General features: G+C 41.7%; 1 protein-coding gene across 1 annotated transcript; it reads right to left on the bottom strand.

Annotated features, from left to right (window-relative positions):
- Positions 1-814: 814 nt before the first annotated feature.
- LOC112233718 (VPS10 domain-containing receptor SorCS1-like) lies at positions 815-105,591 on the bottom strand. Its single transcript, XM_042310655.1, has 13 exons — positions 105,488-105,591; positions 71,125-71,224; positions 67,053-67,211; positions 37,017-37,084; positions 35,073-35,117; positions 25,841-26,015; positions 22,478-22,624; positions 21,593-21,695; positions 20,941-20,959; positions 11,818-11,970; positions 10,806-10,977; positions 2,280-2,456; positions 815-1,448 (listed from the first exon to the last, which is right to left on the bottom strand). Exons 1-13 carry the CDS (start codon positions 105,589-105,591, stop codon positions 1,107-1,109), a joined length of 1,764 nt encoding a protein of 587 aa, XP_042166589.1. The 3' UTR covers positions 815-1,106.
- Between the last annotated feature and the right edge of the window lie 38,588 nt (positions 105,592-144,179).

Here is a 144,179-nt window from a genome sequence, read left to right on the forward strand (position 1 = left end):
CATAGCAGAGACCAATCGCCATGCCTTGGAGCTACAGGAGAAGAGAGAGCCAGGAGTGGGGGGGACAACCACAATTAGTGAAATGTATACCTTCCTGGTGACAGTCCTTCTCATGGGGATAGTAAAGAACTCCCCCAAGTGAGCTACAGTAGAAACGGTATAACACGACATACAGAAACTATTATAATGTAATAAGGCACTTACTTTGATAGCAGTCTGGATTTGAACATAGAAGGGGCGCTGCTCCTTACAGCTGCGCTACTTGGGAGTAATAAGGCCAGGGTAGCTTCAAAATACAACACATGCTAATACTTCTCTGACGCAATTAGCATTGTTTTCAGAGCTAATAGAAGAATGTAGCTAGCTACCTAAGTATTGAGTATAACACCATAAAGGTTATGAAATGAGTAACGTTGCTTCGTGTGTCTGCGGTTATAAGGAATGTACACAAAAATATTATGCTACAGTAGAAATGACATAACAGACATGCAGAAACTATTATGACGTAATAAGGCACTTACTTTGATAGAAACGCACACATCGCCAAAGTTATTATTGGTAACAAAAACAACTATGACTGTGATGCAGGCAACAGCCGGAACATGTGAACATGTGTGTGCAGGACGGGAGATGAGCAAATGTCTGCAGACTTAAACTGCACTAACAATTGTCAAGTGTTGGGGGAATTTTGTCCGGGTCAGAAATGTCAATTTTTTTTATTGGTCCACAAAAGTAAAAATGACTACTTTTATGTGAATGAATGAGGTGGAACACACCTCAATTCAAACTGTTCTTAGAAAATAAAAAACTTGCTAGAAAATAATTTGAAATGGACACAAATAAAAACAGTGCCTTGGTTTGAGGGCAGCGCGGATTAAATGTACTGTTACAATCACATTCTGGAATAGAAAGAACGTTCTAACATCACGTGCATAAAAAAAACTCACGCTGGGGCGACCGTTAAGAGACATTTGGAACTCACACATGAAAGGGTTAATTAAACTCCTGATCTATGTTCTGGTTGTTTCCTTCCTCTAATGGCCTTCTGATGGGTGGGAAAGCTGACAGAGATGTTGGTGTGTGTGAGTGTGTGCGTATGCGCATGCTCACGGTTTGACGAGTGGAGATGATTGATCACACAAGTGCTTTTTTAGATAATTGGGGAAATGTCCTCTTCTCATATATCCTGACATACTCAAATGTAAAGTACCCTCAAACGTTGCATACCAAGTGAGATGGCTGCTATATGTGTTAATTAGCATTACATCAGGTAGAATAATTTGATTAGGGAGATCTGAGAGCGAGAGGTAGTACTGATCCTTACCTTGGACTGCTATCGTCTTGGTGTCTTGCAGTATGGTGTTGGCTGAAGACACTTGGACCGTAACATTGTTCATTCCCTCGCTGGTGAAGGTGTATGAGATTCTCCCGTCTAAGCTGATCACCGGCTGGAGGAAGAGGGAACATGGACAAAATTGATGATCACACATTGATCCGTGTAGTATCTGGGATCTACATCTGTTTATATTAGTTACTGTGCTGTTACTAAGCAGTAATGTATTACGGCAGTGTTACGTTACTACACCTAATAGTAAATGCACATGCCCACTGGAATGCCGGGAACTGTAGAGCACGAGGGGTTTTGACTAAACAAAAAACTAACTGTACTCCCGTCTCCTGCCTGGTCATTTCTCCACAACACAAATATTACAAAAAGCCACAAATCCCTTCACCTAAAACCTTTAGCTAAAACCCCAGAACATGAAAGAAATCCATTTCAGATGGATATAAGACCTAGAACCTGAACCTAAGACTTAGAACCTGACATACAAATAAGATGTCTGAACAAAATACAAAATCAGAGACGGCTTCACCTCAATCATAGTCGTCTTCATTAATAGAAGAGGTCAATGTATGTAATACCATAGACATCATGTATAACCCATATATACATCAGTGGAGGCTACTGAAGGGAGGACAGCTCATAATAATGGCTGAAATGGAATGGAACTAAAATGAAAACCAGGTCTTTGATGTGTTCGATGCTGTTCAATTGGTTTCTGTTTCAGCCATGACAATAAGCCTGTCCTCTGATTTAGTTACAGTGACACCAGCCACAACTGCAGTACATGTACAGTATATGGCAAGACCCCTTTTGAATAGTGTCAGTTTACCTTTGCTAATGTTGTACAGTTGGTAATCCACATACAGTATACTGTATACTATACATAACATCAAAAGAGGATCTGTGTCTGCACCAGGACAAATCTCCAATTTACTTCACTGCTGTTCCCCAGCCACCAGAAGTAGGTGAGGGTCCTGGAGTGGATGGGCCACACCACTGCTGTTAGGTTTACTGCCTTGTTCTTGATGGCCACAAATGCAGCCAGCAGCTGGACATGTTCCACAGGACCTGATACAAACACAGAGGATGATTCAGATGTGGATGATTCAGACTCAGTAGAGGATTATTCCCTCAGTATATAATTGTAATTACATATATATATTGTTTCAGACTACCTACTTCACAATATGAAAAGCACTCACACATCGAAATATTATTTTTAGATTATTTTTTGATAAATATGAAAAGCACTGGCACATCGACATATTCATTTTACAGGTGCTTGGGAAAAAGAAATAGAAACCTTCTTAAATGAAGAATTATAGAAAAGAAGATCTCTCACACTGAGCTTGCCAGTATCACTATCATTATCACTGGGGTGGTGTGTGGGATCTTCTTCTCAGTAAGACTACTTTAGCTGAAAAGGGAAGGTGAATGAAATCTTACTCAACAATTATCATAACTGTCATAATGTTTTATAGTTTTGATGGAATTTAGTTGAAGAACAAGATTTATTCTAGACTTAAAACACGCTTTATCATGTTTTTGACGTGATACCTTATGAGTAATACTGTGGTCTGCCATGCTGAGACCGTAATGGGAGCTGGCGTGGGTGTATGTGGCATTACAGTGATCTAAGTGGTGAAGGTTCCTATAGCGGAGAGATATAACACGGTATTATTTTATTTTATTTTTATGTTACCCCCTTTTCTCCCCAATTTCGTGGTATCCAATTGTTAGTTGTTACTATCTTGTCTCAACTCCCGTACGGGCTCGGGAGAGACGAAGGTCGAAAGCCATGCATCCTCCGAAACACAACCCAACCAAGCCGCACTGCTTCTTAACACAGCACGCATCCAACCCGGGAAGCCAGCCGCATCAATGTGTCGGAGGAAACACCGTGCACCTGGCGACCTGGTTAGTGTGCATTGCGCCCGGCCCGCCACAGGAGTCGCTAGTGCGTGATGAGACAAGGATATCTCTACCGGCCAAACCCTCCCTAAACAGGACGTTGCTAGGCCAGAGTCTCTGGTGGCACAGCTAGCACTGCGATGCAGTGCCCTAGACCACTGCGCCACCTGGGAGGCCATAACACAGTATTTTAACAGTAAATCTCCGGATGACAGTGGTGTGACTCGGCTTTCTGTTGTGTACATCTCCGCCTGGGCTTCTGTTAACTCTTATCCTCTTGAACTGAGACTAATCTTTATCTTTATCCTAGCTTTCAAACGCATGCAGTGTATGTATGTGTGTGTGTGTGTGTGTGTGTGTGTGTGTGTGTTTGATGTGTGTGATATGTGTGACAGAGAGAGAAAGTGTGTGTATATATGTGTCTCTTTTAAGTCTGTGTCTCTGTGGATGTGTGTGTGTGTGTGATGTGAGTCATTTGGACAGGCTCCCTAAACTGTGCCTGTTGTAAAAATAAAAAAAATTACAATTGGATATCTGTGGCTGCATCGTGCTAAAAGCATCACCTGCACTCTCTTTCCCCTGTAAATGACCTCAAAATGTACAAAACCATGGAGAAAAAAACACTAGCATAATATATGACATAAAAAATATCAAAGTACACTGATTGAAAGTGTCGTGGTGACCAGAGACAACATTTAAATGGAACTTTCACTAATTGACAAAGCCTCCCTGTTCAAATCCAGAGACCAGGGGGAAATTAAAACACTTCTCCGCAAGGAGCTGATGAACAATTGAGAGCATCCTGTCGGCCTATAGGGCAACTGCACCGCCCACTACCACAGGGCTCTCCAGAGGATGGTGTGGTCTGCCCAATGCATCACCGGGGTCAAACTGCCTGCCCTCCAGGACACCTACACCTACAATACCCGATGTCACAGGAAGGACAAAAAGATCATCAAGAACAACAACCACCCGAGCCACTGCCTGTTCACCCCACTATCATCCAGAAGGCGACGTCAGTACAGGTGCATCAAAGCTGGGACCGAGAGACTGAAAAACATTGCTTCTATCTCAAGGCCATCAGAATGTTAAATAGCCATCACTAGCACATTAGAAGCAGCTACCCTATATACACAGAGTTGAAATCAGTGGCCACTTTAACCTATGTGTGGTCTTAAGGGTAAAAAATGACCCACCGTTATGTTTAACTTGAAATTAGATGACTTTTCCTAGAGTGACCCCAACATTAGAAAAAGTGAAACGTCACCTTTGTTCATATTTCCATGAAAGCTGTACACCACCAGGGTACAAAGATTGTTTTAGGGTCATTTTTGACCCAGCAGTTATAAAATCATTTACACACACACACACACACACACACACACACACACACACACACACACACACACACACACACAGAGACTCAGACACACACATGGTGCTAATGATTGAACTCAGAAAAAACTAACCGCATACATGACTCAAGTTCACAGACAAAATAAAAACAATTTCAGACTAAATAAAAATGTCCTAAAAGCAGTCAGAGGCTATACAGGTGCTGCAGATGACAGTCCCCCAGTCCTCTCTTTGCTGAAGCCATGAGCGCACGTTTCAGTGCCCAACAGGTCATAGATCTGATTTTTTCAGATGTCCAGGAGGAACAAGAGAACAATGATTTAGAAGAGGAGGAGGTATCTGAAGAAGTAGATGGGAAAGAATACAACACAGAGAACGATGCATCATCTTCAGATGATGAAATCCAAGCTGAAAGAGAGACATTTTTGTCAAAGAACAGCAAAATAACATGGTCCTTGTCACCATATGACAACCAGGGCAGGATGGCAGCACAAAATGTCATAACGATGACCCCAGGGCACACAAGACATGCAGTTGCCCATGCCCAGGACATCGCCTCAACATTCTACATGTTCATCACACCAGCCATTGAAAAAATCTGGACAGAACAAATTTGGAGGGTTTCCATTAACTGGAAAAGGATGGATGAGATTGAGCTGTGTGCCTACATAGAGTTACTAATCTTAAAGGGTGTGTATAGGTCCCGAGGTGAGGCTACAAGTAGTCTCTGGGATGCAGAGAGATGAATGGTGATTTTCTGTGCCACTATGCTACTGAAAGTCTTTCACAAGAATGCTACGATTTGATAACCGCGAGTCAAGACCTGCAAGAAGTGTGAGAGACAAACTGTCGGCCATAAGAGAGATCTGAGAGAAGAGGATGGAGCATCTGCCATACCTCTACAGCCCTGGGCCAGAAGAAACAGTGGATGAGCAACTGGTTCCATTCAGAAGTACATTTTTATTTTTATATCTGTAATGTAAGTGATTTTCAATGTTAAAGTTATTATGTATTGCTGTAATATCATTGGTTTATGTGATTGTTTTACATTCTCCCAACCAATTCGGCTATTTGTTAGTTTTTTTTGCATTTTGTGTAACTTTAAAAAAAACTTATTGTGTATATTATGTGGCTGCTACTTTCTCTTATGACCGAAAATAACTTCTTGACATCAGAAAAGCAATTACTCACCATGGACTGGAAGAAACTTTTTCAGTTAACTTCTCTAGGGTAGGGAGCAGCATTTGGAACTTTGGATGAAAAGCATGCCCAAATTAAACTGCCTTCTACTCAGGCCCAGAAGATAGGATATGCATAGAATTAGTAGATTTGGATAGAAAACACTCTACAGTTTCCAAAACTGTTAAATAATGTCTGTGAGTATAACAGAACTGATATATCAGGCGAAAACCCGAGGAAAATCCAACCAGGAAATACTATTATTATGAAAGGCTGTTTTTCCATTGAAAGTCTATCCACCATACAAAGACTTAGGACCCAGTTCACAGTCTCTATGGCTTCCCCTACATGTGACCAGTCTTTAGGCATTGTTTCAGGCTTTTACTCTGACAAATGAGGGAGATACAGCACTTTCAATCAGTGGCCAGTGGAAATTTCCATTCATCAGCCATGCCCCTGATCGGGAACGCACCTTTCTTGTTTCTCCTTTCCTATTGACGAAGCTTTTGTCCGGTTAAAATATTATTAATTATTTATGACAAAAACAACCGGAGGATTGATTTTTAACATCGTTTGGCATGTTTCTACTAACTTTTATTGTACTTTTTTTGGATTTACTTCTGGACTTAGTGCACGCGCCTTAAGCATTTGGATTACTGTACAAAACGCACAAAAAGGAGGTAATTGGTCATAAAGAGGGACATTATCGAAGAAAACAAACATTTATTGTCTAATATGGAGACCTGGGAGTGCCACCAGATGAAGATCATCAATGGTAAGTGATTCATTTTAATGCTATTTCTGACTTTTGTGACACTCGACTTGGCTGGAAAATGGCTATATGGGTTTCTGTGGCTAGGTGCAGACCTAACATAATCGCAAAGTGTGCTTTCACCAATGCATTTCTGACCATAATGCGCCAATGTAAATTGAGATTTTTGGATATAAATATGAACTTTATCGAACAAAACATACATGTACTGTGTAACATGAAATCCCATGAGTGCCATCTGATCAAAGGTTAGTGATTTCATTTTATCTCTATTTCTGCTTTTTGTGACTCCTTTCTTTGGCTAGAAAAATGGCTGTATGGTTTTCTGTGACTAGCTGCTGACCTAACATAATCGCATGGTGTACTTTCGCAGTAAATCCTTTTTGAAAACGGACACGGTGGTTGGATTTACAAGAATTGTATCTTGAAAATGGTGGATAATACTTGTATGTTTGAGGAATTGGAATTATGGGATTTCTGTTGTTTTGAATTTGGTGCCCTGCAATTTCACCGGCTGTTGTCGAGGTGGGACGCTAACCTCTTGTACCAGAGAGGTTAAATGCAGCATTTCTACATTGTGAATAGAGAGAACCCAGATATTCATGATGAATGACAGGTTGTTTTTTCATGCAAAATTAAGCTGCTTTATTTTAGTTGTATTTTAGTTGTTCAGTGAAGGCGGGTCATTTTTTACCCTTTTTACCCTTGTTTTTGAAAGAAAGCAAATTTTTTATCGATTAAAATAACATCAAATTGATTAGAAATACAGTCTAGACATTGTTAATGTTGTGAATTACTATTGTCTCGCAAAACACCAGTCTCAATTTCAACGGTGAAGAGGCGACTCCGGGATGCTGGCATTCTAGGCAGAGTTCTTCTGTCCAGTGTCAGTGTTCTTTTGCCCATCTTAATCTTTTATTTTTATACTATTTAATGAAGCTGCCAGTTGGAGAGTTGTGAGGCGTCTGTTTCTCAAACTAGACACTAATTGTTCTCTTGCTCAGTTGTGCATCAGGGCCTCCCACTCCTCTTTCTATTCTGGTTAGTGCCAGTTTGCGCTATTCTGTGAAGGGAGTAGTACACAGCATTGTACGAGATCTTCAGTTTCTTCGTAATTTCTCTTATGGAATAGCCTTCATTTCTCAGAATAAGAATAGACTGGCGAGTTTCCGAAGGAAGTCCTTGTTTCTGGCCATTTTGAGCCTGTAATCGAACCCACAAATGCTGATGCTCCAGATTCTCAACCAGTCTAAAGAAGGCCAGTTGTATTGCTTCTTTAATCAGAACAACAGTTTCCAGCTGTGCTAACATAATTGTAAAAGGGTTTTCTAATGATCAATTAGCCTTTTAAATGATCAACTTGGAATAGCTAACACAACGTGCCATTGGAACGCAGGAGTGATGGTTGCTGATAATGGGCCTCTGTACGCCTTTGTAGATTTTCCATAAAAAATCTGCTGTTTCTAGCTACAATAGTCATTTACAACATGTCTACACTGTATTTCTGATGAACTTGATGTTATTTTAATCAACAAAAAAAAATTTTTTCTTTCTAAAACAAGGACATTTCTAAGTGACCCAAAACTTTTGAATGGTAGTGCATATACTATATTCTATTCTACTGTATCTTATTCTATGCCGCTTTGACATTGCTCGCCCAAATATTTATATATTCTTAATTCCATTCCTTTACTTTAGATTTGCGTGCATTGTGTGTTTGCATTGTGTGATTGCATCATATTCTGCCCCACCGTGAGAGCAGTGTGTTTGCCTGTTACTGCTAATGAGGTGTGTGTGTGTCTCTCTCTCGCTCTCTCTCTGTGTGTGAGAGGGAGCTAATGTGTGTGTTAGACACTCCCTGCTCTGCCTCTACAGTATCTGCAGCAGTTGTCAGTTGCTCCAGCTGCTGCTGCGACCAAACCCTCCCACTTATCCCTCCCATACCCTGCAAGCAAGCACAACTAACTCCCAGCCTCCCTGCAGCACATTGTAACGCAATGCAATTGGGATCTTTATTTGCAACAATGCATTAGCACAACGGGGCTCCAGTCCCGAAACAAACACAACAATAACAAAAGGCAAAAACGATTTCTCTCTCTCGGTCTCTCTCTCTGTCTCGCTCCTTATTCGCTATCTGTTTTGCTTCTTTTCAAGCGCAGCAGAGTGTGAAAGCACAGGAGGGTTGGCTGTGTATGGGGGAAGGCTACTGGGGGTATATTTCACACCATTATACCCAGAAAATGTAAAACTATGAATAAGCCGAATAAAGAAAGGCAGAATAAATTGGAAGAAAAGGGATTACAGTGATAGCTACTGTGTGGAACTGTACTGGCTCACAAGCCTTTGCCAAAATGGCACTTGGAATAGCACTTAGGTCTTCGGTGGCGTCGATGTCACTCAGGCTTTTGTTGGTATCCGTTGTTCACACTCTCTGGACACTTCTAGTTCTCTATTGAGGTGCCCTGGGATCGCTAGCTAATCTGCATGAGACTGATGATGGCCTACTGGCTAAATGTCAAGCTTTGTGTCCGTGGCTCCGTGTGTGACTCAGAGGGCCTCAAAATCCAAAATGCATAATAGGGTAAGCATCATGGTCTGGACAGCAGTGCTGGTTGACAATGAGGGTTTCTGTTAGTTCAGGTGCAGACACAGTAGGAATGTGTAATGTACTCTTGTTCAGGTGAATGTCAACACACAAAGGATGGTATAAATGGTGTGATGTCAGTGCTGTTGTGATGATGGTGTGTCATACCTGGGTTCAAATAGTTTTTACATTCTTTAAAATGCTTTGAGTGTTTGATTGAGCCTGCCTGGAGAGCTTGATGGACTGATTTGCACTTTTTGGGACTATTCCATTGGTTCTGATTGGTGTACACATGACATACTATAAGGCAGCTAATGCACAGTAAATCTGGTTGGAGTACACATGACATGCTATAAGGTAGCTAATGTACAGTAAATCTGGTTGGAGTACACATGACATACTATAAGGCAGCTAATGCACAGTAAATCTGGTTGGTGTACACATGACATACTATAAGGCAGCTAATGTACAGTAAATCTGGTTGGTGTACACATGACATACTATAAGGCAGCTAATGCACAGTAAATCTGGTTGGAGTACACATGACATACTATAAGGCAGCTAATGCACAGTAAATCTGGTTGGTGTACACATGACATGCTATAAGGTAGCTAATGTACAGTAAATCTGGTTGGTGTACACATGACATGCTATAAGGTAGCTAATGTACAGTAAATCTGGTTGGTGTACACATGACATGCTATAAGGTCACTTTGATAATGAAAACTTGACGTGTGACACTGCAGATCCCATCCCTCTCTTAAAACATCAAACTTTCTTCCACCTCCCTCTCTCCTTTCTTTTCGTTTTGTGAACACATCAAATATTTAGGTCCATTTGCTCTCCCCAAGAAATACTGCCATCTCGGGCTTTATGAATATAAATTAAAGTCTGAATTCAATGGGACCGAAGGATTTTCCGAAATGCATGAGACCCAATGCCATGAAGAGTCTTCACCTCCATTAGTCTCCTGTGATAGTTGCTTTGAATTATTTTGGGACTGAAATTATTAGAAGATACATTTCACAAACTTGTCTTAATGAAATAAATGCATCTTCATTTCCTCAACTCATCACACTGTAATATGACAGCTGGGCCCGGGAGAGACCTCGTGGGAGAGACACTTCTTATCTGCAATGCAGGGGGAACGCACCACCGCACTGAGCAGAGCACCTCCGCACCTCTTCCACCTGAATTTAATGTGAGATGGTTGAACAGTGTCTAGGGAGAGATGGGAGCGAGGCAAGGCCCTGGCCCTAGAGGGAGGCTACTCTGAGTCTCACTCTATAACAGGGTCTCCAGGGGTGCCTCTCTCTCTTAGGTCTTTATCTCTTACTCTGTCTCTCAGCTCGGGGCCTGTAGCTGTGTGTAGGTGATGGCGTCTTGCAACCTTTCAGGAGTTGGTGTATATGGGATGACATAACAGTGAAATCGTTTCAGGCGTATGCCTGGAGAAACATCCATGCCGAACATAGGAAACATCCATATTTTACTCAGTAACAGGCCTACTGAGCACATTGTTTTACATTCCATGGCTTAAGGTAAAAATCAATTCTACTCATAACAGTAATGTATACAAAAGGCGTCTATTTGTGCTCTTAGGCCCAGAATAATGATATACAAAAAGGAAGCCATTTTGGCTTTTGGCCCAGCCCTACCTCATCCAGATGCACTAGGAAGGTGACGTTGGTGAGCAGGTCGGCAGTAAGCTTGCCCTCTCTGGTGGAGAAAGAAAGGCCTTTTGGAGCCCTGTTGGGACACATCTGCTTCCTGGGTGTGTACATGTCCTTGACTCCCTTGGTGCAGTTGTTGGACACCACTTTTCGGTACCTTAAGAAGATGCCATATGAATGAGTTAGTACATGTTCAGTATGGTTTACTGAGGTTATGGCTTCATGACACTACTAGTTAACAAGGCTAAGGTATTGCTCACGTCAACTTGAAAGTGTTTTAACCTCAAAGTGATTGTGGAAGTGACAGAGCTAGTGAACAAGACTTGCTATTCTTTGACTAAACATAAAAATGCTTAGTAACTACTTAACAAAATATTACGTTTAACCCTGAAAGTTAATGTCTGACACAAGACATACAGTAGTTGTCGGTAAACATTGACAAAACTCCAAAATGCTTACTAACTCCTAGACAAAACTTGACTTTTAAGCTTGGGGAGGCGGATTGAAGGATGAACCTAAATGAAGGATGAACCGTTCTCCTCAGACTTCCACCGTCCTGAGGCGTCCTAATCTGTGTCCTAGGACTCCTGACAGTGCTTTGAGGCTCTCAGTAGTACACTATGTCACTCAGTATAGATCTACTGTCTGGTGAATGACTCAGGCCTAAATAGACAATATCACTATTCACACTAGGAGCTGTGCCAGAGTGTGTGACACCCTGACAGTGTTTCATTACAGTGGGAAGATGAAGAAGCATTGGCCAACCTATACAGAGAGACACTGTAGCCACTGTAAGTTTTAATGTGTGTTTGTACTTCTCTTTTGAAATGTGTGATACATATTCAGGATTTTTATCATGGACCATGTTATGACTAACATAATGCTATACAAAATGAAACAGAAAAATATTTTACCTTTCATTGAGCAGAAATATACAGAAGGGTTGCCTTCAATTAGAATAGACAACTTAGAAACTTTGTCCCTATGTGCAACTCACCCTGTGCTGATGAGGTACTTCTGTCCTTGGCTGCAGCTCCTTGATACAACAGCTGGGTTGAACCAGAACGCTGGTAGACAGTTCCCTTCTCTACGCCGTTCATAACCATAATCACTATAACAAATCACATACAGAATGTGATCAATATCAACACTTTACCTCTACCTACTGTATATGTACATATCTACCTCAATTACCTCATACATCTGCAGGTCAACTCGGTACTGGAACCCGTGTATATAGCCAAGAAATCATTACTTGGAAAGAGCCTGTAATTAAGCATTTCACTGTTAGTCTACACCTGCTGTTTACGACGCATGTAATAAATACGATTTGATAGGATTTTGAGCCAAAGGATGTACAGTATTACTGTGTTATAGGTTGCAGCTTCTCTTTCCTATCCCTCAGCACAATACATATAATAGATATTTATTGCATTGCAACACATCATTATTATATATTGATTGGGCTGCGGTTGACAAAAGCTCCAGATCAGCAGAGGTAGGAAGACTGAGCCTTGGGGGACTCCATGTCAACACAGGCAGCCAGGTCAGGGATGGCTGACTTCCACCGGGGGACGTTAACTTCCTCCCAATCACAAAGTAATTTACATCTGGGCAAAGCAGGTTAGGCAAGTGCCCATTATAATAATGACGCTGTCAATGATTTATCAATGAATTACCTAGCCTGAAAAACAGGACGCAACAAAGCCTGAGATCCCTCTAGGACTCACTATGGCCTGGTCTGGCCTCAGTGTGATTAGGAACCTCCCCCAATTTACTGACAGGCTGTCAAATGAAGTTATGGTGTTTTGGTTGGTCGGGATAATAGTTATAAGGGACCAAGTGAGTCCAATGAGGGTACAGTGTCCAGTTAAGGACATTACAGCACCACTGAATCACAGCTTTGGTAATGTATTGATTCAATTTCTTTCCATTAAGTCAAACAAATGTATGGTGTCCAGCTTAGTACATTATAGTTGTGCAGACTCCTAGGTTGTTTAAGTTACATATTAATACTAATCTCTCTTCACTTATTATCAATATAATATATCAAGTGTTATATACAGTGGGGCAAAAAAGTTTTTAGTCAGCCACCAATTGTGTAAGTTCTCCCACTTAAAAAGATGAGAGGCATGTCATTTTCATCATAGGTACACTTCAACTGTGACAGACGAAATGAGAAAAAAAAAATCCAGAAAATCGCATTGTAGGATTTTTAATGAATTTATTTGCAAATTATGGTGGAAAATAAGTATGTGAGTTTTTGCGTTGCTGGGATGGTGTATGTAAAACTAGGTTACTGCATTACAGACTGCAATGGATAGGCGCTCCCAATCATGAGCCCCGGCCTGTCCTGCTCTTGCTGATGTAAACCTCTTTGTGCTGCCTAACAAATGACTGTGCAGTGTACGATGGCACTTTGCGTGGTGAGTCAAAGGCTTCTTCCAGACTTTATATTTGTCCAAAAAAGTACAGTGCCTTGCGAAAGTATTCGGCCCCCTTGAACTTTGCGACCTTTTGCCACATTTCAGGCTTCAAACATAAAGATATAAAACTGTATTTTTTTGTGAAGAATCAACAACAAGTGGGACACAATCATGAAGTGGAACGACATTTATTGGATATTTCAAACTTTTTTAACAAATCAAAAACTGAAAAATTGGGCGTGCAAAATTATTCAGCCCCCTTAAGTTAATACTTTGTAGCGCCACCTTTGCTGCGATTACAGCTGTAAGTTGCTTGGGGTATGTCTCTATCAGTTTTGCACATCAAGAGACTGAAATTTCTTCCCATTCCTCCTTGCAAAACAGCTCGAGCTCAGTGAGGTTGGATGGAGAGCATTTGTGAACAGCAGGTTTCAGTTCTTTCCACAGATTCTCGATTTGATTCAGGTCTGGACTTTGACTTGGCCATTCTAACACCTGGATATGTTTATTTTTGAACCATTCCATTGTAGATTTTGCTTTATGTTTTGGATCATTGTCTTGTTGAAAGACAAATCTCCGTCCCAGTCTCAGGTCTTTTGCAGACTCCATCAGGTTTTCTTCCAGAATGGTCCTGTATTTGGCTCCATCCATCTTCCCATCAATTTTAACCATCTTCCCTGTCCCTGCTGAAGAAAAGCAGGCCCAAACAATGATGCTGCCACCACCATGTTTGACAGTGGGGATGGTGTGTTCAGGGTGATGAGCTGTGTTGCTTTTACGCCAAACATAACGTTTTGCATTGTTGCCAAAAAGTTCAATTTTGGTTTCATCTGACCAGAGCACCTTCTTCCACATGTTTGGTGTGTCTCCCAGGTGGCTTGTGGCAAACTTTAAACAACACTTTTTATGGATATCTTTAAGAAATGGCTTTCTTCTTGCCACTCTTCCATAAAGGCCAGATTTGTGCAATATACGACTGATTGTTGTCCTATGGACAGAGTCTCCCACCTCAGCTGTAGATCTCTGCAGTTCATCCAGAGTGATCATGGGCCTCTTGGCTGCATCTCTGATCAGTCTTCTCCTTGTATGAGCTGAAAATTTAGAGGGACGGCCAGGTCTTGGTAGATTTGCAGTGGTCTGATACTCCTTCCATTTCAATATTATCGCTTGCACAGTGCTCCTTGGGATGTTTAAAGCTTGGGAAATCTTTTTGTATCCAAATCCGGCTTTAAACTTCTTCACAACAGTATCTCGGACCTGCCTGGTGTGTTCCTTGTTCTTCATGATGCTCTCTGCGCTTTTAACGGACCTCTGAGACTATCACAGTGCAGGTGCATTTATACGGAGACTTGATTACACACAGGTGGATTGTATTTATCATCATTGGATCATTCAGAGAACCTCACTGAACTTCTGGAGAGAGTTTGCTGCACTGAAAGTAAAGGGGCTGAATAATTTTGCACGCCCAATTTTTCAGTTTTTGATTTGTTAAAAAAGTTTGAAATATCCAATAAATGTCGTTCCACTTCATGATTGTGTCCCACTTGTTGTTGATTTTTCACAAAAAATACAGTTTTATATCTTTATGTTTGAAGCCTGAAATGTGGCAAAAGGTCGCAAAGTTCAAGGGGGCCGAATAATTTCGCAAGGCACTGTATCTAATCGCGAGGACTAGGCCTACTGATGTCCTGTTCAGTTTGAGAAGGAGAGAACAAAGATGAAATGGAAGACCGAACGTGAGTTTGCTACTGATATAATTGAAGCTGTTTATCAGATTTATTGACCTCACAATAAGCCATATTCAAGTAATTTACATAACCTACATTTCTATGAAGCAGCAGCAGTTTAATTTGACTTTAGGCTACTAACATCAAGAGGACTTTGTGTTGGAGCCTTTTTCTTCCTATTCAAGAAATAAGAAGTAGACCTACCTGTTTGACAGATGAAATTATAGTCTACTGTTCACAGACTGTCAGCCATTTCCTTCAGTCACCATGCACTCCTTAAATATATCAGAGTCCGTGAAGAGCTAGTAATGAGGAATCGGCCCAGAAGCAGCCCTCTTCCGGGGTCCGGAAGTGATTGAATCAGCCCGGAATCGGGTGTCTGACTCGGCCTGGAATCAAAATGAATGACTGCCCAGACGGGCCGTTTCCGTCTCCTGGATTTCAGCCGACTTTGCCGGCATCTTACCAGAATCCCCCAGAAACGTCCCGATGCAAATTTCAATAAATGTACACAAAATTACCCAATCTACTAATGTTAGATATTACGATTATACATACAAATTATACACACCCACATTTTTTTGGACAAATTTATTTATTATTTAAAAAAATAATTGCCCACTTTTCGTCATATCGAACCCAGCTAGCAATGAGGAATCGGCCCAGAAGCAGCCCTCTTCCGGGGGGCCGGATTGAATCGGCCCGGGAATCAGGTGTCGGACATAGCCCGGAATCAAAATGAATGACTGTCCAGAATCGGCCCAAGCACCTCGGGCTGTTTCCGTCTACCGGAATTCAGCTGACTTTGCCGGCATCTTACCAGAATCCCCAAAAGAAGTGGCCCAATGCATATTTTAAATAAATGTCCACAAAAGTACCTGATATAGTAAAATGTGACTATTATACATGTTATGCATACGAATTATACCTATCCACTCCAGAAACAATTATGTCGGAGGAAACACCTGGTGACAGTGTCACCATGCACATGCCTGGTCCGCCACAGGAGTCACTAAAGCGAGGTAGGACATGGACATCCCAGCCGTCCAAACCATCCCCTAACTCGGAAGGCGCTGGGCCAATTATGCGTCGCCTCATGAGTCTCCCGGTCACCGCCAACAGGGGTATCGAACTAGCATCTGTAGCAATGCAGTTTGTACTGCGATGCAGTGTCTTAAACCGCTGCGCCACTGGGGAGGCTCCATCCACAAACTAGTTAATGCTTATCAGTGCCTTGCACAAAGTATCAAAGTACTAAAATACTACTTAAACAGGACTCTTGAAGAATTACATTTAAATGTTTATTACATTTCTTGATCATAGAAACAATGAGAAAAATAAATAAATAATGAAGTGTTAATTATATGAAGCAGCCCGTGTTATCACCTGCCAGAGAGTAGCCACAATTGGTCCGAGGCCCAAATAATACATTTGGGTCAGATAACTCACACCGGAATCGGCCCAAGCTCTATCCCCGCAGCCCAGCCATAAGTAATACTGCCGAAGGTGGCACAGACTCGGGCCACATGACGTCGGCCGAGTCTGACTCTCAGCCAAGTGCCCCAACTCTCAGACGGAATCGGCCCAGATCCACTGTGCTAGCTGGGTGGTGTATTAAGTGAAAACCAGAACTTGAATTGAGGGGGTATAAGAGGGTATTATGGCTTTTGTTTAAAAAAAAGGCCTAACCCCTTGTTAGCTTGTTATTTTGGGGAAAACATTTATGGACCTGATTCTATAAAGTGATCTATTATGACGCCTTAGTCCACAATGCTTTATGCTAGAAACAAGCTCTGAAATGCCAGTTGAAGACATAACTCCCATGCATATGGGATATCTTTGGTTTGTCTGTATGATATTCAGAGGCTGTGCTAGAACCTTCTATAGCCGAGGAGACAAAAAAATGTACTTTGTAATGTGTGATTCTGTCACTATCAATTGACGTTCAACATTTCAACAGGTTATTAAACAACATAATAACTCTAAATCAGTCAGGAGTAAGCCAGGTAGCCTAAGAAGGAACAAAAATGTATTGTTATAGTATTATTATTTCCAGGCTATAGTAAGAAATCAACTGTGAAACATTTGTGACGTGCTACAGGCTGGCAGGAGCGATCAGCATTTCAACAACATGCCTATACATTTCGTATTTAGGCTGTATAAAATTATGACATTTTTTTGTAGTTAGAATTAAATAAAAACACGAGTTTGGCCAGTCTTTGGTTTGAGGATCATGCTGTGAGCTATGCATGCCTAGTTTGTTCTTTTGGTCTAGAGGATGCTCTTACGTTCCCATGCCCAGTCAACATAAATCTATTTTGCAACAATAATAAAATAAAATAGAAAATTATATTTTCCCAAATGAAAAAAGTGCATGTACTGTAGACCTAAGTGATGATATAGGGCTGATGTGTTAAAAACTTCTTCGGGATAGGGGCAGCATTTTCACTTTGGGATAAATAGCGTGCCCAAATTCAACTTCCTGCTATCTATCCCCAGAATATAAGATATGCATATTATTAGTAGATTTAGATAAAAAAAACTCTGACGTTTCTGAAACTGTTTGAATCATATCTGTGAGTATAACAGAACGTATGTAGCAGGCAAAACCCCGAGGACAAACCATTCAGATTTTGTTTTTGAGGTCACTGTCTATTCAATGATATTTCATTGGGAAACCAGATTTCTGACGGACTTGTTTGCAGTTCCTACCGCTTTCACTGGATGTCACCAGTCTTTAGAAATTGGTTGAGGTTATTCCTTTGTGTAATGAAGAAGTACGGCCATCTTGAATGAATGTCACGTTATGTGTACTGTTTGAGAGAGGTGCATGATTCGAAAAGTAGCGTCAGTTTTTTGTTTTTTGTCTTCCTGTATTGAACACAGTCCCGTCTTCAATTTGATTGATTATTAATGTTTAAAAATATCTAAAGTTGTATTACAAAAGTAGTTTGAAATGTTTTGGCAAAGTGTACAGGTAACTTTTGAGATATTTTGTAGTGACGTTGCGCAAATTGGAAGCTGTGTTTTTCTGGATCAAACACGCCAAATAAATGGATATTTTGGATATATATCGGCGGAATTAATCGAACAAAAGGACCATTTGTGATGTTTATGGGACATATTGGAGTGCCAACAAAAGAAGCTCGTCAAAGGTAAGGCATGATTTATATTTTATTTCTGCGTTTTTTGTCACGCCTGCAGGGTTGAAATATGCTATTCTCTCTGTTTACTGTTGTGCTATCATCAGATAATAGCATCTTATGCTTTCACCGAAAAGCCTTTTTGAAATCTGACATGTTGGCTGGATTCACAACGAGTGTAGCTTTAATTTGGTATCTTACATGTGTGATTTAATGAAAGTTGGATTTTTATAGTATTTTATTTACATTTTGCACTCTGCATTTTCCCTGGCTATTGGCCAAGTGGGACGCAAGCACCCCGCCTATCCCAGAGAGGTTTTAACAAATGGCAAATTAATTGATGATCAGATATTTCAGTTGTAACTGGTTCTGTTGCACAGATTTTTTACAGTTGATAGGCAACTTTCGCATTGTTCCAAACGTAGACTATCCTCTTTTTTAACAATATCCTTGTATAGATTCATGCAGTGTTTTTATTACAATGGATATCTTTTCACCCCTACCCTTGTCCACAATGGTCTGTGAATCCACAACCTTCTGGCTACTTTGTCATGTAAAGCTTACAAAACGAAGAACAGTTTCTAAAACTGCTCTGTTCTGTCCGAGAAGTGAGGTTAAATAGACTTCATGTTTGAATTATTATTTTGTGGGTGGGAGGCACAGTAAAAATATATTTTTTCTGAAGGGAGGGCCATCCATTTTAATTTCATAGAGGTCTGCTTTTCTCCAGGTATCACTCATTATTAATAATAAAGTTTAGTCCCTAACTACCATGTAAATACATTGGTATTAGGTCATCGGGACACGTATTGATGAATCGGACTGACTTCCTTTTGAAGAGGTCTTAAAACCTGTTATGGCTGCAATCCCGATACCGGGATCGATATGACCACTACTAGTGAAAATAGAGGGCGGTAAAATTCAAACCACAGAAATCTCATAATTACAATTCCTAAAACATACGTGTCTTATATCAATTTAAATCTATTTTCGTTGTTAATCCCACCAAAGTGTCCAATTTCAAATAGTCTTTTCAGCGAAAGCACTACAAACGATTGTTAGGTCTCCACCAAACCACAATAAGCACAGCCATTTTCCAGCAAAATATAGCCTTAAATTAATCACTAACCTTGAATTATCTTCATCAGATGACACTCATAGGACTTCATGTTACACAATACATGCATGTTTTATTTGATAAAGTTCATACTTATTTATAAAAAATCAGAGTTTACATTGGCGCGTTAGATTCACTAGTTCCAAAAACATCAAGTGATTTTGCATAGCCACATCATTCAACAGAAATACTCATCATAAATATAGATGATAATATAGTTATACACATGGAATTATAGATATACCTCTCTTTAATGCAACCACTGTGTCAGATTTTTAAAAAACTGGTCAGCGTTATATCAAACAAAAACTTCAAAAAGTGATATTACCGGTCGAAGAAACATTTCAAACTAAATACAGAATCAATCATTGGGATGTTTTTAACAGATAGCTTCAATAAAGTTCCAACAGGAGTATTCCTTCTTGTCTTCGTGAGAATGGAACGCATGTGACTACCATGAGGAAAAAGTGGGATCACAAAATGGCTGCTTGATGGACAGCTGATATATTCTGCTTTCATTCACTCCCATAACAACAAAGAAGCCTCATTATAATTTGTATTGATGGCTGACATCTAGTGGAACCCCTAGGCAGTGCAACATCATTCATATCTCAAGGGGATTTCATTGGGGACTCTGGTGAACACATACAAGCTCAGATTTCTGACTTTCCTGTTTTGATTTCAACTCAGGATGTTGCCTGCCAATATGAGTTCAGTTATACTCACAGGCATCATTCAAACAGTTTTAGAAACTTCAGAGTGTTTTCTATCAAATACTACTAATATGCAAATATTAGCAACTATGACTGAGGAGCAGGCCGTTTGATATGGGCACCTTTCCATCCAAGCTACTCAATACTGCCCCTGCAGCCATAAAAAGTTAACTTGTTGTGAAGGTGCCACGTCTAATACTCTCCTTCTGTACATTTCCTGTTGAAGATGGACTTGTAGTCTATCTTGATAAGCTCCCACTTGGAACTATGGCTGAAGTGTCCGAAAAACATTGAGAAACCAAAGTTAGATTACCTCACTCTTCCCATCACAACAAAAAAACGTTTCTCCATTGCAACTGGATGGTTACACAAGTTAATATAACTCTACAAGGGTTGCCAGCAACTCAAGTTTTCACCAATTACCTCAAGTCTATGAGTAATGGAACCTTCCTCGTTAAAAATGTCATTCCAAAGCTAACAGACTGACAACCCTTATGAATCTCCAATTTAGAAGTCTGTTAAAGACGGGACATTAGCATTCGTTGAATTGAAATTCCTCCCTCCCACACCCTATATTCTTTACTTCCCATCACCTTATTTCTTCTGTCCAAGAGGAACAGGGTCCCCAAGTGAACAAGAAGGAGAGACAAATGATATCATCCCTCCCTTTCACCAAAGGGAACAGAGTCCCAAAAGAATGGAAGACAGAAAGATTAAACACGTCATACCTTCTCTTTCCCTTCATCTCCACGAATCACCCCCCCCCACAAAATATAACAACGGTGTCCCAAATGAATGGAGGACAAAATAACATCATCCCCCCCCATCTCTAGATCATTCATCACTACTCATGTCTTCCCTCCATTCCTCCATCGTCCCTACTCACATCATGATCTGGTTCCCTGACCCGGCATTTTTTGTTATACAGTGACTAAGGCCTCTCCTTTATACAGAAACCAGACGTTGTGCTCCTCCTCCAATTTGACAGTTTGACAGCTCAGACTCAATGTTCCCTGTGGTAGAAATACAAAAAAGCGTGAGATTTGAGCCACATCATGTTTGTCAGGTTCACCAACTGATCTATGCACCAGCAGACTTGTGCGTGTGTGTGAGGGCGAGTGATGAACTGGGCCGAAGCAGAGGGTTGTGTCAAGATATACCCGAACACAAACTCACACACAAACATAGTCTGCTGTGTCCTCAGTCTGCACTGGCCTACTTAAATAAACCCGGTGACTTTGCATCACCAAAACGTCTGCGAGTAAGGACAACATCAGAAGTGCTATAGTGTGTCTCTGGACAGATTCGGATAGGAGGAAGGACAATTGTTTTGAGGACAGAGATCAAGAAAGCAGATTCCTAGGTATTTTTTTTATTGCTAAAATACAGTATTTTCCCACACAGTTGAAGATGAGTTGTTAATAGCAGGACTTGCAGATCCCTATCAGTAATGTTAGGGATTGGATAATCAGCATAATATTCATAATCAAATGGAATTTCAGCACTAACTGGAAATGATAGTGAGCTATTCTCCTTTTGTACCATTACCTAAATGGAATAGATGTCTTTCTATTCAGCCAAGTGAATTTCCACATACGTGGACAATCTAATCTAATCTATCAAATGTTCATTCTGTATTCTCTCACCTGTGGCAACTATGATTCCCGGTGCTGAGGCCTTGGTTGATATGCTACCTGACACATAGGGGTTTTCAGACGTCTGCAGTTGGAGACGGAGCGAACAGAAAGGCTGAGGGTGAGAAATGACAGACAGTCCATTATATTTGACGAAGCCATTATACACTGGTCAATCAAATCCCCAATGGTACATAGAACACTACAGGGTTGATCTTTAAAGGTGCACAAAGCATATGCTTTTTATTTCAAGAGAAGGTCCTTAAGATAAGGAAAAGAAAAGCTGCTATGCTGTCTACATCTCAGAAAGCCTGAAGATACATGGGCAATGGGATTTGACAGGGCAATCAAAAATCTGTAAATCGAATGTCACATGAATACATAATTGTATTCAACCTGTAGCCCACTCAGCGTACAGCGTGCACCCCCAACAATTGCCTCAGTAGGCATTTAAGCAGTATGAACTCTTACTGCTAATCTCTCAAAGTTATAGTCATCCTTTACAGTCACGTCACATGGGATAAAAGGAAAGATAGGGCACCTAAATTAATAACAACTGTAAATAGCAAGGAGTGTGTACACAATTTGTCTTCACATCATAGTGCAAATGTGATTACTTAAAGTAATTCCCTTTCTGTTAAGATGAGTAAGCAAACTTCCTTGAGTCTGTGATGTAACACGACTGTTATCATTTATGAATATAACTTGAAGGGAACTGAACACACATTCCTGGATTAAAATGAACTTTCAATGGAGATTATCTACTGAGTATGCTTATTTAACTCTTGGACTAGGCTTAATCTGGGTCCGGGAAAGCCCCTCAGAGTTCAGGCAGTCTTAGATCATGATTGATTACCACAGCGATGAGCCTTCCCTGTTAGCTTCAGATAAACTCACCTGAAAACAGTGGGTGTTGTTGCCAGCCAGGCCTGTCGCCGGGGCCTGCAGGAACCTCCAATCACGGCCCTTGTTGTAGGTGATGTAGATCTTCACTTGGTTGTCTAGCCTCCTGTTATCGACCAGCATGCCTTTGATACCTGCTACCTAGGGAGAAATAGAGATGAAATCCTAAAACAGACACTAAAATTAGACAATCCAAGCACCAGAACAGATTATTGTTTTTTAATTCTATTTTTCATGCACTAAACAGTACCCAAAATGCCCCCTGACAGACATAGCCGTGGGAAGTAGGGGTGCTGAGGGTGCTATATATATACCGTATAAAAGAGAAAATTAGATTTTTTCACAAATAAATCAGACAGTTTCACCAACAAAGCACCCCGACACAATCACACCTCCTCCCTGTTTCCCTGAGATCATCTATGTACCTATGCTGCATCTCACAAAGACACAACGGTTGGAACCAAAAACCTCAAATTTGGACACATCAGACCAAATGACAGATTTCCAACGGTCTAATGTCCATTGCTTGTGTTCCTTGGCCCAAGCAATGCTCCTCTTCTTATTGGACCATGAAGGCCTAATTTACACAGTCTCCTCCAAACAGTTGATGTTGAGATGTGTATGTTACTTGAACTCAGTGAAGTATATATTTGGGCTGTAATCCGAGGTGCAGTTAACTCTAATGAACTTAGCAGAGCAGAGGTCATTCTGGGTCTTCCTTTCCTGGAATGGTCCTCTTGAGAGCCAGTATCATCATAGCGCTTGATGGTTCTTTCAAAGTTCTTCAAATGTTCTGCATTGACTGACCTTGTCTTAAAGTAATGATGGACAGTTGTTTCTCTTTGCTTATTTGAGCTGTTCTCGCCATAATATGGCCTTGGTATTTTACTAAATAGGGCTATCTTCTGTATACCACCCCTGATTGATGGACTCAAATGCATTAACAAGGAAAGAAATTCCACAAATAAATGTAACAAATCATACCTGTTACTTGAAATGCATTCCAGGTGACTACCTCATGAAGCTGGTTGAGAGAATGCCAAGAGTGTGCAAAGCTGTCATCAAGGCAAAGGGTGGCTACTTTGAAGAATCTCAAATATAAATTGATTTGTGTCACGTTCACTGTCTTCAAACTCCCTGTCATAAATGAGCCAAGGTGCAGCGTGCATGTAATTCCACATCTTTAATATAGTTAAAACTTCAACAAAAAACAGGTAAACAGAAAGTGAACGTGACGCAACGGTGGCGCACAAACACACACAGAAAATAAATAATTACCCACAAACACAGGTGGGAAAAAGGCTGGCCGAGTATGATTCCCAATCAGAGACAACGATAGACAGCTGCCTCTGATTGGGAACCATACCCTGCCAACAAAGAAACAGACAAACTAGAATGCCCACCCAAATCACATCCTGACCTAACCAAATAGAGAAATAAAAAGGCTCTCTAAGGTCAGGGCGTGACAATTTGTTTAACACTTTTTGGTTACTACATGATTCCACATGTTTATATCATAGTTGTGATGTCTTCACTATTATTCCACAATGTAGAAAATAGTAAAAATAAAGAAAAACCCTTGAATGAGTAGGTGTGTCCAAACTTTTGACTGGTACTGTATGTGTGGCTGTCATCTAGTAATAGTACATATGGACCAACAGGTAACTGCCAAAATAAAGGAAACACCTGAGTAAATGAGGGTTCTAGTGGCTCTGTTATGGTTTTGGGTGATTTTTCCTGGAATGGAACAACTCAACCCCATTAGAAGGCAAGGTAAATGCCAATAAATACACAGCCATTCTGAGGGATAATCTTCAACCTATGGTGAAGCAGTTCAATCCTGATGGCAATGCTCCCATCCACAGGGCACGAGTGGTCACTGAATGGTTTGATGAGCATGACAATTATGTAAACTGTATGCCATGGCCGTCTCAGTCACCAGATCTCAACGCAATTAAACATTTATGGGACATTCTGGAGCGGCCACCACCCTCAACAAAACACCAAATAATGGAATTTATTGTGGAATAATGGTGTCCCATCCCTCAAATAGAGTTCCACACACACTAGTAGAATCTATGCTAAGGCGCATTGAACCCTTTCTGGCTCGTGGTGGCCCAGCGCCCTATTAAGACGCTTTGTGTTGGTGTTTTCTTATTTTGGCAGTTACCTGTATGCGTGCGTGTGGAAACATCTACGTAGGCAAAACAACAATGTCCAGTGCTCTAGTAATATTAAATATATAGACTGATGTATGCATGTGTATCCATCTATATAGACAAAGCAAACAACACAAAAACAGTAGCACTAGTATGATAAATGACCACTGAGAAACCAGACTTCCCTCGGTACATGCACTTAGTCTCCCACAGGAGAGCCTTTTAAAATAATTCAATATTCATTAATGAAGCTTTCTGCAATCTATTATTAATATGGATACACTGCTGAATAAGAAAATCAGAGGCTCCGAATAGGGGGGAGGGTTTAAGAGTGTTGGCAGAGTGCTAATACACACACACACCGCTAAGCTAACAGAAAGGAGCATCATCATCATGACCATTACATTACCTAAATCATCTAGCTAACCCTCCCTCCCTCCATCTCCTCCTCCCTCCCTCCTACCACTCACTCATTCAAAAGCTATTTATAGCTCTGAGTAACTAGGGAATCAGGTAGTTCATCATTGGGTTGTCATTGATTTGTAGGCCTACCACTCTGAGTATTAACTGTGTTAGGCAAGTTAGGATGTTCTGTAATATTCAGTGTTGAAGTTCATACCTCTGGGAGATGGATTGAATGAAAAACCTAACACTAAATGTCTAAGATTAGAGATAGAGAAAAACATTTAGATTGAAGGAAAGATTATCCAGATTGATCTTTCAGCGATACATACAGCATAACTTCAGTTTACAATAGTTTGTGATTAGGACATGCATAAATACCCAAAGGGTTAAACTAGTTAAAACAACATCAGACTGAATGGAAAACTGGATTGCCATCATTTCAACCAGTTTTACAGACTGGGTGTCACCATCAATTTCAATACTAAGCCTGTTTTGTAAACCATTAACACCTATGTTAGAAGGAGCAGCAGCAGTAGTAATAACATTGTTCATGACTTCTGACTCTGAAGATCAGATCCATATCTCACTCCTCTACCTCCCTCCATCACACCTGCCAGTGTCTGGGTGATAAACTGGAGATTCATTCTGTGAAAGAAGGGAAAAAAGGAGACGGGACCATCTGCAATGATTGTTAATGTGATGACAGAAGGAATAACAAGGCTATTACCAGTCTGTTGGTGTCGGTGGTAGGTGTCATCCCATGTGCCCACACACACACACTGTGAACACTTACCTCATACAGGTCCAGCATCTGGTTGGTCTTGACATTCTCCATGGCCAGGGTGTCGGAGAGGTACAGGTTGTATGTGTCCTTCTGGTTCCACTCTGGCACTGCAGCGATGATGTATCTTATGGGTTGGGGTTGTAAACAAGCTGCCGAGTACGTGTTGGGCGTCACAAGATCAGGTCTCGTGTGCATATTGAATGTTTAACACTATAGCTGCCAATGTTCTCTACACAACATATAGTGTCTTTTAACAGCTGCAATAGAAGAGTGAGACTACACACTATGAGACTACACACCATTGTGTAGTAATGCTACTAATTACTTCAAATCAAATGACATTTTATTTGTCACATGCGCCATATACAACAGGTGTAGACTTTACCGTGCAATGCTTACTTACGAGATCTTTCCCAACAAATCAGAGTTAAAAAGTATAACAAATGTACTAAATACTAAAAAGTACTCAATCTGAATAATTGATCTCCTGGAACACATTGAGCCATGACACTGAGTATTCCCTTTGTGTTCAATTGTATCATTTGTCCATGCTGCACATCTGTGACTCATTATTGTCAACATGAATTAACTTCTTGGATGAATCTAAAACCTTCAGAAATGTATCAATCATTACTCATCTTGCATCCTTCAAAGAAGTGAACATGCATGACATTATTTATGATGTAAAGATATACACCGAGTGCACAAAACATAGGAATACCTTCCTTATATTGAGTTGCATCCCCCTTTGCCCTCAAGAATAGCCTCAATCTGTCAACAATGTGTTGAAAGTATTCCACAGAGATGCTGGCCCATGCTGACTCCAATGCCTCCCACAGTTGTGTAAAATTGGATGTCCTTTGGGTGGCGAACCATTCATGATACACACAGGAAACTGTTGAACGTGAAAAATCCAGCAGTGTTGCAGTTCTTGTCACACACAAACCGATGTGCCTGGCATCTACTACCATGCAATGTTCAAAGGCACTTACAGTAAATGTTTTGTCAATGTCATGGAAAGAGCTCTTAAAATGGTTTGTATGCTCTGTGTATACTTCATCAGAGAGGAACATTGATGCATAAGGAATTTAAATGGCTATTTCCAGATGTTTCTATTGAGAAAATAACAATCAAATCTCCTGGCTAGCATACAGATGGCGTAGCAGTGCAGACTTGGTTTGTCGTCCTCTCATTTACTTTTTGTATTTTTCATCTCTTTTCTATTTTTAAATTAAATATACCTTCCGGTAACCCGCCTCACTAAATGTGACACGGATCGACTATTTCTTTTAGACCTTATAGCCAGAACCTCCATCAGCAGCTAGCCATCAGAAGCTAACAAGCGAATTAGCTACTAGCTATTTAGTCATTGTTAGCCACTGCAAAGTGGCCTTAATCTTCTACAGAGGCACCGAGTGACCCAGCCCCGAAGCTAGCCCTGAGCCAGGCACACCTCCCGGCCTACTCTGTGATCACCCGGCTACCCAGCCGATGCCTCCCGGACACGGCTAGAATCCACTACTCCACCAGATACTTGCCGTAAGTGCTGCACCTTGGAAAGCTAGCTAGCAGCTTCCGAGTGGCTCTAGTGGCTAACGCCCTTGCCCCGAAGCTACCACCAGTTAGCCACGAGCCAGGCGCATCTCCCAGCAAACAAACGAAATTACTACAACACCTCTTTCGCCATTTGGCCCGCCCCTTTGTCGACACGATGCCCTGCTGTACCAACACGACTGGTCCGCAGACCATCCGCTGTGCCCTCAACCGGCCATTGCCGGACGTCAGAGCAGATGCTTCTACTTACCCCGGCCTGCTAACTTTAAACGCTGTGTCACCTGCGTGCTAGAGTAGTAACGACTACGCCACAGCTTCTCTGCTCCATCTATTGCTGTTCACTGGACCCTATGATCACTTGGCTACATAGCTGATGCCTGCTGGACTGTTCATTTATCACGGTACTCCATTTAGTTTATTTTCTTTTGTTTATCTGTCGGCCCTAGCCCCAAACTCAGGCCCTGTGTGTAGTTAACCGACACTCTCTGCCCATTCATCGCCATTTTAATCAAATCAAATTTATTTATATAGCGTACATCAGCTGATATCTCAAAGTGCTGTACAGAAACCCAGCCTAAAACCCCAAACAGCAAGCAATGCAGGTGTAGAAGCACGGTGGCTAGGAAAACTCCCTAGAAAGGCCGAAACCTAGGAGGAAACCTAGAGAGGAACCAGGCTATGTGGGGTGGCCAGTCCTCTTCTGGCTGTGCCGGGTGGAGATTATAACAGAACATGGCCAAGATGTTCAAATGTTCATAAATGACCAGCATGGTCGAATAATAATAAGGCAGAACAGTTGAAACTGGAGCAGCAGCACGGTCAGGTGGACTGGGGAGAGCAAGGAGTCATCATGTCAGGTAGTCCTGGGGCATGGTCCTAGGGCTCAGGTCCTCTGAGAGAGAGAGAAAGAAAGAGAGAAGGAGAGAATTAGAGAACACACACTTAGATTCACACAGGACACCGAATAGGACAGGAGAAGTACTCCAGATATAACAAACTGACCCTAGCCCCCGACACATAAACTACTGCAGCATAAATACTGGAGGCTGAGACTACCTGTTGTTGTTGTCTTAGCTGATTAGCTGTTGTTGTCTTACCTGTTGTTGTCTTAGCTAGCTCTCCCAATCAACACCTGGGATTGCTTTATGCATTGCATTATGTCTCTCTCAAAAGTCAATATGCCTTGTATACTGTTGTTTAGGACAGTTATGTTTTAGTTTACAGTGGAGCCCCTAGTCCCACTCTACATGCCTCTGATTCCTCCTTTGTCCCATCCCCCACACACGCGGTGACCTCACCCAGTATAACCAGCACGTCCAGAGATGCAACATCTCTCATCATCACTCAGTGCCTGGGCTTACCTCCACTGTACCCGCACCCCACCATACTCGTCTGCACATTATGCCCTGAATATATTCTACCATGCCCAGAAATCTGTTCCTATTATTCTCTGTCCCCAATGCACCAGACAACCAGTTTAGCTAGCCTTTAGCTGTACCCTCATCCAAATGATTAAGGAACCCACCAGGTACAACCCTAAATCTGTAAACATGGGAACCATCATAGATATTATCCTGACCAACATGCCCTCCAAATACACCTCTGCTTTTTTCAAATCAGGATCTCAGCGATCACTGCCTCATTGCCTGCATCCGCTTTTGGTCCGGGTTCAAACAACCACCCCTCATCACTGTCAAACACTCCCTAAAACACTTCTGCAAGCAGGCCTTTCTAATCGACCTGGCCCGGGTATCCTGGAAGGATATTAACCTCATCCCATCAGTAGAGGATGCCTGGTCATTCTTTAAAAAGTAATTTCCTCACCATCTTAAATAAGCCTGCCTCTTTCAAAAAATGTAGAACTAAGAACAGATATAGCCCTTGGTTCACTCCAGACCTGACTGCCATTGACCAGCACAAAAACATCCTGTGGCGGACTGCACAAGCATCAAATAGTCCCCACGATATGCAACTGTTCAGGGAAGTCAGGAACCAATACACACAGTCAGTCAGTAAAGCAAAGGCTAGATTTTTCAAACAGAAATTTGCATCCTGTAGCTCTAACTCCAAAAGGTTTTGGGACACTGTAAAGTCCATGGAGAACAAGAGCACTTCCTTTTATCTTATTTCTATTTTCTTATTGACTGTACGCTTGTTTATTCCAAGTGTAACTCTGTGTTATTGTTTGTGTCTGACTGCTTTGCTTTATCTTGGCCAGGTCGCAGATGTAAATGAGAACTTGTTCTCAACCAGCTTACCTGGTTAAATAAAATAAGAAATACAGCAGAAACTGCTCCTCTCACGTCGTCTCCTGTTGTCGACGACCTTTGTGGTTTTGAAGGTAGACGTGGGCAAATCAAATCAAATGTTATTTGTCACATGCGCGGAATACAACAGTGTAATGAACACGAGGGGAGACAGAGAACTGGTTTAAAGCGCAGGGTGCAGCAGGTGTTTATTGTAAAGGACCACAGGAGGAGGCAGGTAGCTGGGTCCAGGGGCTGGCAGAAGGTCATACACAGGAGGAGGCAGGTAGCTGGGTCCAGGGGCAGGCAGAAGGTCATACACAGGTGGTCAAAAGGCAACAGTACAGGCAGGGAAAAGACTAGTAACGCTGTCTGGGAGATCAGGCAATAGGTAGATAACAGGAAATCTGATAGGCAAAAGGCGTCGTTAGTGAGGCAGGCAATAACTATCATACACCGGAGGAGTAAATCACGGGAAAACCAGAGCTCTGAAAGACGTGTGAAACAAAACAAACAATACCTCGCAGCGATGGGGTGCAAAGAACTGAACTAAATAGTGTGATAATGACATACAGGTGTGTGAACAGGTTATTAGAATTCAGGTGATTGGAATCTGGAGAGTGAGCGGCGTTCAGGGCATCTAGGTGTTTGAGAGTGTGAGTTGGAAAGTGGGCTGGAAAGTGAGCTGCGTTCAGGGGGTGTGAGTTGGAAGCAGACGTTACAAACAGGTGTAGACCTTACAGTGAAATGCTTACTTAAAAAAAATGTTGAGCAACAATAAAATTACAGTAGCGAGGCTATATACAGGGGGTACCGGTACAAAGTCAATGTGCGTGGGCACAGGTTAATCCAGGTAATTGAGGTAATATGTACATGTTGGTCGAGGTAAAGTGACTATGCATAGATAATAAACAGAGAATAGCGGGGGGGGGGACTCAATTTAAATAGTCTGGTTAGCCATTTGATTAGCTGTTCAGGAGTCTTATGGCTTGGGGGTAGAAGCTGTTAAGAACCTAGACTTGGCGCTCCGGTACAGCTTGCCATGCAGTTGCAGAGAGAACAGTCTATGAGAGTCTTTGGTAATTTTTAAGGCCTTCCTCTGACACCGCCTGGTAAAGAGGTCCTGGATGGCAGGAAGCTTGGCCCCAGTGATATATTTGGTCTTACGCACTACTCTCTGTAGTGCCTTCCGGTCTGAGGCCGAGCAGTGTCCATACCAAGCGGTGATGCAACAAGACAGGACACTCTCAATGGTGCAGCTGTAGAACATTTTGAGGATCTGAGGACCCATGCCAAATCTTTTCAGTCTCCTCAGCGTGGTAGATGGTAGATACCCTTACCGTCTGGGGGCTTCAGGAAGTCAAGGATCCAGATGTAGAGGGAGATATTTAGTCCCAGGGTCCTTAGCTTAGTGATGAGCTTTGAGGGCACTACCGTGTTGAACGCTGAGCTGTAGTTAATGAATAGCATTCCCACATAGGTGTTCCTTTTGTCTAGGTGGGAAAGGGCAGTGTGGAGTGAAATAGAGATTGCGTCATCTCTGGATCTGTTTGGGAGGTATGCAAATTGGGGTGGGTCTAAAGTTTCTGGAAAAATGGTGTTGATGTGAGCCATGACCAACCTTTCAAAGCACTTAATGGCTACAGACGTGAGTGCTACGGGTCAGTAGTCATTTAGACAGGTTACATTGGTGTTTATGGGTACAGGGACTATGGTGGTCTGCTTGAAACATGTTATTATTACAGACTCAGTCAATTAGAGCATAGGCTTCGGAGGCTATCAGGACAGGAGATCATTTTTGGCCAACAAAAGTGTGATTGTCCTGGCGTCAGTATCATGACACTAGGCGAGACCCAAATGCAGACACAGGAGGCAGATGGTTGGAGTTTAAGATATATCCAAAGGGAATAGGCAAGAGAATGGTCATGGACAGGCAAAAGGTCATCCAGGAGGTACAGAGTGGCAGGCAGGCTCGAGGTCAGGGCAGGCAGAATGGTCAGGCAGGCGGGTAAAGAGTCCAGAACAGGCAAGGGCCAAAACCGAGAGGACTAGAAAAAGGAGGAAAGGCAAAGCAGAAAAACGGGAAAAACTGCTGGTAGGCTTGGAAATACAAGACGAACTGGCACAGAGAGACAGGATACACAGGGATAAATACACTGGGGAAAACAAGCGACACCTGGAGGGGGTGGAGACAATAACGAGGACAGGTGAAACAGATCAGGGTGTGAGAGTCAGCACTAAGGAGCCATTTATTTAATCCACTTACTCTTTCGTAATTCCATTAATCGAGATTGTATCCACTAAACAAGTTGCTGGCTTTCTGGGTTGAAAGTGGGACAGGCGAAATAGGCTCATTATTATATAATAGAACCAATTAGGCTTCATAGTGCACTTCTAAGTGCACTTCAATTGGAGGGAGAGGAGAGGAGAGGAGAGGAGAGGAGAGGAGAGGAGAGGAGAGGAGAGGAGAGGAGAGGAGAGGAGAGGAGAGGAGAGGAGAGGAGAGGAGAGGGAGAGGAGAGGAGGGAGAGGAGAGGAGAGGAGAATAAATAATTTGGGAGGAAAGAGCATTGGGCACACTGAGCACTCACCAGAAACAGTCCCACATGCAACTGAGTTAAGTTCAAAACCGATGGAGAGTAAACAAGGGCGGTTTTGAACTGAAACATGTTTCATTAACCATTTTCACAGAATCTGTCCAGCTGTGACGCAACATGAGAAAACATTATAGGTTTCCTGAATTGAAGATGCGGTTGGAGGTTTAGGTTGAGTGGTTGTGGGTTTAGTTAGGGAGATGTATGAGTGTGGTCAGACATGGTTGAGGGATCTGGTAGACCGCAGATCTATATTTCAGACCATTATGCTGGCAGAATGAAGCCAATCATGTGTAGGGCCAGGAGTTTTTCTGAACATGTGACCTGACTATGAAGAAGTCTTGGCCCTGAGTAGGCTATAACTAAACTACATGCCTGATTTTTTTAAGGCATCATGTGTAGGGCTAGGCGTTCATCCTGAACCCCTGACATAGGCTACTAGAGCCTAGAGTTTTCCTGGTGAAGCCACTTGCTCAAGAGAGAACTCTCGGCTCTAATGGAAATGTTTGGACAAGGAGCTTTACTTGACCATGTGACCTGAGTTGGACAAACATGTGGGCCTAATTCATGTTCTAATAGAAATATATCCATATCTTTCCCCTTCAAATACTTCAAACAACTAGGTAGGACTTTGGAGTTACATTTGGATGGAAAAGTTATTTATACTGGACTGGATTGGCGGGATATTTATTCAAATTTTCCTGTTTGCTTTTAAATTCATGCATCCTCATTTGCACAATGTCAAAGTAAATACTATTCAGGCGGTGGGAGGGAAATTAAAACATGATCCCAAAATTGCACCAGCATTACTTAGAATTCAGCACATTATCATTTCAGATTCCTCTCTCTCGCACACATTATGATTAACATGACATACTAGGAGACTGGTGTGGAAAAATATAAAACTCCCTAGTTTTCAAATCTGAATCATGATAGAGTCCAAATGCAGACTCTCAAATGAAGGTTCAAATAAAAGTTTAGCATATTTTACATATCATGCGAGGTGCATTTTCTTCAAACAGAATGTGTCATTGTTTTTTTGACAATGTAAATTATGGAAAAAGTATAAATAAAATACACATGCAGCATAGCAACGATTCAAGGTTCAGAGGTGAAAATTACTTTTACATAATTACCAATACATATGCATATTCAGATTGCAAAATGAAGAATTAAAAAACTTTATGTCAATCAATGGACCCCATATCTATTCTAATCTAGAACATGCTGCCGTTAATACAATGTGTCAAAACAAGAATGAATCATAAATATTCATATTTTTTTATGAGTTACAGTTGGATAGCTCTATCATGCCATTTCCTCACACCTGATCAACTAGTTGTTGCATGTGGTGCTATAAAATATGTAAACTCCCTCCCAGTCCTAGCCAAAGCAAGTTGTGCATAATACATAACACATGCCCATATCATTCAAGGCTAACGATGCGCATCCTATGCAATGCATCATGGTCTACATAAAGTGCCTTGCAAAAGTATTCACCCCCTTGGAGTTTTTCTTATTTTGTTGCATTACAACCTGTCATTTACATACATTTTTATTTGGATTTCAAAAAATTCAAGATGGAAAAGTAGTGCGTGCATATATATTCACCCCCTTTGCTATGAAGCTGGTACAACTAATTACCTTCAGAAGTCACATAATTAATTAAATAAAGTCCACCTGAGTATACATACACCTATTATGAAAGGCCCCAAAGTCTGCCACACCACTAAGCAAGGGGCATCACCAGGCAAGCGGCACCACGAAAACCAAGGAGCTCTCCAAACAGGTCTGGGACAAAGTTGTGGAGAAGTACAGATCGGGGGTTGGGTTATAAAATGTATTTCCAAAACTTTGAACATCCCACGGAGACTGGGACAGAGTTTCACCTTCCAGCAGGACAATGACCGTAAGCATACTGCTAAAGCAACACTCGAGTGGTTTAAGGGGAAACATTTAACAGTCTTGGAATTGCCTAGTCAAAGCCCAGACCTCAATCCATTTAAGAATCTTTGGTATGACTTAAAGATTGCTGTATACCAGCGGAACCCATCCAACTTGAAGGAGCTGGAGCAGTTTTGCCTTGAAGAATGGGAAAAAATCCCAGTGGCTAGATGTGCCAAGCTTATAGAGACATACCCATAGAGACTTGCATCAGTAATTGCTGCAAAAGGTGGCTCTCAAAGTATTGAGTTTGGGAGGGTGAATAGTTATGCACGCTCAAGTTTTCAGTTTTTTTGCCTTATTTCTTGTTTGTTTCACAATGAAACATATTTTGCATCTTCAAAGTGGTAGGCAGGTTGTGTAAATCAAATGATACAAACCCCCTCAAAAAATATTTGAATTCCTGATTGTTAGGCAACAAAATAGGAAAAATGCCAAGGGGGGTGAATGCTTTTGCAAGGCACTTTATACAATATGATACAATCTATTCTTCTCAGACATAGCCTTACCTGTATAAACATATATAGTTATCTTGGGCCACCAGTGAGCTAATGTCAATGTATCCAGGGAAGGGGTCATTTTTTTGGGTCTCTGAGCACGTTAGAGCCCGGCATGTTACATACTGTATACCTGCAAGGCAAGGAGATAGAGATTACTGGATATCTGGATTCAGCCAGCTGCAGATCATGCCTCTTATTCCTGGGAACGTGAGGATGCCTAGAAACCGAGGCTATATGTCTGTATGAATTGAACTTGAGGGCACTTTTGTATGGTTTATTCCTTGACAGACTCTCACTCTCTTCTATCGTTTGAAGGCTGATAATTGGACTGATATTATGGGGGCCTTTCTCTGCTGTGTGTGTGTGTGTGTAATGCTATTCATTTCCATGAGGGCTGTGTCACTCCATGTTAACCAGATCTGACTCCTTGTCTAGACCCGTTACAGACCTGGATTAAAGAAGTCGAGGAGAGAAGAAGGGATGAAGAGGCAGAGGGGGAAGGAGGGGTAAAGTAATGAAAAGAATGGAAGAGGAGGAGTGGAGACAGAAGAAGAGGAGGAGGAAAGAAGAGGAGAGGAGGAGGGAAGAACAGGATGGGAGAAGATTGGGTGAAGTGAAGGAGGAAAATAGAGGAGAGGAGGAGAGAAGAGAAGGAGGGAAGAAGAGGAGAGAAGAGAAGGAGGGATGAATAGGAGAGGAGGAGGGAAGAAGAGGAGAGGAGGAGGGTATAGAAGGAGGGAAGAAGACAATAAACAAAGGGGGCTGTGTCTCAGCAGGGGTATTCCACTCCAGATATAGATGTCTCATTTCAGCGTTGTCTCAACAGTGATGGCATTAAAATAGCAATGGCTTTACATGTGAGGACGTTCTCCCCAGAGCTGTGTCACAAAATGTCAAATTACCTTAGCAACCCCCACAGCAACAGCCTGACACCGTGGGTTTGTTATTCTACCAAAAAGTGGTATCTGTCACAAAATCATAATTACGTAGCAAGCTAAATATGGAAATTCTTAAGTGAGGCACTGTACAATGGTAAGACTGTGCCACATAATTCAAGATAGTCACTGTACTGTATATCACTCTATTATATCTGTCACAGTTCAAGGTAAGACCCAGATGCAGGCAATGTCAAATTAACAACAGTTTCTTAATCCAACAGGCAAAAGACAGGTAAAGGGCAGGCAGGGGTCAGTAATCCAGATAGGTGCGGCAAAGGTACAGGACGGCAGGCAGGCTCAGGGTCAGGGCAAGCAGAAAAGGTCAAAACCGGGATAAATTGAAAACAGGAACAATCAAGAGACAGGAACAGAGGGGAAAACGCTAGTAGGCTTGACAAAGCAAAACACTGGTATAACACTGGTATAAATACACAGGGGATAATGGTGAACATGGGTGACACTTGGAGGGGGTTGAGACAATCACAAAGACAGAATAAACAGATAAGGGTGTGACAATATCATTTTATTGGGTGTAGTGGATTACCTTGGAGAGATATGGCCTTCCTATGGTGTGATGTATGTCATTCCTAGTGCTGCGAGACTGAAAACCTAATTGTCTGTAAGCATGGCTTTAGGGGCCCGGGGCACTGAGAGCCAGAGTTTAAAGTCCTTGAAGGTGTTGGATCAAGCACATTTATACAAGTTTCTGTGGACATAGCTGGCAGCAGCTCGGGACACACACACACACACAAACAGCATCCCCTCTATCGCTAGGAAGGAAAGCAGTTAGGCAGAACAAATTCAGAGCTACATTTGTGATGAGTGTGCACTTTCTCAGAATGGGGAAGGCCACTGCGGTTGGCTGTTGGGGGGATGAGGGCTGACATGATTAGATGAGAGGCAACAGGAACTTCCTGGGTGGTCTATTACTCATGCCACCGGGCACAACTTGTTATACTGTATCTTCCTATTTTATGTATATACAGTATGCTTGGATAACCCCCAATGAAAAAGTAATGATTGTTTAGATAGGTGCAATTGCCATGATATCTGAGAAATGAACCCGAATGTAATATCTGAGAGGCAGAATGTGAAATGGTGACACTGTGGATGTAGATTAATCTCAGTCCAATCATATCAACAGTGGAAATGAGCAGGATGGTACACAACATTTCCCACCAGCAACACTAGTCATTCAGATAATGTGTTGAAACGTATTATCAATGTACTTCACAGACTCTTGCATTGCAGAAAGCAAAAAAAACACATTGTTCCACACACTTCTAGTGATGCTCCAAAACAGATTGTAAGGAGAGTCTGAGTAAACAAAGGAAAAGATCAGGACAACAGAGAGGATGAGAAGGAAGAGAAGGATGATGAGAAGAAAGAAAGAAAAGCGTATGACTCACCAGTAGAACCTCTTCACATGCTCATGAACCAGCGGATATTTACTCCCAAAGTCCAGGGAGGCGTACAACTGTGAAGAAGAACATAAAAAAGACAGCTAACAAATCAGTCTACTTATCACAAGATAGGAAGTAAAGTGACTGTTGGCTTGAGACATGGCAGGATATTGCTAGGGAAGACCGTACCCGTGAGCAATATAGCGTGACTCTCTACAAATTTAAATTAACACTAGGAATAGATAAAGCACTTCATGTCCAAAATGTTTGTTGAAAAATAGGTTCAACATCATCATTTGCTTTTCATGGAACAGCAAGACATTATGTGGATTCTTATTGACAATATTAAGTGGTGTGCATAGATATGAAAGTATGCATAAAACAAAAATGATTTTTTTTCCCCAACCCCTATATATCAGAGAGAGACTACAAATCCAGAATGCTACTGTCGTGACTTGATTTACATTAAACTGATGACTGTTATTTATTTAATCCACTAACTATGTTTAATTGTTACCTGATAAAATTAACCATGTAACAATTAACTCATAATGAATTTGGGGCACCACGGAAGAAGTTGTTTAACTTCTTGCGTCGAACAATCCCGTATCCGGGAGCGTAATCACAGCCTCAAGCTCATTACCATAACGCAACGTTAACTATTCATGAAAATCGCAAATGATATGAAATAAATATATTGGCTCACAAGCTTAGCCTTTTGTTAATAACAACACTGTCATCTCAGATTTTCAAAATATGCTTTTCAACCATAGCTACACAAGCATTTGTGTAAGAGTATTGATAGCTAGCATAGCATTAAGCCTAGCATTCAGAAGGCAACATTTTCACAAAAACAAGAAAAGCATTCAAATAAAATCATTTACCTTTGAAGAACTTCGGATGTTTTCAATGAGGAGACTTAGTTAGATAGCAAATGTTCAATTTTTCCAAAAAGATTATTTGTGTAGGAGAAATCGCTCCGTTTTGTAGATCACGTTTGGCTAAGAAAAAAAACAGAAAATTCAGTCATTACAACGCCAAACTTTTTTCCAAATTAACTCCATAATATCGACAGAAACATGGCAAACGTTGTTTAGAATCAATCCTCAAGGTGTTTTTCACATATCTATTTGATGATAAATCATTCGTGGCAGTTTGGTTTCTCCTCTGAACCAAATGGAAAAATGCACGCAGCTGGAGATTACGCAATAATTTCGACGGAGGACACCAAGCGGGCACCTGGTAAATGTAGTCTCTTATGGTCAATCTTCCAATGATATGCCTACAAATACGTCACAATGCTGCAGACACTTTCGGGAAACGACAGAAAGTGTAGGCTCATTCCTGGCGCATTCACAGCCATATAAGGAGACATTGGAACACAGCGCATTCAAAATCTGGCGCACTTCCTGTATGAAATTTCATCTTGGTTTCGCCTGTAGCATTTAGTTCTGTGGCACTCACAGACAATATCTTTGCAGTTTTGGAAATGTCAGAGTGTTTTCTTTCCAAAGCTGTCAATTATATGCATATTCGAGCATCTTTTCGTGACAAAATATATTGTTTAAAACGGGAACGTTTTTCATCCAAAAATGTTAATAGCGCCCCCTAATGCATAACTGGTTAATGAGCTACCATCTCCCGAATTAAACTCTATAGGATATATAATCGATAACAGTAACTTATTCACTTTTTATGGGCAGGTGGCTCCCACCTGGCCAACATCTGGTGAAATTGCAGAGCGTAAAATTCAAACTACAGAATTATAAATATTTAACTTTCATAAAATCACAAGTGTAATACATAAAAATAAAGCTTAACTTCTTGTTAAACCAGCCGTTGTGTCTGATTTCAAAAAGGCTTTACGGCGAAAGCAAACCATGTGATTATCTGAGGACAGCGCCCCACATTCAAACACATGAAAAGCATATTTCAACCAGACAGGTGCGACACGAAAGTCAGAAATAGCGATATAAAAAATGCCTTACCTTTGATGATCTTCTTCTGTTGGCACTCCAAAAGGTCCCAGTTACATCACAAATGGTAATTTTGTTCGATAACGTCCTTCTTTATATCCATAAAAACTCAGTTTAGCTGGCGCGCTTCAGTAAATAATCGACCCAGTTTCCCTCCATCAAAATGCATGCAAAATTAATCCCAGATGTTACTAATAAACTTTTCCAAACAAGTCAAACAATACTTATAATCAAACCTTAGGTTCCCTAATACGTAAATAAACGATCAAATTTAAGACGGAGAATCGTGTGTCTTTACCGGAGAAAAATACCAAAGAACGCGCTCTCTTCCAAGAGCTTGGAAACACTACAGCCAAAATGGGAGCCACCTAGAAAAACTAAAATTTCTGGCTAATTCTTCCAAAAACCATCCTGAAACTCTTTCTAAAGACTGTTGACATCTAGTGGAAGCCCTGGGAACTGCAATCTGGGAGGACTTGGCCTTATAATAAAAGTGACAGCCATTGAAAATAGGGGTAGGATGAGTTTTCTTTTGGGGGGGGGGTGGTTTGTCCTCTGGGTTTTAACTGCCATATCAGTTCTTTTATACTCACAGATATAATTTTACCAGTTTTAGAAAGTGTTTAGTGTTTCCTATCCAAATCTCCAAATTATATGCATATCCTAGCTTCTGGGCCTGAGTAACAGGCAGTTTACCTTTTGGCACGCTTTTCATCTGGACATCAGAATACTGCCCCCTACCCAAGAGAGGTTAATCATTACCTCATATCAGTCTCATTCTGAACAGTCGTAACTCTCTTGGATCTGCAAGAACCCCAACCTTTGTTCATCATTCACTACCACACAAATTGGTTTAATTATTTATTTACAAACAAACTAAATAATAACACAGAATACACATACACACTTACATGAGACAAAAGTCCCTGGACTGACAAGATATGACGGCTTACTAGACAGAGATGGAGAAAGGGGTGGGGAAAATATAAAGATAGAGAAAAAGGGACATTTATCGTGAACACATTCTAGGACTGTCTTCACATGAATCATATACCTTGCACACAAACCGTTGCCCGTTTTGGAATAGGAAGCAATGCATGTATTTACGTGTTTCAATGCAGTAGTTCATCATCTATCTCTGCTGAAACCAAACCTTATTTTTGGGTTTCAACAAAGCACATGCTCTGATTGTCCACCAGATGTCACAATGTCCTTCTTCTTAGTTGTCCGGTCTCCAATGGGCAGTTTTTGTTCTGAACTTGTTCTTAGCTCGTGTGGATAGTCAGAGTTTGAACCCCTTTACACAGCCAGTGGGTATAATCTGGTGAGTTTATCTTCTTCACCTTGTGTTGTTTCAACCATTTCCCACATGTAGCTAACACTCCACCTTTCCTGGTCTGATATGTTAATTCTAACCCGGTCCTTTTAGGCACTCTGGTCAAAAAGAGAGGTTCCATCACTTAATAAATGACAAAATATATTGAAAATATGGCAAGGTGCATCTGGTGTTTGATGATTGTTGGCCTCGGAATTGAATGTTAGAACATTAGCATGGAGTTTGACTGGGGCCACCGACTCTGTCTGTAGGACTAAAATAACAACTAAAACAACAACAGCCAGCAGGATGCAACATCGGTACCATCAATCAGTGTAATGGATCAAAATGCACCCTGTCATTATGCACCCAGGAATTGGGAAATGTAATTAGACATATATATATATATACATAATTTACAGAGTAGTGTCATGACTGTCTTGTGAGGATCAAAATGGGTAGGGGGGGGGTGACAGTAACCAGGCCTCTCTCTCTCCCACAAAGAGGACAGGGGGAGCTGCTGGTCACCCTTCACACACTGCTGTAGGGGAAACTTTCTCTCTCTCTTCAGTATTGGGATCAGAATGTTTTTGTCTAGAGAGAGACTTTTGCCAGCCAAAAACTCTAACATCCAAAAAGTGAACTCTAGAACAAATATTTCTAACATCTGAATGTGGGAAATCGTCAATAAGTAGACATGGATAACGAATGTCTATTGTCATAAACAATTGTATAAAAATGGTATAATGAAAATACTGTATTTTGGAAAGTGTACACACTGTATATGTCAAGTTTCTATCCAATACGTGCTATAGACAATATGACACATTATGGAAGTATTTTTGTTAAGATAGGAATGTGATTTTAGTTTTCTAATAAGGTCATTGTTTTGAGAATACGTTGCACATTAACCTCTTGAAATTATTCATTTTAGGAAAAATAACCTTCCCAAAGTAAACGGGCTATTTTTCAGGACCAGATAATAGAATATGCATATAATGGACAGCTTAGGATAGAAAACACTCTAAAGTTTCCAAAACTGTAAAAATATTGTCTGTGAGTATAACAGAACTGATATTGCAGGCGAAAGCCAGAGAAAAATCCAATCAGGAAATGACTCTTATTTAGAAACCTCTGCGTTCCTATGTGTCCCTATTGAGCAGTGAAAGGGATATCAACCAGAATCCTTTTTCTATTGCTTCCCTAAATGTGTCTAGTGTCACAAGACATAGTTTCAGGCTTTTATTTCGAAAAATGAGCGTGAGCGACGACATTGCGTCAGTGGTCAGTTGGTGGCTCTCAGAGTGATATGTGCGTAATAGACAAATGCGGTCATTGTTTCTCTCGTTCCTACTAAGAAGCCAACTGACATGGTTGATATATTATCGAATAGATAATAGAAAAACACCTTGAGGATTGATTATAAACAACGTTTGCCATGTTTCTGTCGATATTATGGATCTAATTTGGAATATTTTTCGGCGTTGTCGTGACCGCAATTTCCGGTCGATTTCTCAGCCAAACGTGAAGAACAAACGGAGCTATTTCGGCTACAAAAATAATCTTTATGGAAAAAAGGAACATTTGCTATCTAACTGGGAGTCTCGTGAGTGAAAACATCCGAAGCTCATCAAAGGTAAACAATTTAATTTGATTGCTTTTCTGATTTTCGTGACCAAGCTGCCTGCTGCTAGCTAGGCATAATGCTATGCTAGGCTAGGCTATCGATAAACTTACACAAATGCTTGTCTTGCTTTGGCTGTAAAGCATCATTTCAAAATCTGAGATGACAGGGTGATTAACAAAAGGCTAAGCTGCGTTTCAATATATTTCACTTGTGATTTCATAAATATGAATATTTTCTAGTAATATGTTTTGTCCGTTGCGTTATGCTAATTAGTGTCAGTTGATGACAATTCTCCCGGATCCAGGAACGGTATTTCCAAGAGGTAATGAGTTAATAATTGCTTGATTCGGTTAATCACACAATTAGAAACTTTAATCATTCGATGAACAACAGTCGTCACATTAACTGATACAACGTCACGACACTGGCAACAGACACACAGAAAACACAGAAATAAATGCATTGGGGAAAATGGGCGACACCTGGAGGGGGGTGGAGACAAGCACAAGACAGGTGAAACAGATCAAGCGACAGTGAGGCTATATACTAAACAACCAAAGATTTCAAGACTAAAGGCTGGTTCATACTACGGGTGTGTTCGTAAATAGTAAGATTGATCCAAACATTTTGACCTAACAACAGCAGTCAAGCACCCAAGGTAACTGGCTAACGCTGGCTAACTTGCTAGCTACTTCCAGACACAAATGAGAGAACAGCTCACTCTGACCATTTTAGTCGCCCTAGCAGACCTGGCTAGGTTGTTTTTATGTTATGAAGAGCATTGGTGACTGCAACTGTGCTGCTGGCAACAAATTAATTATGCTTTTTTTGCCAACGTTTACTGATCGGTCAGTTATTCTGAGCTCTGGCACACTCAGACGAGAGTGCTCTGAAATCCGAGATTATAGCCACAGCAAATTTACCAGCTACGTCTATTGACAGTTGTCACAGTGACATCGTAAACATTCTATTGAAATAGTTACTTGCATAGTGGAGTCTTCTGTTTAGACATGTAGCTAGCTAGCTAAAAAATGTATCATAATCCCAACTCATAAAGTTTCTGTAAACTAACACACTTCTGTATATCGCGCTGTGACGTACAATTTACCATATTTTAGTGCCCCAAAAATGTAATACTTCCAGGTCAACTGTAATATGAATCCCATTGTAAAGCACAATTTCTCCCCTTTCCGGCAATATCAATGACGAGACCGTCATGCTGCCCGTCTCTGGAGGATTGAAGTAGGCAATGAACTCCATCGGCTCTTTAAAAAACGACAGATGGGGAAGCAAAACCTACTGCGTGATAACTTTTTTCATCCGATCTGTCCATCCTATCACCTCTAAAATGTAAATAAAACACTATAAAAAAGTTTATATAATGTGTCATTACATACCTATTTGAAGGTTTGTGTCGAATTTGAATGGGGTTTTTAGGGCAGCGCGAATGTTATCTTCAGAAGTAAACAACGGCTGCCGTGGCTTTTGAGAGTCATGATGGCCTGCAGTGATCATGCAAAAAATGAACGCATTCAGTTGAACAATTGACTAGGTATCCCCATTTACCTTGTCCCTGTCCCTTTCTTGTTTCTAAACTGTGAGAGAAGCGCTACACCTGGTGGAGAGAGGCTGTACGACACAGAATGAGTTGCATTATGCGTGCTGTACATTCCGTCATGACAGGTCACAATTTAACGTACAGCGTCAGAGGGGCATTTTTTTTTTAAACGTCTTCAATACTATTTGGCCATTACCATGTCAATCAACTCTTGAATAGAAATGCAGTTCACACCCCAGATTTTGATGCCAACACAGTCACTACTGTCCCGTTAGTTTTCATTGCAGCCTCGTTTGAATGCTGCGGTTGTGCAAATTTGTACGGAATGGGGTAGTCATGGGGTAGTACTATGGAATGGGGTAGTACTACCCTGCATGAATCTGCAGGTAGCTAACCAACCAGGTTCCATGTTAGCTAGCTATCCTTAGACTATAATTTGCCATACAAATGGCTATGAGATACGAAGAATATTACTACACAGATCATACACGTAACGTTATTTAGCCAGCCAGCTAATGTTAGCTAGCTAACAGTACAGTTGAACTTGAAATGAAAATGACTTCATGACAAAATTAGAAACATGTAATATCTGAAAATGTAGCTAGATAGACTCTCTTACCCATATACATGGATGGATGTTTCTCCCTCTCTGTCATGGATGCCATAGTTGCCCTTAGTTTGAAGATGTAATCCGGAGTCTTCTGTGTTCTCTTTTCAGATTTCTTAGATATTATAGTTTAATTCCACTGATTTCAAAACACGTCATCAAGAAAGTGGAGAGCAACATTTATGCAGTTCTACTACATGATATCTTTAAAAAAAAGTTGCATTAGAAAGGATTACCTACACATAATGACACAGTTCATAATAAAGACAGAAGCCTGCAATATGGCAGACCAATCCGAACTCATCTCTCGGCATGTCCAGCCCACTCATTATCTCAGCCAATCAATGCTAACGAGAAGGTTGCTTACTTGTTCCATGGCTAAACCAACTAGGCTTGTAATTTAACAATTTTATTGATATTTACAGATAGCATAGAAGTGTTTTATTAAGTCACATGAAAGTTTCCAGAAGGTATTTCTGCAAAAAAATGCATTTTGATTAAAAAAAAACTTTTAAGTTCAAATGGTGTTCCTATTAGGTAGTGTTGTGCGACATATGCCTAGTTTCCTGAAACAAGTCACATATTGTAACGGAAACCCTATGTTACTAATTGGAAGCTCAAGTCAAACACATTCTGCCTTCTGCCTTGAAAATTACTGCCACTTTAGCCCAGGACTCATACAGAGTTCACAGTAGGCTAAACATCCACAAGATGCACGCTATTGTCAAATGATGCCACCCTGTTTCCTCTATGTCAATCAGGATCCAGACATGATGGACAGAATGACAGTCATGTTAGTCATCACCTCATATCCACTACCATAATGAATAGGTAGTGATAGTACAGTGTTCACAAGCATGTGTTGGAGATATCAGGTACTGTATCTATGTACAGCTAATAAAAGATACATAGTTGAAGGGATGCCTGTCACTGTCCAGGGTGATGAGAGACAAGCCCGGCCTAGCTACCGGCTGCCTGGCTCAGCCTGCCTGCCACCACAGACTGCTATTTGGGAGGAACATGGCTCCGCCTTTCTGCAACCACAGACTGCTATTGGGAGGAACATGGCTCCACCTGCCTGCCACATGCAGGATCCTATGAGGTGGAACATGGCTTGGGACTGCTATTTATTTAGTGATGGTTTAGCTATAGGATCAGATCTGGTACCAAGCCAGTAAAAAATAACAGGATGATTATAATGACAGTGTAGTTGTGTGTGTGCATAACAATTTGTTTGAAGATGTCTCTTGAAAAATAGATTTCAATGAGAATTTTTTTTTTTTTGTAAACATGTATCTCAATGAGAAAAACCTGCATAAATAAATCGTTTACCTTTGATGAACTTCGGATGTTTTCACTCACGAGACTCCCAGGTAGACAGCCAACAGCCAAAGTTCATTTTTTCCCATTTTTGTAGGCAAAATAGCTCCGTTTGTTCTTCACGTTTGGCTGAGAAATCGACCGGAAATTGTGGTCACGACAACGTCGAAAAATATTCCATATTAGCTCCATAATATCGACAGAAACATGGCAAACGTTGTTTATAATCAATCCTCAAGGTGTTTTTCTAATATCTATTCGATAATATATCCGTCGGGACAATTCATTTTTCAGGAGGACCGATTGGAGTAATGGCTACCTCTGTATTTTACGCAAGAATCTCTCTCGGAGCCACCATGTGACCACTTACGCAATGTGGCCGCCTACGGCTATTCTTCAACAGAAATGCGTAAACCTATGTCACAATGCAGTAGACACCTTGAGGAATACGTAGAAAGCGTAAGCTTGTTGATGGTACATTCACAGCTGAATAGGGAGTGCAACATCACTTCTGTTATACTCACAGACAATATCTTTACAGTTTTGGAAACGTTAGAGTGTTTTCTATCCAAAGCTGTCAATTATATGCATATTCTAGCATCTTTTCCTGACAAAATATCCCATTTAAAACGGGAACGTTTAAAAATATATATATGAAAATACTGCCCCCTAGCACCAAGAGGTTAATGAGGCAAGGTCTAGATTTTATTCAAATTCAATTTTAGACAACTAACTTAACATTTCATCTTCCCCAAAACATTTTCTTTGATTTGGATATTTTCCATACAACGTACAATGTATAAACATCAAACATCTACTAGGAAAACTCTTCACGTTACAATGTTTTCGTAATAACATCATCTATTAACCTTTAATAACAAAACAAAAATGACATACACTTTCATATTCCATCTACCGTCATGACCACCAGTGTGGCTGACGGAAATCATTGTTCCAAAGTCCCTTTATTTCATGTTTAATGTTCTTAGGCTGGTTCTCCATAATAACAGGACAAAGGAATTTGTCTGTGGCCTGAGATTTACCAGGGTCGTGAGGGGTCATAAAACCCCCACATCTTCAGACCCCTAGGTCTCTCCTCCTCTGTTGGGGTTGAGAGATAATCTGTAGGGTTGTGGTCTCCTGTAACGTGACCTGATCAGGACACTCATGACACCATTTTGTCTTGTCTCGTCAAGCCTACCAGCGTTTTTCCCCGTAGTCCTGTTTCTCGGTAGTTCCTGTTTTCTAGTTCTCCCAGTTTTTGATCATTCTGCCTGCCCTGACCCTGAGCCTGCTTGCCGGATTGTATCTCTTGACACTGCCCCGGATTACTGACCCCTGCCTGCCCTGACAATGCCTGCCATTCTGTACCTTATGGACTCTGCCCTGGATTACTGACTTCTGCCTGCCCTTGACCTTGACCTGCCCCCTGTTTTGTAAATAAACTTTTGTTATTTCGAACTGTCTGCATCTGGGTCTTATCCTGAGGTCTGATACTCACATGTGAATCCTTAAAGAGATGGTTGGGGCTAAAGCATAAAAGGGTGTGAACGATTCTGGATGGGTGTAGACAAAGAAGAGCTCTCCAGTATGTACCAAAATATTCAAGGGCCATTTTCTCAAAAGTGAAGTTACAGGTTTATCAACTTTCAAAGCAAATTACTTTCCCATTGTTCCTCAACTGTAGTGTATGACAGACAATTTTCTAACTCTGAGTCTCTACTTTTATCCAATGTAAAAAACATAATTTCAAATTTTGCTACATTAGACCTAATCGATCCGGTCCGGCACATACTGTATGCTACAGGTCAACAATCAACTCTACTTATTTGATTAGCTTCATACAGCAGCAGATCAATTATAGAAGGAACTAAAATGGGATTTCAAGCCAATAGTATCAGATATTGTTAAGTTTGTTGGTGCTGCACTTCAGGCTACATACTTCAGTTGTTTCTGGGTTTCATTCAGAGTTATTCAACTTCAATATTTTTTTCACTAATGCTCTTTCCCCTGTGGTCAAAGATATGTAGGCAAAACAGGACTGGAGTCACAGAAAGGTTATCTGAGGTTCTAATTATCCTACTGCCTTCTTTCATCTTAACCCTGGAAGCTAGATATCACAACTGACATCTCTTTCGCCAATAAAACATCCTCATTCATTAAAGGTCTAACGCAATTTTACAAGGAAGGCCAAAACTCCATCCCACCACAACAGGCTGAAGATTCAGGAAGTCTATTGAAACAGCTCCTAAATTAAATGCCATTATCATAATTTTCAAAATTTCACAGTAATATTCAATAGCGTGGATAGATAAATCACTTTTTTGACTGGGTCCTTTATCACCCCAATAGCACCCTAAGACATAATGGCAGAGTCTCATCCCAACGGAAAAAAGGACATGTGGAGTTATGGAAATTATAATGGCGTATTTTAGCCCCAGTGTCCCGAACAATTACTATAAGTCACCTTTACAACACCTAATTAAGCCTCCTGTACTCCAAATCAAACCGCACCGGTTGACAGTGCCTTGGCTCTGACTAGAGCGGAAGAGGAGGTGAAAGGACAATTTTATGAAGCCAGGAAAATGCAACGTGGCGGTGCTGGAGACGATCCTATGGGGGGAGTATGTGAAAGTGTATGCAAATAAACCATCTGGATTGTTTGAACTGCCTGGGTGTTGGGGAATAAAAGAGGTCTCTACTACTGAAATAAGACTGTGTTCAGTCCCAAATGGCACCCTATTGCCTATATAGTGCACTACTTTTGACCAGAGCCCCATAGGGAATAGGGTGCCATTTGGGATGTAAACTATGTCCATATACTGTACAGTAGAGCTGATACTCTGTAATGAACTCCAGAGTTTGATGTAGTTAATTTAACAGTTGTGTTTGAAATTGATGAACAAATACTTGAAATGGATTTAGACCTGATGATACTGTATGGATGTCCATCACATTTGCTAGGTGCCATGCTGTCACTGCAGTAAGAATATGTTTAAATCCCAGTCTTATTGTCACGCCCTGACCTTAGAGAGCCTTTTTATGTCTCTTTTTTGGTTTGGTCAGGGTGTGATTTGAGTCAGCATTCTATGTTCTGATTTTCTATGTTTTCTATTACTTTGTGTTTGGCCGGGTATGGTTCTCAATCAGAGACAGCTGTCTCTCGTTGTCTCTGATTGGGAATCATACTTAGGCAGCATTTTTCCCTATTGGTTTTGTGGTAGTTAACTTTGTTAGAGGCACCATAGCCCTGTTAAGGTTCACAGTCGTTCTGTTGGCGACATTCTAATAAAAAGGAATATTTATGCTCACAACGCTGCACCTTGGTCCGCTTCCTACGACGCCCGTGACACTTATAGATTAATACACCTGTAACACATATTACAACACAGCATTACATCCTCACACAACTATGAATCAAGAAGTTAATAATCTTCAGAGTTTTATGACACATGTACAAATGAAACACGCTGCAATGGCAACAGCATGTATTCTCATACAGCATACCGTATCGCTAAACATGTAAGCAGAAAATCTCATGTTGTTAGTAGTATGAACTCGCCAAATAAAACAATTATCTCATGAGATGAACTTCACACACTAATGGAGCCCACTTTCCTATAAACCAATACCAATTCCCTCTCACATTGTGGTGACGTATTACCCACCACCGTCCCTCAATGGATCTTAACGGGGCACACATCTGCACTAACCCAGCTAAATAACAAATGATAGCAGCCGTTCAAACGGCGCTGCAACTGCTTTGGTTCACAATGTCACCAAATGTGTAGTCTCTGGTGGGGAGGAGTGATGAATGCTGAGCTCAGTCATCTATTCCGCTTGGTTGAATAGGCTCTGCAAACTCGTCAACAACAACTCTTCCTAGACCCAGCCACCTTTTATAGGTGTAGTTTAGTGGTGCGTAAAGAGATTTTAAAAGGTTCATGTTATGGAGGAATAATGTGTGTGGATGTGTAAGTATATTGCTTCTACATGTCTAGACTGTGAAAAAACGTGGTGATTCACAAGGCAAATTAATAACACCCAACTAAGTACTTAGGCTTGGTATGTCTGCATTGTTATCCAATTAGGAATAACTGCTCTGTGAAGTGCTATGAGGTAAATGCAGAGACAATGACACTATTAGTTCACTGCTAAAGGCAATATGGACACTTATTAGTCCATTGTGAAAGGCAATATGGAGGTCTGCATTGTCATGACAGTGTGTTTCAAATTAATGTCTGTTAAAGGTGTCCTGAGAAGACCTGCTGGATCCAGTGAACTCCAAGGGGAGCCGACCATGAGTTGAGAAATGCACCTCAGTGGAGGGTGAGAAGGAGCATCCATTTTGGCTCTGGCTCAGTAACACCTTGCAGATCAAAGATGGGTGGGGGAGGGGAAGCACTGCGGTGGTGGTGGAGGCCATTTTGGATTAGATCTGCACATACTGTTTGTAAATTAATGGACAGGAGTCTGTTTTTAATGTGGAGAAACCAATTTGGGGTCTGACTCCACAGCACTTTGCTGGTCGCATCATGACAAAGTGGGCCTATGCACTGCAGTGGTGGAAACTGGGGAGGCCATTTTGACTCAAGATGAACATCCCCTTCGAGGATCAGTTTATGCGGAGGAATGAAACTGCTGACGTAAGGAAGCCATTTTGTCATACAGTGTGTTCCATTGCAGAGTCTGCACCACATAATATAATACAACCACAGTTGGATACTAAACTTTTACTTCCTGGCTACAGGTCTGGGAACACACATAAGGGGCCGATGCTGCTTCTGCTAACACAACACAAGCTCTTAAATCAGAAAAATGGTTTACTGCTCGCTCTCTCCCTCTGTATTACAGTACATCTATTTAAGAATTGTTGATGTCAGAAACGGGAAGTTTTAGAATGAAGAATCAGTATTGAGCAGCAGAAAGTTGTCAGCCATGGATAACAATGACAAGAGATCCTGTAAGCGAAAGCACTCTGTGATTTAGAAATGTACAGACTCCTATTAGACAAGGATTGATTTAAACCAGCTTATCTGAAGGAGACTCCTCCAATGAGAAGAGCTGAAACCCATCCACAGAAAGGCAATATCCCACATATTACTATTATTACCACAGAACTGGAAATGCTAATGAATTTTTGTAAAGTAAAATTAATGCAAAAGAAGACAGCAAAACCTATTTTTTCCTATTATGTTCTCGCTCTGCATACTTTATTGAGACGGATGTCCCCCGTTGCATTTGGGCTAACGTTCAGCGATGATACGATTCTGTGTAGAAAATAATTTACGGCATACATTTGCATCCTTAAGGCGGATTAAGACAAGCAATGTTTCCATATAGAAGGACTGGATGGACTGTGTGGCTTGCTCAAAGATGTTGTTACCTACCATTTCCTGATTTGTGTCATTCTGCTGGCAAGCTAAGTGCCAACAGCCAACATTCGTCACATTCATTTGGTGCCTGTGTGTTTTGAAAAGCAAAAACAATGGCAAGTGACAATTGTTGGAGAAGCCTAATCGACAAGGTTAATGAGGTAGAAAGTGTCAAGAGAACAACCGTATATGTGATATAACACCATAGCGAGTAGCAACATTTCACCTCTCCCTGAGCCTCCTCGCAACACAACTTAGTTCTGCCACTAAAGTTATGTGCCCATTTTTCTCAACAGTCAGTGTTATTTTCTCATTTCCCAGCCTGCCTCTCTCATCCAGACGGATAATACCTTCAAATCCTAAGACCCTGACAGACTGACGCGGGTTTATCCAGATGTGGGCCGCACCTGTTCAGTATGATCCCTGTGAAACCCAGAGAAGCCAAACTATCCCTCTGACATTTTCACATGCCCTTGAAGTGTATGGTTTGCTCTGGGCTGCACTCAACTCCTGTTCATGACTTTATCTGAATAACAGAGAGAGGATGATAGGAGGGGGGAAGGGAGGATAAGGGTCAATCTATCACTCTACTCAGGATGAGAGAAAAGGTACAAGGTACATTTCAGGCTGTTCCCTCTTTCATTATTCAGCCCACAGTACTTTAATTTGCTCCCCATCCAAAATGCACCCTGCTGTTTCTTAAAATCACTATTCTTATACTTCCATGTCACCTTGCTCTCTAAGTAAGTGTACGGCACAGTTGAACAACATGTTGTATCCTATTGGGTTTCAGAGGATATTTCCTTCTAACAATGACCTGCGTCACGCAAACTAGTATACTACAAAGTAGGCTGTACTGTGACATATTGGCAACATTATCTACAATGTTTGTGTCATACTCAATACTAAACATACGAGTACATGGAATATGCCAAATTGAAAGGGTGATGTTGCTATATTGTATTTTGCACGGCAGATTACTACTAAACAATAGATTTGTATTTAAAGCTGGAATACTCAACAGTGAAACTGCCATTTCCGTTTGCAATATTACAAGAACAAAGAAATTACTTCAAACAATGAGTACTGTTTTGTTTATCTCAGATGTCATTGCAAGCACAATAGAACAGCAGAGTATGTACTGTGATTTCTTTATACTGTGATGCTGGATGTTCATCTCCTCAGTTACTTCAACTAAACAAAAGCAATAACACATGTGCTGGGAGGAACAGTGGCACTGTTTCACCTTATGGGGAGTTCAGCTTTACAATAAGCTTGGGACTATGTCTTTTTATATATAGACATATTGGTTTATGTCTCTGTGGTGGCACGATGAACATGTTAAAACCCCTACAGGTATGTTATGAATGCACATGCAGTGGTTAACGTGACAACCATCTTGCCATGGAACTCCAATGGGACTTTCTAACACATAGTGAATGAACTAACAGCAACAGCATTATACCACAACTGAAAATGGTCTCTGTCAACTTCAGTCAACTATTAGCATTTGTCAACCGGTAGAGTAATTCAACTTAACACATTATGCCAAAGACAACCAAATGCCACGAGGACGTTATTATTGGTATTTTCTTTTGAAAAACGAGATTGTGCCACTACTCTTCAGGACATTTGGTAGATTTTCTCTGAGAGCGGATAGGTGGAAACCGCATAACGACGAGACACTTAGTTTCACAACTGTTTATGATTTTTTTTTAGCTCCTGGGCAAGTTTTGATCTTTAGGGGAATATGTGGGGGTGTGGATTTCGGGTACGACCAGTGGTGGACAAAGTACCCAATTATCATACTAAAGTAAAAGTAACGGTTGTCAAAAATAAAAATAGAAAAGTAAAGTACAGATACTGAGATACACACTCTGACTTCTGTCTGCGGCGGAGGAGAAGAGGGGGATTCTAAAGGCAGCTGGGGCTTGGAATGCAATACAGAAGCTGCCCATCCTAAAAAGACAAAAGGATGTCATACATACAGTCAGGTACAACATATTTGGCACCTTTGACGAAGATGAGCAAAAAAGACTATAAAATAAATAATAAAAATACTGAGCTACTAAAAAAAATAAGGAAATTATTTGGTGCATGGCCAAAGAGATCTATTTTCATGACCATAGCACAGGTTCCAATTCAGGTCGCAATGCCATTTAGCAATCTCTAGGCATTTACATTTGTTGGGTGACATGAAAATAAAGCTTATTGGCCTCATACACAAGTAGTGGGTTTGGTGTATAAAGAAAGATGCATATGAAGAGAAGAGCCACATACTGACTGTAAAATATGGTGGTGGATCGTTGATGTTATGGGGATATTTGGCCTCCACTGGTCCTGGGGTCCTTGTTTAAGGTCAACGCATAATGCACTTTACCCAGTACCAGGAACTTTTTGTCAAAAGCATGGTTGCCTCTGCCAGGAGGCTGAAACCGGGCCACAAGTGGATTTTCCAGCAAGACAATAACCCCAAGTACACAATAAAATCACAAATAAATGGTTAATTGACCACAAAAATCAACATTTTGCAATAGCCATCTCAGTCTCCAGACTTCAACCCGATTGTGGTTTGAATTGAAGAGGCAGTCCAAAAACTGGGGCTTAAAACTTAATACTGGGGCTCCCGAGTGGCGCAGCGGTCTAAGGCACTCTATCTCTATGTTATAGGTGTCACTACAGACACCCTGGTTTGAATCCAGACACCCTGGTTTGTATCACAACTGACTATCATTGAGAGTCCCATAGGGTGGAACACAATTTGCCCAGCATCGTCCGGGTTTGGCCGTCTTTGTAACTAAATATTTTTTCTTAACGGACTTGCCTAGTTAAATACAAATAAAAATTAAAAATAAAAAGGCCGGGACATGATGAAAAACCAAAAGGATGTCACACCTCCACCATATCACCAAAGGAACACAGTTGTATGGTAAGAGAGGCCTAGCAACAACAAAAAGATGTGTTTCTTACACACGCTACCATCTGTTTCCTTGTTGTTGGCACATTGGCTGCTCACTCCACTCTCTATTTAACAGCACACCTCCATCCATCTGTTGTTGTGACAATTAATATCCATTAATATAGTAGCTCCCCCCTGATTATGCTCTCTATCTCTCCTCACTGTATTCATAATTTCCCTTTGATTTCAGTCCTCTGTTCTCTCCTCTTCGTTGTGCCAGTAAATGCCAAATCTGCATCGCCATGCATCCTATTGAGTTTGAGTTCCACCAGGCCTGTGCTTTCTAGATGAGTCTAGTTTAAGTTTTGTGTTTGTGTGTATGGATGCATACCAGGCCTGTGCTTTAGCTCTGTATGTTTTCGAACAGGTGTGTGTGTGTGTTTGTTTTGTGTGTGTGTGTGGGTGGGTGGGTGGGTGTGCATTGGCATCCCTAGAAGATACATTCTCCAGCTTTACCCTCACCAGGAAGACCCTCCTCCACAACACATTCTCCAGATTTAACCTCACCAGGAAGACCCTCCTCCACAACACCTTCTCCAGATTTAATTTCACCAGGAAGACCCTCCTCCACAACAGCTTCTCCAGCTTTATCCTCACCAGGAATACCCCCCTCCGCAACACCATTTAGTTATAGTCTATTGTATTTTAATCTATTGGGCTCTGAGCCATCATTCCCACACTTGTCTAATGAGACTAATCCTGCTATCTGCAACAGGCAACAAACCTAACGCAGAAAAGGGGCCAATCAAATCAACCATACGCTATGTAAGACAAGTGAGTAAGAGACTGGAGAAGTCACAAATAAACCTGAGATACACTGATGCTTTATTCTAGTGGCGCTGTCTGGCAATACAGATTATATCCCCCAGTGGAAGGAATTACAAATAACCCAAATGGGGCTTAGGTGGTGTGTAGGGTTGCCTGCAATGTAATTGCAGTGCTGGGTGACCAGGCTGCAAATAGTGTATGCAGGTGATTGACTCCAAACGCATTGGTTTTGATATATTTAATTACATTTGCTGGAAACTGTGAGCTTGTTTGACTGTGTGAAGAAATGTGACTTGTTTCTGTTGATACATCCGAAGTTAAACGTTTTTGCGCACTTTTTTCAAAGGTTGAAAGGAAGTGTGAATAAATGCATCTCCAACATGTCAACTATCTGATTTGGTTGTTGTACAGAATGCGGTAGACTGACGTTCTTCATCTGACATTGTGCGTCTGAGTGGGAGACTACAGGGGGCTGACAGGAACATTATTTGGGGAAAACAAAGTTATGTCAGACTCCTGGGGTTCTCCTCTTGACATACCCAAAACCAATTGATTACAACACCAGAAACCTGAATAAGGGTATTAAACACAGAGACTGGTGCTGAGGGAAATAAGGTTGAACTTAAACAGGATAGATATTGTTAGGCTTCATCATAGACTGGCAATAGATAAATGGACATAAACTGGATCTTTTTGTACAATCAATGTTCATTGTTTTTTTGTACAATCAACGTTCATTGTTTTTTTGTGATAATGTCATTTTATCTACACGAGCAGCTTAGGTGAATTGTCTGCTCTCATAAACTCTTCTAACTACATCATGAAACCAAAATCAAAACCACATATCCCCAAGTGACCACAGTAACTGCAGTGTGTACTCAATACTTGAACTCAACGGTCCCACCAAGTTAACGTTTTGATGAACATATACTTTACACTATCCATTAGGGACCCAAAGCCTTGTCTCGCTAGTTCAACGTGGTTTGTGAGCCGAGATGCAATATGTTAAGAATGGAAAACAAGTCGAGGAGACTTGTGTTTTTTAAAAGGTTCATCTTCACATCTCCCTTGAGACTTGCAGCTCAATTTCCAGCCCACTTTCCAGCTCACACTCTCAAACACCTAGATGCCCTGAATGCAGCTCACTCTCCAGATTCCGATCACCTGAATTCCGATCACCTGTTCACACACCTGTATGTCATTATCACACACTATTTAGTTCAGTTCTTTGCACCCCATCGCTGTGAGGTATTGTTTGTTTTGTGACACACATCTTTCAGAGCGTTGGGTGTCCCATGATTTACTCCTCCCGTGTACAATAGTTTATGCCTGCCTCACTAACGATGCATTTTTGCCTTTCCTTGCCTGTACTTTAGTCTACTGGACTTCCTGTTATCTAGTTATTGCCTAAACTCCCGGACTACGTTACTAGCCTTTTCCCTGCCTGTACTGTTGCCTTTGGACCCCCTGTGTATGACCTTCTGCCAGCCCCTGGACCCAGCTACCTGCCGCCTCCTGTGGTCCTTTTTAACAAACACCTAATGCGCCCTGTGCTTGAAACCAGCTCTCTCTCCCCTCGTGTTCATTAGATATTTGACATCTTACCATAACTCTATCCTCCTGATTCCTGCTTACAAGCAAAAAAATTAAAGCAGGAAGTACCAGTGACTCGCTCAGTTTGGAAGTGGTCAGATGACGCAGATGCTAAGCTACAGGATTGTTTTTCTAGCACAGACTGGAATATGTTCTGGGATTCTTCCGATGGCATTGAGGAGTGCACCACATAAATCACTGGCTTTATCAATAAGTGCATCGATGACGTCGTCCCCACAGTGACTGTACGTACATACCCCAACCAGAAGCCATGGTTTAAAGGCAACATCCACACTGAGCTAAAGGGTAGACCTGCCGCTTTCAAAGAGTGGGACTAACCCGGACGCTTAGAAGAATTCCCACTATGCCCTCTGATGAACCATTAAACAGGCAAAGCATCAATGCTGGACTAAGATTGAATTGTACAACACCGGCTCTGACGCTCGTCGGATGTGGCAGTGCTTGCAAACCATTACGGACTACAAAGGGAAGCACAGCCGGGAGCTACTCAGAGACATGAGCCTACCAGACGAGCTAAATGGCTATGCTCGCTTCGAGGCAAGCAACACTGAGGCATTCATGAGCGCATCAGCTGCTCTGGACAACTATGTGATCATGCTCTCCGTAGCCAATGTCAGTCAGACCTTTAACCTGACTAGGAAATGCGTTCCGCTAGCAGAATTGCAACATTTTTATTTTAAATATTTAACTTTAATCAAATCAGAAGTGCAATACAGCAAATGAAAGCAAAACCTCTTGTTAATCTAGCCACCATGTCAGATTTAGAAAAAGTATTTACTGGGAAAGCAAACCATGCAATTTTCGATCAGTAGACAAAACATTACAAACAGTTACCAGCCAAGTAAATTAGTCACAAGTCAGAAATAGCAATATAATTCATCAAACTAAAGGTTGACTAAACAAATTGTCTTTGTTCGATATAATCCATTTTTATAGCCTAACACGAAACATTTTGTAAACGGCTTGTGTCATAAATTCAGTGTCCTTCAACTTTGGATGTAACATTTAATTTAATTACTCACTCAAAATGGACGTTATCGAGTCATGTTTAGTTTCATGGTCTCATGAACTTCATGATTCTTTTCCCGGGACATATTGACAGAAAGGAACTGATTTGAACACACCAAACTGTGACCTCATTGTGCACCAATGATATGACCAGTTCTTCATTGATTGACTGTATTTCGGACCAATTACCATTAGCTGGGCATGACCTCCAAGTACAGCCCCATGCAATTGATGATTGTCCTGAAATCTAGCTTGACAGATAGCCAATGAGCTGAGGTAAACAACATTTTTTTTGTGAAGAATCAACAACAAGTGGGACACAATCATGAAGTGGAATGACATTTATTGGATATTTCAAACTTTTTTAACAAATCAAAAACTGAAAAATTGGGCGTGCAAAATTATTCAGCCCCCTTAAGTTTTGTAGCTACTTTGTAGCGCCACCTTTGCTGCGATTACAGCTGTAAGTCGCTTGGGGTATGTCTCTATCAGTTTTGCACACCGAGAGACTGAAATGTTTTCCCATTCCTCCTTGCAAAACAGCTCGAGCTCAGTGAGGTTGGATGGAGAGCATTTGTGAACAGCAGTTTTCAGTTCTTTCCACAGATTCTCGATTGGATTCAGGTCTGGACTTTGACTTGGCCATTCTAACACCTGGATATGTTTATTTTTGAACCATTCCATTGTAGATTTTGCTTTATGTTTTGGATCATTCTCTTGTTGGAAGACAAATCTCCATCCCAGTCTCAGGTCTTTTGCAGACTCCATCAGGTTTTCTTCCAGAATGGTCCTGTATTTGGCTCCATCCATCTTCCAATCAATTTTAACCATCTTCCCTGTCCCTGCTGAAGAAAAGCAGGCCCAAACCATGATGCTGCCACCACCATGTTTGACAGTGGGGATGGTGTGTTCAGGGTGATGAGCTGTGTTGCTTTTACGCCAAACATAACGTTTTGCATTGTTGCCAAAAAGTTCAAGTTTTGTTTCATCTGACCAGAGCACCTTCTTCCACATGTTTGGTGTGTCTCCCAGGTGGCTTGTGGCAAACTTTAAACAACACTTTTTATGGATATCTTTAAGAAATGGCTTTCTTCTTGCCACTCTTCCATAAAGGCCAGATTTGTGCAATATACGACTGATTGTTGTCCTATGGACAGAGTCTCCCACCTCAGCTGTACATCTCTGCAGTTCATCCAGAGTGATCATGGGCCTCTTGGCTGCATCTCTGATCAGTCTTCTCCTTGTATGAGCTGAAAGTTTAGAGGGACGGCCAGGTCTTGGTAGATTTGCAGTGGTCTGATACTCCTTCCATTTCAATATTATCGCTTGCACAGTGCTCCTTCGGATGTTTAAAGCTTGGGAAATCTTTTTGTATCCAAATCCGACTTTAAACTTCTTCACAACAGTATCTCGGATCTGCCTGGTGTGTTCCTTGTTCTTCATGATGCTCTCTGCGCTTTTAACGGACCTCTGAGACTATCACAGTGCAGGTGCATTTATACGGAGACTTGATTACACACAGGTGGATTGTATTTATCATCATTAGTCATTTAGGTCAACATTGGATCATTCAGAGATCCTCACTGAACTTCTGGAGAGAGTTTGCTGCACTGAAAATAAAGGGGCTGAATAATTTTACACGCCCAATTTTTCAGTTTTTGATTTGTTAAAAAAGTTTGAAATATCCAATAAATGTCGTTCCACTTCATGATTGTGTCCCACTTGTTGTTGATTCTTCACAAAAAAAATACAGTTTTATATCTATGTTTGAAGCCTGAAATGTGGCAAAAGGTCGCAAAGTTCAAGGGGGGCCGAATACTTTCGCAAGGCACTGTATTATATATTTTTTACATTTTATTTGATCTAAACATGGAATGGAACAGCTCGTCACCATACTGATTGGTTCCCTACTCTATATATAATCTGTGTCTGTGTCTTTATTTCACAGTCCCAGTGATTCTGATTGGGAGCCAGTACTGCCAAGGTGCTGCTGTCTCTGGCACCACACCTAACCACGCCCGGCCATCAAGAGGTGTGAAGTCGGTGACAAAGAGGCAGAGGAAGGAAAGTGTGGAACCTGCTGGCAGAGAAAAGGAGAGTCATTGGCACTCTGATCTGGAGGAGGATGTGGCCACACCACCTCCAATATTCTGACCAAAAAGGCCACCAGGACCTCAGCTGGAGATGACCTCCAAGTACAGCCCCATGCAACTTTTTCAGTTTTCACCTCGGCAGTTGTTGATTCCCTGGTGTCGAACACAAATAAGTACTGAGCTAAGAAGCAGGAAGGCAAGAAGGAGACATGGAAAGCCATTTCCATGTCAGATCTTTTTTGTTACCTTTCTATGGTCATTTACATGGGTCTTGTAAAGCTGAAAACCCTGAAGGACTACTGGAAATCTGCACCCCTCTATCAACTGCCTTTCCCCACCAAGGTCATGTCATGCAAAAGGTTTCTGACAATCTCAGGGGCGCTTCATATTAGTGACCCAAAAGTTGACGAGGATAACGAGACGAAGCGAGGCACGGCACGGTTTGTTTGTCTATGAGGGGAAGAGCAGTTGTGCGACCGGTAAGGGACTTAGCTATGACTCCGTTATGCAGTTATTAGATTTTCAGCTGCTAGGGAAGGGCTACAAACTGTTTGTGGACAACTACTACAAAAGCCCTACCCTGTTCACAGACCTGAGGAAGCTGGAGATTTGAAGCCTGTGGCACCATTCGGACCAACAGTGGGATTTTTAGAAAACCAGGGTGAACAACATGCCTATCTCACAGCTAGCCTTCAGGGAGCTGCTCATCCAGGAGCTTGCTAGCTACAGCAAGACCACTGTAGCACCTTCTGTCCCCTCTACCTCTGTCCGTTCTGCTCCAACCAGTGGTGTTCACATGCCAAAATTCATCATTGCAGGCAGGAATGTGCCTTGGGGCAAAAAGGGCTCAGTAGGGAGGCTTTGTTGTCTGTGCCACAAGAAATCCCCTGTCACCTGCACCACCTGTTCGGTGACCCTCTGCTTCACACCAGAAAGAGACTGCTATGGGCTATGGCATCAGCAGCACAATATTGTTTTGAAGACTGAGGGTATTCACATTATTGTACATTGAAAGTGTAAATAGTTACCTTTGTTATTTTTTGAAATATTCATTTATTTATTTCAATTTTTCTAAAACATTTTTTGAGGGGGTATGTTAGTATACATTTTTTGTAGTTTGTATATAGGTATTTGCATCAATGTATCACTGTACCAATTTGGCCTCTTGGGTACATTTGGGAAGCTTGTGAGGGACACCTGGGTGTCTTCATGCTCAATGGCATGTACCTAACTCATTCCTGAAGGTATCTGTCTGAAACTTTGGTCAAATACTGTTGCCCACATGTTCTTATTTGCAATAATCCCCAGGATCATATCTGAATGTTTGTCTGTTCTTGTTCATTTAAAAAATGAAACAAAATTAAAAGAACAGAAAATGTCTGATTATTTCCTTGTATTTTCTTCTACCAGATCTATTGTGTTATAGTCTCCTACATTAAATTCACCTTTCCACAGACTTCAGCATGTTTCCTTTCAAATGATACCAAGAATATGCATATCCTTGCTTCTGGGCCTGAGCTACAGGGTATGTTTTCAGGTGGAAATTGAGAAAGACTGGAGGGCAATCCTTAACTTTTTATGGCTGCAGGGGCAGTATTGAGTAGCTTGGATGAAAAGGTGTCCATTGTAAACGGCCAGCTCCTCAGTCTCCGTTGCTAATATATGACATTATTATTAGTATTGGATAGAAAACCCTCGGAAGTTTCTAAAACTGTTTGAATTATGTCTGTGAGTACAACAGATCTCCTATAGCAGGCAAAAACCTGAGAAATTCCACTTCCTGTTTTTCTTTTCTGGGGGTGGCAGGTCTTCACCCAAGCTCTCATTGAAATTACAGCGAGATATGGATGAGTTTTCACTTCCTACGCCTTCCACTAGATGTCAAGAGTCAATAGAACTTTGTCTGATGACTAATGTGAAGGGGGGGGTCGAATGACACAGGAAATAGTCACCACTGCCACAAGTTGACCATGCATTCACTATGTGAGTACACAGGGGAAGAACCTGCGTTCCACCGCTCATTTGAAGTCATTCTAATTCTCCGGTTGGAACGTTATTCAAGATATATGTAAACAACATTCTAAAGATTGATTCAGTACATCATTTGACATGTTTCTACTGACTGTTACGTAACTTTTGGACATTTCGTCACGTTATAGTGGATGTGCTTTGTGACTTTGGAATTGTTTACCAAACGCGCTAACCAAAGTAGCTAATTGGACATAAATAACGGACATTTTCGAACAAATCAAGCATGTATTGTGGACCTGGGATTCCTAGGACTGCATTCTGATGAAGTTCATTTCAGGAAACATTTATCATGTATTTTCTGGTTTCTGTTTACTCCAACATGGCGGCTAATTTGGCTTCTGTTCTGAGCGACGTCTCAGATTATTGCATGTGTTGCTTTTTCCATAACTTTTTTGGAAATCTGACATAGCGGTTGCATTAAGAAGAGGTATATCTATAATTCCATGTCTAACTTCTATTATCACCTACATTTATGATGAGTATTTCTGTTGAAACGATGTGGCTATGCAAAATCACTTGATGTTTTTGGAACTAGTGAATCTAACGCGCCAATGTAAACTCAGATTTCTTTGTATAAATATGAACTTTATCAAACAAAATGTGTATTGTGTAACATGATGTCCTATGAGTGTCATCTGATGAAGACAATTCAAGGTTAGTGATTAATTTTATCTTTATTTCTGTTTTTTTGTGAAGGCTATATTACTCTGGAAAATGGCTGTGCTTATTGTGGTTTGGTGGAGACCTAACATAATCGTTTGTAGTGCTTTCGTTGAAAAGCCTATTTGAAATCGGACACTTTGGTGGGATTAACAACAAGATTACCTTTAAAATTATATAAAACACATGTATGTTTTAGGAATTGTAATTATGAGATTTGTGGTTTGAATTTAGTGCCCTCTATTTTCACTGGTAGTTGTCATATCGATCCCGGTATTGGGATTGCAGCCATAACAAGTTAAACAGGTCAACATTCACAAGGTCGCATGGCCAAATGGATTACCAGGATGTGTACTCCGAGCATGCGCTGACCAACTGGCAAGCTGTCTCTGACTGAGTCTGTAATACCAACATGTTTCAAGCAGACCATCATAGTCCCTGTGCACCAAAACACCAACGTAACCTGCTTAAACAACTACTGACCCTTAGCACTCACTTGGACAGGTCACAGTTGTAAATGAGAAATTGTTCTCAACTTGCCTACATGGTTAAATAAAGGTGAAATTAAAAAACGTCTGTAGCCATGCAGTGTTTTGAAAGGCTGTTCATGGCTCACATCAATGCCATTATCCCAGACACCCTAGACCCACCCTAATTTGCATACCAACCAAACAGTTATGCAATCTCTATTGCACGCCACACTGCCCTTTCTCACCTGGACAAAAGGAACACCTACATGAGAATGTTATTCATTGACTACAGCTCAGCGTTCAACACAATAGTGCCCTCAAATGTCATCACTAAGCTAAGGACTAAACACCTCCCTCCGCAACTGGACCCTGGACTTCCTGATGGGCCACTTCCAGGTGGTAAGAGTAGGGAACAAAACATCAGGCACGCTGATCCTTAACATTGGGGCCCCTCAGGGTTGCATGCTCATAATCTCCCTGTTCACCCATGACTGCATGGCCAAGAACGACCAAGCACGACGACACAACCGTGGTAGGCCTGATCACCGGCAAAGATGAGACAGCCTATTTGGAGGAGGTCAGAGACCTGGCAGTATGGTGTGTCGTGTCTTTAGTATCATTGAAGATGATTTGATAAAATAACACTCTGTAATTATTATTATGTGATTAAACTAATCATGTAAATTTCATTAACTAGGAAGTCAGGGCACCACAGAAAAACTTCAGATTAAAAAGTTATAATTTTCTGAATATAACTCTTCAGATATTACAATATCTGATCAATTAGTCTTCTGTTAATAAATTATTCTTTACCTTACATCAGTCACATTTCAAACGTCGTAGAAGTCTTAGTTATCTGCACGAACCCAGCCTAAACTATGAATCATCCATGCACCAATTGGCATAATAATGTATTTACTAACTAACTGAAAATGAAATGCATAACATACAGTAGATATTGTTTACTAACAACGATAGGGAAGATCCCCTAGTGGGCTAAACCGATATGGCGGCTTGGTATACAAAGGAAATGGGGTGTGGACTGATAAAGGAGCGGGAAAGACAAATGGATTCATTACCACAGTCTATAATTATATACATTGAAAAGCTAATCCTTCGCACATGAACAGCTGCTCATTCGAGAATAATTCAGAAATATTCTCATAGAATAGGTGTTTCGGCGGTTTTCGGTACTCGCATCCTAGGTTTATGTCATTTCTAGCTGCAGTCTAGTAATTTGTATCTAAGATTTGCTCTTATTCTGTAGGGATCGTTGGTCTCAGAGTTTAACCATTTCCAGCAGTGTATTCCAACCAATTATCCACGCGGTATGGTTAGGAATTCAACAACCATTGCAACCTTAGCTTACACTGGGGTTTGCGTGGTCTTAACTATTCGCAAACACAGCTTACGCTGGGGGATTGCTTAGTCTGATGTGAATTTCCTCAGGAGTGGGCTTTATTCGTAACAATAGAAAAGGGCAGTCCCATGACGCCAGATCATGTCTGTGCTCACAGGGGCGTGGCCACTGACTAGTTAAACTTTACAGGAATACAATTCTCTCAAATAAAATATTAACATCACATTACATAATTTCACAAATAGTTTCATTTTTACTCATTCATTTTATGCAAGAATTAGATGCAAACTCCAAAATTGAGAAATGTACACATTCAGAGATAGTTGTGTGTTTCCTGTCCTTCATGAGGTCAACAAATAAAACACACTCAACATAACTGTCCCTTAAGTGTCCATGGACCATTCCCACAATCTCAAAAAATGACATTTTGTTTAATTCTCCAATTTTGGGGAATTAGGAGTTCGGCCAAGTGAAGTAATTTGTTCACTCTGTGGTCTCTCTCTCTCTCTCTGCATGACCAGGGGGAGAGAGTCTCCGCATGGAATATATGGCCTGAGATAACAGAACCTGGGTGTAGGAGAGAGTGAGAGAGGGGCAAGCCATGATCTACACCCAGCAAGGGCCACGTCATGACAGGTGCCAGGATAACAACCTCTCCCTCAGCGTGATCAAAACAAAAGAGATGATTGTGGTCTACAGGAAAAGGAAGACCGAGCACGTGCCCATTCTCATCGACGGGGCTGCAGTGGAGCAGGTTGAGAGCTTCAAGTTCCTTGGTGTCCACAATGCCAACAAACTATCATGGTCCAAACACACCAAGACAGTTGTGAAGGGGGCTCGACAACTCCTATTCCTCCTCAGGAGACTGACAAGTTTTGTTATGGGTCCTCAGATCCTAAAAATATTATATAGCTCCACCGTCGAGAGCATCCTGACTGGCTGCGTCACTGCCTGGTATGGCAACTGCTCGGCCTCCGACTGCAAGGCACTACAGAGGGCAATGCGTACGGCCCAGTACATCACTGGGGCCAAGCTTCCTGCCATCCAGGACCTCTATACCAGGCGGTGTTAGAGGAAGGCCCTAAAAATTGTCAGAGTCCAGCCACCCTAGCCGTAGACTGTTCTATCTGCTACTGGACGACAAGCGCTACCGGAGCACCAAGTCTATGTCCAAAAGGCTTCTTAACAGCTTCTAACCCTAAGCCATAAGATTCCTGAACAGCTAATCAAATGGCTACCTGGACTATTTGCATAAGCTGCTGCTACTCTCTGTTTATTATCTATGCATAGTCACTTTACTTCTAACTACATATTACCTCAATTACCTTGACTAATCTGTGCCCCCGCCACATTGACTCTGCACCATTACCCCCTGTATATAGCCTCGCTGCTGCCATTTTATTGTTGCTTTTTAATTATTAGTTATTTTTCTTCTTTTTACTTCTTTTTTTACTGACTTTTTTTTCTACAACAAACTGCATTGTTGCTTGTAAGTAAGCATTTTACTGTAAGGTCTTACACCAGCTGTATTTTCTCACGTGACAAATAACATCTCATTTGATTTTAATATTGAAGTCAATTAGGTGACTTGAACAATTTAAAAGACCCAGATGAACACAGACAAACAAGAAGAAAAAAAAGTTCTGTATTATATTGAGTTGTATCCATACATTCTACTCTTATTCTTTTTTGAGACTTGTCACAGATGCTCTTAATTGCATCGCCCTTAGTCAGAGAGAGAGAGGAACAGCTACATCAATAGTAATCATGTCTTTACCCTGAGCACATGTTCTGAGATAAGAGTCAGAGGTCACCCAGAGTTCTAGAACTCGAAATAGAACAGTTTACCCCAGACATTGAGGAAAGAGATAAAGATTGATCTGCATTGAATACAAAAAAGTCTGAAGACAAATATTAATGTGATCTGACAAAGCCTGAAAGACTGCTGTTTGAATATAGAAAAATATATGATCTAATATGATCTAATTTATTAATCACCATTGGATTCCATGTTGCATCAATGCTTAATGAATCATTTAATCAGCATTGTACTTATCTCGTCTGAGAGTGTTCCATGTCCACAAAGGTATGTTGTCTGCGAGTGTTCCATGTCCACAAAGGTATGTTGTCTGCGAGTGTTCCATGTCCACAAAGGTATGTTGTCTGAGAGTGTTCCATGTCCACAAAGGTATGTTGTCTGCGAGTGTTCCATGTCCACAAAGGTATGTTGTCTGCGAGTGTTCCATGTCCACAAAGGTATGTTGTCTGCGAGTCTTCCATGTCCACAAAGGTATGTTGTCTGCGAGTGTTCCATGTCCACAAATGTATGTTGTCTGCGAGTGTTCCATGTCCACAAAGGTATGTTGTCTGCGAGTGTTCCATGTCCACAAAGGTATGTTGTCTGCGAGTGTTCCATGTCCACAAAGGTATGTTGTCTGCGAGTGTTCCATGTCCACAAAGGTATGTTGTCTGCGAGTGTTCCATGTCCACAAAGGCCCATCCTTTTAATGCAAACAAAATATCACCAACATCTATAGTGTGCATCAAACAGCCCAACAGCTTCTGTTACAAACTCGTATAGTCCACATTCTCCAACGAAGGCCATCACAGACCTGAAAGCGCAACAAATTACAACCTCTGGATCTGTCCAGGTTTCATTGTTATGACCGATATTGGGGTCAGTTAGCAACCCAAGGTGTCAGTCTTCTCCCTGCTCCACCTCAACCAGACTCCCCTTTGTGATAGCCATCTTGGTAGCCAGGTAAGACTCATTTGGCCATAATGGTAGGTCTTCTTCACAGGCGGTTATATGGGATGTGACCTGTGTGTGAGTGGGGGGTACAGAGCTCTCCTCAACATGATACTACTGTACAGTGAAGGCTACAGATGAGAGCATAGGTGTATAGGACTGCAGAGTCGCTGTATGTAGTTTGCAGGCCTATAGTGCTGACATCTTCTGTTGAATATTAGAATGTTCTCTAGTAGTCACAAATAAAGTTACTGTGTAGTTGGAATCACGTTATAACACAAATGTGTTCATTGCATCTAACCAATTGCCATGGTAATTAAATGACCAAAGTATCATCAAATGGATAACAAAAATCAATATTCTAATCAAAATGGTAAATAAATAAGAGTACAGAAGAATGTTCAATAAACCAATACGGGGCCGTTGGAACCGGGATGGAATTAAGTTAAAACATCAACAGCTTGGAGCTTTATCCGACTGTATCACAGTTCAAAATCTATGGCATACTGTATCAAACAGCCAACTGTGGTGAAAAAATGACATGGAGCTCACCTTCTGATCGTGGTTGTAGCCTAGAGCCCAGTCCTCCTGTGTTGGATGGAACAGAAGGATTAGGATGTAGAAGCTGAGGCGGTATTTCTGATAGCTCACTCTTTCATCTGAGCTGATGAGCACACTGCTCTCAATCTCAGGGTCTGTCAGCACCATTATCTGGAAGAGAGGGAGAGGGTGGAGAGAGAGAGAGAGGAGAGAGGGTAGAGAGAGAGAGAGTGGAGAGAGAGGAGAGAGAAGAGAGGAGAGAGAGAAGAGAGAGAGAGCCATATCAGCACTCCAGGTCTAGTGGTTGGCATGCAGCATGCTGTTACTAGCGCTAAGACCTTCACTTTGTTTTGGACTTCATTTTACAAATGTGCCTCTCACCTCTGTTGCCATGGTTTTGGCCTCTTCCAGTGCACTCACAGGTCTACACTTTGGTGCACTTTGGCTTCCAGTCACCCCTGTCCAGATGCATTCCCTTTAATGAGATAGATTGCTAGATCAAATCCCCGAGCTGACAAGGTAAAAATCCGTTGTTCTGCCCCTGAACAAGGCAGTTAACCCACTGTTTCTAGGCCGTCATTGTAAATAAGAATTTGTTCTTAACTGATTTGCCTAGTTAAATAAAGGTTTAAACAGAGGTGTAAGTAAATCGTGAGGGGCCACAACACAACTAAAACAATAAGTTGCTATGTTAAAGAATAGGATAAGTTTTATGTTTTAAGAATATAGTGTAGATCAATAGGCTGCTGTTGTATGGTATTCTGTAACACCGCTGTGAAGGAAGAGAGAACTCCACAACTTTGCATTCACCATGCGTGACTACATGTCTAGGCAATGCAATTTGTTTTGAACAATATTTAAATGTGTGATAAGAAAGAACAAAATATTTGTGCAATAAAGAATAATGTCTTTGTGGAATGCTCAATCTTATTATAACTCTAGTCGTATGTAGTAGGATCGGACCAAAGCGCAACGTGGTAAGTGTTCATAATTATTTATTAAAACTGAACACAGACAAAATGGCACAACACGAAGCAGTTCTGAAAGGTGCAAACACTAAACAGAAAATAACTACCCACAAAACCCATGTGGGAAAAAACTACCTAAGTATGGTTCCCAAACAGAGACAACGAGAGACAGCTGTACCTGATTGAGAACCATACCTGGCCAAAACAAAGAAATACAAAGCATAGAAAAAGGACATAGAATGCCCACCCAAATCACACCCTGACCAAACCAAAATAGAGACATACAAATCTCTCTATGGTCAGGGCGTGACTCTTACCACCGTGGGAGGATTTCTATTTCCATGCTAGGAATAATATAGTCTCTACTTTCATTTCGTCATAAATTCAGTGAAAATATAAATGTGTTGCTGCATATTTGTTGGAAATGAGCCTCTGGTGAAAGCAATAACAGAGCAAGATCTGTAAAACTAAAATCATAATAGGAACACAAATGTAGGTATTAGGTATAAATATGTAAATTGCAGTACATGTTCATACTATAAAATAAAAGATACTGTGAAAGTACACAACATTGACACAACTTAATTAAGATGAAGCCCTTTGTTTGGAAGCCTGTATGATATATAATATTAAATACTACATTGTAACAAAATCTGACCTTATTGGTATAGTATCTATATCTTGGTATAAAATGATTTATTTGGGGGTGCGATGTAAAGCATACATTTTCATTACAGTTCATTACTCACAAAACACAGAAATATCCCTAAAAAGCATTTCCACTATATAAACCATGGATTTTTTTCTCTCAAAATAATCCATAGATATCTTGATTAATAAGACATACATAGCTCAAATATGCTTTAATTATAATAAACTACTAAACCCAGACAGAAGAAGGAGAAGAGAAAAGCGTGACTTGGATAGTGTCACAGCCCAAACGGCTGTGTTTTCTTTCCCTGCAACAGATTTGAATTGGAAAAAGCAGCAGTGCATTTGTCACTGACAAAAATACCACCGTCTTTGCCCAGCTTTAACTAGGAATCCTCCCTGGTGGTGATTTAGAAAAATTGTTTTTCATTAAAGCCAATAAACAGAGCGGATTCTGTGCCAGTGTCTCTTTTTTTCAATATTCCTTTGTTTTTTTGCGAAGGGCCCCCTCTATTTCACCCAGTGTCTTAGAAACTATAAATGACATGGGACAAGGCCCTAAGGCCAGGTCTAATCATTTTCAATAATATCGTATTAAACGACAGCATTTATTATGAGCGGAAATTGCATTTCACCTTGTATTTCTGATTCTTCTGTCTCTGTCTCACCAAGTACAAATGCTACAAGTCATTGAAGGGTCTGCGTGGATCAGTGTTTCTTAACCACTGAACAAGGAGACACTGAATGTTTCTCAGCTCTCTAATAATAATTTAGGTGAGTCCTTTTCAACCAGGCTCCCTTTATATTTACTGTAATACATTTCATATTAAGACATATCTCTATTGAGGGCTTGTTGTATAGCTGTGTGTAAAGCTGTACTCTGTATATCCCCTGTATCACTGTTGCATTTACTGGAAGGCATAACATACACTTTAAATGTTGACAATAAAAGGAATTGCAGAAGTTTGGAAAGGTATAAACAGCCAAAGATGATTCATCTTTAACCAACCTGATTGGATTTCCTGCACAGTAAATGTTACTTGCCATGTGACATAATCAAGATTAAACCCTAATCAAACATTATTTCTCTTACAAAAGGTAGTCAAATGTATTGGACAAAGCCTTCTCATAACCCATCTCTCAGTAGATGTAATTCATTTCCTTTCGGAGATTGTTTATGTGGATCATATGGACATGGGCATGTCGATCTGTTCAGTTTTAACAGGCACCAAGTTCCACAAGGGGAGGTTACGTAACAGCTCACATCATCGTCAATAACTTTCACATCATCAAATATACCATCGCATCGCCAGGTATTTAACATTTCACTTCACATCCATTTTGCAATTGATCACCAATGCGTCTCCCGGGAACAAAGAGGAGTGAGGTCAGTAACAAAGCTTAGATTAATACAGGTTGTTAGGATAACCTCTACATGTTATCTGCTTATTATCAGCTAGTCGGTGGGAGTCCAGTGACCGAGCTAATCGTCATGCGAAGAGTGCGATAGTTATTGCTGTTTTTTGAGGGGCTGCAGCCTGCTGTTGGATGGAGCTCGAGCCATCTGCTGACCGCAAACAAAGAGAGGAGCGGAGGAGATGATAAATATTGTCAAACCCAGATCGATTGCGGCCTATCTGTGAGTGAGCACTATAGGAAAAGGTATATTTGGGCTAATTTCCAGTGAATTGGGATATCAATCTCGCTACAACCATAGAAATAGAATGTCTAATCATTCTTTGTCTATTAATTCTATTTATATGTCTAGAAAGCTAGACTTCATTATTAGCAGTGGTTGTGAGTCAAACTGTGCAGAAGACCTTGGAATAAGGCTCAACATTCATAAGAGTGTCTTCTTTCAATGCTTGAAATGTAAAACCATCATTTAAATCTATTACCTATTATCTATCAGCGTATCAGCATTTAAGGCTCGACCCACACAGTTTATAATGTGGAATAGATGGTGAACTTCCCAAAGTAGAAAGAAACTTTGCTCAGAGAATTAGCACCTACTTTGTTTTATTAGTTTTGCTTCAGAATTTATCGACAAACCAACAAGATTCTGTCTTGAATACGTTTTGGCTTTCTAAAAGGTATCTCTGGTCTCTGTGTTGTGTCATGGTAAATGTCCTGAGGCTATAACTACAGTATGAGTACGTTTTGCTTGGTAACAATCTTGAATTGACTTTCTAACTCTGGGCAAGCTTCCAGCATAAGGCAATGTAAGCTAAATAAGGTCATTAAACGTAAAAAAAAAAAAAAAAATTAAACATGTAAATGCTTGAGGGAAAATATGTATTCAAACCAAATGTATTTTATTTTATAGTCAGTCTACCGTCTAACCTTCACTTCGAGTTAACATTCAATTTGATCGGAAATAACATATACTGGCAGCAGAGAATGGACATTGAGCAATTCAGTCATTGTTGTGTTATTGAAAATCTCTCTTTTGAAGTTTGTCTTACCTTTCTCTTGTTGGATGGACAGACATACAGGTAACTCAGCACAGTCTTAGATCCCACTTTGTCATTCATCCTCTCATAGGTGGATCCATAGTCTGTTGATCTGTAAAAACAACAACAACAAAAAAACTAAGGGAAATACAGACTTGTGGTTACAGACAGTGGTTACATACCAACACCTGCTTCCAACCACAACCACATCTTAAGGTAGGTTGATGACCGAATTAAATAATCTTGGCTTTGAACCACATCATGTGAAATATCCCTGTTATTGTAAATCTTACAGTACTTATAACTACAGGAATCTAGGGTGCTCGAGGGCCTTTGATCCTATAACATGCAAACTAAATATACGACCATGACATACGAAGAATGCAAAAACATTTGGATGTGCCCTGAATCCCGGAGACTTGAACGTGCACAGATAGGGCTCTACCTGTACAGAATACATGCCCCAGTGTCCTTTTCGGTGGAAGTATAATTTCCCAGCCAAAGATTTATTTTAAATACATTTTTTGTCATTGTTGTTCTGAACCCACTGAGTGCAAGTCATCTTTAATTAACTTCTTATGGCTGCAGGGACAGTATTGAGTAGCTTGGATGAAAAAGGTGCCAATTGTAAACGGCCAGCTCCTCAGTCTCAGTTGCTAATATATGCATATTAATATTAGTATTGGATAGAAAACACTCGAGTTTCCAAAACTGTCGAAATATTGTCTGTGAGTATAACAGAACTAATATTGCAGGCAAAACCCTGGGGAAAATCAAACCAGGAAGTTTGTATTTTGAAAACTCCATGTTCCATAGCCTCCCTTTGCTCCATTTAAAGGGATATCTACCAGATTCCTTTTCCTCATCGCTTCCTTAATGTGTCAACAGTCTCCAGACATAGTTTCAGGCTTTTATTTAGAAAAATGAGCCAGAAAGATAACATCGCGTCAGGTGATCGCATGAGTTTTCCTCGTGCAATAGAGTTTGAGCTACCATTGCCTTTCCCTCTCCTACTGATAAAGACATTTGCGGTTGATATATTATCTATTATATATTTTAAAAACAACCTGAGGATACATTTTATTGCTTTTCTGATTTTTGTGACCAAGCTACTTGATACTAAGTGTACATAATGTTTTGTCGAGCGATTGATTAACTTACACAAATGCTTGGATTGCTTTCGCTGTAAAGCATATTTTCAAAACACGACAGGTGGATTAACAAAAGGCTAAGCTGTGTTTTCCTATATTGCACTTGTAATTTCATGAATATAAATATGTTTAGTAATATTCATTGAATGTGGCGCTATGCAATTCAGCGGTTGTTGTTGACAATAATCCAGTTAACAGGATTGCAGCCCTAACAAGATACATTCGCATCCATGCTTCAGAAACAAAAGGTTGCACGTCTTGATTGTTGACCAATGACCAGTCATCAGCATTGGAGCACAAAGGTGGGCACACATATCAAAATTAGTGATCAAAAATAACTTCCACAGGGATGCTGGTCTATGTTGATTCCAATGTGTCAAGTTGGCTGGATGTCCTTTGGGTGGTGGACCATTCTTGAGGATGAAAAACACAGCAGTGTCGAAGTTCTTGACACAAACCAGTGCGTCTGGCTCCTTCTACCATACCCCATTCAAAGGCACTTTCACCATCTGAATGACACATACACAACCCATGTCTCAATAGTTTCAAGGCTTAACAATCCTTCTTTAACCTGTCTCCTCCCCTCCATCTACACTGATTGATGTGGATTTAACAGGTGACATCACTCATGGTTCGTAGCTTCTACCTGGATTCACCTGTTCAATCTATGTCATGGAAAAATCAGGTGTTCCTAATGTTTTGTATAGTCAGTGTATGTCTAAAGATAAACAGCTGTACCATCGCACTGCTGTCAATATTATGGGATGAAGATTTAACACATGCTGACGAATTTATTACAATATTTGTGAGGAAGAACAGGGCTACCCGGCTGGCAATGAGCACTCTGCAATCATGCTGCCCTCCAAAGTGATGGCACGGTGCAGACAGTACATGCTTTCCATCTGATCCTGCAAACTCAGTTAACCTCTCTTGGGTAGGGGGCAGTATTTTCACTTCCGGATGAAAAGCGTGCCCAAAGTAAACTGCCTGTTACTCAGGCCCAGAAGCTAGGATATGCATACAATTGGTAGATTTGGATAGGAAACACTCCAAAGTTTCTAAAACTGTTACAATGTGCTTATAACAGAACATATATGGTAGGTAAATCTCAGAGGACAAACCATCCAGGGGGAAAAACAAAATTGAGGTCATAGGATTTTCCATTGGGTTTCTATGGGATACCCTTATAATTAGGAACCTGGTTCCAGTTCCTATGGCTTCCACTAGATTTTAACAGTATTTAGAAATTGTTAAATGTTTTTCTTTTGAGAAATGAAGAAGTAGTGCTATTCATTGTAAGTGTCACTCCAGGTGGACTCTACTGTTTTGATGCGCATGAACTGGAGCACGCTTCACTGTCACAAACGTTGTTGTAAGAATCGGCCCAAGGCGCAGCGTGCGTAGAGTTCCACATGTTTAATAAATGAAACTCACCAAAACAATACAGAACAAACTAAACGTGAAGTCAATGCAGTGCTCCCAGGCACTACACAAAAACAAGATCCCACAACAAACAGTTGGGAAAAGGCGGCCTAAATATGATCCCCAATCAGAGAAAATGATAGACAGCTGCCTCAGATTGGGAACCATACCAAGTCAACCTAGAAAAAAAGAAACTATAAAGGATCTCTAAGGTGTGACATTCACGTTGTTTTTATCCAGTATTGGAAATAGTTTATAACCATCTTACATTTTATCGATTATTTACATTTTAGGGTCCCTGAGGTTGGATTAGGAACGTTGTTTGAAATGTTTGGACCAAGTTTACAGGTAACTTATTAGATACTTTGTAGGCATGTTGGGCCGGTTGAAACCGGTTAATTTCTGAATCAAACACACCAAATAATGGACATTTTTGGGACATAAAGAAGGACATTATCAAACAAAAGGACCATTTGTGATGTTTGTGGGACATTATGGAGTGCCAACAGAAGAAGATCTTTAAAGGTAAGGCATGAATTATATAGCTACTTCTGACTTTTGTGGCGCACCTGCCTGGTTGAAATATGATTTTCATGTGTTTGTATGTGGGGCGCTGTCCTCAGATAATCACATGGTTTGCTTTCGCCGTAAAGCCTTCTTGAAATCTGACACAGCAGCTGGATTAACAAGAAGTTAAGCTTTATTTTGATGTATAACACATATTTTCAAGAATGTTAAATATTTGAATTTGGTATTTTTGAATTTCGCGCTCTGCAATTTCACCGGATGTTACGCTACCGTCCCACCTGCCCATAAGAAGTAAAAAATATGCAGTATGATATTGCTTGGTCTGGACTGCAGAGAAGTTACATGATATATCCCTAGTTGATATTGGCTGTTAACGTGAACAACTTTCAGCTCAAAATGCAGTTTATTTCTGTATCCTGTGTTTGAAAATATATCACCGTTTATGGCTGACAGGCTACATTTTCGCAAATTTTCGTTTGCTTGTGTGCATGTTCGTGTGAGCCTAAGATTAGCTACCATGTGCCTGTGATTAACTAATTATTTCTGTCCGAAGACTGGAAAAAGTCCACACCCACTCAGAAATAACCCCCTCCAGATGTGCGATGCAATTTACAGTATGAGTAAGGAAAGACGAATGGGAACAGATTCTTATTTTATAGCTCTTCGGGGTTTTTTCTCCTGATGGCGTAGTCGGCAGAGACTAGTGCTACTGTGCCAGTAATGGATTTTTGATTGAAATTACAATAAGATCTTTTTTCATTCCAGTTTATTCTGGAGTGCTGGGGAAAGAAGGTCACAATGATTACAAATTAGAATAATGAGAGAGACAGACACTGCATGTGGGCATGCTGACAGCTTGTACAGGATATTAAAAGAGAGTTGGGAATTGAATGGGTCGATGACTGATTGGAGAGGGAAATTTTATATGCAATGGGCCTCCCAGCACTAGGGAGCTCCCAAAGGCTGCGTTATGTTGTTTGAGTCTTCTCATGTCCGCGGCAGGCAGGGACATTACAGCAAAGACACAGAATGCTGTCTGACTGAGTTGCTTGCCACGTATAAATTGAAGAGATAGCAAGCTCCTGTGTGCTATTGTATGTAGGCTATGAATCCATTTTACTTTTCACCACTTAGTTCTATCCTCAAGTACTAAGGCTCTGGTGTGAGAGTGTCACGGACAGACTGTACAATCAGACAGAAATGCATTCAATCAAACCTCCAAACCATAACGCATACGCCTCCTACAGTTTGTCTGATTTCCGAGGTGCCTTTTTTGTTATTCCATAACCTAGAATTAATATATATTCATGAGTGTCTGCGGGGAGGGAAGCTGTAATAATTAGTATGCAATTGCCGTGTTTAACTTCTTGGTGACAGGGGGCAGTATTTTCACGTCCGGATGAAATGCATGCCCAAATTCAACTGCCTGCTACTCATCCCCAGAAGATATGATATGCATATCATTAGTATATTTGGATAGAAAACACTATGAAGTTTCTAAAACTATTTGAATCATGTCTGTGACTATAACAGAACTTATGTAGCAGGCGAAACCCTGAGGACAAACCAATCAGATTTTTTTTTTGAGGTCACTCTCTTTTCAATGTGTTTTCATTGGGAATCCAGATTTCTAAGGGACCTACTTGCAGTTCCTACCACTTCCACGGGATGTCACCAGTCTTTAGAAATTGGTTGAGGTTTTTCCTTTGTGTAATGAAGAAGTAGCCCTGTTCAAAACGAGGGTCACCTCAAGTGTACTGTTAGAGGCGCGTGACCCGAATGGTAGTGTCAGATTGTTTTCTTCCTGTATTGAACACAGATCATCCCGTCTTCAATTTTATCGATTATTTACTTTAAAAAATACCTAAAGTTGTATTACAAAAGTAGTTTGAAATGTTTTGGATAAGTTTACAGGTAACCTTTGAGATATTTTGTAGTCACGTTGCGCAAATTGTTTTTCTGGATCAAACAAGCCAAATAAATGGACATTTTGGATATATATGGACGGAATTAATCTAACAAAAGGACCATTTGATGTTTATGGGACATATTGGAGTGCCAACAGAAGAAGCTCATCAAAGGTAAGGCATGATGTATACAGTGCCTTGCGAAAGTATTCGGCCCCCTTGAACTTTGCGACCTTTTGCCACATTTCAGGCTTCAAACATAAAGATATAAAACTGTATTTTTTTGTGAAGAATCAACAACAAGTGGGACACAATCATGAAGTGGAACGACATTTTTTTGATATTTCAAACTTTTTTAACAAATCAAAAACTGAAAAATTGGGCGTGCAAAATTATTCAGCCCCCTTAAGTTAATACTTTGTAGCGCCACCTTTTGCTGCGATTACAGCTGTAAGTCGCTTGGGGTATGTCTCTATCAGTTTTGCACATCGAGAGACTGAATTTTTTTCCCATTCCTCCTTGCAAAACAGCTCGAGCTCAGTGAGGTTGGATGGAGAGCATTTGTGAACAGCAGTTTTAAGTTCTTTCCACAGATTCTCAATTGGATTCAGGTCTGGACTTTGACTTGGCCATTCTAACACATGGATATGTTTATTTTTGAACCATTCCATAGTAGATTTTGCTTTAGGTTTTGGATCATTGTCTTGTTGGAAGACAAATCTCTGTCCCAGTCTCAGGTCTTTTGCAGACTCCATCAGGTTTTCTGAGGTCGCAAAGTTCAAGGGGGCCGAATACTTTCGCAAGGCACTGTATTTTTATTTCTGCGTTGGTGTCTTACATGTGTGATTTCATGAAAGTTTGATTTTTATAGGAATTTATTTGAATTTGTCTCTCTGCATTTTCACTGGCTTTTGGCCAGGTGCTAGCGTCCCACATGTCCCAGAGAGGTTAAACCTGGCTTCACCGCCGTACAATATGCTCTTCCTTCCTCTTTCTTCCTCCTGTTTTATTCAGTCATTCCATCCTCACCAGCCCTTGTCCACAGAGACAGTTGTTTATCTCGTGTTTGGTGATTATGTTGTTGGGTTCTGCCTTCTAAACTTGAAAATATGAAATATCCTTAGTCATGTCGCTGAGCGAGGGAGGGGAATGTAGAACGTTTACATTTTGTCGGAATATGTTATTGTTAGACATCAGGTATACTATAGGAAAGAGGAGGGCCACCGTCTGATACAAGTCAACATGACAGCCGTGAGTTGGGGTGGACTGAGGAATTTGAGCAGAGGTCAGGTCAGATGATGTGAGGAAGAACAGATATCACTAATGTTCTTTATATCAACAGAGGTGTATTGGCTGTTCAGAGGTCTAAGGAGGAGACTCAACATAGGAGGAAGGGTTAAATACCAGTGCTTGTGTAAACATGTCTTGGTCTGTTCAGCTGACCCTTTTGGTGAATCGACTTGGTTTGAGATTTTATAGTTGTCTGTCAGGATCTACATAACAGGGTAAAAACTAACAGTTGTGGCGTTGTCGACAGGATTCACCACGATTTTTAGTCAAACCAGAGAGTCCAAATCAGTGGAGCAGGATTTACCACTTATTTTTACATTTTGGGGAGATGAGAATCGCAGGCTGAACAGTAATAGAATAAGGACTTAAAAAGCCTGAGCTTATTCAGAAGTCCCATTGCATTATGACTGGTCGTAGATTTATGGTATCGGGTAAGTCTCGGAAGGTAAGTCCAAGCAGGCTAGTACCTGCAAAGGGTAAGTCCTAGGGGGTAAATCCCGGGTGGGGTTGGTACCCTGCTAAACCCGTAATGGGGGGTGAAAGCCCAGCTGCGGTGGCCGTGAGGCCATAGGGTGTGTGTGTGTGTGTGTGTGTGTGTATGAATGTTTGAACAAGGATCATCTGTAGTAACAGTAGCAATAAAGGGAGCTAAAACCAGAAGTGTACGGGGGAGTGACCAAATTATTAATAGCCTAAGCTGTTACTACTTTGTGCCGTTGGGGGGTAAAACCAGCCACAAGTATATGGATGCATCGTAGTGTGGAACACTAAAATTAGAGAACGGTCCAGACCACAATACGCAGGCATCCTAACCACAGCATTTTATCAGCAGTGGATAAAACTGGAAAAAAAGAAAAATAGAGACCTGCGAGGTAAAATGGAGTAGGCAGTAGACAAAAATGAGGCGACGAATAAAAAACTAGGCACTGCCGAAGGGCATGCACATAGATTAGATGAACAAAAGCAGGAATTGGCTATTGAGCTAGAAAAGAGTCAAACCTAACCCAGGAATTAGAGAAAGACATGAGGATAAACAACTCAGAGTTACGCTTCAACAATGTCAAAATATGTCTGGTGGAGTATATACAATTGTCACTCCTCCACTGTTCGCCCCATGCTATGAGGTGAAACAGGTCACAACTGCTAGACCACCATACCCCTCTCTTAAAGAGCAAAAAGAGTGATATGGGTTGCGAGAGGCAGAGGACAGGAACATTACGAGTTCGGACATAGTAGTCCGGGACTGGGTAGTGGACCAGCATGATCCAGGTAATCATAGAGATGTGTGACCAGTAGAAACACACGTGACCCCGGTTACATATTATCCGGAACAAATAGTAGCAGGGGAGGACAACCCAGATGACGAGCAGCCCCAAGTATGGATACAAATCCAGCATCACCATCAGCCACTGAGCGTAGCATCACCATCAGCCACTGAGCGTGAGCAAAATGCGTAGTATTATGAAAGAGGCACCGGATTCAGTAAGGGAGGGACAGAAATGTATAAACAATGCGTCCTCTGGCAAGGCCAAACACTCCTCACACACTCAGGAAGACCCTAGGAGTTTTGATTTTGTGAGACATTTTATTTGGTTGTTTTCTGAAATTGCTGAACCACTTACAGAGTTGACGAAAGTGGGGAAGGGTCCCCATGAAAGGATAGAGTGGAGTCAAAAGTGTGAGGAGCAATTGTGACCCGTTTCAGGAAACTAGACACACTTCGCAAGTCACAACTTCACAGGAGAGCCATTTGGACATTTTTGCATGGCATCGGTAAATACAAATAACAATGAAATTATGAGCCTTGTTGGTTAATAAGCCACAGAAAAAGTAAGCAACATCTCCACTTGTCATTATTGGCTGAGATAATTACTGGGCTAGACATGCAGAGAGAGCTTTAAAAAAATGTATTGTGTAGTGGAGCTGCATAAGTGCTGGTCTCCACTTTCTGGAGGATCGAGGAGGATTAGAGTAGGATAGAGGATTAGAGTAGGACAGCTAATGAGATGGAGAAAACACCTGTCTCCAGATTACACCTTCAAACTAAGGGCAACTGTGGCATGGCATCCATGACAGGGAGATGCGTCCATCATGCATGATGATGTATACGGGGAAAATAGTCTCGCTAGATATATTTCAGGTATTACACTTTTCTTATTTTGACAAAGTGGTTTCATTTCATAATAAAGTGTAAAGTTAGCTAGCTAGCTAACGTTAGCTGACAGGATCCCTAGCTAATGTTACATGAATGACGTTATTATTTGTTTCCCAGAGCAGTTTTCTTAGGTAGTTAGAGCCTAATGTTAGCTAGCTAACATTGAACCTGGTTGGTTAGTTCCCAGTAGATTCATGCAGGGTAATAACGACATGATTTGGCACTACGTTCATTGTTGTTTAACTAGTTAACGTTAGCTGGCTGGCTCGTTAGCTAACGTTACATGTGTGATCTTACACATTGTTTACCTATCTAAGTTCATTGCTTACCTAGATAGCTACATGTCTGAAGCTAAAGTATACAACTCCCATTGAATATGGCCTGTGTCAGTAAACGTTGGCCAAAAAGTGTTAATGAAATTGTTTCCAGCAGAGCGGGTTAGGCTGTTTATGTTTTCCAGAGGTAAACAAATCATCGGCTAGCACATCAAGTGTGCGCTCTGAACGCTTCAAGAGCGAAACGAGATGGGTGAGGCTAAAGCTTAAGAGGGTGTGAACGATGGTGAATGGGTGTGGACAAAGAAGAGCTCTTCACCAGATAACAAAACATTCAAAGTCCATTTTCTCAAAATAATTTTCAAAGCAGAATTACTTTCCCCTTGTCCCTCAAAAAAATCTAGTGTAATATACAATTTTGTAGCTCTGAGTCTCTAGTTTTATCCAATGTAAAAAACACAATTTCAAATGTTGCTACGTAAGACCAAATCCAGGTGATGAGTCACAATTGTGTCAAGCGCCAGCATTGACACAAACTAAAATTACCTTTTAAAATGTTTGTTCATGAACATGAAGGACATTGCAGTGCAGTGGTTATGCAAAATCATGGGGGAAAAGAGGACCAGTAATGTACTGGAGTAAATCGTTAGACTTGGTGGCGAGAGGAATGCCACCGTGCCTGAGGGCGGTACAAGTGACAGAAATGGTATTGCATAACACAGCTTCAATTATAATGGGGCAAAATGTGGATTTGTATGTTCGACTCGCAGTAGCAACCATTGTTTACTGAACAAAAGCACAACATGGTACTGGCGCAAGATGGAACAAAAGGGAGTTAACTTTAAATGGGGAAAATCTACAATTCCATAAGATTGGTGCTTTGAATCCTGCGTCATTAATGCCGTTGCCTGGAGGGTGAACTTCACACATGTGACCCAGATCAAATTACGCCCTATCCTAGGCCCGATTTGCAAGAGACAGTATTGGAATCGGGACAAGTATTGTATACAGATGGCTCTAGTTACATGACCGTAGAAGAGAAGAGAGTAACAGGGTACGCTGTGTGTGATTACAGGGGTGTAGTAAAGGCTGGCCCACTGCCAGTCTCTGTGTCAGCCCAGGGGGCGGAGTTATATGCATTAGCCAATGCCTGTAGGTTGTCAGAAGGGGAGAATGTAACAATATAAACTGATTCTCAATATGCATTAGGGGTATATGATTTCAGTACATAGTGGTCACAACGGGGCATGTTACCAGTGGCAGGGACACCAATAAAAAATGGACACTTATTAGAAGTGTGTCAGCTACGCAGTAAATCAGCAGTGGTGAAATGTGAAGCTCAAACTGGTCGTACAGATAAAATAGCCATAGGAAATCTCAGAGCAGACGAAAAGGCTAAAGTGGCAGCCTTACTCAGAGAAGGTGTTAAGGAACCACATGTAAATATTGTTAATACTAGGGCAGGGACTCTAAAAGATTTACAGCAGCAAACTAACAAGAAATACATGTGGAAGTACTTAGAACATGGGTGCCAAGTAAACACTGAGGGGTTGTGGTATAATACTAGCATTGGCAGGCCCGTGGCACCAAGTGGGACAAATGTCACTCTCTCTGAAATGTATCATGGACCAACACATCAATCGGATGTACTCTCAGTTCAAGACGACATGGTGGGGAAACCGGGTGTTAGGAACATTTCGGGACTGAGTTAAAAGATGTGATATGTGCTCAACACAATATTGTACCTACAATGCCTCTTCCTGCCCAACAGCAACCCCTGCAACAGCAACCCCTGCCGGCGGGACCATTTACATCATTGTAGATAGACTTTATAGGGCGACTCCCTCGAAGCAGGGGAAAGACTCATGCATTGGTGGTGAGGGACAGATTCTCCAGAAGGACAGAAATATTTGCAACTTCCTCAGCTTCAGCGAACTTTGTACCACAAACTTTGTTAAGAGAATTCATAACGAGATGGTGTTTATTCCGGACATTAGATTGCAATCAAGGGACACATTTCACCAACAAAGTGCTACAGGTGGTGTGTAAGGCTTTGGGAATCTCCCATGCTTTTCATTGTCCATATAGGCCGCAGTTGGCGGGGATTATGGAGTGTCAGAATCGTTCGATTAAGGAGAAATTGGCCAAGACTTTGCGCTCCAAAGGGCAAGTGGGCTAGTAATTTACCCGTGGTACCCTATGTCAACGAGTGCGTCAACTAACACCACCAAAGGACTCACACCACATGAAGTGGTAACTGGGAGAACGATGACAGTACCGGGTGCTGTTATTCACATGTCACAAATTTGTCATGTGGCAATAATGGGAGAATCTATGTTGTTCTATCTCAGACGGCATTGGTCTGGACCACACAGTACTCCTTACAGCACATGCAGTGGTAAAGACCACAGCCTCTCCTCGGTGTGCTCACACTTCTCATGTGGAATGAGATCTATCTGCATAATGGGTGAGCTGGAAGCTGCCATGATAGAGGAAGCAGAGCTAAAGAGAGAGAGGAAGGGTAGATTCCACTCTTGACAAGCAGTAAGGCCAAAAAGGATCTGGGAGCTACTTTAACCTGTTTTTGTGTCGGTTGCTTTAATGGTTACTTAACCATGTAAAAGGGATAGATTGACTATTAGCATAGAATGGGTTGCCAAATATAAAGACACAAGAATGCATTGGGGTAGAGTCAGTACTAATGCTACAGACACTAGACAGATCACTAATCACAAAGGTATGGTGATCTGGGTGGAACCACTTGATAACAAGACTAGTATATTGGATGTAGGTTGTTCAGACAAGGTGTAGTTTTATTACAGACAGGATTGTGGAATGAACGTAATAACACTGAGAGTCTAAAGAACTAAACTTGATATTCTCTTTTGCTGCAGATGGACATAATGTGCCAGGGTTCTAAGTCAGCTGAAGCTCAGTCGATAACTTTGATTAATGTTACCAGAACTAAAAATATTTCAGGAGGTTGATAGCGTGGACACAGTTATTGCTGACGAAGAAGCAGCAAAGGAGAGTTGGGGGAAAAGCTATATCATAAAAGGAGGTTTATTCACCAGTAATGGCCTTTAGTACAGCAACTAAGGAAGTGAAGTGGTCAGAGAAAGTTTTAGACACCAGTAGATCACGCACTTTGGGAAAGATAGCTTATTGGGTGGGGGTAAATATACTCTGGACAACAACCTAAGGGGTGAATATGGGAACCAGACTATTCTTACTGTCAAGCGTTTTAGGGGCTGAACTAGTGACAGACAGAAATCCATCAGTGTAGATGGTATGATGTGGGGGTCAAGGGTCAGTCCTACGGAGTGTTAGTTGCAGATTCTGGCAGTACCGATATCAGTGCATTCTATGGAGTCCCCAAAACCAAGGCGTTAATGTTACAGGAGATGGGGAGCAAAGTGAAAATGACATGACTTGGGAACACCTCTTGGAGCCTGTGGTCTGAAAGCTGTCATCAATTTGACAAAGGGTGGCTACATTGAAGAATCTACAATCTAAAATACATTTGATTTGTTTAACACTTTTTTGGTTACTACATTATTCAATATTTGTTATTTCATAGTACTGATGATTTCACTATTATTCTACAATGCTGAAAAAAAACATTGAATGAGTAGGTGTGTCTAAACTTTTGTCTGGTACTGTATAATTGTGCATAGTTTAACACCTTATTAATACTGTTATGTATTATGTTTCTTTTTGCTTCTCAAGTCTTGTGCTATCACTCTCTTAGGAACCAGATGCTGAAACTTTTACAGATGCACAAGTGAGAGCACCCTGTCGGGCTGTATCACCGCCTGGTGCGGCAACTGCACCGCCCTCAACCGCAAGGCTCTCCAGAGGGTGGTGCGGTCTGCACAATGCATCAGCTGGGGCACGCTACCTGCCCTCCAGGACACCTACAGCACCCGAAAAAAAATCATCAAGGACAACAACCACCCGAGTCACTGCCTGTTCACCCCGCTACCATCCAGAAGGCAGTACAGGTGCATCAAAGTTGGGTTCGAGAGACTGAAAAACAGCTTCTATCTCAAGGCCATCAGACTGTCAACCTCTCTAGGGCGTGTGGGATGCTACCGTCCCACCTGGCCAACATCCGGGGAAAATGCAGAGCACCAAATTCAAATTAAATTACTACAAATATTTAACTTTCATGATATCACAAGTGTAATACATCAAAATAAAGCTTAACTTGTTGTTAACCTGTTGAGTGTAGGGGGCAGTATTTTGATGTTTGGATGAAAAACGTACCCAAATTAAACCGCCTATTTCTCAGGCCCAGAATCGAGAATATGCATATAATTCTAGATTAGGATAGAAAACACTCTAAAGTTTCCAAAACTATCAAAATATTGTCTGTGAGTATAACAGAATTGATATTGCAGGTGAAAACCTGAGGAAAATCCAACGAATCCGAGTAAAACTGCCCAGTCTTAGGTCAGTTAGGATCACCACTTTTTTTTAAGAATGTGAAATGTCAGAATAATAGTAGAGAGAGAGATTTATTTCAGCATTCATTTATTTCATCACATTCCCAGTAGGTCGGAAGTCTACAAACACAAAATTTGAATTTGGTAGTATAGCCTTGAAATTGTTTATCTTGGGTGAAATGGTTTGGGTAGCCTTCCACAAGCTTCCCACAATAAGTTGTGTTAATTTTGGCCCATTCCTCCTGACAGAGCTGGTGTAACTGAGTCAGGTTTGTAGGCCTTCTTGCTCGCACATGCTTTTTCAGTTCTGCCCACAAATTTTCTATAGGATTGAGGTCAGGGCTTTGTGATGGCCACTCCAATATCTTGACTTTGTTGTCCTTAAGCCATTTTGCCACATCTTTGGAAGTATGCTTGGGGTCATTGTCCATTTGGAAGACCCATTTGCAACAAAGCTTTCACTTCCTGACTGATGTCTTGAGATGTTCCTTCATTATATCCACATAAATTTCCTGCCTCATGATGCCATTTATCTTGTGAATTTCACCAGTCCCTCCTGCAGCAAAGCACCCCCACATCATGATGCTGCCACCCCCGTGCTTCACGGTCGGGATGGGGTTCTTCGGCTTGCAAGCATCCCCCTTTTTCCTCCAAACATAACGATGGTCATTATGGCCAAACAGTTCTATTTGTGTTTCATAAGACCAGTGAACATTTCTCCAAAAAGTACGATCTTTGTCCCCATGTGCAGTTGCAAACCGTAGTCTGGCTTTTTTATGGCGGTTTTGAAGCAGTGGCTTCTTCCTTGCTGAGCAGCCTTTCAGGTTATGTTGATATAGGACTCATTTTACTGTGGATGAAGTTACTTTGTACCTGTTTCCTCCAGCATCTTCTCAATGTCCTTTGCTGTTGTTCTGGGATTGATTTGCACTTTTCGCACCAAAGTACGTTCATCTCTAGGAGACAGAATGCGTCCGTCGTTTTTTTCCTGAGGTCTTGGCTGATTTCTTTAGATTTCCCCATGATGTCAAGTAAGGAGGCACTGAGTTTGAAGGTAGGCCTTGAAATACATTCACAGGTACACCTCCAATTGACTCAAATTATGCCAATTAGCCTAGCAGAATTTTCTAAAGCCATGACATCATTTTCTGGAATTTTCCAAGTTGTTTAGAGGTACAGTCAACTTAGTATATGTAAACTTCTGACCCACTGGAATTGTGATACAGTGACTTATACGTGAAATAATCTGTCTGTAAACAATTGTTGGAAAAATTACTTGTGTCATTTAGTAGATGCCCTATCTGACTTGCGAAAACCATAGTTTGTTATCAAGAAATGTGTGGAGTGGTTGAAAAATGAGCCAAAAACTCCAGATGAAATGTCATTCTGTTGTCTGACGAGAAATGGAAATAAGAGTGTGCATAGTGTGATTATAGATCAGGGGCATTTAAGTCTTGGAGGTGTAAACATAATAATCAACTGTGAATGTTAATCACGTTGAATTTTTTGTTCATGTTTTGTTCTCATTGTTTGTTAAATGTATAAGTCATTTCCAAGTGTAGATAATGATGAACAGTATGTAGTCAATGTTCAACAGGGGGGACTGACAATATCTGACTTCTAAACATGAAATATACTTATTCATGTCACTGAGGAAGAGAGTTGAATGTAGAACCTTTATATTATGTCAGAATATGTTATTGTTAGACATCAGGGATACTATGGGAAGGAGGGGGGCCACAGTCTGGTACAAGTCAACATGACAGCTGTGAGTTGGGGAGGAGTGAGGAATTTGTGCAGAGGTCAGGTAAAATGAAGTGAGGAAGGACAGATTTCACAAAAATTCTGTGTAGCAACAGAGGTGTAATTGGCTGTTCAGGAGACTCAACATAGGAGGAAGGGTTAAATACCAATGCTTGTGTGAATATGTCTTGGTCTGTTCAGCTGTCAGATCTTTTGTGTGAATAAACTTGGTTTAACCTGTTATTTAGAACCTAACAATGTCTAGGTTCTGGTCTGGATACAATGTCTTGAGGGAGAATGAGACAGAGAGAGCGAGAGTCACTGTAGCAAGTGAACAGAGATTGAGGAAAATACAAAAAGTAATTTGCCTTCAGAATTTCAATTCTGAACAAAACATAGCTGAAGTGCCTTCAGCAGCTCAGCAGAGAGGTAATACTCCCTCTTGTTGTTGGCGCAGCAGTTTATGAAATATTCCAACACTTGCCAGACACCTGAAACTAATGGGGTTTTGGCTTGCTGATGGAAGATAGCAGCAGTCTGAAATATTACTTGACTATCAGAGAAGGGATTAGGTACTGCAGTAGTTACACTGTCTGCTGCTGTTGTGTCTGCCTGCATTGAGGAAGAAACCCTGAGTTAGTGTGGATATTAGTGATGAAATGCTTTCACTATAGTAAAGAAGTTAGTTATTCAAGGTAAATAAGAGTGCTTGAAGCAGTTTAAATCAACCATTCCAATTGTACACCGTTTGAGGCAAGAGAAAACTTCTCTCATATCCCAGAGTTAAATTCTCATTTACTAGGAGCTTCAATCCAGGAACTGTATTTTCCAAGCACTGCAAGGCAGTTGCTTCGGAATACACCTACAGTGAAAGAGATAAGTAACTAAGTAATAAGTAATACTGTTGTGGTATCGTATACGCTGAGAGGTAAAATACATTAAAAAGGAAACAGAGTGAGGTTAAATATTTTTTGAAGATTCATAAAAATATTTTTCATAAACCATGTACCTCATACTGCAGATTGCTGAATATGTAACATGTTTATATGTACAGGGTTGGGTAGGCTACTTTCAAAATGTAATCCATTAGTTACTAGTTACCTGTCCAAATTTGCAATCAGTAGCGTAACTTTTGGATTATCCAAACTCACTAACGTAATCTGATTACATTCAATTAATTTTAGATTACTTTCCCCATAAGAGGCATTAGAAGAAGACAAACATGTATGTTACCAATTGAATGACATCTATTTATGGATAAATCAATGTTAAAGTTTACATAGCTGGCCATATGGATGTTACATTTTACTTTAAGGGTTGGATACGTAGGCTTCTTGTAACCCATCACTTTCTACTAGGTATAATAATAAGATTAAATTATATCTTTACATTAAAAACCAAAGTCTATCAGAATTACAGTCAATCCAATAAATCTCATACCACTTGAGCTTCAAGAATAGAACTTGGAAATGTGGTTTTATAGATTTGCCAAATTGTTTTACCCGGAGCATGACCCCAAAATGAAGGATTTATTAGCCAGCCCTACTCCTTTGTTTATGATCTTGTTGTTATGGAGGACTCATTGGGCTCATTGATTCGAGTTGAAAAATAGATGCAGCACTCATGGAATGGCATGCGTTGAGCACTACAGAAAAGTATTATTCATATGTGAAAAAGGAATGTTATATGCTGCATTTGCTATTGGCCTATTGTTTACATATGTTGGTGACAGTTTGATATCTTGATAATATGCAGCTGTTTAAAGTGCTGCCACGCCTCTGTTTTGGTAAAAAGCTGAGGGCTAGGCCTGAAGAAATGTAACCACTCCAAGATTAAGACAGAGCTATGGATGCAAGGACTGACCATCCCTGATATGAGCTAAAGTGTAGAGCTGCCGCTTTCAAGGAGCTTATAAGAAACTTGGAAGCTTATAAGAAATCCTACTATGCCCTCCAACGAACCATCAAACAGGCAAAGCGTCAATACAAGACTAAGATCAAATCGTACTACACCGGCTCCGACGCTCATCGGATGTGGCAGGGCTTACAAACTATTACAGACAACAAAGGGAAGCACAGCCGAGAGCTGCTGAGTGACACGATGCTCGCTTCGAGGCAAGTAACACTGAAACATGCATGAGAGCATCAGCTGTTCCAGACGACTGTGTAAACACACTCTCCGCAGCTGATGTGAATAAGACCTTGAAACAGGTCAACATTCACAAGGCCGCAGGGCAGATTACCAGGACGTGTACTCCGAGAATGTGCTGACCAACTGGAAACTGTCTTCACTGACATTTTCAACCTCTCCCTGCCTGAGTCTGTAATACCAACATGTTTCAAGCAGACCACCATAGTCCCTGTGTCCAAGAACACTAAGGTGACCTGCCTAAATGACTACCGACCCGTAGCACTCACGTCTGTAGCCATGAAGTGCTTTGAAAGGCTGGTAATGGCTCACATCAACACCATTATCCCAGAAACCCTAGACCCACTCCAATTTGCATACCGCACCAACAGGTCCACAGATGATGCAATCTCTATTGCACTCCACACTGCCCTTTCACACCTGGACAAAAGGAATACCTATGTGAGAATGCTACTCATTGAGTACAGCTCAGCGTTCAACACAATAGTGCCCTCAAAGCTCATCACTAAGCTAAGGTCACTGGGACTAAACACCTCACACTGCAACTGGATCCTGGACTTCATGACAGGCCGACCCACAGGTGGAAAGGGTATGTAACAACACATCCACCAAAATGATTCACAACATGGGCGCCCCTCAGGTGTGCGTGCAAAGCCCCCTCCTGTACATTCTGTTCACTCATGACTGCATTGCTAGGTATGACTCCAACACCATCATTAAGTTTTCTGATGACACAATAGTGTTAGGCCTGATCACCGACAATGATGAGACAGCCTATAGGGAGGAGGTCAGAGACCTGGCCATGTGGTGCAAGGACAACAACCTCTCCCTCAACGTGGTCAAGACAATGGAGATGATTGAGGGCCACAGGAAAAGGAGCACAGAGCACGCCCCCATTCTCATCAAAGGGGCTGTAGTGGAGCAGTTTGAGAGTTTCAAGTTCCTTGGCGTCCACATCTCCAACAAACTAACATGGCCCAAGCACACCAAGACAGTCCTGAAGAGGGCAGGACAAAACCTATTCCCCTTCAAGAGACTGAAAAGATTTGGCATGGGTCCTCAGATCCTCAAAGGGTTTTACAGCTGCACCATCGAGAGCATCCTGACGGGTTGCATCACTGCTTGGCATGGCAACTACTCGGCCTCCGACCGCAAGGCACTACAGAGGGTAGTGTGTACGGCCCAGTACATCCCCGGGGCCAAGATTCCTGCCATGCAGGACCTCTATACCAGGTGGTGTCAGAGGAAGGCACTAAAAATTGTCAGACTCCAGCCTCTTGTTTACTGCTGCTCTTTAATTATTTGTCATAGACTGTTCTCTCTGCTGCCGCACTGCAAGTGCTCTCTCTGTATCGTTAACCCCTGTACATAGCCCCGCTATTGTTTACTGCTGCTCTTTAATTATTTGTCATTCTTATCTATTACCTTTTTATGTTGGCATTTTCTTAATACTGCATTGTTGCTTAAGGGCTTGTAAGTAAGCATTTCACTGTAAAGTCTACACCCGTTGTATTCAGTGCATGTGACAATAATTTGATGTTTTAACCATGTTATGAGGCTATACAGTGTGTTTACATTTACAATGTTTACAAACATTGGGCAAAAACAGACTTATATTTTTGGTTCTCATGGATTTTGACAGTTGAACTGAGTTCATGAGGCATGTTTAAAGTATATTCTTCAAGAAACAATGGATATATATATATATATATATATATATATATATATATATATATATATATATATATATATATATATATATATATATATAGAATTGGATATACACTGCTCAAAAAAATAAAGGGAACACTAAAATAACACATCCTAGATCTGAATGAATGAAATATTCTTATTAAATACTTTTTTCTTTACATAGTTGAATGTGCTGACAACAAAATCACACAAAAATTATCAATGGAAATCAAATTTATCAACCCATGGAGGTCTGGATTTGGAGTCACACTCAAAATTAAAGTGGAAAACTACACTACAGGCTGATCCAACTTTGATGTAATGTCCTTAAAACAAGTCAAAATGAGGCTCAGTAGTGTGTGTCGCCTCCACGTGCCTACATGACCTCCCTACAACACCTGGGCATGCTCCTGATGAGGTGGCGGATGGTCTCCTGAGGGATCTCCTCCCAGACCTGGACTAAAGCATCCGCCAACTCATGGACAGTCTGTGGTGCAACGTGGCGTTGGTGGATGGAGTGAGACAGGATGTCCCAGATGTGCTCAATTGGATTCAGGTCTGGGGAACGGGCGGGCCAGTCCATAGCATCAATGCCTTCCTCTTGCAGGAACTGCTGATGCACTCCAGCCACATGAGGTCTAGCATTCCTCTTGCAGGAACTGCTGACACACTCCAGCCACATGAGGTCTAGCATTGTCTTGCATTAGGAGGAACCCAGGGCCAACCGCACCAGCATATGGTCTCACAAGGGGTCTGAGGATCTCATCTCGATACCTAATGGCAGTCAGGCTACCTCTGTCGAGCACATGGAGGGTTGTGCGGCCCCCCAAAGAAATGCCACCCCACACCATGACTGACCCACCGCCAAACCGGTCATGCTGGAGGATGTTGCAGGCAGCAGAACGTTCTCCACGGCGTCTCCAGACTCTGTCACGTCTGTCACATGTGCTCAGTGTGAACCTGCTTTCATCTGTGAAGAGCACAGGACGCCAGTGGCGAATTTGCCAATCTTGGTGTTCTCTGGCAAATGCCAAACGTCCTGCACGGGGTTGGGTTGTAAGCACAACCCCCACCTGTGGACGACAGGCCCTCATACCACCCTCATGGAGTCTGTTTCTGACCGTTTGAGCAGACACATGCAAATTTGTGGCCTGCTGGAGGTCATTTTGCAGGGCTCTGGTAGTGCTCCTCCTGCTCCTCCTTGCACAAAGGCAGAGGTAGCGGTCCTGCTGTTGGGTTGTTGCCTCCTACGGCCTCCTCCACGTCTCCTGATGTACTGGCCTGTCTCCTGGTAGTGCCTCCATGCTCTGGACACTACGCTGACTGACACAGCAAACCTTCTTGCCACAGCTCGCATTGATGTGCCATCCTGGATGAGCTGCACTACCTGAGCCACTTGTGTGGGTTGTAGACTCCGTCTCATGCTACCACTAGAGTGAAAGCACCGCCAGCATTCAAAAGTGACCAAAACATCAGCCAGGAAGCATAGGAACTGAGAAGTGGTCTGTTGTCACCACCTGCAGAACCACTCCTTTATTGAGGGGGTCTTGCTAATTGCCTATGATTTCCACCTGTTGTCTATTCCATTTGCACAACAGCATGTGAAATTTATTGTCAATCAGTGTTGCTTCCTAAGTGGACAGTTTGATTTCACAGAAGTGTGATTGACTTGGAGTTACATTGTGTTGTTTAAGTGTTCCCTTAATTTTTTTGAGCAGTTTATATTGGATATATATTTTTATATAGAAGTCCAAAAATGGATGTAGCAACTACAGATTGTCCCTTTAAGTCTATCAAAAGAGTGTGAGTTTGAGCATGTGTCCATTAGGCCTGTGGATAATTTTATTTTTTATCAGCGTGAATTAGATTGAGCAATAAAAGCCACACTTTTATTCCGTACGCTGGGATGCACATTTTTCACTGTCTGTCCACTGGTTTCAAAAACAATGATTGATAAGCAGCTTAAACTTCTTGAATTCAACCATTATTGGGTCCAAATACACATATAGATATATGAACAGCCATCCACAACAACCACTATTCGTGTAGCGCAAAAATCTAAACGAGAGAGCATCAGTGTCATGCGCATCAATGTGCTATGTAGATATCAATAATAAGTGATAACAGTATCGCCGTAGACTACACCACTGTTGTCACCCTTGCGTTTGTTCAAGTTGGATATTCTTTGGATCCCGACAGCAGTCGCACCATTGGAAGACAGCTTGGTCTGTAGCCTACAAAAGCCTATTCCTGTTCAAACACATCATTTGGTGTGTCATAACAGTGGTCTCAATTTTAAACTTGCACCTTTTACAATGTTGTCAGTTTTTTTTCCACACACATCCTTTCTGAATTTAAAAGTAAACCTTGAAGTAATCATCTAGTTTTTCAAAAGTATCTGTAATCTGATTACAATATTTTTGCTGCTGATTACAATATTTTTCCATGTCCTTACAGTTACTGATTTATGTAATCTGTTACTCCCCAACCCTGTATATGTAGCTGTCACGCCTGCTCCCGCTCTCCCACCCAGGCGCTCGAGGGCGCCAGGCTGCCCAGCATTACGCACTCCAGCCACCATAATTTTGCACACCTGCTACCCTCATCACTCGCATCAGCGATTCATTGGACTCACCTGGGCTCAATCCCCTGTGTTATTACCTCCCCTATATCTGTCTGTTCCCCAGCTCTGTTCCCCGCTTCTGCATTAATTGTCGTGTGTCGTTGCATTACCCGGTTCTGCCACTGTTCCTGTCCTGTTCCATGTCTGTGCAAAATGTTCACTCTCCACACCTGCTTCTCTACTCCAGCGTCGGTTCTTACAAAAGCAGTCCAGGGAAATTCCAGAGTCCCGGCTGTTTCTTCTCGGAATTCAACCCCCCCCAGCGTTTTGTCCAGGTTCCATCTGCGCTTACATAAAGTGAGGAGCTATTTCATTACTAAATCAATTTCGTGAGAGAGAGGGGATAAACAATGTGCATGTTCCTTCATAAACATCAGTTGAACAGTAAATAAAGTCCAGAAATCGCATTAGGCATTGTTGTGAGGCTTTGCCAGATGGCTGCTTGTAAAGCAGAACAATTACGTTGGTGTGCAGAGGCACTGTGTGGAGACCAGGCTCTGGGGAGAGAGGAAAAAACCCAGTGTTTCAAATCCGAGAGTGGGACCAAACTCCCAAACCAAATCACCTCAGTCTGTCGTAACACACAATACAAAAAAGATAAAGCCTGGGGCGTTCATGAGCAGAACCCACGCAGAAGTCCTATTCCCGTATTGTTCCAGAAGTCAAAGTTTACTGATCGATCTTGCACAGTTCTTACAGACTGAGGTCTTTCTTGGTCTCTTGCAGCTGACTTGGCTGGTCACAGACAACAACAAAGAGATAGTAACAGCGTGATTGAATAACAAAGTCACCAAACAGGCTAGCCAGGGAGAAAAACTAAAAACACCCTGTCAAATAATTCCACCCGGGCCCAAAAATTAGACATGTTCGGGTTGTTGGTGTCAGAAGGGAGATGAACAAAAAGGAAAAACTTTACCTGACATTGCAACTGTGAAAGAGAAGAGAGAAAACAGGAAAGTTCTTAGCTGAAGACCCTGAGGCAAGACCAAGCCTTCAGGCTCTAAACATGATCTTTCCTCTGACTGATATGCTTAGACATTATTCTGAACGTAGACAAAACACAACCATCCAGAGGGTTCTGAACACAACATCTGAATCCACTGTGAAACATTTCTACAGCTATTGTTTGAGATAATATTAGTAATATGTGTTCCTAGCAAGAGCACAGGAGAATGAGATGCAATATGGGTCCAAACACCAGATCCTGATTAATCAACTGTCTGGATGGATGCCAAGACCTCTAGATGACACAGGAAAATGAATGATGATAACTTAGCGACTGAGATTTGGTTGGCAGAGGCAAACCGCAATTGGCATGAATTGGGAAAGATCCTACCATCATTGCTCTGATGTATAGTGATGGAAAGGAGAGAGACTGTGGGGCCAGAGATCTTAGAGACAGATGAAGAGGTAATGGGAAAAGATCATGCAACAACCGATTAAAAGGGAAATAAGTGAATAGTTGAGGGGAACAAGCTGACAAACTATTCAACACCAAAACCGCTCTAACTCTTCATTATCCATCCTCATAGCAGATCACATTGTGAGATGCTGGGATAAAAAGTGTTTCAAATTCAACAAGAGGAAAGCGATCTCTACCCTCTTGAAAACAGTCAACACGGAGAATGTGGTAGAAAATGTTTCGCAGAGAGGGTGTTACGCGGGGTGGAACAGGTGAACCCAAGTGCAGACTCAGACGAGGAGACAGGTATAAGGTAACCAAGGTATTTATTGAAGAGAGAGGGGGGGATGGGGTGCAGGCCAGGGGGAGCAGAACGGACGAGACAAGGGACTGGCTACCGGGACCAGAGTCTGAGTGCACGGAACTGTAGCGGAGAGAAAAGCAGCATCAGGCTAGGGAAATCAGGCACCACAGGATAACAAGATCCATGCAGGAACAAACGGCTTGAAATGCAGACTGACTGAGCAGAGGCTACGATCTGGCAGCGTGGAAGCGGCAGGGCTGAGTATTTGTAGAGGTCTTGATTATGGAACAGGTTGCAGCTGGTGGGGATCTGCTCTGACTCCAGCACATCTGTCTCCACTCACACAATCAGATGACATGGGTCACACAGAGAGAGAAAGGGAGCACTGTGGGAGTGGCGGCAGGTTGGGGAGACACAGGATGAGAAGTAGAGGGCGTGGCAGATGTAACACGGGGGCCTATAAAGAAACAGTAAACCGATAATAAGGCCCACAGTAAAAGGGACTGTGATAGCACATTGTCTCAGGCTATTCTAAACCCTTAATATACACCATTATATACCAATATACACCGAGTTCAGAGACAGTAGTTGAGCTGAAAGTTCCGTGATGACTATGAAAATCCATTCCGCTAGAGCTTGCATGCCAATGAGAAACAGAGAGAGAGAAAGAAAGGGAGGAGAAAATGAAGAGGGGGATAAAGAATGAAGAGAATGCATCAGTAGAGGAAGGTATCGAGAGCAAAGGCGGCAAATATAGTTTTTAATCATCTCTGCTACCATCAGCATACCTTATCTCAGGAAGGGGACCAGCATTGTACAAGCTGTCGGAGTGTTTATCTGTTGCAACATATACACAACGCAGAGGCATTGAGACACACACACTTCTCACCCCGAAGGTACATTAGCTGTAGAAGAATCTCTCCTCTAATATAACAGAATCCATTGAAGCATAATTGAAAATGACTTTTGGAAAATTGCCACATTAAGGGTACGGAAAGATATTAGACGGTGTTTGCCGGAAGAGCACAGTAGATTATTGCTGAGAGACATGTAGGAGGGTAGAAACTCAAGCATGAATGAATAATGGAGGGAAAAACATTCACATTTACAGACTGGGTCCAATCAGTGAGAGGAGATGTTTTTTCATCTTTATCTCGACACTTGGAGTGACCTTGAAAAATGAGAAACAGGCAACAGAGACAGGAAGAGGAAATATGAAACAGTCCATGCGTGAAACAAAACAACAACAGCAGGAACAGGGAAATGTGTCTGATGCAGAAACAGATTCACTACACCATCTAGGCTCTCTGGCTTTTTGATAATAAACTAGGAAGTCAAAGAATATTCCCACTGTGTGGAAAGAAAATGATAGATAAGAACCAAGAGTAAGCACTGTAGGTACTGTATAGCTACTGCAGGTAGCTTGGAGGTTTAGAGTATTGGGCAAGGACGCTGATCTGAATCTGGAGCCGACAAGGTGTAAAATCTGTTGCTGGGCCCTTGATCAAGGAACTTACCCCAAATTGCTCCAGGGGCGCTGGGCAATAGTGACCCTGGCCGTAACTCCACTCCCTGTGGGTGTCTCAGGGGGAGTTGGGATATGCAAGAAACACATTTCCATGACACACTTGTAACAGGACAAATACACTGCTCAAAAAAATTAAGGGTACATTTAAACAACACAATGTAAGTCCAAGTCAATCACACTTCTGTGAAATCAAACTGTCTACTTAGGAAGCAACACTGATTGACAATAAATTTCACATGCTGTTGTGCAAATGGAATAGACAACAGGTGGGAAATTATAGGCAATTAGCAAGACCCCCGATAAAGGAGTGGTTCTGCAGGTGATAACCACAGACCACTTCTCAGTTCCTGTGCTTCCTGGCTGATGTTTTGGTCACTTTTGAATGCTGCCGGTGCTTTCACTCTAGTGGTAGCATGAGACGGAGTCTACAACCCACACAAGTGGCTCAGGTAGTGCAGCTCATCCAGGATGGCACATCAATGCGAGCTGTGGCAAGAAGGTTTGCTGTGTCTGTCAGCGTAGAGTCCAGCGCATGGAGGGGCTACCAGGAGACAGGCCAGTACATCAGGAGACGTGGAGGAGGCCGTAGGAGGGCAACAACCCAGCAGCAGGACCGCTACCTCTGCCTTTGTGCAAGGAGGAGCAGGAGGAGCACTGCCAGAGCCCTGCAAAATGACCTCCAGCAGGCCACAAATGTGCATGTGTCTGCTCAAACGGTCAGAAACAGACTCCATGAGGGTGGTATGACGCCCGACGTCCACAGGTGGGGGTTGTGCTTATAGCCCAACACCGTGCAGGACGTTTGGCATTTGCCAGAGATCACCAAGATTGGCAAATTCGCCACTGGCGCCCTGTGCTCTTCGCAGATGAACGCAGTTTCACACTGAGCACATGTGACAGACGTGACAGTCTGGAGATGCCATGGAGAACGTTCTGTTGCCTGCAACATCCTCCAGCATGACTGGTTTGGCGGTGGGTCAGTCATGGTGTGGGTTGGCATTTCTTTGGGGGGCCGCACAGCCCTCCATGTGCCTGCCAGAGGTAGGCTGACTGCCATTAGGTACCGAGATGAGATCCTCAGACCCCTTGTGAGACCATATGCTGGTGCGGTAGGCCCTGGGTTCCTTCTAATGCAAGACAATGCTAGACCTCATGTGGCTGGAGTCTGTCAGCAGTTCCTGCAAGAGAAAGGCATTGATGCTATGAACTGGCCCGCCCGTTCCCCAGACCTGAATCCAATTGAGCACATCTGGGACATTGTGTCTCGCTCCATCCACAGACGTTGCACCACAGACTGTCCAGGAGTTGGCGGATGCTTTAGTCCAGGTCTGGGAGGAGATCACTCAAGAGACCATCCACCACCTCATCAGGAGCATGCCCAGGCGTTGTAGGGAGGTCATACAGGCACGTGGAGGCCACACACACTACTGAGCCTCATTTTGACTTGTTTTAAGGACATTACATCAAAGTTGGATCAGCCTGTAGTGTGGTTTTCCACTTTCATTTTGAGTCTGACTCCAAATCCAGACCTCCATGGGTTGATAAATTTGATTTCCATTGATACATTTTGTATGATTTTGTTGTCAGCACATTCAACTATGTAAAGAAAAAAGTATTTAATAAGAATATTTCATTCATTCAGATCTAGGATGTGTTATTTTAGTGTTCCCTTTATTTTTTTGAGCAGTGTATAAGCACCTCCTTAATGTTGTGGAGGAGAAAAGCTGAGACAGGAAAGTTTCTGTCGCCAAATGTACTTTACCCTAACTCTCATGGAACTGTATGCATATAAGAGCTAAGGGCTCCTGAGTGGTGCAGTGGTCTAAGGCACTGCATCTCAGTGCTAGCGCCGTCACCACAGACCCCCTGGTTCAAATCCAGGCTGTATCACAACTGGCCGTGATTGTGAGTCCCATAGTGTGGCATGCAATTTTCCCAGCGTCGACTGAGATTGGCCAGTGTAGGCCATCGTTGTAAAGACGACTTTGTTCTTAACTGACTTGCCTAGTTAAATAAAATAAAGATTTAGCACAAGATATAATATTTGTCATAAGTTACTGGACACAGGGGAAAAAAATAAAAGTGTACATTTCACAAATCACACTTTTATGCAAGTTACTGGACTGGATCATACTTCCATGGCACTTTAGGTAAGGCCATCATCAATCCATGCTTCCATTCACCACCAAAGACATGGCACTTTAGGTAAGGCCATCATCAATCCATGCTTCCATTCACCACCAAAGACATGGCACTTTAGGTAAGGCCATCATCAATCCATGCTTCCATTCACCACCAAAGACATGGCACTTTAGGTAAGGCCATCATCAATCCATGCTTCCATTCACCACCAAAGACATGGCACTTTAGGTAAGGCCATCATCAATCCATGCTTCCATTCACCACCAAAGACATGGCACTTTAGGTAAGGCCATCATCAATCCATGCTTCCATTCACCACCAAAGACATGGCACTTTAGGTAAGGCCATCATCAATCCATGCTTCCATTCACCACCAAAGACATGGCACTTTAGGTAAGGCCATCATCAATCCATGCTTCCATTCACCACCAAAGACATGGCACTTTAGGTAAGGCCATCATCAATCCATGCTTCCATTCACCACCAAAGACATGGCACTTTAGGTAAGGCCATCATCAATCCATGCTTCCATTCACCACCAAAGACATGGCACTTTAGGTAAGGCCATCATCAATCCATGCTTCCATTCACCACCAAAGACATGGCAGTTTAATCTCACTTTGGTCCTAAGTAATTCTTTCATGGCACTTTAAGCCATTGCATGAAAACATGTCACTGCTTTCATTCACAAATGCACTCTTGAAGTGCTTTGAAGAACTATAATGTAAGAAACGCTGACATGATGTTTTTAAGCACTTAACACCCAATCATGCTTAGGGTCATGTATAAAAATGCTCAGTTTCCCATTATTTTGACTACCATGGCTAGACGATGAGATCTCAGTGACTTTGAAAGAGGGGTCTCAAAGGAGCATAGGGGGTTTAAAGTGTGTGTGGGTGAGTGTGTGTGTGTGGGTGTTAGGTTTTACTAGAACAAGGAACATTCGGACAATTGGGGACATTTCACCATTCCCCACAAGGAAAAAGGCTATTTTAGGCTTAGGGGTTAGGTTTAAGGATAGGGTTAGAATTTCGGTTAGTATTATAATTAGGTTTAGGGGTTAGGAGTTAGGTTTAGGTTCAGGGTGAGGGGTTTGGGGCTACGGTTAGGGTTAGAGTTAAGGTTAGTTTTAGGTTAAGGGTAGGGTTTGGGGAAAATAGGATTTTGAATGGGAATCAATTGTTTGGTCCCCACAAGGAGAGTAAAACAAAAGGTACGTGCATTTGTGTCTCAGTCACCAGATCTCAGCTCAATTGAACACCTATGGGAGATTCTGGAGTGGTGCCTGAGACAGCGTTTCCCCACCATCATCAACAACATGTCTCGTGGAACAATGGTGTCACATCACTCCAATAGTGTTCCAAACACTTGTAGAATCTATACCAAGGTGCAATGAAGCTGTTCTGGAGACTTGTGGTGGCCAAATGCCCTTCTAAGACACTTTATGCTAGTGTTTCCTTTATTTTGGCAGCTACATGTACTTCTTTAAATTCCTTTTTTCATCAAGATTGATTTAAACATCAGTCTGCTTTAGACTGTTTTTCTGACCATTTACAGGATACCTTCATTGCTCCCAGTCCTGCTGCTTTCGTTTGTGGAGGGAGGAGTTTAAGGCTCCATTTCTCTTCACCATTAGCCTTGGGGGGTGATGTGAAAAGGTGACTTCACGCATCATCTGTTCTAACATGCCCCTTGGCATTTTGGGTAAGTCAATAATCCACCTCTCTTTAGTTGGATGCTGCCGAAGTATCTCTACGCATCTCTAAAGACTGCCACTCTTTCAAAACATTTGAGAAATCACACAAAATATTGAGTTACTGAGAGTAAGTGTGGGGAAAAAAAGGGTTTGTCCCTTTTCCGTGTGCACTTTAGCATTTACAATAATTGTATGGGATCTTCCCAGGCTTTTCAAAGCCATGTCATAATGAATGAGAGGCCCCAAACAAACATTTGATTTATACCTAGCCATAACTATGGTTGACTGATGGGCATCATACTCATAATCCCCCTCGCTGTCGGGTATAAATAGCGTTGTGGAATGAATGGCACACACATGCAATTGTTTAACTTCAACAAGGGTTGTTTTTCAGGCTGGGATCTGGGGATAAATAAGACAATGCTCTTGCTTTCTAAAATAGGTGTTTGATAGTGTACTATCAAACATATTCACTGCCTTACATCCTGCTGCGTTCCCCTCAAAGGATATGTGTTTTGTTGTTTCCTGAAATTCTCCAAAGAGATATATAAAATATATAACTCAGAGAGAGTGAAAGTGAGAGGAAGCCATATATTCCACCTCTTACATCCTTTGTCTGTTTCCTCCTTCTCCCTCTCTATAAGTAGTTTCAGAGCCAATATTATGGAAACGTATAACTCAGGAATGAGCTGATGGGCTGCGTTGATCTGAAGGAGGAAGTAAAGAAGAAAAGAAGGAAAAAGGCGAGAAAACTTCCCAAAACTTCAGGAAGAGAAGGGTGAAGAAGTAACATTGTGCCTAATCTTTTTCATTGAAATGGATAATGTTGTTTTCCAGGCCAGGTTCACAGGAATCTGATAAGTCCGCCTGGCATTGAGGCAGTTCTTCTTGTTCTCTCTTGACACATCCATGTCACCTTCTCTCAGTCCACAGAATGCTCTCAGAACTCTGTCACAGCATTGGCAAAAGTCCATCCATAATCTCAATGGATTTAAATCCTTGGCGTCCATGGCGGTGTGGTTTCATCATGTGGTAGGGGCAATTGGTAGGCAAATTAAAAACACCACACACACGTAGGCCCACATCAACAGCTAGCAACCACAGGCAACCAATCAGGACCCCTAGCAACAGTTGTCAGAAAGTAGCATTTCTTGTTGTATTTATGTTATTTATGTCAGAATACCAGTGGTGCACTCAAGACTTCTAAGGCCACACACTGCATAACTTGTAGGCTAGATAGAATACAAAACATTGCACCATCATGTCTGAGGCAACAAGGACTGTACAGTCTGCATGCATGCAGGCCTGTACATCCTAGAATGAATGATTAAGTCCACATTTCCAATTTGGATTCATGACCAGTCCAGTGAGTTATAAAACTCCAAAACAAACCTAGTATCAATATAACGAAGTAGAGGGTCGTACAAATCGAATGAAAGTGCCGCAAAAAAAAAAAAAAAAAATAACAATTAAGCATTCGCGCACAAGAGGAAAAGAATTGTGCCTTTATCACTGACATGTGGCGGTTGATGAGATTTTAGCACAAACAAAACCGAGAGCTGCGGATTCAAAAGGGAGCTGCTCTTGAGTCGCATTTGTGTTGAAAACCCGTATTATGAGCGGTTAAAGCTGGTGATGAAAATCCAACCATTTACTGTTATGACAGAAAGCAAATTAGAGTGTGCTTCAGGATATGAGGGGAAAACCCAAGAGAATGTAATTAAAAAGGTTTGAATTTAAATATTGTGAGAAAGGAACTAAATAAATGACTACTATAATCATAGAATGAGTGATTAATGTATCAGACACCAGGAAATGGGAGGGGAGAAGGATGTGCCCATTGAAATGACTAGAAATCCTATATGGAGAGCAAACCTGTGAGTGTTTTTCACAGCAGTTTCACTGTAAAACGGAAGATGTAGATATTGTATATCAAGGGATCCTTTCAAATCGTTACAATGCCACGGACTAAAGCCTATCTGTTGACGCAAAAGGACTGTGTTGGCAAATCCTTCATTTTGAGCCGAGTCCTGGATCTGCTTATGAATAATCTAGATTGAGCAGCTTTGATATGGAATATACTGTATGCGCCTCGAAATGATGATAACACAATATGATAAACATAGATATTCGACAACATATGAGAATCGATCTGAAAACCTCTACCGTCAGACGTTTATTTGACTATCAAAATCAGATCTCAGTCATAGCACTTTTTTTTAACTTCCTACTTGAGGAAGTATTGGATTCCAATAAAAAACAAAAGTTCTATAGCACCTCTGGAGCTTTGAGGTAACGTCCAAGTCCAATTGTAAAAGGTTAGAGACATCAGGTTGGTCTATGGGAGAAAAATTACAAGATTATGTTCATGCTTTGATGAGTGCTCTCTCGTCTGTGTCTCTTGGGCTTTGAGACGATGCCTTGATGATAAAACCTAAAGACTGCATTCCATAGACAGGATCTGGTGTGTGTGACCCGAGATAGGGATAGCCTAGAGGAGTAGAATAATCCCTCATTGTTTCTAATCAATCTTGCATCTGGGAAACTAAGCCGGATTGGGGGTAAAACAACACCCAGTGCAGATAACCACGAGATGAACCTAAGGTTGTTTATGATGCCCCCCGATCTGCATGGGAGGGGTGGAACCAGCCATGACTCAGCATTTTTAGATCTACTATATAAGAACTCTGCATTTTTGTCAAGGGTGTTGGGTCGTAAGTTTCATTATTGCAATAATGAATCGGTATTAAATAAAGATGATTGTTTGAAGAAATGACCGTCTCTCTCTCACTTGATTAGAATATTCAACGACAGGTCCCCTTCTCTCTGCAACACAGGCACTGACCTGTGAAATATCAGCCAGCCTGGGAATCAGCTTGCTCTGCAAAATTATGTCATTTGAAAGGATGTCACTCACCCCTGCATGACCCCCACGGTGGCACATTGGGAATGGGGGGCAGGAGGGTATAAATTGCAAGGGAGAGATGGAAGGGATGTCCCAGATCAACCTTTCTCTTTCTGTCTTTCTATTTCTTGTCTTTCTCTCTGTATCTTGTCTTTGTCTCACTCATCTCTCTCTCTCTCTTTGCCCCTCCACTCCAAATCACTAGATGTTACCTTCAGAAGACATGCATGCCTTTTCAGCCAGAGCTTTGTTCAGAGAATATACCCTTCACCATCGCAATGATGCCTTCTGAGTTCCACGTACAGTAGCCACCTTTGTCTCAGTTGAGACAGCAGCCTATCTGATAGCAGCATTTCAGTCATTTTTAAAGGTTTTCTTTCTTTCTAGGACAATTTAAGGAGTGAATTGACACCCACTAATTCACAGCAGGAGAGCTTCACAATGTGTTGAACTTTGAGCTATGATACATTTCAGTTGGGAAAGTATTCATAGATAAGTGTGACATAAGAACATTACTACTACAACAGAGACTCATTAATACAAATGCCCAGAAAATACTGTATGTAGTATTATATAGTACACTCAATTCACAGTTACACAATTAGTCTAACCTTCTAATCTAACAATACCACTCCGCGTCTCATAAAAATGAAGTAATTATAGTGATGTTAGCTAACTGTCATGTTTTCGCAACCTCTGTACAAAAAAGCTGTTCCTGTTGAGCTGACGTGAAGTCAATAATGTTGTGTGAGAAGCAATTAAGCTTCCTGTAAGACATATTTGTTTGAAAAGTTAAAAGCTAAGCGTTACGTTTCCATCTAGTTATATTGAATGTGTTCTGTTTTCACAGCCTCTGTATGTACGATATGCTGGTCCTGTTGAGTTGGATTGGAGTCAGGGAAATGATGCGTTAAGTTGGATACATGCAGACAGGCTCATCTCGAAGAGGTTTCAGAATCTGCCATCCAGGCATCTGCTCTGATGCAGTAGCACCGCCGAAGACATTACCTTTCTGAATTCCTTCCAGACTTCCTACTGAGGGATTAAGTGACAAGGTACATACTGTGAGTGTTTCTTCAGTAAGCATACTATAAATTCCTTTTAGGAACTAGGATCTCCAGTATGGAGGTCATTTTTGGCTACCTACACCAGAAGTAGAAAAGGGTACAAATTCCCCAAATAATCACACAATGCATATCAAACACTTCTGTGTTTCTATACTTGTGTACCTATTTGCTAAGCCTGAATAATTAATGAGCAATAAACTGCTCAACCGCCAAGTTAAGATACTCAGAAGACATAGATGAAGAGAGGAGACAGATCTGAATAACGTATGCAAGAGATCAATTTTCATTGTTAGGGTACACAGTAAAAGTCTGCCTACACTTCGCTCATATCCCTAATCAACAAATTGAGATATGGGGCCGCTCCTTTGAATATTATTAATAGGAATTACTGATCTGCTTCCATTGTTTAAGGTCAGGATGTTCATTAAAATTGACAGGCTGACTTTGAGATACTTGAAGGTGTTGGCTTGACCTTTACTGAAAAGTCAGACCCGAAATCTTCTTAGCAGAGCTGTGATCTCAATTAACAATTAATGTTATGAACAGAGAGGAACAGAGCAAATCAAATGCAGAGACATTGCAAAGTTTATGGCTGCGATCATTAGTTGATTCATGGGTATGAACTATAATGTTCTGGACGATTCTGACTAGTGTTTAGATTGATCTCTCTCTAACTCTATGTTTCTACTTGTTCTCTCTCTTCATCTCTCATTCTCTGGGTCCCACCAGTTCTCATATGAACAAAGTAAAATATGATCATATGTTTTTATGGTTTTGTTGATAAGGAATCCCAACACTGTGGTAACCGTCACAGTGATGTATCAGAACCCCAGCCAAGCAGGGCAGGTCTCATACAACGGGTGGGTTACTGCTATAACTGCCTTCTGACGGCGGAGGGATATGACTCGGCTGAATGAATGCCAGGTCACATCTCAGAGGCTTGGGGATGTCAACGTTCTCCTAACACCCTGGACTATTTACTCTTCTTAATGACTACACCTGACTTCAATTACTTTTAATTCTGACAAAAACACCTGGCTTATTTATCCTTGTTCCTGTCCTGTAGCTCATTTTGAAGAGCTTCACTGTTGTATGATGTAACGTGTTAGATGTTGAAATATCTATTTTCTAAGACAATTAATTTTGGATTATTTTTGAAGACTGACTCGCAGTAGCGGACTTTTCTCTCCTCTATAACTAGGGACGGACTGGGAGAAAAAAACGTCCCTGACCCGCCCACCAGACCGGCCCACCAGAACCGGCCCCCATATACTTTAACACGGCCGCCCTGCAAATGCACGCATGTACACACACGACCGGCCCCTAATACAACCACCTAGTTGCATCACAACCATTGACCACTATTGCAGTACTACTTTAAAGAGGCTGCAGAATACACACAAACACTGCACATTACATTGGTATAAAACTTCTATAGAACACACACTGAATTTGTCAAGATTGAACTACCTCACATCACATGAAGCCTGGAGTGAAAAAGAGATTCTAAAATATCCACTATACTCACTGAGACATAGAACTGTCTAACTGCTGCTCAGGGTCAGCTGGCTGGCTTTAAGTCATGGGAGTACACCTAAAAAACGATGGCTGAACACCTCTCCAAAAATAGAATGTAACCTTTAAGGGAGCAGCACAAGCCATCATGAGTCATGATTCATCTACATCACCTGAAGCCTTCAAATCGAGGCAAACATTTGCTGAGATCTTGAAGGGCTGTCTCTGGAAGACCATTGGATGCTATTTGGGAGAAGGTTCGTGGGTCCAGAAGGGCTAAGTCAGCATATGAGATGAGACAGAAATCACCTGCGGATACTATCTGTGACTGTATCTATAATTTGATTGTGGACTTGAACTTTGTAGTTACTCTCTGCCTCTGTCAAAGCTTCCTCTTGAGCCATCTCTCCAGACATGATTTTCTTCTTTCTTGCCCTTTCTGTGGCAGAGTGGCTTCCACCTCCTCCAGCTCTGTGTCCTCATCCTGTTCTTTGATCTTCTTATTTGCAAACTGAACAAATGTGTCTGCAGCTGCCATAATGGTGTCAAAGTCTCTTGAAATGCCTTTCAGAGTTTCCTGTGGAAATATTTGAGCTGTCAGTATCGTCTTATACCGGAGAAGAGCCTCAGTAAATCCTCTTGCCTTCACCCGGACAGTTGTCTTCATGTTGGCCTGTCCTTGTATGGCTGAGTGTCAACATAGAGACCCTGGTTTGGTTTTCCAAAGGATATAGAGACCTTCTTCAAAGCACTATCCTTAGCCCACCAGCGTGTTTCTCCGATTGAAGATAGCTTCTGTGTCGTGTGTCCTGGCTCTTCTTCTCCCACACATCCATTCTTTGGTCGGATTCACGGAGTAACACAGCAATGTCGTTAAGGTAAGCAAACAGTGACCCACTTCCTAAGACAACTTCAGTTGTTTCAAAACCAGATTAAGGACATGCGCATAGCACCATACATGCACTTGATTGGGGGACTTTGAGGATAACAGAGTAGAGAAGCACTTATATTTCCCCTGCATATTGTAGTGGAGAGGGTAGTAAGTTTTAAGTTCCTCGGCGTACACATTACAGACAAACTGAATTGGTCCACCCACACAGACAGCATCGTGAAGGCGCAGCAGCAGCGCCTCTTCAACCTCAGGAGGCTGAAGAAATTTGGCTTGTCACCAAAAGCACTCACAAACTTCTACAGATGCACAATCGAGAGCATCCTGTCGGGCTGTATCACCGCCTGGTACGGCAACTGCTCCGCCCATAACTGTAAGGCTCTCCAGAGGGTAGTGAGGTCTGCACAACGCATCACCGGGGGCAAACTACCTGCCCTCCAGGACACCTACACCACCCGATGTCACAGGAAGGCCATAAAGATCATCAAGGACAACAACCACCCAAGCCACTGCCTGTTCACCCCGCTATCATCCAGAAGGCGAGGTCAGTATAGGTGCATCAAAGCTGGGACCGAGAGTCTTAAAAACAGCTTCTATCTCAAGGCCATCAGACTGTTAAACAGCCACCACTAACATTGAGTGGCTGCTGCCAGCAAACTGACTCAACTCCAGCCACTTTAATAATGGGAATTGATGGGAAATGATGTAAAATATATCACTAGCCACTTTAAACAATGCTACCTAATATAACGTTTACATACCCTACATTATTCATCTCATATGTATATGTATATACTCTATATCATATACTGCATCTTTATATAATACATGTATCACTAGCCACTTTAACTATGCCACTTTGTTTACATACTCATCTCATATGTATATACTGCACTATACTGTAGTAGTTTTGGAATTGTTAGCTAGATTACTTGTTGGTTATTACTGCATTGTCGGAACTAGAAGCACAAGCATTTCACTACACTCGCATTAACATCTGCTAACCATGTGTATGTGACAAATAAGATTTGATTTGATTGATTTGATTTGGATGCTCCATACGGAGCATTGCCAATGCACTTGCTCATGTCTAATTTTAATCTTCTACTGAGGATCATAGCTAGCAAATCACTGTAGTCATATTCTCCCGCAGAAAATATGAATTTGAGAGGGAAAGGACTTGATTGGTTTTATAATATGTATACTATTTGCAACCAATGGCTGTATAGATATGAAATAAAATGTATGTTTGTGTTTGTTTAATGCAATTTAGGATTTAGAACGACAAGGCAAAAACAACCATAATCAAATGAAAATGCGTCCATTTCTCACAAAAACTAAAAATCTAGGCATTCAAAGCTTTGCTAGGTGTCAAATTTGAGTTCTTCCCACTAGCTGGTTGGAAAACCCAGTAACTGTACGTCTTTATCTCAATTATTTCTTTCTAGTACATTTACACAGCAGTAGCTGACCAATAGTATTTGCATTTCAGTCATAAATTCTGATATAACATGTCGTATTTGTAACACATTTAGGCACATATCTATCACTTTGGCTGCCCTATCTTTGGCTTCGCTGTCCTCTCCGTCTACTCTTTTACCCACGAACCGGGTTATGGCATCTTCCTCTTGCAGGTCTAGCACTTCGATGTTAATGTCAGTGGCACTGGTACTAATACCGAATAATTCGGTTAGTTTTTACATTTACAGTACTTGCATTTGAGTGAAGTTTTTGACTCTTTTGTCTCTTAACTTTTCAGCCCAACCCTTACGTTTTTAACTCATTTTCCATTTTCTATTTTAGCTAGTTTTCGAGCTGCCACTGTCAGTGTCAATGTGTGAGTGAGTTTGAGCGAGACAAAGGGGGCGGGGCTGTCACGCCCTGGCCATAGAGGCTTTTTATTCTCTATTTTGGTTAGGCCAGGGTGTGACTAGGGTGGGCGTTCTATGTTCAATGGGCCTGGGGGAAAAGGGGGATCGGCTCATGTCGCTCACCTTTGCCAACTTTTTTATTAGTAGTAAAAAAAAATGAAGGCAGGCGACCCACCGGGAGTTCTCCCGGTGGCCAGTCGGCTACTGTCTATAACTAATTAAAAGGAGCTTTGCGATTGAACAATGTCTTAGGTTAGATACTGGATATCTATTTTGTAAGATTTTGTTTTCATTTGTTAATGGTGTCACTTTGATTTCCTAGCAACCTACTCATACCTTGACATTCAACAATATGGGAACATTGCTAATCTTTGCAGATATTCAAAGAGAAACCCAGCTCGCTTTCTCTAGCCTCAAGGAAAAACCCTACATACCAGTTGTCATTGTCAGATTCATTTTAGTCTGAATGTCTGTCTGAAAACCTCCTCAAAGATGAAGGGTGGATTTTTTTTTGTGCTCTGAAGAGAGATATTAACATTGAAATCCCATAGCCGCAATCTAAACAAGACCTGTACTGGAGTCTGTACTGGAGTCAAACATGGTGCAGTATTATGTGTAATAATACTTTTTGTGCAGTGAATTGAACTGCACAAAAAAAAGATGCATATTGAATCCTCCCTTGTTACCCAATGGAAAACAAATGCTGTACTGAAACACATGGAAAATAAATTAGGGTTTTAAAGTTTTCATTAAATGTAAGTCTTGGAAAAACAAAACACAGAACATTAAATGTCACCACAATGTCCTTAACTCTCTCTCTCTCTCCTTCCCCTCTCTCTTCCTCCCCGTCAGCTTAACTCACTCAACAGGAGAGTGATCTACACACGTCACAGTCTAACTATCTGGGTCCCACAAACACACGCAGGAGCCGCATCACTATAATCTCACAATAAGGTTGACACACCAAATTGCCTGAAAGGACCGCAAGCTCTTGCTATGTCACTACTACAGCCACTACAGCAAAAATGAAAGAACAGAAACATCAACGAAAGTAATGAATGAAGACAACCTGTTCGGCAATAAAATATCTTGATAGTGGTTATGGCTTATAGCTTCCCATTGACTCAAAAGGGACTTTTCCTTTTGTCAGTGTATTTTTTAAGCACTTTGTGTTTCTGTTAGTGTCCTGGGAAGGTGTAAGGGGGACAGAGGTACATCCGCGGTAAGTTTGCTCAGAATTTTAAAAAATACGGATTTTGGAAACAAAACAGACTTAATATGTGTTATAAGTATGTAATAAGCCATGAAATAACTCAAACCTATTAGATAAACATAAATGTTTAAGAATACCGCAGGTTATTCTCTCAGAAGAGAAGAGAGACTGGGCACACTTATGTTATATTCTCTTAGAAGAACACCAACCTACGTAAAAAAACTATCAAAAGCAGCATAAACAACAACGGCAGGTGTTCGTCGATACATTGGCATGTTATGAATGTCCCTTCGGCTCCGTCCCCAACACAACACTTTTCAAGGTCGCACTTTGCTAGCCTGTATGCCCACTTTGAACCCTTTCTCTCTTGATCGCTCAGTGCTGCCAGGCTTGGACCCTGACAAGCATGATCCTGCAGTCAGTCCCTCTGTTCCCATAGCATTGATCTGAGTGGTTTGTAGAGCTGCAAAGAGATAGAGGAGAGAAGGGGGTCTTTGATAACCCATTGAAGAGGTTGAAGGGTGAATCACAGACCAAGATGGCCGACCCTGTTCTACAGACCCTGTGGTCAGCTTTGATATCAAAGCAGAGGTCCAAAGAACTGTGCTTTTTTTACTCTGTAAAGCCTGAAGTGACATATGACTGATATACTGTACCTGAATCCCAAGTCAACCCCTATAACTCCTCCTGGAGGACATTTGAAACTTGTAGAGTATTTGATGTATGAAAATACTTACAAAGTTTCTAATTTCCACCTTGAAATTTCAGAGTAGATGTAACATCACCCCTAAAAAAATCTATTTAGGATCCACAAAATAATTCACATTTCCTCTTTCTGCAGGATTATTTGTCTGCTATAGCAAACTGCCTCAAATCAAGATCCTACATCTATAGTTGCAAGCAGTAACGCAAAAAATTCCACCCAGCCTATTAGAAGGCAAATTGTTAAAACATTTTTACAATTTTGCTTAAACCTATCCAGTTATCTTAGATCTACGGGAGAGGCTAGTGGGTAGAAAGGACCAGGGGACTGATATAGGGATTCAGCGTATGCTCCTCTGAGTGGTAGGCTACTGATGCAACCAGGTCACATATGGCGTCTGTGGAGGAGACAAACAAAGAGTAATACTGGGAAGACAACACTGTCTTTATATAAATGTCACAACAGCCAGATGGTCACAGTGCCATTAGCGATTGACATTACCACCTCCGGGTTTAATCGTCATTCATTCCGAGGTTGACACTGGAATTTCTTAAATGCAAAAATGGAAAAGATTGACTCGTCTGAAACTTTCATTATTTACCATTCGTCTCGACACAGATGACTTGAGTGAGCACGGGGAAGAGGTTTCACATAATGAATGCTATTTTCACAGCAGTCGCTTTGTTTTCTAATGCTACAAACCAAATCAAAATCTGGCTTTTTTATTTGCATACTTGTCTCTTGTTACCGTCCCCCTCTTTGCGCCAAGAGTATGCTTCTTTAAAGTGAACAGACAAGACTGACTTGAGTCACTTCGCTGCAAGGTGATTCGTTAGCGGTCTCTCTTCGTCTTGCCTGACTACATTTAGAGATATGCATCAGGAAAATGGAACTCAGGAGGGAGAAGGGAATAAAGCCTACACCAGTTGTTAGACCTGACCTCAGTGGTCCATGTGTACAGGCTCCAGGCTTGGCCTCACTAGCCTGGCTGGGCCTTAAGAGCCCCAAGGACTGGCCTGGACCTCACTGGGGAGCCACTGATGGTTCTCTCTGAGAGACGGTGCCACCACCCCGGGGCCTCTCTCCTCCTCCTAAGACTGTGAGCAGATGGTTCGGGCCAAGCAAGATTGCACTGCCAGAGAGGGCAATGTAGAGAGAGAAGAAGAATAACATAGAAGAAGAAAATTGGATTCATGCCATGCCTGTAATATGCAAAGCAAAACTGAGCTTTTCTTGGAATGTTGGTAGTGTGTGTTTGTGCGCTTGCATGTTCTTGCTTAAGAGTGTGTGTGTGGAGTTTCCTGCAGGGGTCTGATGTTGTCAGACAAGCTCGCTCTCCTCTGCCAGGGGGTGGCACCACACAGACAGGAAGCAGTCCCCCTCCATGACAGCATGAATTGAAAATGCACATCGAATAACTGCGGCACCAGCTGAAATCCCAGAGGATACTTTTGTCCTGTCAGCTTGTATCACCCTCATGAAAATCTTAATCATGTCTCTGAGAATGCCCTGCTCGCCCAACCACAAACGGAATGCAGATGGTGAAAGCATTAAATGTGGGGCGATTGCGCTAAATACTGAACTTTCAACCCCATGTAAAATGTTGTCACATTTGTTTACATAGTGCCAATCTTTGTTGGTCCTGTTTAGTCGACTGGATTCAATGCAATACGGAATGCCACAAACTCGAAACTTTAAAAAAATATATATATACAAAACCTTTATTTAACTAGGCAAGTCAGTTAAGAACAAATTATTATTTACAATGACGGCCTCCACTAAGCTAACAACAAAGATTCACAAGGTTGCCGTTTTTCCAGTACACTCACGCCCTGATGTGTTTCACCTGTCCTTGTGATTGTCTCCACCCACTCCAGGTGTCACTTATTTTCCCCAGTGTATTTATCCCTGTGTTTCCTGTCTCTCTCTGTGCCAGTTCGTCTTGTATGCTTCCAAGTCAACCAGCGTTTTTCCCGTTCTGCTTTTTGCTATTCTCCTTTTTCTAGTCCTCTCGGTTGAACCTTACATGTTTCTGGACTCTGTACCCGCCTGCCTGACCATTCTGCCATCCTTGACCATGAGCCTGTCTGCCACTCTGTACCTCCTGGACTCTTCACTGGTTTTTACCCTTTTTTCCTGTCCACGACCATTCTCTTGCCTACCCCTTTGGAATAATAAACATTGTGAGACTCCAACCATCTGCCTCCTGTATCTGCAATTGGGTCTCACCTTGTGCCTTGATAACTCTCCCCTCTTCGAAAACCCCAATTGACCTGCAATGAATGGAAGAAATTGTCAGCTTGTTGCCTCGCAATTAACCAACTGTGGCGAAAACATATTATTAGCATAACTAAATGTCCCATGTTCACAAAGTCCACTTCAAGGTGCCAAACGCAATTTTGAATGCTCATTTAGTTCTGTGGTGCGCTAACGATAGGTCACTAATGACTTTGAGAAAACACTTAATCTCTCCTCCAAGCCAATCAGAAGTTTAATTGTGTTAGCCCTATGAATTGCCGGTGTCTATCGCCGGGGTCAATGCTATGCGGCACGGTTACAAGGACACTAAATTAAATGTGCTTTTCAGTAGGGAATATTGAATGAGTATCTAGTCCCTCGGGAGTGTTAAATTAGTGTGGTGTGGTGAAAACGCCTGGCTAATAAAATAACACTTCAGAATGTGTCCTTGTGGATAACTGGTGCTGCATGTGACGAATTCTTGAGACACCTGTATAGGTGTATGTTAATGAGACCTCTGCCTGTTTACACAACGATTCCTCTCATTCAAAGACTTCAGTACCTATTCTACTTAATTGCATACTTAGAATGTAGCTACACTGTATACCCTCCATACCCACACTACTGATCACTCTACTCTTAAGCCCCAGAAACAGCGCCATTTGACTCTGATGCAGAGAGAGAGAGAAGAGCCAGACATACAGTCTGAAAGCAATGTCCAAATCCCCCCAAAAAGCAGCAGAGAGCTTGCAAATCAAACATAAGAACAGATGACACCAAAATGGCAGCCAAACGAAACACTGATCTTTATCCAAAAGTGATTAAGGCCCCCAGCCTTTCAGTAACGTGTCAGGGGCCAAGCAATTCCTCCATCAAGTGGAGGGAGAGGCCTGTTTATGAGAAAGGGAGATAGTGGATGTTTGATGGCTCTATCCGGGCACACACACACACACACACACACTCTCCACAAATAGAGAGGTTTGATTGTTCTATGCGAGCGGTGTGTGTGTTTTATGGCGTCTGTCATTGGAACACAGGATCCCTTTTCCTGTCATGATTTGACTTGACTGACATGTATGCTATAGAGCTGGCGGTAAGTGCATTTTATAAGCACCTTTCTAATGGCCCCCACACAATTACTTCTAGCTTCCAATTGGCTCATTCATCCCCTCTCCTCTCCCCTGTAACTATTCCCAAAGTTGTTGATGTAAATGAGAATGTGTTCTCAGTCAACTTACCTGGTAAAATAATGGTCAAATAAATAAATAAATACATAGTGAGAGAAAAAAGTGTCTGTGTGTACATTCGTGTGCAAGAGAGAGAGAGAGCGTGAAAGAGAGAGACAGAGAAGCTACATGAGCTTGTAGCACTACGCCTAACCCCTGCTTAAGCAAGGGGGAAAAAAGTTTGTTCGGTAGCATGTTTACGCCGGCTCAGATGGTAGGGGAAACGGTGGGAGATCTCCCATTAAAATGTAACACATGAATATAATGTGCAGCGTTGTACATTTCATGAGTCATTCCCTCAATCCATCTCATGGCCAGCAGTCTCACACAAAAACACACACACACACACACAGACACACACATATACACACACCAGTGGAAGCTGGTGGGAGGAGCTATAGGAGGACAGGCTCATTGTAATGGAACAGAGTGAAACATGGAGTTTCCATGTTTAATTCTGTTTGATACCGTTCCATTTATACCATTCCAGCCACACACATGAACGCACGGGGAGATTGTTCTAGATTGACGTCAAAATTTGACATCTGTCTATGTCCTGAGGACGTCTGGAAAGGCCTTCAAAACCGGCCACTAGTGGCAACAGAGTGGTATTACCATCAAGAAAGCTTGGGTTTTGAAAGGGCGTTGTGGACAGGGGTGGTGGATGGGCGTAATCCCATGGGTTAAGGTAAATATGGTAAATATATTAAGCTGAACCACTCATTCTGAATGGTTAATGTTTGGGAATGGTAAAAAACATTACGTTTAACCAATTATTCTGGATGGTTAAGGTAAAGGTTTGGGAAATGGTTAAAACATTACGTGTAACCACTCATTCTGAATGGTTAAGGTAAAGGTTTGGGAAATGGTTAAAAAGTTACGTGTAACCACTCATTTTGAATGGTTAAGGTAAAGGTTAAGGTTTGGGACAGGGTTCAAACAAAACATTTAAATCAATTGGAGCAACTTCAAAATTTGATGGTTTTAGAATGTGGATGAACTTATAATTCTGCAGTGAGACTGTGAGAGCTTGATGTGTACACTTGCCAGCACACACACACACACACACACACACACACACACACACACACACACACACACACACACACACACACACACACACAGTTAATATTTTTGGCCTTCAGCTGATACAGCCCTCATCTCCTTTATAAAATCCTTATTGATTATCCTCATTCACAGCAAAGCAAGATATATACAGTAGTGGTCTGTGGAGCCAGAAATCATTACCTATTTAAATACTGCCAGGCGGAGTAAGTAGCTTAATAAACTGACAGGAAATACAGTATGAGAGAGAAGGTCTGGATGGAGCTCTACCTGTTCACCATTATAGCGATGGTGATTCTTATGGAGAACTAGTGAGGTAGCCAAGCCAAGTTTCCCTATGGCATTCTCCCTCCCTCTATCTCCCTTCCTACTTTCTCCTCTAACACTCCTCTCCCTCTATCCATGCCTCTCCTCCTTGCTGCCTCTTTTTCGCTAGTTCTTTCCTATTCTACAATCCATTGCTTTCCCCTACCACTACCTCTATCTGCCCTCCTCTGTCCTCCCTTCATTTCTATCTCTCTCCCTCCCACACATCCTTCTCTCCCCTCTTGCTTATTCTCTCTCAATCAAGCTTCTGTGCTTTGTCATTGCATCCTTTCTTTCTTTCTCTCCATCCCTTCCATCCCTCTCTATCTATCACTCCACAGCCCTCACTCCCTCTTCCCTCTTCCCTCCCCCTCTCCACTCTCTCCCCCTCCCCCTCTCTCTCTCCTATCTTTGTCAACTCCTCTACCATCTCTCTCCACCCCGTCTCTCTTCCTCCCTCCTCCCTCCTCTCTCTCTCCCTACAGCAGAAGGGAGTTGAGTTAGTTATACACCGCCAGGAGGAGGCCTAATTAAAATAAATGTACATTTCTTGAATGTTCGTTAAACCGGAATGGAGGTGCTTATCTGTTTGGAATTTTAATTGAAGACCTCCCATGAAATGTGGAATGAGAGCGTTCTCATCTATCACTACTATTGTTTTTTCAAATGTGACTGATTGATCACACCACCGTCATAGGCTATTACACAAAAACACCTGAAACATACACAACACAGTCAATATTTATTTTCATTTAACTAATCCATCTCAAGAGAAATTGCTGTTTTTAATACATTTGGAAGATGTAGCCATTCACACCATTATGTGGCACATTACTACACAACCTTCTTCTATCTTTATCTGAAGTCTTTATGTGGTGGCATTCCACTTAATAATCACCTGTCAGAAACACTTTCCAATTTCAACTTCAAAGTCCAGCGATAGAAGAGTGCTACCATAACAACTTAAATGTTTCTGAAATGTCCCTGTACATTCCAGTGCCATTTTGGATGGATATTTTCTGGAAACCAAAGAGTAACATTTAACCAGGCACAGCTATCATTGGGATGGATACAACTCTCTACCAGACCATGACGTTTGGTGAGACTGGGTCACAGCTGCTATTGCTCACAACAAAATTCACCATGACCCTTATTGTCCAAACTGGAGAACGGCATTTTCTACTTGTTTTACGATTCGGTGGTCTGACATGTGGGAACAAAGCATTATGATACGTGCTGGAGTGTGATAATAGGTTTTCATAAATGTTGTTCTATCCAATATGTCTTATCATCTCTGATCAGATAATCAGACACAGACATACAGTAGATAAAAACCTAGGCATAACAGCAGGCATAACAACATAACAAACATATGAGTTTATTATACAGCACAAACAGATCAGAGTCACACAAATATAACCCTAATCCCTGGCAAACAGGAACTCTGGAAAAGCTAACTTAATGCTAACTTAAAGTGTCATCAAAAGTGTTCTTTCAATACTCTCTGTATCTGCTCTGTATGTTTGACATTTCCAGAGTGAGGGCACAAGCTGTGTCTTTCTCTTACACTACATTACGGTCGCCCTTTTTATCTTCCTGTGGTGCAACTGTCTCTCAGGCTGGCGCTAGGTCTTGGAGTTAGTCAAGCGAATCAAACGCTACCTGGCTGCCCAGGAGAATCAGTGGTATAACGTGCACACTGAGGAAGAAGGATAAAAGCACAAGCCAGGCCTGGCGGACCCAGACACTCTCTCTCTCTAACTCCATCTTATCTTCTGTCTTGAGTGGTGATATATCTCCATCCTTTTCTGTACCTTCAACTTTGAACCGTGAACCTCTGGCCAGAGACTTTAATGTCACTCATGGTGCATTAATCACAGGACAAGTACTAAAAGAGTAAAGGACTAAAATACAAGAATGTTAAGGAGTAAGGGACAGAGAAAATGCAGGATGATGTGATGTGAGACCAGGTTTGGAGATATACTGGGGCGTTGGTATGGTCTAATGCACAGTGTTCATCAGGGTAGAAGACATAAGTAGACTAGGGTCTAAGAACACGGCCATAAGTGGAGAGTACACTACAATAGAAGTAGCAAGACAACTGAATTGTCTAAATATATTCTTCAAAGTGCAATTAGATTAATAATCTTCCACGTCTTCTCTGCCTGAACACCACCTCCACCCGCTACAAAAAAATCCTGAACACTTGATCTTTCCCATTTAACAACTGACATATCATTTGTGGTTACTGAGACATCTGTTCATTAACACAGTACTTCATTTTGTTTATCTGTCGGCCCCAGCCTCAAACTCAGGCCCTGTGTGTAGCTAACTGACACTCTCTACCCATTCATCGCCATTTACCTATTGTTGTTGTTGTCTTAAGCCGTTTACCCGTTGTTGTCTTGGCCCTCCCAATCAATACCTGCGATTGCTTTATGCCTCCCTCTAATGTCAATATGCCTGATATACTGTTGCTTAGGGTAGCTTTCATTGTTTTGTTTTTCTTCGGAGCCCTTGTCCCGCTCTACATGCCTCGGTTAGCTCCCTTGCCCCACTCCCCACACATGCGGAGACCGCACCTAGCTTGACTGGCGCCTCCAGAGACGCAGCCCCTCTCATCGTCACTCAATGCCTAGGTTTACCTCCACTGTACTCGCACCCTACCATGCCCTTGTCTGTGCATTATGCCCTGAATCTATCCTACCAAGCCCAGAAGTCTGTTCAGAACAGTTCTTATAGCCTTTAGCCGTACCCTTATTCTACTCCTCCTCTGTTCCTCTGGTGATGTAGAGGTTAACTTCATTGGGATAGGGGGCAGCATTTTCACTTTTGGATGAAAAGCGTGCCCAGAGTAAACTGCCCACTACTCAGTCCCAGATGCTAATATATGCATATTATTAGTAGTATTGGATAGAGAACACTCTGTTTCTAAAACTGTTTGAATGATGTCTGTGAGTATAACAGAACTCACATGGCAGGCGAAAACCTGAGAAAAATCCAACCAGGAAGTGGGAAATCTGAGGTTTGTAGTTTTTCAACTCAGCCCCTATTGAAGATACTGTGGGATATTGGTCATCGTGCACTTCCTAAGGCTTCCACTAGATGCCAACAGTCTTTAGAACATTGTTTCAGGCTTCTACTGTGTCGTGACTCGAGGTAATGAGAGAGTTACCTCTCATTCCATTGCTTTTCTAAAGACAAAGGAATTCTCCAGTTGGAACATTATTGAATATTTATGTTAAAAACATGCTAAAGATTGATTCTATACTTTGTTTGATATGTTTCTACGACCAGTAATATAACTTTATGGACTTTTCGTCCGACCTTCCCGCTGGACTTGCACGCGCGTTTGGATTTATCAAACATTTATTGTGGAACTGGGATTCCTGGGAGTGCATTCTGGTGAAGATCATCAAAGGTAAGTGAATATTTATAATGCTATTTCTGACTAATGTTGACTGCACAACATGGCGGATATTTCTTTGGCTGGATTGGGCTCTGAGCGCCGTACTCAGATTATTGCATGGTATGCTTTTTCCATAAAGTTTTTTTGAAATCTGACACAGCGGTTGCATTAAGGAGTTCCATGTAAAATAGTTGTATCTATTATCAATGTTTATTATGAGTATTTCTATAAACTAATGTGGCTCTCTACAAAATCACTGCATGTTTTGGAACTACTGAACATAACACGCCAATGTAAAATGTGATTTTTGGATATAAATATACACTTTATCGAACAAAACATACATGTAGTGTCTAACATTTAGTCCTATGAGTGTCATCTGATGAAGATCATCAAAGGTTAGTGATTAATGTTATCTATATTTGTGCTTTTTGTGACTCCTCTCTTTGGCTGGAAAATGGCTCTGTTTTTCTGTGACTTGGTAGTGACCTAACATAATCGTTTGTGGACCTTTTGCTGTAAAGCCTATTTGAAATAGGACACTGTGGATGGATTAACGATAATTTTATCTTTAAATTTATGCCTAATACTTGTATGTTTGAGAACTTGTATTTTGAGATTTCTGTCGTTTGAATTTGGCGCCCTGCAATTTCACTGGCTGTTGCCGCTAGCAGAACAACGTTTCCAGACAGGTTAACCCAGGTCCTGTGTGTCCCCAGGCACTCATTTGTTGACTTCTGTAACTGGAAAAGCCTTGTGTTCATGCATGTTAACATCAGAAGACTCCTCCCTTAGTTTGATTTATTCACTGCTTTAGCACACTCCGCCAACCATCATGTCCTAGCCGTGTCCGAATAAAGGGGGCGGAGTTGCAATATACTGTAGCGATAGCCTGCAGAGCTCTTGGGCATAGACTATCCAGGTCTATGCACAAACAGTTCAAGCTACTACTTTTAAATATCCATCTCTCCAGAAATAAGTCTCTCACTGTTGCCGCTTGTTATAGACCCCCCTCAGCTTCCAGCTGTGCCCTGGACACCATATGTGAATTCATTGGCCCCCATCTATCGTCAGAGTTCATGCTGTTAGGTGACCTAAACTGGGATATATTAACATATTACCAGGTACAACCCCAAATCCGTAAACATGGGCACCCTCATAGATATTATCCTGACCAGCTTGCACTCTAAATACACATCTGCTGTTTTCAACCAGGATATCAGCGAACACTGCCTCGTTGCCTGCATCCGTTATGGGTCCGCGGTCAAAAGACCACCCTTCATCACTGTCAAACGCTCCATAAAACACTTCTGCGAGCAGGCCTTTCTAGTTAACCTGGCCCGGGTATCCTGGAAGGATACTGACCTCAACCCGTCAGTAGAGTTCCTTCCTCACAATCTTAAATAAGCATGCCCCTTTCAAAAAATGTAGACCTAAGAACAGATATAGCCTTTGGTACACTCAAGACTTGACTGCCCTTGACCAGCACAAAACATCCTGTGGTGCACTACACTAGCTTCGAATTGTTCACGGGACATGCAACTTTTCAGTGAAGTCAGGAACCAATATACGCAGTCAGTTAGGAAAGCAAAGGCAAGCTTTTTCAAACAGAAATTTGCATCCTGCAGCACTAAATCCAAACAGATTTTGGACACTGTAATGTCCATGGAGAATAAGAGCAACTCCTCTCAGCTGCCCACTGCACTTAGGCTCGGAAACACTGTCACCACCGATAAATCCATGATAGTCGAGAATTCCAATAAGAATTTCTCTACGGCTGGCCACGCTTTCCACCTGGTTACCCCAACCCCGGCCAACAGCTCCGCTCCCTCCGCAGCACCTGGCCCAAGCCCCCCCCGCTTCTCCTTCACCCAAATCCAGACAGCTGATGTCCTCAAAGAGTTGCAAAATCCTAAATCCTAAAATCCTAAAATGATCCGCCGTCATTGTCGCAACCCCTATTACTAGTCTGTTCAACCTCTCTTTCGTATCGTCTGAGATTCCTAAAGACTAGAAAGCGGCCGTGGTCATCCCTCTCTTCAAAGGGGGAGACACTCTAGACCCAAACTGTTACAGATCTATATCCATCCTGCCCTGCCTTTCTAAAGTCCTCGAAAGCCAAGTGAAAAACGGATCACCGACCATTTCGAATCCCACCGTACCTTCTCTGCTATGCAATCCGGTTTCCAAGCTGGTCACGGGTGCACATCAGCCATGCTCAAGGTACTAAACAATATCATAACCACCATCGATAAAATAAAGTAATGTGCAGCTGTCTTTATCGACCTGGCCAAGGCTTTCGACTCTGTCAATCACCGTATTCTTATTGGCAGACTCAACAGCCAAGGTTTCTCTAATGACTGCCTCGCCTGGTTCACCAACAACTTCGCAGACAGAGTTCAGTGTGTCAAATCGGGGGGCCTGTTGTCCGGACCTCTGGCAGTCTCTATGGGGGTGAACCAGGGGATAAATTCTCGGGCCGACTCTTTTCTCTGTATACACTGTATACACAATGATGTTGCTCTTGCTGCGGGTGATTCCCTGATCCTCCTCTACGCAGACGACACCATTCTGTATACATCTGGCCCTTCTTTGGACACTGTGTTAACTAACCTCCAAACAAGCTTCAATGCCATACAACACTCCTTCTGTGGCCTCCAACTGCTCGTAAAAGCTAGTAAAACCAAATGCATGCTTTTCAACTGATCACTGCCCTCGCCCGCCCGCCTAGCATCACTACATTGGACGGTTCTGATTTAGAATATGTGGACAACTACAAATACCTAGGTGTCTGGCTAGACTGTAAACTCTCCTTCCAGACTCATATTAAGCATCTCCAATCCAAAATTAAATCTAGAATCGGCTTCCTATTTCACAACAAAGCCTCCTTCACTCATGCTGCCAAACATACCCTCGTAAAACTGACTATCCTGCCGATCCTTGACTTCTGCGATGTCATATACAAATTTGCATTCAATTTGCTGAGTAAAGTGTTGGAGGCTGTCTATCACAGTGCCATCCATGTTGTCACCAAAGCCCCATATACTACCCACCATTGTGACCTGTCTTCTCTCGTAGGCTGGTCCTCGCTACATATTCGTCGCCAAACCCACTGGCTCCAGGTCATCTATAAGTCTTTGCTATAAAGCTCCACCTTATCTCAGCTCACTGGTCACCATAGCAACACCCACCCGTAGCACGCACTACAGCAGGTATATTTCACTGGTCATCCCCAAAGCCAACACCTCCTTTGGCCTCAATTCCTTCCAGTTCTCTGCTGCCAATGACTGGAACGAATTACACAAATCACTGAAGTTGGAGACTTATCTCCATCACTAACTTCAAGCATCGGCTGTCAGAACAGCTTACCGATTGCTGCAGTTGTACACAGCCCATCTGTAAATATCCCAGCCAACCAACTACCTACCTCATCCCCATACTCTTTTTTTTGCACATCAGTATCTCTACTTGCACATCCTCATCTGCACATATATCACTCCAGTGTTAATTGCTAAATTGTAATTATTTCACCACTATGGCCTATTTATTGCCTTACCTCCTTACTTCATTTCCACACACATTACACATATTTTCTATTGTGTTACTGACTGTATGTTTGTTTATCCCATGCCCTATCTTGGCAAGGTCACAGTTGTAAATGATAACTTGCTCTCAACTGGCCTACCTGCTTAAATAAAGGTGAAATAAATAAATATATTCTATTATATTCTTCCAGTGAGGGACAGGAATTAGCTTGGAGTTGGTCTTTTCTCATCTTTTTCCTCTTTTTCACAGCTTGGGTATTTTTCTCTTTTCCCCCTGTCAGGCAGAGATAGGTGAGGGAAAGAAGAATGGCGGGAGTCTTTCTTCACCACAGGCATACCAGTGTGTGTCATTGTGAATCTTCCTCAGAGGTGACATGACGAGACGACAGCAGGACACCTGATTAACGCTGAGACGCATCTCCTAACATTTTTATTCAATTTTTTTCAACGTTGTCTCCCTTTCTGTCACCTTGCTGGAGCAGCAGACTGATATGTCCAATATGGAGGATGTGTTGTAAAAAATAAAGAGAAAACTGTTAAAAATGTGTTACCGATAGTGTGCCGTTGTAGTCATAGGATCTGTCAGGTGCAATTAAAAATGCAATACTTTAAGTGGCCTGCGTTGAGATATGCTTTCTCCCTCAGCAGATGACACCGGGGGGAATGGTCGCTGTCATCCATCAACCAAGTGATCCATTGGCTCAATGTGATACGGCCCACCAATAATGCGGCTAGACTTGGCGTTGGCCACCCGCCAGCATTAACATCCTGATAAAACAGTGTCAGGCTGGTAGACGACGGCTGGTGTGTGTTACCATGCCAATCCTCTCCCACCATCCCACCAGCCACGATGCCATCCATTATTGCTATTTGCGTCTGTTTATGATTGATCAGCCATTTTGGAGAATCGCTTTGGCAGTTGTTGTTCCCTGCACTTTTTGTGATTTACGTCTTTCCAGAGTAAACGATGAGAGATGTTAGCGAATCACAGAGCCAAAGGGGATGAAAACAGTGTGCTAAATACACATACTGTAACACAGTCTGTCTGTCACAGATTCATTTCCATTATCTTCCCCTGTTGAGAGACATGGTCCTGAAGGTGAATCTGTACATTATTTCAATGGCAGAAAATGTATATCTATTTCCAAATGTACAATTCAAAAGAGCCCTGTTGGTTAAAATAGACCTGGGAATGATAAAATGAATTCATTGAATTTCAGAGCATTGAGAATAATAAAAGGGGAAAGTGTAAAAATATAAAAATTATTTTTAAAAATTGTAAAAATATAAAAATTATATTTAGAAGGCTATTTCTCCATCTTAAAAACACAACTAAGCCAGAAACAACAAAAATATTACACAGAATATTGCTATAGTGTCCGTATTATGAGAGCATACTGTAACTCGGTGAACGTTTGATGTTAGATAATACACACAGTTGATGTAAATTGGAAAACATGGTGACTCAGTCATGCAGAAACTCACTCTTCAGCTGTCATTATTGTACACAGGCCCCGAAGGTCTATCCATTGGCTCATTCAGGTCTGGCATGGGTCACTTATACACAGCGCTTTTGTGGATTCCTGATTGTTTTCTTTCCCATCTCCCTCTTCTGTTCCAGCCTTTGTCTCTGATGGCCTGGAAGGGAAATGTGGTTCTTTCCCCTGCAGACATTTTCAGATGGGCCAATGCAAACAACAGATTTTCCCTTTCTCTGCTCTTGTTTCGGTTCAGTTCCCTGGCCTGAAGGTTGGTTCTGTCTGACAGAAGATTCAGATCTAAATAACGCTAAATAGGCCGTCATTGTAAATAAGAATGTATTCTTAAATCACTTGCCTAGTTAAATAAGGGTTAAATAAAAAAATAATAAATACAAAAATACATTGCAGTCTTGTTAATACAATATCATTTATCAAATTTGTTTGGATCCCAGAGCATTCCTCCTTTGTCAAAATAATCCATCAAACTGACAGGTGTGGCATGTGTCAAAATAAAAAGCAACTCTAAAATGTGCAGTTTTGTCACATAACACAATAACACAGATGTCTAAGGTTGAGGGAGCATGCAATAGGCATGGTGAATGCAGGAATGTCCACCAGAGCTGTTGCAAGATAATTAAATGTTAATTTCACTACCATAAGCCGACGTCGTCCAACGTCGTCTTAGTGAGTTTGGCAGTACGTCCAAGCGGCCTCACAACCGCAGACCATGTGGTCTGGGTGATAAGAGGTGTTGGGTTTGTGCCAGACAAAGCTTCTTCCTTGATGGCCAAAAAGCTACATTTTTTGTCTCATCTGACCAGAGTACCTTCCATATGTTTGGGGCGAAGGCAAAACGTGTTTGCTTATTTTTTTCATTTAGCAATGGCTTTTTCCTGGCCACTTTTCCGTAAAGCCCGGCTCTCTGGAGTGTACGGCTTAAAGTGGTTCTATGGACAGATACCCCCCATCTCCGTTGTAGAGCTTTGCCGCTCCATCAGGGTTATCTTTGGTCTCTTTAATGCCCTCCTTGACTGGTCCGTGAGTTTTGGTGGGCGGCCCTCTCTTGACAGGTTTGTTGTGGTACCATAGTCTTTCCATTTTTTTTTATAATGGATTTAATGGTGCTCTGTGGGATGTTCAAAGTTTCTGATATTTTTCTATAACCCAACCCTGATCTGTACTTCTCCACAACTTTGTCCCTGACCTGTTTGGAGAGCTCCTTGGTCTTCATGGTGCCGCTTGCTTGGTGGGGCACCTTGCTTATTGGTGTTATAGACCCTGGGGCTTTTCAGAACAGCTGTATATATATACTGAGATAATGTGACAGATCGTGTGACACTTAGATTGCACACAGGTGGACTTTATTTAATGAATTATGTGACTTCTGAAGGTAATTGGTTGCACCATATCTTATTTAGGGGCTTCATAGCAAAGGGGGTGAAAAAATATGCACGCACCACTTTTCCATTAAGAATTCTTTAGAATTTTTTGAAACAAATAATTGTTTTTGTTTCACTTCACCAATTTAACTATTTTGTGTATGTCCATTACATGAAATCCAAATAAAAATCAATTTAAATGACATGTTGTAATATAACAAAATAGGAAAAACACCAAGGGAGTGAATAGTTTTGCAAGGCACTGTATATGTATTCCCAGTCATGTGAAATCCATAGTTTAGGGCCTAATGAATTTATTTAAATTGACTAATTTACTTTTTTATTTTATTTAACTCCTATTTTACTAGGTAAGCTGACTGAGAACACATTCTCATTTACAGTAACAATTTGGGGAATAGTTACAGGGGAGAGGAGGGGGGGATGAAATAGCCAATTGTAAACTGGGGATGATTAGGTGGCTGAGATGGTATGAGAGCCTGATTAAGAATTTTGCCAGGACACAGGGGTTAACAACCCTACTCTTACGATAAGTGCCATGGGATCTTTAGTGACTCCAGAGAGTCAGGACACCAATTTAACATCCCATCTGAAAGACAACACCATACACATGGCAATGTCCCCAATCAATGCCCTGGGGCTTTGAGATATTTTTTATTTAGTATTTAAGGATGCCTCCTTCTGGCCCTCCAACACCACTTCCAGCAGCATTTGGTCTCCCATCCAGGGACTAACCAGGAACGACCTTGCTTAACTTCAGAAGCAAGCCAGCAGTGGGATGCAGGGTGGTACAGTCTGCTGCTGGCAAATGAACTGTAACTCAGTAAAATCTTTGAAATTGTTGAATGTTGGGTTTATATTTCCATTCAGTGTATAATCCCATACCGTTTAGCAAGGCAACGGCTTGCAAGGCTACCTCATCCTTATTCCAAAGCAATGAACCAGAGTTTAAAATAATAAGACCATACAACTTTTATTTACATTGCTTCCTACATGGCACATTAAGGCAGGGTCCCAACCATCTCCCAGGTTGGTTTTCAAACTAGAAACTACTTTAAGAAGATGCAGCAGAGGCACATCATGAGAAACATACTAGACTAATCCGGTAAAAACATCATAACCTCAAAAAGCTACGTGGGTCAACAGAAAATGTACCCCGGTCCTTACTTTGAGAAATGGGCAAATATCCCAATTACATTGTAAATAAAATCAATCAAATGGAACGTTTCCCATTGCAATAAAGACGTAACAAACTTTATAAAGCCATGTTTACTGACAGTATTGCCTGAACCCTGAGTCCTCTCTCGTGGACAGACTATGTAAACATAAATGGTACCGTAGATCTGTCATGATATAACGGGATGTGTGAGATCAGCAGCATTAGTTCCGGTGCTTGGGTTTTTCGTCACTGGCGAATTGGACAAATCCGGAATTTGGCAGGTGTTAGAAGGGGAGGGGACATCTGTCCCATAGACTTGCCCGTAACTTGCAAGGAGAGAGGTTGGAGCTCTTCGTTCTATCTATTTTCATAACACGTATAGACTCAGAGCTTAATCAAGCATCTGACCAATTACGAAATACTTTAGTTCTGGGTTAACCGAAATGACCTAAACCCAAACCAAGACCCATCGACAGTTTCCTTTTGTGATTTGGACGATATAGCTAGTCTGCACGTCACTTCACTAAAGGTTTTCTGGTCAATTAATAAGTTCAAATCTCTTTCTGAGTTTTCATGATGAAGCCTTTTATCTGAAATGTGAAAATGAAGGTGACTAAGAGGTATTTGTCAAGGGTTCTTCTGGCGGCCTTGGCCTTTTAGACGCCTTTAACACACGCCAACCTCCCATCACCCTTTCAACCTCAGCCTGCCATGTGAAGACTGTAGGCTCATCGTTAGCTCTGTATTCAGCCAGCTCTCATGGAGGTAGTGGACATAACTCACACACTCCGAGTTTCACACAGACATTAGCAGTATTCTCTCACACAACCACACACACATATTAAACCCCGCCCACCGCCGTGGGTGACCCTCCGTACTGTTCATGGCTACAAACGATGGGACAGATGTCTCTTAAACAGCAGACAGCTGAATCTCATTAGTCAGTGAATCTTTACCCATAAGGAGCTGTTTGGGAAAGAGGGGAGAAAATCAGTGATTCGCCATCGATAAAATCCTGATTGATTCTTCATTCTGTTTTCTGTTTTGAAAACGAATGGCAGTCTCATTGATGTAGTTTTTTCCCCCGTCCCTAATAGAAGCTGAGAAAATATATATATAGGCAATTCGCCTTGAGTGAGTTTGTGAAACAAAGGCCCAGACAGAGAATTTCTTCCATTCTTTCATGCCTGGGTATTTCCATATGTCCCCCATAGCTCCCCTATCCATCCATCACATTTCACTGTTGGCTAGACAGCTGTCCAGGGCTAACGCATACTCACAGTCCAGCAGTCGGTCAAATTGAATGTAATGCCATAATTCCTTAGCAGTCAAGGCGGGCAAACAGATGAAATTCAGTATATGTCTTTCCTTTAAACCTTATTCATGGGTTGAATATGCTTCTTTATTTATGTGGGGGTGGGGGATTTGCTATTTGTGTAAGTGCTCATGGTATCGTATCACGTGTTTGTCTTTGTATCACATGTATGCATGTATTTGTGTGGCATGTGTATGTGTGTGTAAGAGAGAGAGAGGAGAGAGAGAGGAGAGAGAGAGGGGAGAGAGAGGGAGAGAGGGAGAGAGAGAGGAGAGAGGGAGAGAGAGAGGAGAGAGTGATAGAGAGAGAGAGCAAGAGTATCAAAAAGGCACAGCCATGCCGATAAAACATGTTTGAGATTAATTAAAGGATCTTGCTCTGGCTCTTGCTTTAAGATGTGATGTCATGTGATGTTAGCTCACCAAGAAGCCCCACCACAGTAAACTGTTGTCTCACTACTGGATAATGACATGCATTTACTCAACCTAATCCCATTTGCCCTTTAAGGACATTGCAGTATGAACAAAATAGCAAAGAGGCCTCTTCTGTTGCCACTACAAATAAATAACGTATTAGAGTATGGTATAAAATGTCTGCTAAACACTACAACTAAATAACATATTAGAGTATGGTATAAAATGTCTGCCTAACACTACAACTAAATAACATATTAGAGTATGGTATAAAATGTCTGCTAAACACTACAACTAAATAACATATTAGAGTATGGTATAAAATGTCTGCTAAACACTACAACTAAATAACATATTAGAGTATGGTATAAAATGTCTGCTAAACACTACAACTAAATAACATATTAGAGTATGGTATAAAATGTCTGCTAAACACTACAACTAAATAACATATTAGAGTATGGTATAAAACGTCTGCCTATTTGCCAAATACATATATTATAAGCTTGTGCTCTAAGAGAAGGACCTTTTGAACACCCAGTAAGGAACTCCTTTGTGGTTTGAGGTTAATGTTTTTATTTCACCTTTATTTAACCAGGTAGGCTAGTTGATAACAAGTTCTCACTTACAACTGCGACCTGGCCAAGATAAAGCAAAGCCGTGCAACACAAACAACAACACATGGAATAAACAAGCATACTGTCAGTAACACAACAGAAAAAAAAGAAAGTCTATATACAGTTTGTGCAAATGGCGTGAGGTGGTAAGGCAATAAAAAGGCCATAGTAGTGAAGTAATTACAATTTAGCAGATTAACACTGGAGTGATAGATGAGCAGATGATGATGAGCAGATGATGATGTGCAAGTAGTGATTCTGGTGTGCAAAAGAGCAGAAAAGTAAATAAAAACAATATGGGGATGAGGTAGGTAGATTGGGTAGGCTATTTACAGATGGACTATGTACAACTGCAGTGATCGGATAGCTGCTCAGATAGCTTTAAAGTTAGTGAGGGAAATGTAAGTCTCCAGCTTCAGCGATTTTTGCAATTAGTTCCAGTCACTGGCAGCAGAGAACTGGAAGGAGACGCGTCCAAAAGAGGTGTTGGCTTTGGGGATGACCAGTGAGATATACCTGCTGGAGCACGTGCTACGGGTGGGTGTTGTTATCGTGACCAGTGAGCTGAGATAAGGCGGAGCTTTACCTAGCATAGACTTATAGATGACCTGGAGCCAGTGGGTCTGGTGACGAATATGTTGCGGGGGCCAGCCGACTAGAGCATACAGGTCGCAGTGGTGGGTGGTATAAGGGGCTTTGGTAACAAGACGGATGGCACTGTGATAGACTGCATCCAGTTTGAGTAGAGTATTGGAAGTTATTTTGCAGATGACATCACTGAAGTTGAGGATCGGTAGGATAGTCAGTTTTACGAGGGTAAGTTTTGCGGCGTGAGTGAAGGAGGCTTTGTTGCGAAATAGAAAGCTGTTTCTAGATTTGATTTTGGATTGGAGATGTTTGATATGAGTCTGGAAGGAGAGTTTACAGTCTAGCCAGACACCTAGTTATTTGTAGTTGTCCACATATTCTAGGTCAGAACCATCCAGAGTAGTGATGCTACTCGGGCGGGCGGGTGCCGGCAGCGAACGGTTGAAAAGCATGCATTTGATTTTACAAGAGTTTAAGAGCAGTTGGAGGCCACGGAAGGAGTGTTGTATGGCATTGAAGCTCATTTAAAACAGAGTGTCCAAAGAAGGGCCAGATGTATACAGAATGGTGTCGTCTGCGTAGAGGAGGATTAGGGAATCACCCGCAGCAAGAGCGACATTGTTGATATATACAGAGAAAAGAGACGGCCTGAGAATTGAACCCTGTGGCACCCCCATGGAGACTGCCAGATGTCCGGACAACAGGCCCTTCGATTTGACACACTGAACTCTGTCTGCGAAGTAGTTGGTGAACCAGGCGAGGCAGTCATTTGAGAAACCAAGGCTATCGAGTCTGCCGATAAGAATATGGTGTTTGACAGAGTTGAAAGCCTTGGCCAGGTCGATGAAGACGGCTGCACAGTACTGTCTTTTATCGATGGCGGTTATGATATCGTTTAGTATCTTGAGTGTGGCTGAGGTGCACCCATGACCAGCTTCCGAAACCGGTTTACACAGCGGAGAAGGTACGGTGGGATTCTAAATGGTCAATAATCTGTTTATTAACTTGGCTTTCGAAGACTTTAGAAAGGCAGGGCAGAATGGATATAGGTTTATAGCAGTTCAGGTCTAGAGTGTCACACCCTTTGAAGAGGGGGATGACAGCGGCAGCTTTCCAATCTTTACGGATATTGGACGATATGAAAAAAAGGTTGAACAGACTGGTAATATTGGTTGCAACAATGGCGGCAGATAATTTTAGAAAGAAAGAGTCCAGGTTGTCTAGCCCAGCTGATTTGTATGGGTTCAGGTTTTGCAGCTCTTTCAGAACATCTAGTATCTGGATTTGGGTGAAGGAGAAGCTGAGGAGGCTCGGGCAAGTAGCTGCGGAGCTATTGGTCGGGGTGGGGTAGGCAGGAGGAAAGCATGGCCAGCCATAGAGAAATGCCATCGAGTCTGGTGATCGTGTTACCTAGCCTTAGTGCAGTGGGCAGCTGAGAGGTGCTCTTGTTCTCCATGGACTTTACAGTGACCCAAAACCTTTTGGAGTTAGAGGATTTTTAACCTTTTGTGACTAGGGGGCAGTATTTTCATTTTTGGAAAAATAACGTTCCCGTAGTAAATGGGATATTTTGTCAGGACAAGATGCTAGAATATGCATATAATTGACAACTTAGGATAGAAAAACAAAATATTGTCTGTGAGTATAACAGAACTGATATTGCAGGCGAAAGCCTGAGAAAAATCCAATCCAGAAGTGACACATTTTATGAAAGCTCTGCGTTCCAATGAGTCCCTATTGAGCAGTGAATGGGCTATCAACCAGATTACTTTTCCCCGTATTCCCTAATGTGTCTACAGCATTGTGACGTAGTTTTACGCATTTATGTTGAAGAATACTCATAAGCGGCTACATTGCGCAAGTGGTCACCTGATGGCTCTCAGAGTGATCCTCGTGTAAAATACAGAGGTAGCCATTATTGCAATCGGTCATACTGAAAAAACCAATTGTGGATATAGTATCGAATATATATTTGAAAAACACCTTGAGGATTGATTATAAACAACGTTTGACATGTTTCTGTCGATATTATGGAGCTAATTTGGAATATTTTTAGTCGTTTTCGTGACTGCAATTTCTGGGCGATTTCTCAGCCATATGTGAAAAACGAACTATTCAAGCTATTTCGCCTACAAAAATAATCTTTTTGGAAAAAAGGAACATTGGCTATCTAACTGGGAGTCTCGTGAGTGAAAACATCCGAAGCTCATCAAAGGTAAACGATTTAATTTGATTGGTTTTCTGATTTCCGTGACCAAGTTACCTGCTGCTAGCTGGACAAAATGCTATGCTAGGCTATCGATAAACTTACACAAATGCTTGTCTAGCTTTGGCTGTAAAGCATATTTAGAAAATCTGAGATGACAGGGTGATTGACAAAAGGCTAAGCTGTGTCTCAATATATTTCACTTGTGGTTTTCATGAATAGGAATATTTTCTAGAACTATTTATGTCCGTTGCGTTATGCTAATTAGTGTCAGTCGATTATTACGCTCCCGTACCCGGGATGGGGAGTTACTAGAGGTTAAAATGTATTTTACCTTTATTTAAGTAGGCAAGTCAGTTAAGATGGTGAGGAAATTTGGATCAGGATAACGGCAAATTGGTCAGGATAACATCTATGAGGTTGCCCATGTTTACGGATTTAGGGTTGTACCTGGTGGTTTCCTTGATAATGTGCGTGAGATTGAGGGCATCTAGCTTAGATTGTAGGACTGCTGGGGTGTTAAGCATATCCCAGTTTAGGTCACCTAACAGAATTAACTCTGAAGATAGATGGGGGGCAATCAATTCACATATGGTGTCCAGGGCACAGCTGGGAGCTGACGGTGGTCTATAACAGGCGGCAACAGTGAGAGACTTTTTTTTGGAGAGATTCATTTTTAAAATTAGAAGCTCAAACTGTTTGTGCATAGACCTGTAAAGTATGACAGAACTTTTCAAGCTATCTCTGCAGTAGATTGCAGCTCCTCCCCCTTTGGCAGTTCTATCTTTATGGAAAATGTTGTAGTTGGGGATGAAATCTCAGAATTTTAGGTGGCCTTCCTAAGCCAGGAATCAAACACGGCAAGGACATCAGGGTTGGTGGAGTGTGCAGTGACTAAAACAAACTTAGGGAGAAGGCTTCTGCCGTTAACATGCATGAAACCAAGGCTTTTTTGATTACAGAAGTGAACAAATGAGAGTGCCTGAGGACATGGGTTTACCTCCACATCACCCGAGGAACAAAGGAGGAGTAGGATGAGGGTACGGGTAATCTACACAGCTCTTAATCCCATGGTGAGGAACACTTCTCTGTGTGGCTGTGCCATATCTAATGCATAATGTAATTTCAGATAAGGAGTCTACAGGGAATAGAGCATTGCTGATGGGATACTGGCCTGACAAACTGGACTCTGGTGTGTGTGTGTGTGTGTGTGTGTGTGTGTGTGTGTGTGTGTGTGTGTGTCCAACAAGCTGTTCTCACCATCCCCATTAGAGCTATACTAGTGCTATACTTTTCTATTTGGAGAGTGAGAAGTCAATGTTTCCAGCATGAATGTGAATGTTCATGGCACAGCACAATACTCTGATGGCTCTGTATAGACAGATTGAAATGCCATGTGTTCACAGTGACGTGGATAATATTTTACAGAGCAAAGCACAGCAGACGAGGACAAACTCATCACCCAAATCATGGTACATGTGGATATCAGTTGTTAAGTGACTGACAGTGATTGGCACCACATGGTAATCCCTGTCCTGTCAATTCCCAGGAGTACAATGGCTAGGCTTCTATATTCCTTCCATCCACCATCCCCTCTTTACCTGCCTACTTCTATAAAAGTCCACTAACGTCACTAAAAAAGACAGAGGTCCTCAGGAAACCATATTTTCAATGGCGTGGTAAAACTCAAACCTACATGCCATTTCATGGTTTTTCAGATTTTGTCTGTGTGTGTGTGTGTATGTGTGTTTCTGTGTGTGTGTGTGTGTGCGAGCGACTGTTTGGTTTATGGCTTCTCTGATTAGGTTGGATTTGAATGAGGCCCATTGTTTTCCCACATGGGGGGTTGCCACAGTCCCCTCCTCATGAAGATTGCCTTGTTAACCCACTCAGTGACTGAGTACAGGATTGCACTTTATTTAATGTATGATGGCAGCTCTCCAACAATGTCATTTTTACATTATGGTGAGCTGTGAGCTCTGCCAGTGTAGCCACCACTCCAATCTCTTTCTATTATGGCTTCCCTCCTCCCTGCCTCGTACCGACTCTCATCCCCGTCATTACACTGTGATGAACTTCTGATGACGATCATCCTTTTTGAGAGACCAGTATGAGATATTTTCTGTCACTGAGGATTTGAGAGGCCTGAAAAATACAAATGTGGAAAAAAGTATACAACTGAATGGACTAATGAATAGAGAGGTTTTTTTGTCATTCCTCTTTGTCTCAAATGTAATGTGGCCATTCACATTATATTCCTAAATAGTCCAGATATGTTCTCCTATGTGTTTTGAGGGTACACACTGTCCATTTCTATTGTAGCCTTTGGTTATATGCTTTAGCCAAACAAGAATCACATGTATCTCTATTACAGTATGTAGGTAGGCCGTAATTGCAAATTAACTGACTTGCCTAGTTAAATAACGGTTAAATAAAAACAATTACATATAAAACAGTACCTTGAATATTACTTTAAGCAACATATTCATAGCTAAGTACCTCAGAACACCTCACAAAACAACACGATTGACATTCAAGTTTAATAAGACTGCCAATCAGATATTATTTTTAGCGTCATGTTACATGTCCTTAATCACTGTACTGCCTTTCACTTTCCATCAGCAGTTTCTGATCTGAATTTGACCTTCAGACTAAAGTTCAGCCTAGAAGCTGGTAGGAGCTTGTAGTCCATCAGGCTTGATGAGGTGTCATTAGAGAGTGAGTTAAAGTGATTGATATCTTCAAATGGAAGTGTGGCGGTGAGAAAAGGCAACGTTTCCCCCTCAGGCAGACATCTGTATTAATAAAACATTAGTAGGAATAAATCACCAGCTCTGTCTGTGCCCTCAGAGGAAATTAATGATTGTCGTTTTACCTCACATGTTTAGATGCGGTACTAGCACTTCTAAAAGTCCTAAAAAGAAAAACTCCTGTGAACTTTACCCACATGTCACATTTCAACAAATTATTGCTTGGCTTGATTGGTAGGCTACAACAAATCAAATAAAAGTTTATTTGTCACTTGCGCTGAATACAACATCTGTAGAACTTACAATGAAATGCTTACTTACAGGCTCTGAAATTTCTTAGTAAAAAAAAAAGGTATTAGGTGAACAATAGATACGTAAAGAAATAAAAAACAACAATAAAAAAGACAGTGAAAAATAACGGTAGCAAGGCTATTACAGTAGCGAGGCTCTATATTTGGGGGTGGCAGGTAGCCTAGTGGTTAGAGTGTTTGACTAGTAACCAAATGGCTGCAAGGTCAAATGGTATGGCATGGTAAAAAACTGCCACTCTGAACAAGGCAGTTAACCCACTGTTCCTAGGCCTTCATTGAAAATAAGAAGTTTTCCTAAACTGACTTGCCTAGTTAAATGAAGATAAAATATACAGAAACTGGTTAATCAGGCGGACTGATGTAGGTATGGTTAAAGTGACTATGCATATATGATAAACAAAGAGTAGCAGTAGTGTAAAAAAGAGGGGTTGGCAAGTGGTGGGACACAATGCAGATAGTATGGGTAGCCAATGTGTGGGGGCACCGGTTGGCTGTGCCAATTGAGGTAGTATGTACATGGATGTATAGTTAAAGTGACCATGCATATATGATAAACAGCTGTAAGACCCATGACAAATCTTATTAGTTTCCAGAGGGGGAATAGGCTTTCTCGTGTCCTTTTCACGACTGTCTTGGTGTGTTTGGACCATTCTAGTTTGTTGGTGATGTGGACATAAAGGAACTTGAAGCTCTCAACCTGCTCCACTACAGCCCAGTCGATGAGTATGGGAGCGTGCTCGGTCCTCGTTTTCCTGTAGTCCACAATCATCTCCTTAGTCTTGGTTACGTTAAGGGATAGGTTGATATTCTGGCACCACCTGGTCAGGTCTCTGACCTCCTCCCTATAGGCTGTCTTGTCATTGTCGGTGATCAGGCTGTTGTGTCATCTGCAAAATTAATGATGGTGTTGGAGTCGTGTCTGACCATGCAGTCGTGGGTGAACAGGGAGTACAGGAGGGGACTGAGCACGCAACCCTGAGGGACTCCAGTGTTGAGAATCAGCATGGCAGATGTGTTGGTTCCTACCCTCATCATCTGGGGGAGGCCCGTCGAGAAGTCCAGGATCCAGTTGCAGAGGGAGGTGTTTAGTCCCAGGATCCTTAGCTTAGTAATGAGCTTGAAGGGTACTAGGATGTTGAATGCTGAGCTGTAGTCAATGAATAGCATTCTCACATAGGTGTTCCTTTTGTCCAGGTGGGAAAGGGCAGTGTGGAGCGCAGTGTGGAGTGCAATAGAGATTGCATCATCTGTGGATCTGTTTGGGCGGTATGCAAATTGGAGTGGGTCTAGGTTTTCTGGAATAATGGTGTTGATGTGAGTCATTACCAGCCTTTCAAAGTACTTCATGGCTACGGACATGAGTGCTACGGGCCTGTAGTCATTTAGGCAGGTTGCCTTAGTGTTCTTGGGCACATTGAAAATGGTGGTCTGCTTGAAACATGTTGATATTACAGACTCAATCAAGGACATGTTGAAAATGTCAGTGAAAACACCTACCAGTTGGTCAGCACATGCCCGGAGCACGCGTCCTGATAATATGTCTGGCACTGCAGCCTTTGGTATGTTGACCTGTTTTAAGGTATTACTCACATCGGCTACGGAGAGCGTGATCACACAGTCATCCAGAACAGCTGATGCTCTCATGCATGTCTCAGTGTTGCTTACCTCGAAGCGAACATAGAAGTGATTTAGCTTGTCTGGTAGGCTCGTGTCACTGGGCAGCTCGTGACTGTGCTGCCCTTTGTAGTCTGCAATAGTTTACAAGCCCTGCCACATAAGACCTGCGTCAGAGCCGGGGTAGTACGAGGGCATAGCAGCATTTCTTATAAGGTTCCGGGTTAGAGTTCCGCACCTTGAAAGCGGCAGCTCTACCCTTTAGTTCAGTGCAAATGTTGCCTGTAATCCATGGCTTCTGGTTGGAGTATGTACGCACAGTCACTGTGGGGACGACGTCCTTGATGGACTTATTGATAAAGCCAGTGACTGATGTGGTGTACTCCTCAAAGCCATAGGAAGAATCCCGAAACATACTCAAGTCTGTGATAGCAAAACAGTCCTGTAGTTTAGCATCTGCTTCATCTGACCCCTTATGTATAGACGGAGTCACTGGTGCTTCCTGCTTAAATTTTTGCTTGTAAGCAGGAATCAGGAGGATAGAATTGTGGTCAGATTTACCAAATGGAATGCAAGGGAGAGCTTTGTACATGGCTCTGTGTGTGGAGTACAGGTGATCTAGATTGTTTTCCCTCGTTTGCACAATAAATATGTTGATAGAAATTAGGTAGAACTGATTTCAGTTTCCCTGAATTAAAGCCTCCGGCCACTAGGAGCGCCGCCGGGTGAGCGGTTTCCTGTTTGCTTATTTCCTTATACAGCTGACGCAGTGCGGTCTTAGTGCCAGCATCCATCTGTGGTGGTAAATAAACAGCCACGAAAAGTATAGCTGAAAACTCTCTTGGCAAATAATGTATCAAAATATACTCTACTTCAGGTGAGAAAAATCTAGAGACTTCCTTAGATTTTGTGCACCAGCTGCTGTTTACAAATATGCACAGACCCCCACCCCTGTCTTACCGGAGTGTGCTGTTCTATCTTGTCGGTGCAGCGTATATCCCACTAGCTGAATATCCACTATACACCATTTGAAATAACAATCAATTAATAAATTGGTTGTGAGTTAAATCATTATGGTGGTGGGAGACACACAATGTTTTAGCCACTGGTGATATTGCGGGAGCTTGACGTTTTGTTTACCGGAAGCCATTTGGAGGTAATTAGTTGTGCAAATATTTCCGATTTAATCTATAGTACGTTCATTGTCGGGACGTGCTGTCTCTTTGTATTGCGCCTTTGCACAATAAACAGGGTAGTGATGATGAGGAATTCAATTCTGTCTGCACAAGACCATTCTGAATCTAAAGTAGATTCACACACTAGCTGAAACAATGTGAAATTGTCTGTCCTTGTCAAAACTTCTATTTCATACAGGTCATGTGTAGCCTACTTAGCTACGTTCATCATACATTACACAGGACCATTTCCTTTCCTCTATGAAAGTCACACCTGCTCCTGCTCCCCTCGAGCGTCAGGCTCCCATGCATTACGCATTCCTGCCGCCATCATTACGCACATCTGCTCCCCTCGTCACGTGCATCAGCGACTCATTGCACTCACCTGGACTCAATCACCTGTGTTCATTTCCTCCCCTGTCTGTTCCCTAGCTCTGTTCCCCGCTTCAGGATTAATGTTCATTTGTCATTTTGTTACCTGGTTCTGACGCTATCTGTTCCACAATTAATATTCAACTCCCCGTAACTGCTTCTCTTCCCCAGCGTCGGTCCTTACAGAATCCTGAAGCCATCAAACGAAGCATCGGGGAGTGCTGGCTTTCCGGTTGGTGGTGAAGTCGGGTCCGGGGGCAGCGCCGATGGAACCGGGGGTGCCTAAGCCAGCTCTCGGGCTTCCATGCCCGAGCTGGCTCGAGAGATTTTCTTGTACCGGTTGGCTCGGGAGGTGCCCATCCCAAGTCAGGCCTCAGCCGGATCGCCAGGGTTTTATGCCTCAGCTGGCTCGCCAGGCGTCTATGCTTCAGCCGGCTCCCCAGCATTACGCTATCCTGCCACCATCACCACGCACACCTGCTCCCCTCGTCACGTACATCAGCGATTCATTGCACTCACCTGGACTCAATCACCTGTGTTTATTTCCTCCCTTATATCTGTCTGTTCCCTTGCTCTGGATTAATATTTGTTTGTAATTTTGTTACCTGTTTCTAACGCTCTTCCTGTCTCTTTCAATGTCTGTTCCACATTAAATGTCCAACTCCCCATACCTGCTTCTCTTTTCCAGCGTCGGTCCTTACAATGAATAATGTGTGTTCTGTATGATGTTTTAATAACTAAACGAGTCTTAAGTCAGTTTTTAGGGAATAGACTGAATGTTTTATATAGTCCTATTAACAATGAGTACCAATCATGTTGTTTTCAGAGTTATAAACTATTAATATGTTCTCAAATCCCTATCTTTTAAGAGAGAAGAGGGGAGACGGATGACCCTATGTTCATTCAGGTATATGTAATCACATGAAGACAGTTACCAGCCGCAGAACATGGATTTATAATGACTACATGCAGGAAACAAGACTATTTCAGAAACTATATCTGGAATTCACTGCCCCCTCCACTATTTTTTAGATTCACAGTTCCAGTAAAATTCCACATCCACCATGATGCTCAGGCATTTGAAATTCTCCTGAGAATCTATTATGTAGAGACTAGCAAAACTCCATGGTAACGGAACCATCCTGGGCATTTATTTTATTTTAAACACCCTGCCTGCCCTGATTCCACCAGCACAACACAAAAGTGGTATTCAGACAAATACAATCTGGCAACCTTCCCCTAGTCTGGTTCCTTCTGATGGACCAGAAGCTAGGAACCAGGGCCGCAAAACTAAAACCACTCTTGCCACAGTGTGCGGTTGATTGAGAGAGTTTGGGACTATATGAGGAAAGCGTTTGTGAACCCATCCTCAAGTATTAAATGGATCATTCCAATTCCATTCTACAGCTAAAACAGTGCCGCGAGCAAAGAGAAAGAAAGAGTCAGAGATGACACCATTAACAACACAACAAGCTCCAGTGCCTCTCGGTAAAACAAATTAAATCATGAAGATGTGATTTTTGCTTCTAACCTTGGGGTCACAATCCACCATCATTCCTGCCTCGGCTCAGGTTTTCACTCATGTTAGTAATGTTCATATGGTGTCCCCAACAAAATACTTATTCTAATCCTCCTCCATCTCCCTTTTCTCTCTCTCTCTCTGTCTCTCTCATCCCCCAGTACTTTTGGCATTTGATAATAAAAGAGGAGAAACACTTGTCGAGCCACCTGGTTGACTACTGGCCTCTTTATTACATCGAAAGTTAAAGGAAAACCAACACTTTTCAACTTCATTTTCATTATCTACTGCACAATACCAGCGTCAACACAATGTCACGGCCGTCGAAAGAAGTGGACCAAAGTGCAGCGTTGTGGGCGTACATTTTGCTTTTTTATCTAAAATGTCGCCAACAAAACAACAAACGAAGAAACAACCGTGACGCTTACGGGGCTATAGTGCCACTAACAAAATTCAACTACCCACACTGAAGGAGGGGGAAAAGGGCTACCTAAGTATGATTCCCAATCAGAGACAACGATAGACAGCTGTCCCTGATTGAGAACCATTCCCGGCCAAAACATAGAAATAAAGAAACGTAGAAAACCCACCCAAATCACACCCTGACCAAACCAAAATAGAGACATAAAAAGGTTCTCTCAGGTCAGGGCGTGACACACACATTAAAAAAGCGCATTTCTAATATATACATTTGTAAAAAAAAATATATACAGTTAAAAGGTTTTACTCAATGAAATCGTCAAAGTAAAAAATAAAAAATAAAGTGATTTTTAAACACTGTTAGATTCTGGGGTAAACTTGGAACATTGTTATAATCAGAAGGATATCATCTAAGGAATGAAAGAGACTGGTTTTTAGATCAGAAGTTAATGTTTATCTGTAGGTGCCAGATGGCTTTGGAATGTGTAGAGGAGACGAGTGGAGATCAATGTCACTGAGGGAGAGAGGGTAATGTATAGTGTTTACATTATGTCAGGATATGACCATGACATTATTTATTGTATTGTTAGCCATCAGGGATCCTATGGGATGGATGCTCTGGGAGGAGAAGAGACACAGTCTGTTATCAATGACCATGACAGCCTTGAGTTGGGGAATGGTGAGCACTTTGAAGAAGAGTTCAGGTCAGATGAATTCTGGAAGTGAGGAAGAAGAGATACAGTTGAAGTCAGAAGTTTACATACACATAGTTTGGAGTCATTAAAACTAGTTTTTCAACCACTTCACAAATTTCTGGTTAACAAACTATAGATTTGGCAAGTCGGTTAGGACATCTACTTTGTGCATGACACAAGTAATTTTTTCCAACAATTGTTTACAGACAGATTATTTCACTTATAATTCACTGTATCACAATTCCAGTGGGTCAAAAGTTTACATACACTAAATTGACTGCGCCTTTAACCTGCTGAGGGTAGGGGGCAGTATTTTGATGTTTGGATGAAAAACATACCCAAATGAAACTGCCTATTTCTCAGACCCAGAAGCTAGAATATGCATATAATTGTCAGATTAGGATAGAAAACACTCTAAAGTTTCCAAAACGGTCAAAATATTGTCTGTGAGTATAATAGAACTGATATTGCAGGCGAATTCCTGAGGAAAATCCAACCCGGAAGTGCCTCTTATTTTGAAAACTCCCTGTTCCATTGCATGCCTTCGCTCCATTTAAAGGGATATCAACCAGATTCCTTTCCCTATGGCTTCCACATGGTGTGAACAGTCTTTAGACATAGTTTCAGCCTTTTATTCTGAAAAATTAGTGAGAACATTGCGTCAGTGGATGGTTGTGTGTCCCCAGAGTTTTGCATGCGCAACAGCTTGGAGCTGACATTTTCTCTCTCTCTCCTATTGAAAAAGTCACAGTCCGGTTGAAATATTATCGATTATTTATTGTAAAAACAACCTGAGGATTGATTATAAAAACCGTTTGACATGTTTTTACGAACTTTACGGATACTATTTGGAATTTGACCTGCACGAGCCTATGGATTTCTGAACAAAACGCGCCAACCAAATGGAGGTTTTTGGATATAAAAATAATCTTTATCGAACAAAAGGAACAACTTATTGCGTAACTGGGAGTCTCGTGAGTGCAAACATCCGAAGATCATCGAAGGTAAGCGATTCATTGTATTGCTTTTCTGACTTTCGTGAACAATCTACTTTGCTGCTAGCTGTTTGTAATGTTTTGTCTGCTGAGACAGATGTCCTCACATAAATGCTTGGTTTGTTTTCGCTGTAAAGCTTTTTTGAAATCTGACACACCAGGTGGATTAACAACAAGCTAAGCTGTGTTTTGCTATATTGCACTTGTGATTTCATGAAAATTTTATATTTTTAGTAATTTAATTTGAATTTGGCACTCTGCAATTCAGTGGATGTTGACGAAAATGATCCCGCTAACGGGATGGGTGCGCCAAGAAATTAATCAGCTTGGAAAATTCTAGAAAATTATGTCATGGCTTTAGAAGCTTCTGATAGACTAATTGCCATTATGTAAGTCAATTGGTGTACCTGTGGATGTATTTCAAGGCATACGTTCAAACTTAGTGCCTCTATGCTTAACATAATGGGAAAATCTAAAACAAATCAGCCAAGACCTCAGAAAAAAAATTGTAGACCTCCACAAGTCTGGTTCATCCTTGGGAGCAATTTCCAAAAGCCTGAAGGTACCATGTTCATCTGTACAAACAATAGTATGCAAGTATAAACAACATGGGACCACGCAGCCGTCATACCGTTCAGGAAGGAGACGCTTTCTGTCTCCTAGAGATGAACGCACTTTGGTGCGAAAAGTGCAAATCAATCCCAGAACAACAGCGAATGACCTTGTGAAGATGCTGGAGGAAACAGGTACAAAAGTATCTATATCCACAGTAAAATGAGTCCTATATCAACATAACCTGAAAGGCCGCTCAGCAAGGAAGAGGCCACCGCTCAAAAACCGCCATAAAAAAGCCAGACTACGGTTTGCAACTGCACATGGGGACAAAGATGGCACTTTTTGGATAAATGTCCTCTGGTCTGATGAAACAAAAATATAACTGTTTGGCTATAATGACCATTATTATGTTTGGAGGAAAAAGGGGGAGGCTTGCAAGCTAAAGTTCACCATCCCAACCATGAAGCATGGGGGGGGGGCAGCATCATGTTGTGGGGGTTCTTTGCTGCAGAACAGACTGGTGCACTTCACAAATTGGATGGCATTATGAGGCAGGAAAATGATGTGAATATATTGAAGCAACATCTCAAGACAGCAGTCAGGAAGTTAAAGCTTGGTCGCAAATGGGTCTTCCAAATGGACAATGACCCCAAGCATACTTCCAAAGTTGTGGCAAAAGGACAACAGAGTCAAGGCATTGGAGTGGCCATCACAAAGCCCTGACCTCAAACCTGAAAAAGCATGTGCGAGCAAGGAGGCCTACAAACCTGACTCAGTTACACCATCTCTGTCTTGAGGAATTGAGGGCCAAAATTCACCCAACTTACTGTGGGAAGCTTGTGGAAGGCTACCTGAAATGTTTCACCCAATTAAACAATTTAAAGGCAATGCTACCAAATTCTAATTGAGTGTATGTAAACTTCTGACCCACTGGTAATGTGATGAAAAAAATAAAAGCTCAAATAAATCAGATCATAGAAACGGGCTGTTATCACATACAGTATGTAGACACTGGTTTGATGCTGGAGATGATGAATATGAGGTTGAGAAGTGTCGTAATTGCATTTTAACAAATGGAGGTTAAATATAACACAAAAAGGAAAATTATCATGATGAATCTGCATTAGAGGCAGAGCATAAGGCCATATTCAACCTAGCTGAACAGACAGTCCGGCAGTTAAGAGAAATGCATTATCTCTGTGAATTATTAATAAGGTTGGTCTGTGTGAAGAGAAACTGTTTTGTTACCTCATATTGCCACGGATATGGAAGAGATTGTAAATAGACGAGGCATAGGTGTGTGTGTTTGTGTTCTAAAATGTAAGGTTAAATATGTATGTGTTTGTGTGTGTGTTCTAAAATGTAATGTTAAATATGTATGTATTTGTGTGTGTTCAAATGGAGTAGGTGTAATGAAAACGATAGGACACAGAGAGTTGGTTTCAGGCACAGGGCATATCAGTGGTTATTTGTAAAGGACCACAGGAGGAGGAAGGGTCCAGGGGCAGGCAGACTGTCATACACAGGGGGTCCAAAAAGGCAACAGTACAGGCAGGGAAAAGGCTATTAACGTCATCTTGGAGATCAGGTAATATGTTGATAACAGGAAATCCGACAAAGGACAGGCAATTTATAGGCAAAAGGCGTTGGTAGTGAAGCAGGCAAAAACAAGGGATGATTAAATTACAGGAAAAACAGAGCTACGCATAGAAGTGTGTCACAAAACAAACAATACTTCACAATGATGGGGTGCAAAGAACTGAACTAAATAGTGTGTGATAATGATATACGTGTGTGAACAGGTGATCAGATGTCAGGTGATTAGGATCTGGAGAGTAAGCTGCGTTCAGGCGATCTATGTGTTTGAGTTGGAAGCAGACGTTACAGTAGGTGTCTGTGTCTAGGTCACAGTGGCTGCCTCACAAAGCAATATTCATGTCCTTAATCCAGCCGCTTTGTCAGATTTCAAAAAGGCTTTACGGCGAAAGCACACCATGTGATTATCTGAGGACAGCGCCCCGAACACAAAAGCATTACATACATGAAGGCCATATTTGGCATTTTCTGTATGATCGATGAGAAACTCCATATTGCAAATGTACGATCCCTTACTTGACCGCAAATGTTTGTCAAATTTGCCGACGGCGGCGGGCCATGCACCGGGGCCAGATCTTCCAGGAAGTCATCGAACGAAGTCTCTCGGACATTCGGTTTCCGTTTTATAAAATTTTCAAATTTAGTCAAATTCCACCAGATGGCAAATGGAATCTTATTGCAAATGTACAAAACAACACCAATCACGACCTGGCCATTTCTCCTCAATGGAAAATACTTAGAAGACAAAACTTGGTGAGCTTAAGATTGGCATAATGGGCAGTTATCCCAGAAACAAGATGGCGTCGAGGCCTCAACGCTTGTTGAGTTAACATCTTATGGCTGCAGGGGCAGTATTGAGTAGCTTGGATGAAAAGGTGCCCATTGTAAACGGCCAGCACCTCAGTCTCAGTTGCTAATATAGGCATATTATTATTAGTATTGGATAGAAAACACTCTAAAGTTTCCAAAACTGTCAAAATATTGTCTGTGAGTATAACATAACTGATATTGCTTTCTTTTCTCAGATGCTCAGCCCGGCGGAGTGAAACTATGACGTGGGGGATCGGGAGCTGCTGTCTGTCATCAGGGCCCTGAAGGTGTGTAGACATTGGCTTGATGGGGCTCAACACCCTTTTCTCATCTGGACTGACCACCGTAATCTAGAGTACATTCGGGCAGCGAGGAGACTGAACCCTCGTTAGGCAAGGTGGACCATGTTTTTCACGCAATTTAGGTTCACCATCTCCTATAGACCAGGCTCCCAGAACACTAAGGCAGACGCACTGTACCGACTATATGATACGGAGGAACGGGCCATCGATCCTGCGCCCATCCGCCCAGCTTCTTGTCTGGTGGCACCTGTGAGGTGGGAGGTGGACCCAGACATCGAGCGAGCATTGCATGTTTAGCCTACTCCACCACAGTGTTCAGCTGGATGGGTGTACGTTCCGTTGGAGGTTAGAGACAGGCTGATTTGGTGGGC

This window comes from Oncorhynchus tshawytscha, linkage group LG32, assembly GCF_018296145.1.
Source record: "Oncorhynchus tshawytscha isolate Ot180627B linkage group LG32, Otsh_v2.0, whole genome shotgun sequence".
In the NCBI taxonomy this organism is placed as follows: domain Eukaryota; kingdom Metazoa; phylum Chordata; class Actinopteri; order Salmoniformes; family Salmonidae; genus Oncorhynchus; species Oncorhynchus tshawytscha.

Bases quoted from the DNA above. Each gene is read 5' to 3' on its own strand.
- LOC112233718 (XM_042310655.1), bottom strand. From the start codon at position 105,591: ATGGCAGCTGCAGACACATTTGTTCAGTTTGCAAATAAGAAGATCAAA. The intron at 26,016-35,072 runs GTGACACAGCCC...TATGCACACGAG, and splicing joins TCAGATCTGGTTAACATGGA to ACCTGATCTTGTGACGCCCA. The intron at 22,625-25,840 runs GTAAGTGTTCAC...ATTTCTCCCTAG, and splicing joins AGATGCTGGACCTGTATGAG to GTAGCAGGTATCAAAGGCAT.